The sequence below is a fragment of the Onychostruthus taczanowskii genome, unplaced genomic scaffold (assembly GCF_017590055.1).
Source record: "Onychostruthus taczanowskii isolate IOZ18803 unplaced genomic scaffold, ASM1759005v1 scaffold6, whole genome shotgun sequence".
Lineage (NCBI taxonomy): Eukaryota > Metazoa > Chordata > Aves > Passeriformes > Passeridae > Onychostruthus > Onychostruthus taczanowskii.
Genome location: NW_024503679.1, coordinates 7,576,185 through 7,720,363, shown reverse-complemented (window position 1 = coordinate 7,720,363; position 144,179 = coordinate 7,576,185).

The following is a 144,179-nucleotide window of genomic DNA, read 5'->3' as shown; positions in this document are numbered from 1 at the left end:
TCAGAGCTCTCCAAATCGAATACTGACACACTTATCTTTATAATCACCCAGAATATTTTTTTTTTGCTTACTGTTTTCTAGCTCAGCATAATCTTTGTTCATTGAATAAACGTTAAATACTGTAAATGACAGTTCTCTGAAGGCCATGCAAGTCTCAAGACATCATTCAATCTAATACAATCAACCAGTAGTAGCATCTGAGATGTTACTGAGTCACAGTCAGCTTGATTTTTTAACAGAAAAGCTCATTTAGTAATTGTTAAACAAGTCATAAACACCCTTGCCAAACTCCATCACTTCAAAAGGCATGATTGGTAAATGAAAATGGATCCAAATTACCCTCTTTGCTTCTGCAGGGCACGAAGAGCTCGGACACAGTAATAATTCTGTCTTCCTGTGTTCCTCACACACTCACCATTTCAGAATTAAGATTTTTCAATGATCTCTTTTCCTCCTTTGTTCAAGTTTCACTGTTAGGCTATCCTTCCCATTCTGCATTAGCACAGTTCACAGGAAGGCTATTTCAACTTGGTTTTTTAACACTTATCTGCTTAAAGTGCACATAATGTATGTCTGAAATATAGCCATTATCCAGAGCTCTGATTGTAGCAGATTACTCTTAGCTGACTCACTGAAAATTGTTTAACCCTAAAAACCTGGGGGTTAGTCACAGAAGTGTGTTTAAAATTTTATCAGATTAAAATGTATCAGATTGATAGAATTAACTTAATTTATTTTCAATAACCAAGGGACATTGTCTCATTGAAAATACTGTATTTTTAAGGGCATGGCAACAATGTTGAGGCTGCTCCTCACAAGTGAGAACTAAACTCACCAGAAGAACAGAGGCTGCATCAGCTGGTCATCTGTGTAAACACCCTTTTCAATGATTACTGTGCACAGATGCTAAATACTGAATTTCTGTTTCTCACTGCCATGAATATGCTCTCTTCATGTCTCTTGCACAGACAGTGGAAAGTGAACAATCTTTTCCACACAGTATTTTTCATGCAGTAGCATGATACTGAACCATTTGGCTTCAAAGTGCCCCAGAGGCAATTTGATTTGCAGCCCCCATTCTTTTAGAGGAAGATTTGCTTAAGGCTGAGGATAAGAAGAAAAGAATATTTACACTGATAATTTCTAAGCTGTACCATTGCCTGAATGTTCTGGTTTTGGAGGATTACTCCTAGAGGATCTATTTAGGCTTTGTTCTGCTCTGGTCTTTTTATGTTTTATTTACCCTGTGCCTGTTTATTGTTTGCCAAATACACAGAGCATGGAATCTCCAAGGGTCATTTTCCATTGCTGCCCTCTGCTGCATTAGCAGCAATCTGTTCTCCAGCACGTGCAGAAGCTGGGCATGATTCAAGGGCATAAAGAGAAATTTCTCAGCAGTTGGGGGCCATAACTTTCTCAGGCCATGAGGCCCTGTGATAATCCCCTTGGAAACATCCTAGGCCATTCCTTGTTTCTGTTTTCTGTGTGGGTGTCACTGCACTTTCCTGGACACGGGTGTTTGGCACAGGGCACCACCCCTCGGCCTGGCCCCCAGGCCCTACTGGCAGCACACAGCCAGCGACATGTTCTGACCTGACTGCCCACAAGCAGTACTGAAATTCAGTGTGGAGCATATCAACATCTACTTTCCTTTCATTTGACTTTCCATCATGAGGAGCACTGAGAACCTCTTATCAAAAGCAGTAACAAGGTTTCTTCTTGAATTACTGAGCATCAGCTGCACCAGGACCTGGCAGATTTCCAGCATAACCTATAAACTGGCTGAAGCTGAGTAAACAAATTATAGTGAATTTATAGTGCACAAATTTAGCCTCTCATTCTGTTTGTGATCTGTCAGTGAATATTTTATAGCTTGTTTTGCTTCATTCAGAAGCTTTTGGTAAGTAATTCTATACTTGTATGTGGTGAGTTTTTAGCAAGTCTTTGGGATATTCTAGTCTCAAGGTGTTGACAAATTTTCATGAAGGCTTTCATCCCTTTCTTTTCACTAGGTGTCAGTTAGTATTGAGCTCGCTCATATTAAGCATTACACAGTACTTTCTGCCTGCCTTTTTTGTGGGTAATGAGAAATGTTTCCTTAAAACATCATGAAGACCCAAACATACAGTACAAAAAGAGATGTCAAAGGAAAAAAAAAAAAACCAAAACCAAAAAGCCCAACAAAACCAGTGGCCATTGCAGCAAGACTTAACTGCAAAATTGAGTCAGAAGCAAAAAATCAGGCTTGTAGCCTTAAGGTCTTTCCTAGAGTGAGGTTTAGCCTGTTGTGAAACCTATTTGACTAAACCTTAACAGAAGAAAGTGCTTAGATGTGCAGTTGTAACCCTGAGTATAGTAGAAGAAACTCTCTTATTTTTTCTTTTCCAAGCTAAAATCATATTCCTTACTGTGTAAACCTAAATCCCACAGACAAAAGGTAGGACTGAAAATCCTACTGACAACAGCTTGGACTGAATGAGTACATTTCAGTGCAAATGTTGCATTTCCTAATGACAGATGTGGCTATGATGTGGTCTTGTGCAGACAAGGCAGGGTGATGCCAGTCCCCAGTGAGCATGGCAAACCCAGAAACAGAATCTACCATTGACTCTCCTTCATGCTGGAGCTGCTGGAAAACAGATCTAATGCAAGAACTACTTCAGCTCTTCCCAGGCTCCTTTCTCATCCTCTCATTTAGCACAAGCTAAAACGTGAACACTTAGAAATAACAGAAAAACAACTAAAACCACACAGCTTGCTGTCTGCTCTTGGTTGTACAATGCAGAAATTTCCTTATCACTCAATTTTATTAATATTAAATACCCTAAATGCATCGTTTCAAATAGGCACAGACCCTTAAATATTCCTGGATTGCTACTGTATCCTTCATGTAAAGAGTCTGTCATTGGTCAAAATTACTACCCCAAGTTTCTCAATTTTACCAGTGAATCAGGGACTAATCTACTTTCTGCTCTGCTCTACCTGAATTCTTAAACATCAAACTGGATAAATACAGATCAGTGTAGAATCACAGAAAATACTGAGTTGGAAGGCAACCATCAACTCCTGCCAACTATGTAGGACAGCCCCAAAAGTCACATCATGTGCCCAAGAATGCTGTCCAAATGCTTTTTAAACTTTCTCAGACTTGGTGCTGTGACCATTTCCCGGGGAGGCTGTTCCAGTGCTCAGCCACCCTCTGGGTGAAAAACCTTCTCCTGGTCTGACCTAAACCTCTCCTGACTCAGCTCCGTGCTGTTTCCTCAAGTCCTGTCACAGGTCACCTGCCCTTCCACTTCCCCTTGTGAGGATGTTCATCTCAAAGCCTGCACATCTCTTAAGCTGCATTTAGATGTCACTTCAGGTCTATTTCGAAGCCAAACACAATACTTAAATGATGCAGACTTTGTGATGGTCCTCTATACAGGACAAATCTATCTTAGATAATTTGCTCCATCTTGAGCAAACTGATTTATGTGGGTATCTGTGTAAAGAAAGACAGAAGACACTGGAACATTTTCAAAGAAAAATCCTTTTAAAGAAAGCTGATGCAGGCTAATCCAAGTATTAAAAGCAATTATCCAAATGTTTCTGTATTTGCTCAGCTGTAAACTTAGCAGAAAGATTGGTATAAAACCCAAGTAAAGCTTTAGAAATGTTTTAGTGACATATAAACCATGAAATTTTCAAATGATCACAATCCAGATGGTGCAATGCTTTGGAACGTGGTCGTAGTAGTCTATCAGAAGACACTACCATCCATCCTGGCCCTGTACCATCTGCATTCAGGAAACTCCACCAGACCTCTCATCCTGACTCCCTAACCTGCTGCCAGGCATCCATGCCTACAGCAAGTTATATAAATCTATTAAATGCAGTTTTTGCTTCCTCAAAAAAAATCTGTAAATACTATTATGGCTACAATGGATTAACAGGAAAATGTCACACTATTCATGTTTGAGATGGTTGGGAATTCTGGAGGTTCTTGAGTTACAGCCAAACTTGATTAAACCTCTCATTAAGCTCGTGGCAACCCCGGGTCCAGTTCTCGCTCCAGATACATATAATTAAATGGTTTCATACATTTCCCTCTCTCTCTCTCACACATATGCAACTGGCAGAATCAGCTGATTGCTGTTTGGAGACCTGGGAACTGTACATTTGCTGCTGATATACATTTCAGAGCTGGAGGACAGAGACTAAATGAACTGATTAGCTTTTTAGATGTGCCTTGGAAATGGACTCTGACCTGAATTCACTTTTTCCTTCAGATTATTTTACTTACCTCCCTAGCCTACCATGAACAATGAGTAAATACAATATTTCAAACACCCTTCCCTCCAAAGGCAGATTTACAGAAAAAGCTCAATTTTAAGCAGAAAAAAATACTTCAACAATAATGAAAAAAAGCATTTGAGTAAGAATTGAAAGAAATTTATACTATCCACAAGACTTTTTTAAGTTGGAAACTAAATTCACAGATTGAATATTTCCTTAAAATTAAAAGAGTCCTTTTGCTGTGTTAACATTTTTCCTTCTGTGCTGTTGCAACCACTCTCCCACTCCTTTATCTGACTGATATGGTAATAACAGGTCCTAGGGCCATATGTTCAAATACATTAGAATTCATGATGGCTTTGTTCTAGTTGCTTAGTTCTTATTAAGACTGACAATCTTCAAGGAAAATGGGCTTTACCAGCACAGCGTAAGAGATGAACGTACACAAATACAGTGCACAGGTGTTTGTGCATGGGCTGTAGGACTGCTTCTGCCCACACCCACTCCTGGTCACACTGGGAACAGTTGCCTTGCCTTCAGAGGAATCTCCTGGCAATGAAATTTACTGGCACGAGCAAGAACTTCCAGGATAAGGCCCTAGGTATGTGTAGATATGAGGGAAAGCAAAACCTTGTGGGGAGATAAGAGGATCAGAGTTGCAGAGCAAGCTGACACATGAATTCTGAGAGCAAGAGACCCTGCCCAGGCCTGATCCTGCCTGGCTGCAGACAAACTGTCCCAGGGATTGCCCTTGGTCACAGCCCCGTGGGCAGCCTGGGGCAGCCCTCACCACCTAAAGATGTGCCTTTGCAGAGGGATACTGAAGCTAATACAGATTATGTTAAGTAGAGGGGGTTGAAAATATTTTCAGGGTACATAAAATTTACAGATATGCAGTCTCAGAGGGAATGAAACTATTCAGAAAGCCAGATCATGTTGTAAAAGAGCTTGGCCAAAAGAGTAAATTCAGAGAAGTATAAATGTTATTCATTGACATTTTCTAGGTGAAATATTTTGACTTTTTGTTCCAAAATAACATTGCATTTTGAAACTGACAGACCCATTTGGTTTTTGGGATGAAAAAGCCATAAACAACTCTCTTAGAAAATCAAGTTCTTTCTCTTAGGTCAGGCAAAATGTTTTGTGTCAGCTGAGACTGACATTTAAATATATTCTTTCCAGGCTAGGCACAAGCAGAAAAATCCAGCTCTAATTTTGACACATCCTGATAAATGTATAAAACTGAACAATTGTTTTCAAATATGTACACTATTGGGAAAAGCAGCAGTTTTTGCTTCAGCTTTCAAGCAAGGATGTAGTTATTAAATTGGGTTATTTAAAAAGCACCCACCATTCAGTTTCATTAAAAGCTCTTTCCAATTAACAAAACAGATGTGTTTAGGATTACAAAAAACAACCACAGACTTCCTTAGAGCTTGTCTAGTCATAAATATGCCATTAGACATGCAAAGATTTTCACCTCTCTTCACATAAGACATTCCAAGGTTCTCCTGGCCAGCCTTCAGGACTCAGGATCCCATTTTATGAAGTTAAACTACTTTAGTCTGTGACCTTTAAGATTAACTGTTTGGGGATTTTCTTCTCACACATATTTTTAATCTGTTATCCAATTCGTGCAATTGTTTTAGAGCAACTGTGCTTGTGAAATGCACTTTGTAGAGCTTGAAAAAAGAAATAAGTGCTAAGGAAGGCTTCTTATTTATACACCAAGGCTGTGTATTACATTTGCATAATATGATATCAGAAGAAATAAATGGCACCAGAAATAAGTGTATGGAGGGAAGTGCTAATGAGCTGTGCAGAACAGGGAAAGACAGTATTTTTTTACAGAGGATATGGATTTACATTTTGGGAGAAAGGAAAGTCATAGAATTTTTCTCAAATGAAAACCTAAACAAAGAGATACTGGACCACATTCCCCCCGCTCCCTTCCAGAATTTTTTAAGATGTTTACAGATCTCATTCTGAATATCAATAAAACATGCACTCTAAGCTGTACAGCAGGAAAACATGCACACTGGAGCATGATATTGCAGAGGCAGTTTAATGTGGTAGCTGTGCTCCATTGACATTATGTAGAACACTGGGTGTACCTGAAAAAGTCCAAGACACAGGTGCATTTGTAAGCACTCAGGCATGAAACAAACGTATCACTTAACAGGGTTAGCCCAGTTAAAAGAAAAAGAATCTAAAACAGAGGAAATAAAGCCAGCTGGAACTGTCCTGTGCTGGGGACTTCCAAGAGATGGTGGTTAAAGTACAACACTCGCACAGACTCAGCCCTGGGTTGTCACATCCTTCACGTGTGATTTTTTGACCCAATCTATCACTGTGCTGTGTATAGATATTTGAGAAAGGGAGCAAGTTCATGTGTTTTCTTCTCTTTGGAAGAAGATATTCTCTCCTGATAAGCATGCCTCCATTTCTGTTGAAGTCAATGGGAGTTCTACTGTTGACATGCATAGAAGCAGAAGTAGCTCTCAGCAGCTGCCATCCTTCTCCTCTGGCAAAATTAATCAGTGTTCCCCAAAGGCTTTGAGACCCTCTGACTGATGCTGCAGCAGCACAGCAAAGGGTCAAACAGGGCAAGGAAAGGCTGCACAGTTTACAGCAATCACACCTCTAAGGTGTCCTTATTACAAGTCTTCTGTATACAAACGTGGAAAACCAAAAAGATTTGAACGGATGCTAAAACACCTCTTTATTAAACCCAGCTGCTCATTGTGCTCCTCACTGAAAAGCTAGGAAACATTTCTTAAAATACAGCTACCACCACAACACTGATTCACTGCAAGGTTTTTCTTGGACAAACACATTCACTGAAGAAACAAAACAAAACCAAAGCCCAAACCAACAAGCTGTTCTCTCAATTTACAGCCCTTTTACAATACCTTGTATTATTGATGGGACATGGCTTCACAATTCTTTTATAATTTTTTTTTTTTTTTTGTATTACACAGAGATGGCTGCATAGTGCACAGCCAGTCACGGCAACTGGTGGATAATTTTATATCCTGCTCAGATGCTGGAGTATATATGGCCCCACAGTGAGTACATCCAATAGACTTTTTTCTTCAATGGGGCTATAAATACAAGTAAAGGCAAAGTACTGCACATAAGGTGCCTATATATTGCTTTAGTGAGGAGTGAAAGATGCTGGGGATTTTGGTTGTGTGGATTCGTTCTGTCTTACAGCACACAGAATAAATTGATATCTTTGTTCATGGAAAGGTAAATTTCTCCATAGCCAATGTGTTCCAAATTTTTTTTTCTGAGGCATTCTCTATGGCAATCATCTACCTACAGTATTTTTTGTCTTGATATCACTGCAGTCAGGGATACAGTTAAGAAAAATTTTGGATCTCCCACTTTCTTCTGTTTTCTCCTGGTGACATTTTGAAAACAAGTTTCCTGGTATGTGTTAAGCCTGATGATGAACTATTTTGTAACTTTCTGGCTTCAGAGTTTACAGCTGTCACTCTCATTGCTAATACTGCTATAATGCCCATTCTGCATATCTTAGAGTGGTGCTAGGTTTAGTAAGATCTAGATAAAATTGTGTGAGGAAAAGATTAAATTGTTCCAAACCTCTCTCAAGATGTAGTTTTGAAAACTAGGGAAAATTCTGAAAAGAGAAACCCTATATTTTTCCCTAAAAAGCCAGAGACACAGAAACACAAAACTGCAGCCTTTAGCCTACCATAGTAATACTTTGGAGTCTTCTGAAAGAAGCAAGTGTCAAATACTTTTGCTCACTTACATCTTCATGACTTGTTTTTACACTAAGTCAGGCAGCCTAAGTACATTATATTCCAACAGTCCAAGTTGGAATTGGAAAAGTGCCTGATACAAAGAATGCAAAATTCTTCTCTATTATGAAAAATTTAGTCTAAACCCACTGAAGAGTGCTTTAGTCCTCAAGTGGTCCCAGTGAAATCACTATGGGCCCCTGTGATGGAACTGTTACCCAGTTACACAAAACTTGTCATCCGAAATCTGGAGCATAACAGCCAACATGGTGGCAAGGCAACAGTTTGTAATACAGTGGGATCTGTAGCAGTAGCTGCCTGTAGGGAAGTTTTCAACTGCCTTTGAGTTATAGCACAGAAAGGAAACAATTGTACTGCAGTATAGTGGAGGAAGTTGTACTCTTGTTATTAAACTTCTGAAAAATATTAATATCCTTTTGAAGAGGCATCTATTTCCTTTCCTGGTCATAACTGAAAAGCCTTCTGGGTTTTATTTTCCACCCAGCTTAAAACTTACACTTTAGGACACTGATTTACAGACTGAGATTTTTCTTCCTCTTTAAACAGTTTAGACTGTGGTGTACCGATGAGTTAAAATCAACTTTAAGAAATCAGTCTGCAGAGAGAGAAAAGAGAGGTTATATCTGTACTGCAGCTGCACTGGGAAAGACCTTAGCTGCAAGGGACCCCAGGCTGCAGGTCTGACAGGCCTGGGGCTCCCTGCACCCCCTCTCCTCACACTGCAGATGTGCTCTCTGGCAGGCAGTGCCTCCTTCTCTGCCCTTGTGGGAACCTGGCACATCCCTGCACAGCAGGAAGCAGTCCTGCCCCTTGCTGCATCCAGCTTATTTATGTAAGGGGTTGCCTTCATTTTCACTGTTTGCCTTGCAAGGTGAGAGTCCCCAATCCTGAGGATGAAGTGAAATCGGATTGTGCATTCTGTTTTCTAATCCATAATCCACAGTATTTTTATCTACTTTTTCAAGCACCAGTGTTTCGACAATCAGAAATTCTCAAAAACCACAAAACCCCCTCTTAAATAGCAATCTGGGTTTAGGCAGAAAGCTCTGTCAGCTCTGGCTCAGCAGTTTGTTATCCTGGTTAACTGGATCAATGGTGACAGCTGTAATTAGTAGAGATGAGATTGCCTGCACTGTAATTACACCTCAATCTTCAGAGTGAGATGGACTGTAGAACACACACTGCAGATTCTCCCTATTACAAACAGGTTATGGAGAGCATGGTACTTCTGTGCTAATCATGTTTTCTATTATATAGAATAAAAAAATATATGGCTCCAGCTAAAGGAATTGTTAATCTGAAGCAGTTTTGCTGATTCAAAGGCATTAATCCACAAAGCTTTACAGCTACGTGGGTTTTCAAGATAGCCACACTACAGAAACACAGAAGGGTTTTTTTAACCTAAATAGTTACTAACTATACAGCACATTACATCTGCCAGTACTTGTTCCAATATTCATGTGCAGAACATTAATAACATATCAGTGTTTACTACAAAATGTTCTCCTTTCAAAACCATGCATTAAATGTAGGAATAATTATTTAATTTTTCAAAATCCAATGTAATATGGAAACACGTGCTATGTCTGTAAAAACTTTTTCAAAGAGCAAGGACTAAGAATAAGGACATTGTATGCATTTGACCTTTGATTTAGATTTGAAGACATCAACAATGAATGCAACTATAGGAAAAAAGTGTGTGTGAAGGTAGGAGGATGCTGAAACACTTATTTTCAAAGCCAGTGAAACTGTTAAAGATAATATTCTGTTCTGCTTCACTGAATACTCATCCTTCCCTGGCTGTGGACTCTTGTTTTCGCTTTCCTTGAGGAAGGATTATATATTTCTTTAATTAGGCTTAAAAATGTTATTGCTGATTTCAAACCACATCTACATACACATATTAACAACTTCTCTCTCCCAGGAAGGCCACTTTACCTTGTTTTCATGCAGATCTTATTCGAATCTTGTTTATTTTTCAGTGCATAGAAACATCTATGATTCATGTCTGGAGGAGAGGGGACTGAGGGGAATGAACTAATATAACTTTTTCTTTTATTTTCTTTCCTTTTTTTTTTTTTTTTTTGTAAACTCCTGAGGCTCAACTATGTCTGATATATTAAAGACCACATAGGTTTAATGAAATCCATTTATGATTTTATGAGTAAAATCTGTCCCTCAGCACCACTTAAACTCACACATAGGCCACCACAACAGAACTGGAGTGGCTCCTTCGTGGGGGAGAGGTCCTGCTCCTGCTCTTTGCAGAGAGGTGGACTGGAGCTCCTAGCACTGAAATCCAGGCTTCCATCACACTCTGCAAGTGCCAAGTGATGGCACTGCAGTGAGAGCACCATCAGTCTCCACTGGACGTGCTCTCCATGGGGTGCTCTGCAGTGGAAGGGAGGGTGGTCCTTGCAGGAGGCTGCTGCTCCTGCTGCTGCCTCTGCTGCTCCTGTGCTGGCCCAGATCGCAGGAGGGCTCCACGAGCACAAGGACCACTGCAGAGGGGGAGCTGTGCCAGGGAAAGGGCAGGGGCACATTACAGCACCACAGCTGAGGGGGGAGAGCTGAACTGATAGCCTGCATCATCACACCCCCTGGATCCAGTGTGCTGCCTCTTGGGGCTGCTGGCAAATGCACACACTGTCCCCAGATTTTGGGGGAAATCATCTGTGACTATTTCACAAGTCAGAATTTTCCAAATAATGTAGCCAATTGGGAGGGGAAAAGGGAGAGGTAAGTTTTATAGTTCAGCTAAAACCTAGTTTGAATCTACTTAAACCATCACTCGACTGCTAGTATAATAACAATCCTCAGCAGCATTTTACTGTTCCAAATAGATATTAAAAGCAAATGTTTGGATGTCATATATTCTGGATAAAAATTATTTCTAATCATGACCATTTTCTTTCACTCTCATTTTTTGTGTATGACTTGCAAATTACTTTTTCAACAGTTTGACTGAAACTACAAAACACAGTGGAAGATTTTTGAATTAAACTTACATTACCTTATCAGGCACTGTTACTGAGCCTTATATGATACAAGCCATTAGGAATATTTAATTAAGCTGTGATTTCCAGAATGATACAAGTACTAGGTTAATTCACTGCTGTCTAATTTGAAAAATTTGTTATTTCAAAATGATTCTAGGAAATCCTGATTAAAAGAAAATGCTTAATCATACATTGAACCTTAAGCATGTGATTCTATTGAAATAAATGTCTCTACTTGTGTCTTCAAAGGTAAGCATGTGCTTACTGCTTCGTTGAGCTGGGGCCTCAGACATTTCCAGAGATTTTAATATCACATTTACAAACCAGATGGTAGTGCCTTAGTTTGCAACAATGGAGCAAAGTGTCCTTCGTTCATACTTTAATCTCAGAAAATGAGATCAAGACATTTTCAGCAACTAGTTGAGTGATACTATGTGAAAGCTGAACAACCTTGTTAATTAGGCAATCCTGCTGGAGTGTCTGAAGTGCATGGCAAACCATAATTAAAACACACCATCACAGTGATCTGTGGAGGCAACTTGCTTGAACCCTCCCAGAAGAATTGGCTTTCCTGAAGGTGCACTGCGGCACTAGAGGGGCGGACAAAAGAGCACTGCCATGTGATCCAGCTACAGAGGTTAGCAGCTTTCCGTTTTAGAAAAGGATTAATCAGACTGGAAAACTAGAAGACAAAAACTGGCTTTCTCCAGCTAAAGATCTGAGTATTCAGCAACTACATTCCGTCTTATTTGTTTGGATCCCTCAGTTCACAAACACAAACAAATGGAGTAACTTTGTGGACTCCAGAAGCCTTCCACTAACGCCCAGGGAAGAGATCCTTTTTGGCACAGCAGAAAGATATGGAAGGCTGAGGAAAATTTCTCATCTGCACTGGCCCGAGGCAATGAATATTCAAGAGGTACTTACCTTACCCAGGGAAAGAAATCTTCGGGGAAATTGGAAGTGGGAAAGAAGAAGCAAGACGGTCAAGTTCATATAATCATTTGTCTTGCAAACAGTGAATTTGTTGAGACTGTCCTGGAATAGTTTCATTTGGCTACAGTCAGAGCTGCAATGGGAAACTTCAGCAAACCAACTTTAGATAAGTTTTCCACAGCTACTTAGTAACTTGCTTGGTTTGCAGATCACATTCTGTATTTTCAACTCGCTCAGCAAGCTTAGAACAAAACTCACAGATGGATGCACTATTTTGATGCAATTAACAGTATATTTAGATATACTTGTAATACACTTCTGGAGTCCGTATAGAAATGTTTAGTTTAAAATAACACTGAAACAATTGATATTTCCACAGTTTTAATTACTGTCAAAATTTGTATCCACTTTCTGAGATCTGGAGGCTGACTTTGGCTTGGACATTTGTTTTGTCTTCATTCAAAGACACTGTGCAATTGAAAATATCCTCTCCAGAGAGGGCAAAATATCATGCAAAAAACCTATCTCAGTCAAAACTCTGAATACTAGAGAAACTATAAAGTGTTAAAATAGCTGGGACTACGTAGAATAAAGCCCCTATATATTCCTAAGTTCAACTGAGAAAATCTTTCTCTACAGTGATAGCAGTCTCCTGTAGGTAATATTGTTTCTAATTCATCACATACCAGCATTCAAAACACAGTCTATTTCAAGAACTGCAAAAGCAAAACAATGGAAGCATGTTAAAACCCTATTATTTATTTAAAAGCGGTAAAGAATGTGTCTTAAGTTATACAAAATTACCATATTTTTATTGGTTTTAAGCTCTGGGAGGAAATGTGTATGCAATTATAGTATGTCTTCTACATCTGTCTGCTGAGTTTATAGTAAGAATAAATTGTGGTTAATCATGTACAGTCTTGTATTTGCTCATAACCACAACAGTGATATGTATGCATGGAGCATCCTGCTGTTTGTTATTGGATTTTTCCTAATTCATATAGTATTTCATGTTTTGCTACTGACACCATAAAGCTTTCGTTCTTGCATATATTAAATAAAATCACATTATTAAAGTGACCAGAGTTTCCAAACCTTACTGATTATCATAATGTACATACAGATCAATTTGCACAGGGAAGTGAAAGTGACCAGAGTTTCCAAACCTTACTGATTATCATAATGTACATACAGATCAATTTGCACAGCTTTGGAGTGGGGGTGTGTGTGTGTGTGTGTTTGCGTGTTACATAAGTATTAATGAATATTAGGTGTCCCTCCTGATAAAACAGCCCAAGATAGGAAAGAATATTCTTATTTACAGGTTGACATTTGTGGGTTTTTCTCGCAATTTCCATGTCTAGATTTTTAGAATTAACCTTGCACTCAGTGAGGAAAATTCCCTTAGGCACTATCTGTTCTGAGGCTGACTCCCCTTTGTGGATAATTTTTTATTCCCCATGCCCATGCCTTTTGAACATCTTTGCTAGTTTTAGTGAAGAGTTGAAAAGTTTGTCTTTTAAAAAATAAAAAACTAAAAGGAAAAGAATTTAAATCCTCTGCTCATAAAATTATTTCAGTACTAAAACATCACAGCCATGATGTTCTTTGGACCATGTGAAGGGCCAGGCCACCCACCAGGTAAGAGCTCCTGTAGCTCATGGGTAGGTAGTGGGAAGGACATGGTTACCTTTCCATGAGCTGTGAGATAAGGAGGTCCTGGTTTCATTATTCATCACCTGATATGTCCTGGGAGATTAGTACTTGTGAGCGTAGGCTGTCACAAAGCGTGGTGCCACCACACATGTTCTGCTGCATTCAGAAGACTTGTGATGTGCCACGTGGTTATGGCCAATAATAATGGAATCCAAGATCTGACTCAATTCACATTTTGATTTTCTTGCTTGGAGCAGTATATACAGAATAAAAGTATTTGGGGCTCTAGGCCTAAACTCATGACACTGGAGGGAGGCATGATGTCCAGCCACTTTCAGAGACACTTTCCTGTGTCTGTGGACACACTTGAAATACAAACACCCTCACTGCACAGCAACTCCAGATGCAGAGAAAACAGTTTTCTACTGACTGAGTTTGCACTTCTCCAATTCCTTTTTTTTAAAGGATATATTTAGATAAAGAATTAATATTCCAATTGGTTGATTTGCAGGGAGTTCTGCATGGTATTTAGATGCTAATTACTGCACAATTAGAGGGCTAAGGTCAGGCACATCTTCCAGTAATGGAGCACAGAAATTTACAGTGTTAAAATACCAAAATTATCCACAAATACAGATACGAGAAGACTTTTAAAAAGACTACTGCACATGAGTTTCTGCAGTTCAGAGGGCAAACCCTGCCCTTGTTAATCATACTTAAGTCAAAGGGAGCAGGATGTGACTGAGATGCCTGCAGAGCAGAGCAGAGGAGTGCAGGTTACATACTCCTCACACTGAGAGCCAGCAGGCACACATTTGGGGTTTGGCACTCACGCTCCCTCTCGCTCTCTTCTCTGGCCAAGCACTACATGTCCCCATTCAAAATTTTTCACTAACTACCACACAGTAGATCTGCACGTTTCTTACTCAGATGTTCAAGGGGAAATTACTGTATAAATAGTTAATAGCATATCTATCATGTCTTACATCCTGCACTGAAATCTGGATGGAGAGGAAGAATTTCTGTGTTAAGGAATGCTGGCATCAGAACACAAAACAATCATTAAGCATTTGAGAATTGGGTGCACAGGCAGGGCACAATCTGTTTTATTGCCACCGCACCTTATGATCAGAACCTTTGCAAAAGCAGGCTACTGGAAATGAACAGATTGTTATTCTTCAATGTGTTACAAAGAGGTAACTCAAGTTCCTTCCTAGTTTGAAACATCTAAAACCTGTCCTACATTAGGAACAGGGGTTTTGTTTCCTTCCCACTAACAGGCTAGTCCAAAGGTGCTACTATTTTGCATTCAATGCTGCTGAAATTGTATCTGAACGGGAAAATAAATGAAATTATATCAGAATAAATACTTTTTTTTTCTTTAGTGCCTGAATGAAAAATAACTAATATGACCTGCAGAAGGGAAGGTGGTCTCATGCCCACTGCTTCTCACTGAATCACTTCTGGGCAAAGGCAGCAGCACCTGGCTCAGGTCAGGTGCCAGGGCTGCTGCTGCCCCACTGCTATATGTGAGGGAAAGGAACCAAGGACTAGGGAATCTTCTTCAGCCCAAGAGATGAAGGAGCCAGTCCTGAATAAGAGGATTAGCTTCACTACTCACATGAATGGTGTCGTGCTCTATTCAGCTGTGACCACAGCAACATTCATCAGCAACTGCAAAACACCTTCTTTGTCCTTCTAGGGAAGGAAACGGTCAGACTAAGTGGAACTTTTCCCTGGTAACTAAGGTCATGCACAACTTGGGAAATCAAGAGTAAGTTACACTACTTTTTGTTCTCCAGTATCCCCTTTTGCAGGGGAATGAGAGCATTTCCATTTCCATAAATCTTATCCAAAAAAATTATCAGCTGGAAAGTAATTTTTTCTTTTCCTTTAAAAAACCCCAATAATGTAAAGCTCCTTGTCTGGGTGGGATTGGTGTTTAGTAGAGACTGGAAAAGGGGCAGCATCAATAACATGAAACAAGAGCCTGAAGTTTTCCAAAATTCATGACTCCCTGAAAGTTTTGAAAGCACATGATCAGATCACATCTATGAGCAGCAATATTTCTTTTAATTCACTCCAACTCACCAGGAACCAGCCTGTTTCTCTAAGTAACCTTTTCTTCTGAACAGTTACTATGCAAAATTAATTCAGGAGACTCTTTGAATACTCATGGGAACAGCTAAAAGACACTTAACAACTGCTGATATATTCACCCAGATCTGATGGCAAAAACAAACACATTTGCTCAGCCCCAGCAGTACTGACCCCTTGGTGCAGGCATCACTGGCTGTGATGTTTCCCATTGCTTTTGTTAGATAAGGTGACATCTTATCCAGCAGCCCCTGGATGTCACACTCTCCAGGAGAGGCAAGCCAAATGAAAGAGCAGCACACACACATCCTCACTCTGTACCTGCCCCTTTCCTGTCTTTCCTGCAGCCTCCTCTCTCTCAGGTCTCCAGTGCCACACTTTGTTGGGTGCCATCTCCTAACACATGGCCAACATATTCACCCACTGTGGGAGCCAAGGCTTAAAGGCAGCTTGCAATATCTGAGCTAACCTCTGCTCCCTGGATCCTTCCCAGCTTTTTGTATCCAGATGTCTTCACCTGGACCTTGCTCCTGCAAGTAGAAGGTGAATTTTCACACTCTGCCTATGAGCTCTTCCACAGGAGGTCCCTGTGTCGTGTGGCTCCTGCTCTGCAATGTTTGGCCTTTCACTGACCCAGGTCCACATGAAATTACCAAGGCTGTTTTTCCATTTTTCTGTGGAACACCACTCTGCTCAGCCTAGCACTCTCCACACTGCAGGCTGGCTGCACTCAGGCCAGCTCTGCTCTCGAGGCTCCACACCACTGTTAGCACAATGTTGAGGTACCAGTGGCAACCTCAGAATAAAGCTAATTTCTCTGGACTTAGAGCTCTGCCTTGACCTTTGAGTGGAGCTGGGCTGCAACTGGTCAGCATGGGCAGTGCTTGTGGCATACCCCCAGGCTCACAGTTCCTTGTGGAGGAGCTCGAGGAGTTTCATCAAATAGCACAGAACTGCTGAGACTGGTCCCATCACTCTCACTTGTTTCAGCTTTAAAAAAGAAGACTGATGTCTTGGTTCTGGGGAATGATAGAACTGAAAATCCAGCAAACTTTCAATGCCTGCCAAGAATAAATGTTTCACTAACAGAAATATTTTTCCCTCTTGATCTTCCATAACATGGCTGCTCTGTGGCAGTCAGGAGTATGATGAGCTCAGGGCATAAGAGTCCTTTTAAAATCAACACTTATCCACCAAAACTGAGGCTGCTAGGAGTTATATTGGACACAGGAGCCATTTTTAATATGTAGTCCATGACAAACCTGATTTACAGATTAAAATAACAATATTATGGCATTTATAGGATGTATAAATTTAAAGCTGAACTGTACTAGCCATAAAATCTTGGATGCTTTTGTTACAGCTGCAACTAGCAGCAAAATAATACACCAACAAAGCTTTGCAAGTAATAATCTCCAAGTTTAACACATTAAAAAAATCAGGGTCCCTTTCAGAGTGCATCACCAGGTGACATGAACAGGTGTCATGTCACATCAGGCTTTCTTCAGGCAATAGCTCAGAGCTGACATAAACAGATGCAAGAGACTAAGATGAGAACATTTAGTAATATGGATTCAAAGAATGGCCACGTGATCTTATTATTCAGGTTTAACTATTGTTCTTCACTGTATATTTATCACAAGGCTTCCACCTTCCTTTAGCCTGGTGTACAGGAAAAAATGGTCCCTCAGAACTCTCAGTCCTTACGGGTGTGTGTAGTTTAACATTTCTACCCTGTTCGAATCAGCACTCGTCCTGTGCTCGTGCACTTTGGTACTCAGCCCGTTACAAACCCCTCATTTCTAGCATGGCCGGCTCTGCCCTTGGCCTGCAAGCAGATACTCCAGACAGCTTCCCTGTGCTCCAGCAGCCAGTCCTGGTCCTAAGGAACCAGGGAGGGCTGCACTGCTCTCTGCCTGCCAGCACAAAGGGGCAGGGAAGGCTCTCTACCCCCTGATGGAGAAATGAGAGCTACATCCTTTTGTACTGCAATAGAAGTGACAGCCCACACTACAAATACATAGTTTGCAAGACATATTTTAAAATATATGTCTTTTTTTATTAAATACTTTTTCCAGGCACACAAACAAGGACATTTTGGTATGCCAGTTCTCTCTCTAGCATGACTGAAGGTTCTCAATTCACTTCCATTAATGGGTATTACTGGGCCAGTATTTCTCATTCTGTCTTGAGTAAATTCACACTGGAAAACCCAACACTTGAAAAATGGAAGGGGTCAGCTGAGGAAGCAGACCCACGGTGCAGGATCTCAGCCAGGGATAGGTTTTAGTTCCCACTGGCTGCTTCCCTATTTAGAGACCAGTAATAATTCTGTGTGCACTCTGGCGCATGCCAGGCTTGTGAAATTAATGATAAAGCTGGGTGCTGCTGAAAATAAAAATCCCAAGAAGAAATTCTCAGAAAAACATGCAAATTGATTTCAGTTAATTGTGGCTACTATGATGACTGTAATTTGCAGCTTCTTTTGATTGTATATGGTGAGGGATAGCCTTAGTACTGCACTACTAAGAATTAGCAAGTCAGAGAATTTGTCAATTCAACTGTTGTCAATCTGGCATTTCACACTGAGTAATTAAGATCCTGCTCACCTTGCTCACCTAAGCAGTAACCACTGGCTCTATTCAAAAATCACCCATTGGTCCTAAACCCTCTTCAGCACAAGACACAGATCACCATCCCCATTTTGCAATTAGGGAACCTGAAGCCCAGGTTTAAACACTGCTGAAATAGCAGAGATGAGAATAATTACTATCATGGTCTTACACAATTTCCACCCAAGTCAGAAAAGTGAGAGCTCTGTAGTGAAGTTCCTGCCCTGCAAAAAATCAATAGTTAAACTCTCTCCTTGCCCCTGCTCCTATTCACTGAACCATAATAATGACAAGAGAGCTATTTGCATGTTTAAAGAAGCAGAACTGAATGCATATAGACTCCTTATAATTAGTTTCACAGCAGCTGACTGCAAAACCACGTAATTTAGGTTCAAATAATATATACTTTTTAAAAACCCTGAAATGCACCTTGGTCTGTTTTCTGGCTCTGAAGCCATAAAAACCAGCACGATGTGACCGAAAAGTGTTCCACGCAAAAAGGTAGAATGCTGGGCTTTGGATGAACATATTGTTTGTCTGAAAGCTGGATAATCAATTAGCATCCTACTGGAAGCCTGACAGCCTGTCGTGACCCATTAGGAAGTATTCGGTGCTCTCAGTAGCTGTGGCTATAGGGACCATTTACACAGATACCAGGTAAGCCCCTACAAAGCTGAATATGGTAAGGTCAGCTCTTTGTTTTACTTCTAAGTGCTTTTCCAAGATGATTTTCTCTCGGGTGGAATGAACACTGCAGTTCTGCTAAAAATGGCAACACTGTATTTCAGGTAAGCGGGTTGAAAAGTCATTCTCACTGGGAAATGAACTCATGACCTTTTCAACGAAAGGTAAAGCTCAAGTTGTAAAAGTTTGCATGTAAAATGCACTAAATATATGGTTGAGTAATAGCCCAAGAGGGCAGTAACAACATAGCCTGCTTAACAGCTCATGCTAATGCAAACATAATGTGCCATGTAAAAAGAGATTAATCAAGTTTTCCTACAGGAAAACTGACAGCCTGTCATGACCCATCAGGAGGTATTCTGTGCTCTCAATATCTGTGGCTACAGGGACCATCTATGAACTGACAAATTTGGGTGACTGGCATTACCACACCAGGACAAAAAAAAAAAAAAAAAAAAAATGGTCAGAGATGGGTGCCACAATACTGTGGCACTGTCTATAAGCACTTTGCTTATAGACATTTCCCTTTCATTCATACGCTTCAGTGTATGTACATGGTGTGCACACATACACATGCCTTGTGTTAGCTAAACAGAGCAAATGACTGGGCAGTTAAAGCAGAAACCTTTCCTAGTTCCCAGAGCCACTGCTTTTGGATTATGATCCAAGGCTCATGGGCTCAATTTTCAGCAAGGAAGCACAATTAAAACTGGTAAGGACATTCAGACCACATCTGATTCCCTTCACAAAAAACCAGAAAAAAACATTGTTCAGATTATAATTTCATGTCAGAGATGAGTAAATACGATTTAACAACAATATCAGCACTCTTTGATGAGGGCAACCTCAAGTCGCTGGCTCATCTCTTCTATAAATTGGAATGCACTGTGATTAGACTCCATTTGGCATTCTGCTGTGCATTAGTCAGGGAATGCAGAGCTTATCCCAGCTATATTTAATGAGGCAGCAGGCGTGCCTTTCTTTGCAAGAAAGAGCTTATCTACATGTCTATAACCGATTTCGTAAGTGAGGCAGCAGATCCTCAGGCCCTGTTTGCTTTCATCTGGATGTTTGAAAACATTGTGTCCTGCAGTGGAAGGTAAAATATTGCTTCATAAAAGGCTGCCACACGTGCTATGTTTCAAAAAAACCCACAACAACACAAATCCCCACTCCCCTCCTGCCTTCCACTGAATAATAGTTTTAGTGTAATAGTTTCAGACACCTTGGTTCTTTGCTGTGTTTATGATTACAGTGTTTTATCTCCTTGTGCATATCACATTGTGATTACTTTATTAGGGATTTACTGGATGAAGTAGCTAAGTGAACACTAAAAAAATTGAAGCAATGGTTTCACCTAGCTATATTCTAACATAAAGGATGTTTCAGGGAATTAGAATCTCTCGAGCTAATTTATTTAATGGCTCTATGTAACTCCAGTCCATCACAAAATACTGAGAGTCTAACTCATAACCTCCTGCCTACTGCAGCTATTTACCCTATTTCAAGGCCAGTGTCAAGTGCTGCCAGATCAGAATGAGAGCCCGACATGTTTATTTCTGTAGGATGACAAGATATACTGGTAAGATGAGTTGGGATCTGTAAGTCAATCTATGAGGCCCATCAAGCCTTAATTACCCTTTTTATCCCAAAGATTCCACAAATCCTATTTTGATTAAAGCCAACATCACCCACTCAATTAGAAATGTTGGCAATGTAGAGGCGCTATCATAGTATATTTATCTCAATTTTTTCCTGACAGAAACTGTATAAACTTGTCTTAAATGTAACAAAGCACGTATGAGATCACTTAGGGTACATGCATCTCCAACAGTAGTGCTGTGGCAGCTTAGGTGGTTATTTTGCAGTGGAACAAATTCCTGGCTGAGCTTGGAGCCTCTTTTGGGTTTACATCTACAGCTATGGGGTCACTTTGTACCTTAGTGAATTGAACCACAGGAAAGAAAAAATGAGGTTAAAAGGGGCCACTGAAGATCATAATCAAGTCCAAACTCTTGTTCAAAGCAAGTCTAACTTCAAAGTTGTATCATGTTTCTCAAGGATTTGCCCAGCTGTGTTTTAAAAACCTCCAAACAAGAGATCCTACAGCCTCTCTGGGCAGCCTGCTCCCTGCTCTCACAGTGACAATTATTTCCTTATGCCAAACTAAAATTTCTCTTGTTGCAACTTGTGTTTACAGCTTCTTGTCTTTTCACTGTGCACTTTGGGTGGGATCTGGCTCCATCTGTTCTGTAACCCTTTCTTTAGGCAGTGTAACACTGATTACAGCCCCTCCTCAGCCTTCTCCAGGTCTAACAAACCAAGCTCCTCCACACAATGTATTTTCCGGCCCCTGACTGTCCTATCCTGGCTCCCCACTGGACTCTGGCTGTCCTCAGGCACCCAAACCAGCTGCAATGTTCCAGATGCAGTCTCAGAAATGCCAAACAGAAGGAAAAGATCACTTCTCTTGTCCTACTTGCTCTCCAGCCAGATGTCCTGCTCTCACAGGGCAAGAGCATTACATCACAACCTTGAGCCTACATTGGCAATATTTTTTGGGCAGTTTACATTGATAGTGTGTTGTTTATATGGAAACCAAGTATCTTCTGTAATTATATCTATTTCATCCATCAGTATCTTACCTTATTTTTTTTCCTTTTTTTTTTTTCTGACTGTTGTGACATTCTTGCAGGAGTATTTTGTGGGCAGTTCTTTCCCAATTCAAAGCAATGTGATGAGAAGCAGAATTGCAATATGCTAACATTTTAAATGTGCTTTTGAAGAGGCCTTTGGGCACAGATGTTCCATAAAACTGTATTTATTATTATAATAATCTGCTGAAGAATTCAGCTGTTTTTTCAGGGGTCTGAATATTGAAGACTCCCTAAATCTAATGATTCCAAGTCTGCCCCACTTACTTCACTTTCAACAGTAATAAGAAATACAAATTTGAAAAATCTGTATCTAGCAATGCATTTTAGAGCACCACAGAATAAACACTGACTTACAGCATAAATGTTGCTAGAAGAAATCTTTCAGATGGAATCCCTTCAAACTGCAAGTGATGTCAAAAAAGCTTCCAAGTAAAAGACTCAAATCCACAACACAGAAGTACAAGTAGAATTTAATACCTAACCTACAGAAGGATATTAAGAGTAGATGCCTGTGAGTACCTGACTTGTAACAGCACCAAAACACATGAAAGACTGGTTCCTTGAGACACTGTGGAGATGCAATTTTAACTCCATGTGACTTTTTGGACAATATTATTTCCTGATACTAGTTTGGAGAGGGGAACAATAATGGAAACAATAATCTGAACATCAGAAATGTGAAAGAATCCATGACAAGGGATAAATATCACTTTTTTTTCTTAGATGATTTGGCAGCTCCTTGTTAAACACCTCCAGAACTGGATTTCTTACCAAATCTGGGACGCAGTGATTGAACATTTTTCTTTCAGTCAAGGCAGATATGAGAGATAGCAGAAGAATTAGAAAAAGTTAGTTTTAAGATGTAAACTATCCTGATTCGGACCCACAGACATTTTGCCTGACTGTAATTATCCATTCTGATTTTGTCCCCTAGAAAGCTGAATGAAACCCAGAACTTTCCTGTCTTTGCAATGTGAATGCCTCAGTGAGAGCTTCCCTGGGAAGCTTTTCCTTCCATGCTGGGCTCTTCCCCAGCTATGAGCACTCAGAGGTCTCAGAGCACCTGGCTCTTGAAACAGATGTTTGGCACAGGAGGCTGGGGGTTGCCTGCTGCAGATAAGCCTGAAAAACCCAAATCACAATAATTATTTACCTTTATTAGCCTCAACAGGGTTCAAACTGGCATCTATTTAATCATATCATATTCACTACTGTCAGGAGCAGTCTCTGAGGAGTCTCCAGAGGAAACTGCCTGTAGCTCTACAAACCTCCTTGTGAGCCTGTTCTTTTTATACTGTCACATTCTCAGCCCTTTCTGAAAAATTCTGATTCTCTGTATCCAAACAGTAATGAAAATGTGTTATTCTTGGAGATATTAAATTCATATGCTATTGTAATTCCAAAAACATTGTATTCCACTGTGGAAAAGCATTATTTGTTCATCTGTTCATGAACTCTGCAATCTGTAGGTTCACTGGGAGACTAAAATACTGCTGAAATCCTTTGCCTTTTCCTCCTCATTTTTGCAGAGAAATATAATGGAAAACGGTTATTTTTTCACTTCATTATTTTATTATTAAATACTCTAATTACTAACAATGCATGAAGAAATATTTGAATTATTTGCTTACAGATGATTATGACAGAGGAAGCCACTATTCCAAATGGGAAAGGGTTCATGTCATCTTGTACTAAGATCTAACAATTCCTACACTTTGTGTTTCCAGGGTCCTGGATCTACTGTAGTAAGATTCTCTGTGGAGTCGCTTGTGCTCCTTCCTGGTTTGGTCTGGAGGAGGTTTCTCAGAGGGTGTGCTCAGAGTCCCTGTCCAGCCAGGCTCCAAGGTGCCTCGTGCTGCCCCAGGAGGCTGATCCATGTCCCAGGCAGAGGAAAACCCCTCAGAGGATCAGCGAGGCTCTGGCCCCGCGTGCCTGGGACGGACAGGACAGCAGGACTAACAACCAAGTGTTCCTCACACGTACAGCTGTCCTCGCTGCCATGTGTGCACATTCCCCAGGACATTCATACACTTCAAGGAGGAAGAGGCCAGAAAAATAAATGAAGTTAGTCCAGGCAGAGGTGTTTCTGGCTACAGTATGTATTCTGTGCTAATAAAAGATGCAGAAACCAGCAGTCCTCTCAGCAGAGCACCAGCTGTCTCCACATGCTGCAATAATAAGCTCTGCTCTAAAAACCTGGTCTTCCATATTCTGTGTGTCAAATACAAAATCAGTAATGGTCTACAAACTGCCTACAACTAGAGTTGTGCTTCTGAGTTACCACACAATTGATACAGAATAAAACAGAACTTTAAAGTTCCGTCTGCTAGAGCAGTACAGTAGTGGCTCAAATTTCAAGAAACTTTGACTTGACAGTATTTTATGCCCCTTAGTGAGTGAAACAGGCCAGGCGTGGCTGTAGTAGCATAAAATCATACTTAGCATAAGGACTGACTCCACAGTAGATTAAGAGTGGGAGAGCTGAAGAAGCAGTAGAAATGGGTGCAATGACATGCATCTCTACTTCTTCCAGTACATAAATTTATCATACTTTCCCTAAGCCATTAATGGACTTGTTTTCCACTGGCCACAGAGCCCATTTGCTTTGGGAACCTCAGCAGAAAAAGAAGGCTGCTGCTAAAGGACTTCCAAGTGTGACAAAGCAATGGTTTCCAAGTGCTCAGCAAAGCAAAATAAACTTTTACCAGAACAGTTGAAGGCACCTCTTCCCCCAAACACCTGCCAAATTTAAGCTTCCCAGCCCAACTGCTGTGACTTTTGTGTTGTTCATGTACAGTCCCATGCAATTTTTATAATGGGGAAAGTGTCCTTTATGCTTCAACTCATTCTCAAAAACAATAAACTATTTTTTCTGAAACTTTATTATAATTCGTTTTTAAATGTAACTAAAAAAGAGTCACCAAAGATGGGAAATATTTGCTTGAAAAGCAAGAGATCCAAAAGATATAAACAGCTGCTCAAATAACCCCTGAGTGGAAATGGTCTTGGTCTCAGAAGGTTGGTATTTAAGCTGGCATGTGATTTTAAGCACTTGAGTAATCCCTAAGAAACAAAAAAAAAAAAAAAAAAAAAAAAAAAAAAAAAATATCAAAACTCATGTGCTGCAAGTTACATGTAAGTACAGAATCTTGCTAACCTGGGACTGTGGACTGTAAGCACAAGACAAAACCAAGTAAGTTCTATATTAATGCTGAAAGTTACACACTCATTCAAGAGCTTGGAGCAGACAGAACCTAATGCTGTTCTCAAATTGCTACAGTATTTCTGAGTGCTGTGGTAATATATTCTGCTGTATACAGTGTGATGTTAATTTTTATGCCTTGCAGTAGAATGTGCAGTGAAGTTGAATTACAATTGCTGTGGGAATCATAACACTGGAAAACATGTCTAAATTTCAGCTTTAAGGCCGTGCTAACGTATCTTTTACATTTAATTTCCTTTAGGAAAGAAAAAGAAAAAAAGGAAAAGGAACAACTAGCTGTTGTTGACTTTGCCAGTAAAAAGAGCCCAGATATTCCAGTGTGGGTTATCTGGGGATCTCTGGTTTGCTCTTAGCAAACGCTGCTGTTGCAGACACCCCGATGAATGTGCTCTCTAACACACTCCTAAGGCCTTATGGAAAGGGGGAACAAGGATGGGATAAATCTTTTAATCTTCACACATACCCTCAAGGTTTTTTGGATTCACAGTCCAGAAAAGAAATGATGTGAGGCAAAGTTATATCTCTCAGTAATCAGGGACAACTCAAGGCCTCTCCATGGAAGAATCAGCAGAGATAGACTTAAAGCAAGGTGAAAAAAGGAGAGAGAGAAGCAAACCTGACATTCCCACTAAAAGGAGCCTTTATCATTCCTCATGTGATACAGGAGCAAGGTGAAATAAAGACTTTTTACAGCCAAAATGTCATTTTGTTGACTACTGACCTCCTGTCTTCTTTGAACTTTGGAAGTGATTTCAACTGACTTTTGGATGCTCTCTTTTAGTTGCCTTTTCTTTTTCTCTTAGACTTAACAAGTGGCCTTGTTAAACCTGTCCTTTTCTTGGATTCCTAGGTGTTTTAACAGAGTATTACCAGGATCAGAACCCCTCTGAGACTTTTTAAACTATAGTTGTTTCTATAATTACTGTATATAACTGGTAGAATAGTTTGGAGCCTTTTTCCTTCATAGGGATGAATATCCATAAAAGGAGAGTGCCAAGCTTGAAATGGGAAAAACGCTAGGTTAGAAAAAGAAGGTGATATTGTGCCCTTAGTAGCTAAAACCAGCATTCCCAATTCACTTTGAAATTTCAGCCATGAAAGATAGTGCTAAGAAGAGCTAGAAAAAGAGTGGGACAGGCCATAAAATTTTCTTAATTTGGACTTAATTTGGACTCTCTTTGAACCCTTTCAGAACATTGTATTAGAGCAGTACAAAATGGGAAGAGGTGAGCAGGTCTGCAGGTTTATATTTCTGAAACACCAGGAGGATTATACAACTGCTGTGGCTTTCAGCTGATGTTTCCTCACGGGAATCTCACCAGTACCATCAACCAGTTGTGCCTGCATCTACATGAATATGCACAGGTGCTGTGCATGTCTACTTTCCAAAAACCATCTGTGAATATCTTACAGCTCCTAAAAATACAGACATGTTTTTGGAACTTGGTATTTTTACAGTGTTTGCCATCTTTCATTTAAGAGTTTCTTCCTTTTCCAAAAAATGTAAGTTGTTTTAAAAAAAATATGAGTATTGAGGGTGGTCTCCCTCATAAAGAGCCACAGGGCTTGGGGCCAGCAAGCTCTCTTCAATTATCAGGCCCAGGTGGGAAGAGATCAGGTGGTTCCTACAAAGGCTGAGGAATTGCATGTGGAGTGGGAGGTTTCTGTGAAGTCTGTTTTGGCTAAGGGGGAAAGAAATTATGTTTTACTAAGTCTGAAAATAATCTGACTCCTGAAGGTGTGGTGTTCAATGTTGTTGGGCTGGGGGCTCTTAACTATTGGGTCCTATGTGTACCTTCAGCAAGTCCATTAGACTTGTTTGTATTATTTTACAAAATCACAGAATATGCTGAGTTGGAAGGGACCCACAAGGATCATCCTCAGTAGAAAAACAGCAAAACTCCCTTTTCTTCCCAAAAAACCCACCTCAAAATAAGCAAAAGCAATCCAACTCCAAAGAACACACCACATACATATTGAAAATCCTGGCTAACATACACAGAGCAGAAAAATAAGTAAGCAATCACCCAAAATGACTTTTTTGTTATAGACTGCTCTTGAATGAGGCCTAATGGTGGAAGCAGCATTGCAAACTGTTTTCCATTGTCAGCATGCATTTATGATAACCATTTTGTCCAATTTCCTGTTCTTTTACTGGCAGAAAGGGACAGAGTCCCTCTCCCTTACACCAAGGTTTCTTCACGCTGCCTGGGCTGTACTGCACACGTGCTCAGTCCCTCCCTGGGGAGCTGAGGAGATAGAATGATGATTGTTACGCAAGAACTATTTTTCCTTTCTTTTTTGTGGTGGGGGGAAAAAAATGTACAAAACTACTGGGCACATCTGCAGTGCACCAATTAAGAGATAGAGAGGACAGGTATTCAGTCCCCGTGGATGGTTCAAGGTTAGAGAAAATTACCCACTTTTAGCAGATAACAGAATCCTAACTATCTGCCTTAAAGTGGGATTGACTGTGCGCTATCTGAGCTGATAGAAGGTACAATATTTCATCCAAAGACAGGCCTATTTGCCTTCTGGTTTTACCACTATGTAATATTATTTTGTTGACCTTCAGCCACACTGGCACAGGAATTGATGTAACATGAAGGGGTATGACAGAAGGCAATCAACAACACAATGAGACATGAAAAGTTTAATGAAGAACTTATGTCCTCAAGAACAGGACACTGACTATCTAGTCACATACAGAGTTTTGAGGGGTGAAGGGCTTTCAGAAGATACCATGTAAATCAATACATGTCCCCTTTATTCACAAAAAATGATGGATAATGTAGCAAGCCAGGTTGATTTACCTTAATTTGCAAATCAATCTCCTACACCTTTTTTTTTTTTTTTAATTCCACTAATCAATTTCAGATCAAAATAGGCTGATGCACAGGGGGAACTGCCAGAACCTTACAGTTCTGTGGGAGCTGTCCTGGGCACAGCCAGGAGGCCCCTGGAGCTGTGCCAGGCTGTGCCACTCCGGGCAGCCTGCAGGTGGGACGTGCATCCCTGCACACACAGCTTCATCCCATGCCTGAGCTGCTGAGATCCAGCACCACCTGTGCACTGGGTTTGTCCCCTGGGGAGAAGGGAGAGAAGACCAAAGGCAGCATAGCACCAGCAACGTCAGCAATGTGTTAGTGCTTAAATGACTGCTGTGTGCAAATTCACCTTTGGGAAGCCATGGATGCTGACTGGCACTGGCCTGAGAGTATTTATGGATGAGTTGGAATTGCAACATATGAACTTCTCTTTATCACTCGAAGAAATGACTGCAATGCAGGCAGATCTGAACAAGAGCCAGCCCTCAGGCTGCCCTCATCCCTCCCACCCAAGCACACAAACCATCCCACTGCCTTTAGGTTCCCACAGCACTTTGTGGTGACCCTGTGTGCAGAGTGTCACGTCTGGCCAGTGACACTGTGCAGGGCAGCAGAGCTCGTGTGGCACACAAGCTCTTGGGAAAGGGCAGCAGGCCAGGGCTGTCACACCCCTCCTGGGCCAGGACAGCCAGAGGGAACTTACTGGTGGCTCCACAGCACTCTGACTTTGCTCAGCCATTTCCATGGCTGGGTCTGCAGCTGAGGCTGTGTTTTTATTTTAACGAGGGACAGGGGGAGAGCAGGCTGTTGATAGTCCTCTCCTGCGTGGTGCAGGCCAGCTGATCTGTGTCAAATTTTTTTTTTGTGAAAGCTATTTTAGGACACAAAATTACAAGACTTGTTGCATAGAGCTCTGTGGGATTTTACACTTGGAAAACAATCTCAAAAATGTCCTTGAATATCAACAGTACCTTTCTGTGGTGAATCTGTATGGGAGCTACACCTAGTCTCACCTATCACAGTATTGTAGCAACAAAAGTAATTACTGCATAGTCTTTTAACCAACAAAGCCCTTAAAGGGCTTGTGAGGGTGCAGAAAGAAACATATTTCAACAGACATGGAAAGTATTTCTTATGTGAGGATTTTAAAGGGAAAGCAGCTGTAGGAGTGAAGATATTCAGGAAGAAGATTAGATCTGTTAAAATACTCAGACACCCTTCCATGTCTATACTCAAGGCAGCACTTTGCAGCATACATGCAAACCTAACTCTGCTCATTTGTCTCAGTTCACACTTGGCTGTTCTTCTGGGGGACTAGGAGAATACAGCTGCAGAGTAAAACAGTTTAAAGCCTGAGCTCTTGAAACAGACGTGGGTAATATTGTCCATTTTAAAATACAGACAGATTATTTCCACAGATGATTTGCAGATGTAACATTTAGCTATTTAAAGACTAGGGAGTTTTTCCAACACTTTTGGAAGAGCAGTAGAAAACCATGTTTGTGGCAGGACTTAAACTGAAATTGTAGAGCTGTTCCAGTAGTACCCATAGCACCTATCACATTGTTGCTCTTTGTTTTGGTCAAGGGTTTCCCTTTTTCTGTCTTTGCCTTTTCCGTATCTCACACTTGGCTCTTTTCTGCCTGTGTCCATAGCAGCACCCTCTGGAGGACTACAATGATGCTGAGATGGATTTGTGGCAAGGAAGAAACAGAATCAGTGAGCAACAGGCAGTTCAAGGTCATTCTGGGCTTTTCCCCTCCAGCACCCAACCCTTCTAAGAAGCAGTACCTGACTGTTCTTTCAGTCCTGATAGTCTGGGTGAACTGGGGCCCATTCTGCTGTTTGTTTTATCTATTGTGTCAGTGGGATGCCAGTAAAATCCAGCTAACCAATTAAAGTTTACTGCAACATGTGCTAACAGGTACAGCACTCAATGCCCAACATCTGAGTTGCCTTCACATGCTTCTAGGAGCATTTAAAAAAGAATGAAAATGTTTGCTATTTTATATAGCAGAGAAAGTGCATTGAAAGCCTTTATAGTTCTGATTATTTCTGTGTCTTAGGGAAGACATAATGTGCCGGCAATTGCTGCTTATTAGGAGATTTAATCCCACTTTAAGATTCACTTAAAGAGACCACTGTGTAGACAAATATGCAGAGAAAAAATACAAAGAAAATATTATGTATTTCTAGCTATTTGTGGACTTCATACATTATGACATAAAAATAGTTAAACATTGCTAGGTCAAAGATTTAAAGAACCTGAGATCATTAGAATAAAATTGTCCATGTGGCTGAGTTGAAGATTTTATATATCCACAGTGTGAAAATTTGGCTATAAGCAAAAAAATATTTGGGAAAGTGGGTGGGGTAGATGAGTGGTGAATGGATGTTGGTCAATCTTGGAAGATAACAGCACAGAGGCAAGGACACCAAATCAAAGATAAAAGTAAAATTAATACAAAGGGAACTTGTGGGACATGCCAGAAGCAGTATGCATAAAGAATGTCTTAGTTAGATGTAAGTACTAAAACATTTGGGGGTGTGTGGGGTTTGAAAAATATCAGGACAAAAATGTGCTGTCACCCCAAGGAGTGGAACAGAGCCAAAGAAAGGATCATCTGAGGTGAAACAGCAAGTAAAGCTCACTGACTGTGCCATTTATTTGCTTCACATATTCACTTTTAGTTACAGACATCCATTCATAGTTGGCACGTGTCCAAAGAAAAATTTGTGAATCTCACAGATTAATAATTAAACCTTTTCTTATTCAATCAATGCAGCATAATTGCCTACAATATTCCACAAAAAAAAAAATAAAATCAAAACCTGCCTTCACCTACTACATAAAAAAAAAATCTAAACAAAACCTCAACCCCAACCCTTCAAAAATACCCCAATGCTCAGAAAAAGAAATCTTGACTATGACACATCCCTTACAGGCCTACTAATTGGATGTTTCTCAAATGGCATGAAGCAAGTACTCTGAGACAAATGGAGTTTAGCAAAACCATTTCAAATATGGCTTTTTACTACTGCAATATCTCCTCTGCTGAACTGTGACAATTACCTCAGAATTTCAAAAATTAGCTCAACTGCCTTGAAATGTCAAGAAGAGAAAAGAAAATGTATCTTGGGTAGCTGGAGCTTGGATTGATGGAGAATGTAAAGAGGGACCCAGAGGAGTGTTTGAAGTAAGGACCACATGAAGTGGGTGTGTGATATCATATTCAGTTTAATATACAAAGCAGTGAGCAGGGGGGAAAGCAGTTTTACATACAAAGAGTTATGTTTCTTTAAGTATTTATAGATGGAAAATTGGAATCTACAGACATTAAAGGCTAAACCTGATAATCCCACAGTTCAGACTTGGAACATTTTCAAGGTTATCAGAGTTAACCACCAGCCAGTTTATCAACCACAGACTCAGCTCACTTCTTGCTTGGTCCCATACCATTATTTTAGCCGCTGCCTGTGTAGTGCTGTAAAAGCAACAGCAAGTTTGCTTTCAACTGCTAGAAGCTTTGTCAGTTCTGCAGGAAATGGGTAGCCCTTTAAAAAAAAAGAATGGTATGAATAAATTTGCAACTAAGCTATGCTATCACAGAAACCAAACTTAAAATGATGTGACCAAAGGCTGAAAATAATGGCTGAGAAAAAAAATGTGAAGTTGCTATGGTAACTATTAACAATTCAGACAGGCTGTTGATACAAGATCATATTAAATATGTCAAACCAAACATTTTATTTATAATTTAAAACTTCAACGTTGACACTTTACAGTTAACAGAAATTAAAAAGAAATTCAAGATGTAACTTAATAAAGACTTGAAAGTTACAGCTGAGGAAACACTTTCATTCTACCTTGTCACTTCACACATTCTAAAAGACCTTCAAAAGTCCTTTTATGCTAAAATTTTCTATGCTTGGCCATAGCCTGGAGAAAGACAGAAGCAAAACCATTTGCCTTCTTTTGAATTATCTACTTTGGAATGGGGAGAGATGGGAACATCTTGATTTTTAGCCCCAACTTAATTGCTCTGGTGTTTAAAGATCACCTTGTGACTGTGCACTATACACTGCTGCCCTTACTTGGGATAAGTTACATTTGCTCCATTTGCTTCAGTGAGTCTAGCTAACTTCACAAAAAAAAACCAGAAGCAAATTTCCCAGAAAGCCCAACTTTTTCAAGCCTCCCGTTCTGCAAAGCACTGACATCCTCACCAGCATTACTCATGTGCTGGATACTGGGCATGAGAATTCAAAGCCTGTAACACAGTGTGGACCCACAGCTTACTAGCTGGATGACACTTACCTAAATATCAAGATGTATCAACTGTTTTTACCTTACAGTCCAAATAAATGATCTGTAATGTTACTGGTTTTATCTGTGTGAATTGTATTCTTTTGAGCAAGATGCATTAGTAGAGAGTTTGGATTTCTGTTTAGTGGAATGTGCATTTTTCAAATGTCAAACTGCATTTTGCTTGAGCCTCAGAGTGGGCCCTATGTGACAGTGTTTCCACAGGCAAGGCTAGCTTCAGAGATTTCCAGCTCCCCCTGTCCTGAACCACCATGCAGTCATGACCTTGGTGCTGTAATTTCCACACCTTCAGAAATTCTACAGATATATCTGCTTGTGGTGTTACCCATTAGCTTGAGTGGTTTATTTATTATTTAAATAAAAATGCACTGGAAAACCTCTCATGTGGAGACCTCTTCTAAGCATCATGACACTTAGCTTTCCTCCCAGAATAAAGTACATAAACACTGGCTCCCAAAACCAATCTATGTTTTACTTGATGACCATTTTAAATAGAACCATTAATTCCTTATTGATTTAAAATTTGGCAATTGTATATTTCTGCAAAGGTTCTGGTTACTGTTTACTGTACACATATGGCAGGCTAACTATGCCTCTATTCACACAATTATTTGCAGGTGCTGTTAAATCCCTAGCAATGAAATAGCCTACATCTAACATTTCTAATTAGCTAATTTAGTAATCATGAAGGAAACAGAGGAAACATTTAGTGGTGTCCTCTCAGATATCCTTAAAAATGAGGAATGTCACTAGGGGCATGTCCTGATGTGGGTGTTTTTTCAGCCCAGTCACTACACATCATTTTTATGTGACTGTGATCATAGCCCCATTGTGCCTGCCAATCCAAATTAACAGAATCAGCCATCCTAGGGCACAATTTGTTGCTGCATGTGCAGCTTACTGGGACATGGAGCAGCAGCCTTGCAGTCTCCAGGCCTCTGCAAGGAGCCCTGCCTCTGGGAACGGTGCTTAGCTTTTCCCAGCTGTGAAATCCCTCTGTTGCAAGATATGTTCCTGTCACATACTTTTCCTTATGGCAGGCTGAATATTTCCCTTTTTTGATGACTCTAATATTATCAGTGATATCTAGATAAACAGGAGTACATTCAGGAGATAGCCCTGCTGTTAATCTTGAAGTTACCATTCAGCCTTGAAAACTAGGGCAGGTTGGCTTATCACTGAAGACATTTGGTTTGTACCAAATGAGTTATTACATCTGAAAATAAAATGGCAACAGGCTTTTTTCACTCCAAACTGATGTGTATGTCATGTTACATTTGTCAGCACACAGTTGAGACATCCATGTTGTGTCACACAGGTACAATGTAATTCATCTGAGAGGCTCCTCTGTGGCACAGCACCAGCTTTCTCCTGCCAGTGTCAAGCAACCTTACTTTTGGTGAACAGAACAAATATGTCACTTTTATTATACGAGACCTTTTTGGCAAAAAGATAGCACCAAGAATTTCAGCAGCAACTGTGCATAGTGCAAAAGATATTTCATATCTTTTCGTACCCCCAGGGACTTTCCCTAGATTCTGTGGCAGACAGAGTGCAAAGAGATTGTTCACAGTTCTTTTGTTCTTTCATCTCTTCTCACCAATTTTCATTTAAAATCAAACACTTTTGCTGGAGACAAAAGGTATATTTTCTGGCTTTGTGTCCTCGAATTTCTGTAAATTGTTCTTGCACATGTCTGCAGCTGACATACAAAATATGCAAACTCTTCTCCTGATTTATGCTTTATGCTCTGCATGGAGCCTCTATAATTGTGGGAAAAAAAAGACCAAAAAGTAGTTTTCCTTGAATTTCAGAAAGTAATGTACACTGTTTGAAAAAGAATCCATAGCTTCTTACTGCTACCCTCACCAGAACACTTCATTTCCACTGTATATGTTGTAAAAAAAACCTGAAAGAAACCCCAGAACTTTTTTCAACAGTCCTAGTTATGACTCTTAGCATAAGAGAAGGTTTTCTGTTCCTACCACTGCATTTGGTAACAGAGAAAAGATGGGAATTAAGCTTAGGAAATTCATTAAAGGCCACTTTTCCAAATGGACTTGCAACGAATCTTTTAACTACAAAACTCTGGTCCAAATTATCAAAAGAGCTCACCTCCCATTTGGCACAAGATTAAGGACAGACTTTCAAAGCATTTAACCACTTGAAGTTCTCAGTGTGACACCACTGGCCATATTTCCAAACTTTCCACTCACTTAAGGACCTAGAAATGAGCTGAACTCCTTTGAAAACAGCTCTTAGTTTTGGACATTTCAAACCTATATTGTATTGAATGCAATCCAGAGGTTACACTACTTTAAGTGTTCATAATTACTTGATAAAACACAAATGTTTCCTTCAATTTCTCCATACATAGTTTTTCTGCATTCCTCAGAAAACTTATGGATCTACAAGCAGAAAGTTTCCTTTCTCTTCAGAGTTCTTATTGAAAAACTCAGATAATAGGGCCCTTGCTGGTTTACTGATAAATCAGTAACTTCCACCCTTTCTCTTCCAGATTCAAAACGACCCTACGATTAGCTCTCTTCACAAACAGTAAATTCCTTAATTCCCTTATAAAGACTTTGAAACAACACTTCTGCTAGGAACCATTTTTATCACTAAAATTACACTCATTAGAAGTTAAAGATACTGAATGAAATAGAGCAATCTCAGATCAAAGCAGCCTGCTCTTAACTACATAAAAACAAATTAGAGCAACTAATGAGAAACAGGCTAAACACATCAAGGACCAAAATTATTAATTTACATTTAGCAATTATTTTGACAACTTAGTAAAGCAAGACTGAATAATACTGACCAGCTTTTTCTAAATTAAAGCTTATTATATTTACGTGAAGGAAGAAATGATGGTTTGGTTATTTAGCAAGGTCTTCCTTAACAGCAAAGAAAAAGCAGAACTCTTATCAGAAATAAACATGAAAAAACATGATTCTCTAAATTATGTTTTCTGCATATAAGTACGGTGATACTATTGATCACACTGCAGTGTGATCACAAACCCAAATGTTTAGGGTTTGACTCCATGCAGTATTAATTCATTTGAAATTAGCAAGACTACACTAAGCTTTCTATTTCACCATGATTTATCTCTACTGTCAGGAAGATTTTAGCGGTAAGCTTCTTTTATCTGCAAGTTTAATTACTTTTTTACCTTTTTCCCCCTCCTGATATGGTTTCAGTTATTAAAAAGGCAATGGAATATGAAGGGAAAGTTTGAAAGTACAGCAATACAAGACCAGAATGAATTTCAAACAAAAAGAAATTAGGATTGAGACACCTACAATAAGAGACTTAAGGAATCATAGAGTTATACAGGTTGGAAAAGACCTTTAAGATCACAGAGTCCAACTGTTAACCTAGCATTGCCAAACCCACCACTAAACCATGTCCCCAAGTGCCACATCTACAGGTCTTTTGTCCACAGTGAGCAGTACACCATCCAAGCCACAAGCAGACAGTTTCTCCAAAAGAATGTTCATTCTTCATTTTTGGCAGGAGAGATTATGGTTAGCATGTTAATGCTATATGGAATAAAAAGGTCTAAAGCCTCCAGACAATTCTATATATCCAAAGACAGACCTGCAAGTATATTTAATGAAACCAAGTATAACATTTAAACACACTAGTGAGCCCCACATTAGCTCTACTTTGTATTTTTAACAATAGAGTTTGATGGATATGACAGCGCTGAACAAACAATTCATACTTATCACTTGCTGCAGTATGAAGATTATTTGTATTCAGACTCAATTCTGTCTAGGATTTAACACACTCATGGACCAAATAAAGATATCTTGTGAGTTATCTCATAATATTCAGGAAGAGGGATGGTAATATGTATCTGCTGTTGAATGGCCACAGGCTGTCTAGGATGGCTGTGTGTCCTGTGCAGTCTCTATCAATATATGATAAAAAGCTATTTAATCTTGATGTAAGAAATACATTTTTTTAAAGAGAGAGCAATCATTCACAGAAGCAACGTCCTCAGGACAGGTAGAGTTCCTGTCACTGGAGAATTTTAATACGTGATTGGACAGGGTGCCAGAAAATCTTATTTAAGTTGCCTTTGCCACAAAAGGTTGGACCAGATGATCTCTGAAGGTCCCCCCCAATGTGAGCTGTTCTGTGCCTCTCAGTGGTAATGATAATGTTCTGCAGGTATCCACAGCAAGGTGCAGAGGCTGCTGTAACAGAGCAGTGTCCCCACTCATGCTTGTCTTCCTCATCATCCTTCTGAATCCCTGTGCTATCACAGCAATGCTCACTATCCCCTTACTCATTTAGATAAATTTAGTGTTTCAAAGATTTGTTTTTACATTGTAAAAGCTGAAGGTTTAGAGTTACAGAAAAAGCTTAGGTTCTAGAACACAGTTACAGGACAAATTGGAAGAAAAAAAAAATCCAACACCCTAGCAGTTATGTGGTAGTTGGCATTGCAAATTACCATAATCATCTTAGAAATGCTTGCAAATACATCACTGCTTCTTTTCCTCTAGGTGTGCAAAACTACTCTGAGCCATATAATTCTGGGATACTGACGAGACCTTTTGAAGAGTAACTAGAGCCTCAGAAAATACTTGAAGACAGACATGTACAATTACCCTCCAAGCAGAGAGTGGAGTGCATCCTGAACTTAACAGTGAAGTTGAGAACTGAAAAAATCCAGAGGGTATCTCAAAAGGCTGGATGACTTGACTGATCAGTGAGGTATAGCTCCAGCCTGTGGGCATGTCCTAGTGGATATTCATTTTACAGATCAGCTACCAGTAAGAAATACTTACCTAAGGCTGGTGAGAGGGCTGTGTGTGATAGCACAGCCAGGATTAACAGCATGAACTCTTCCATGGAGGTGAAGGTTGTGCTCACCTTTTTCCCTGCTCCCAGCACTGGCAGCCTGGAGGAGCACTGGGGGCTCTGTGCAGGCTCCCATGGCCCTGCTCTGTTACTGGGTGCCCAGGGACAGTGGCTCAGGGCACTTTGTAGATTAATCCAGTCGATGCTTTAAAAAAATGCCAGTAGCTGTCAGCAGCTCAGCAGCCTGGTCACGGCTAGGGCTGGCACAGGCACCTTGGACAAGCTCTGGGAGCTTGTCCCTGCTGGAAGGGCTCCTTCCCTACAGCCTGTGACTGTGTGCCCCACAGCAGCAGCAATTTCCCACTGGCCAGGAGTTTCCTCCTGCTGTTCCGAAGCTGCTGCACAGACACGAGGATGTTACCCCAATGCTGATGTGGAAGCCACACATCCCTTTCCTGCAGCCTGCATCTGGGGGGATGCTCTCTACCTTAAGAGAGCTGATTTCTGGATACATCATTTTTATTTCCTCTGGTTTGTATTGTATTTTTGGGCCCCTGGCCCAGACTGTGTCTTGAAGAGACTTCAGGCCAAATTCTGTTTTCAGCTACAATGCAGCTGTTCTGAAGGAATTGCTTTGACTTTCACTGCAGTGTTCTGGATTAGCACTGTAGTAATAAAGGGTAGAATTTGGATCATTGCATTCTTTCCCTGCCATCCAAAGAAAAAGCAGGTTAACAGATTTGCATCACAGTGCATCAGATGAGGAGTTCTGAAGTAACACAGAGCCCTGACAGATACAAAAAGAACACCCAAACCCAGGTAGCTCAATTCAAATGACAAAATCTGCTTTTCTGACTTTTCCTGGTTTCATCTGTCAACAAGATTTAACTGTACATATATTTTTAAAAATAACAACCTTGAAGAATGCAAACATTTTTAAGCAATGTGGGGAAACGTTAATCACATTCAACTAAAATGCTCACCCAATTCTCAGAGCTAGTTTGAACTCTTACTTTTGTTCTTCTGCAAGATTTATGTGAAAAGCAACTATAGCCTGGGGTTTTGAAAGTTGAAAGATTATAATTTGGCCTTCTGGCATGTATCTTTGTCAGTTTTTTAATCTCTATATGCCGTCTTTCAGCTTTAGAGAGAGACCAGTTGATGTTCCCTGAAGCATGTATATTCTTTCAACACCATAAAAGAAGTCAGCCATTATAATTTTCGATTTAAAAATTTTATTCTCTTTATTTTCAAATTAATTTAGCTTACTAGTTCAATTGGCCATGTCAGATTCAAAAAACAAGAATTAATGTAATCTGATTGCTATGGCTATCTATAGGCTGTTTGTCATACAGCCTGATATCTGAATGTGATACAAATATACTCAGCAAAACCAGACACCTCAAATGGCTTAAGAGATAAAACCCTTTAAATAAGCTTGAGACAGATCTGAATTTATTTAAATGTCTGATTCTAAATGTACTTATGCCTGGTAGTAATGTTTACCATCTGCCTGATTCTGTCTGATGAGGTAATTGTAAATCTATAAATAGCTTAACATATGCTGCACATATTCTGGCCTTAAATATAACAGCCTTTGTGTAAAACAACTGGAAATAATAAGAAGGGATATTAGTTTGGGCATTATTCAGGGTAAGACGAGAAAGAAGTATGAAGTGTTTTCACTTTGTGTTATTTGTATCTTCTCCTGCAAAGGCCTGGTAAACCCAAAGCATTGTTTATAGGCCCAGTTCTAACGAGCTGTCAGTACTTTCTGTAATTCACACTTACCAAAACAGACATTTGAAATGCAGTAAATCAGTCACAGTCAGAATACTGTATACTGTAAACCAACATGAGAACTACATTCATTTCAGATGAACAAATAGTTTTGATTTTGTTTCACATGGTAGAAGATGGGAAAATGATGTACAGGCATGGTGAGCATTAAAGCTTATCTTGAAAGAATTGCTTTACAGCCAGATTAGGGGATTCTTGACACTACTGCACCACAGCCATTGTACGAGCAGTCAAAGTGCTGCTTCATAATTACAACTAAGAATACCATTAAAGCCAATTATCTACTGAAAGAATTGTAATTGCTCATGTGCACTCACCTAGAATGAAACCACAGGAAAGGAACAATGCACTCTAAAATCACACAGCCTTTGAAACCACATGTACTGGCTCAGCTTTTTGCCTACATGGTGGTGGGACCAAGAGATGTAACCACAGAAGGCCTATGGTTGGGTAACTGGGTTCTGGATCACTTAGAAAAATAATTTCTTAGTTCTTAGAAAAATCATTTAGTTAAGAGAGATCGTATCTTCTCTTGCATGACTCGTGCTCCAGAATCAGGACTGCACTGCAGATTTCAGTGAATTAGCGTGGGAAATCTGACATTATCCTGCTTATTCAAGCAATCATTTCAGCTGCTTACAATGGCACCCCAGTGCAGGTGGGGGGAAAATGATACACTACCAAATTAGAAATAAAACAGTGAGTCACTCTGCAAACCTCCTTCAAGTGGCATGGTCAGTCTCTATCTTGTCTGTAGTGTTGATACAAAGCTAAAAAAAGGGCATAAATATGCATATGGATTCAGCTGCCCACTCCAAACAAAACTGTTCATGTGGAAAGCTAAGAGCAGGGCTATTCTAAGGCTTCTTACTGAACACTGGGTTCATTGAACAGGATGCTGGCTCTTGTGCTGTGAACTGGGTGTCACATGTGTAAAGAGGCAGTTATTGTATATGTTGCACCATTAATTTGTCCCTGATGCTTCTATGGGCTTTTGATTTAATTCACTGAAAAGTTTTGCTCCCTTTGTATTTAATGAGGGTTCTTCCCAAGCATCTGTTTCTTGACCTTCAAAGCCCTCACCTGGCCCAGGATCCTTCCTAGGTTATTCTGTATCAGTATGAAACTTTTGGAAAGCAGGTGAGAAAAAATGAACCAATTTCCAGCTGTGTGCAACTATTCCTGGCCAGACATCTTCATACCATATGAGTGGCTGGACTTCAACCAGGCAGGACTGAGAAACTGAATGGAAAAAGGAATTCTCTGAGAAAACTCATCTCCTCTAGAACTATCATTATTTTGAGAGTGCTTGCACATATGATGTAAATCTTTACTTTGCTTTCCAATGCCCTGTGAGTCTGGACACCAGGTAACCTTGGATCAAAAGGTGCCCAGATCTGCCTGTGACATCACACAGTTCATCCCAGCCCTCCCAAGGAGCTCACTGTCCACCTGCACACTCACACTGCCAGAACACAGCAGCTCTGACCACCTGAGGCAGCCCCACAGTGAACAGGACAAATAATGAGAACAGCAGCAAGAAGGCAGAGAGAGCACTGCAGATGAGGAGAAAATTAATGATAAATAAGCAGAAAAGGGGATTTTAATAGGAGGGCAAAGCAAAATGTGGATTGAACCAAAGGAAAACTTCAGAGCACTAATTATTTTTTTTAAAAAGCACTATCACAATACCAAGTAGTGCACTTAATTATTTGTTCTGCAATCACAAAACAAGGATACACAGATTAAAATGTAGCAGATACAAAATGGTTTCAGAAATTCACTACGGGTATTCCTGGCACCTTCTGTATCTCCATTTAGGTGGAGGTGGGAGCTATGCATTGTCTGCCTGGGTGGAGGGTGGTGGGAGGTGAAATATGGAGGCAGGGTCAGGTGCTCCTCCAGCAGTAAAGGAATAATTCAGTTTATGGATCACAAAATTCATATCAATTGAGCTCAGACTGTCATTCTGTTTCCAATAAAACAGATTTTATGCAACTTTTTTTTTCCTTGACTCTTACAGGTAAAAGGTCTAGGTAGCCATCTAAATAGGTGAACCTCCTCATCACTTCCTGTAATTTTTTTACTTCTTCACAATAGGGTCAAAGCCACTTTTCTATGAAAAATTTCAGTCATTTTACTTAATTTGCAACTGTGAACTATGGCCTTCATTTCATTTGTATCCATTGTTATGCAGCAATTTCTAAAATAAAGGCAGAATGGAGCTCATCTCAAAGCAGATTGTGCTTCCTGTCCCTATAAAATAGTGACATATGTTAGAAAGAAAGTGATGAGGTCCAAGAAAATAAACAGACAGAACATGTGGAAAACGAAATACTAAACAGTCCTAATTCAGTTGTGCATGTCTACTGGCTTCTCTATGATCTACCCATATCCTCAAGCAAACAAAGAGTACTAATTTCTTACATAGCTGGAGTGTCAGGAGAAAACCACTTTGGAGTAGGATGCTTTACAGAAACGTAATTAAAAACCTTTATGATGTTTATGCTATGTTCAGATTGGGTAGTCACCACCCAAGACACAGTCCCAAAGAAGTCATGATAAAATTCAAGCAGTATCGTTCTCCCAATGTCTCACTTTAGTCTCACAGTAAAGTCAAAACTTGCTGTGTTAGAGAGTGTTAATGGATGCAACATCCAGGCAGATCTAAAGGATATTTTGCAACATTTCCAATCCCTCATGTGAAGAAAAGCTCCTGGAAGATCCATTCAGTTTAAATCACTGTTAGTCCAGTGAAATCAATGGGATTACCTCAAAACTGGGCCAGTGTAAACAGAACATGAACTCTGGCTAGAATTACCAGCATGTCTTGACTGTATATTCCTAATGAGTAGATCTGATCCACTATGGTGAGGGAAAAGGTAGAAGATGGATTTGCAGGGTGCACAGCAATTTGTGAGGCCAGTGCCATTAAAACAAAATATTACTTTATTTTATCATAACTTGCCATTGCCTAAATGCCTACACAGCAAACATTTGCTTGTGCCCTTAGTTTATCTGTCCCTGGGTAATTATTAAGATAGCTGTGGTTACTGTGCTGATCTAAGGTACTGGGCAAACATTTTGAAACATTTAGAATGGCTTCATTTATGGCAGAAGGGAAGCCAAAATGACTTCTTTTCTTGTTCTCCACTATCAGTGTAATGACATGTGCTGGAACAGCCAGGGGCCAGGAATATTAGATAACTGCTCTAACAGAACAGTGACTTAGTGTCAAAGCTCAAAAGTGGGGGCTGTTCCACCTTCCTTTTTTTGTAATGGTATCACAAAATGAAAGGTATTTAAAACAAGACCATAAAGAATGAAAAATCTTTGTCACTCTTTGTATTTCACACACATTCCCACTTCACCTTTCCTTGCACAGTGACTCCACTTCTCCTTCAATTATCTTTTGAAGCCTTCTTCTCTAACCCTTCTCTGATACAGATAAATTTCACTCCATCTTTAGGGCAATGTGAGCTTGTTGACAAAAAACAGGGTTTGTAATACAGAATCCTCAGGGCTACCTCCTGAACTTCCTTACACTAGTAAAGGTCTGCAAGAGTACAAGAATCCATCCTTGAGGGAGGCACAAGAGGAAGCAGAAAGTGTTATGTGCAGTGATGCAAGGAAGCAGAAAAGTGCTACATTTCTGTATCAGTAGCTAAATCACACTGCACCATGGATCAACTGTTGCCACTTATAGCACTCTATTTCAGCAACAGAGATAAGGATTTCAAATAACTATTACCAAAAACCAGATTGTTCATAATAACTGGGACACAAAAGATGAAATAAAATCAAGAATTTGTCATTGAGTTTAGAAGGAATAATCTAGCACATGCACTATCTTGCCTTTGCAATACTTTGGGTGGAATTTAATAGGAAATTGTAGATTTCCCCCTTGCCATTTACCTGAATCTACCCTGAGAGTTGCTTAAGGTCAAATGAAAAACTTGACTATAATAAATATTAAGAAGATCATTACATTTAATTAACTTCTAAAGTACTTCAGTCAGTCCTCTAACTGAACAACATGTTGCTTTTGAAGGAATATGGCAAAAATCACCAGAGCTGAGTTTTGTTTTACGGTTAAATTAAGGATCCCATAATTCTAACATATTTCATAGAAACAACACCATGGCCTTCTAGTTGTCATGATACACAGAGAGGAACAAAAGATCAAGGACAGACTGTGGGCTCTGGAAATAAGAGACATATGGGTCATGGAGAAACTCGGATGCAAACCAGCAGGACACTGTACTTGGAAGGGGGAGGAACAGACCACAATTAAGAATTTCAGCAGCTACAGGGGCTGGACAATCTAAGATGTCCTTCCTTAGAATAGCACATGCATCAGCTCTTGGCATAATCGATACGAAGCCAGGGCAGAAATTTCTCTGCACACAGACTGCCATAAGAATGGTGAATGACATTTGGTAGTGTCATAAACCAAATGCTGCTGCAAGAACAGATTCAAGTTATGCCATTTCATGTTTGGTATATTCTTTATAATGAGCAGGTGGATTCAAAGTTTTAATCCTGCTAGCAGGTGACCTTTTCAAAATTCTGTATTTTTACTGCCTATCAATTTTGTTTCTTTCTTCCAGGCTCCTGAGATTGTAATCAAAGATGAATAGGAATTGCCAGAGAATTACTGAATACTGAAAAAGCCAAAGTCTTAAAGATGGCATTCACACAGTGTATGCCCTAATGCAGCCATGATATCTGATTTTTAATAGATTAGGTGCAACTATGCACATTAGCAAACTAAACAATGTAGTAATATCCACAGAGAACCAGTTTCATCGATTAAATCATAAATATAGTATCTTATTATGCTTTTGGGGAAGCAGAAATATGAAAAGCAATGCATGCATTTTTGAATTATAAGAGGAGAGAATATTGGCAAATCTTTCAACAGCTGTTTATCATGAAAAAGAAGTTACAGTTACCATTCCCCAGCCATGCACTCTGAAAAACTAAAAACTGTACATTAATAAATTATAACAATGATGCATGAAGCTAATATAAAACTTTTGAAGGCGATTTCTTAGTCCAGAGGGAGTTGTCAAATTTGCTATTTGTGACTTTAATGTTACTTGAAATTTCTTCTAGGGCATTTAAAACTCCTTTTGTGACTCTTCATCAGCAGTTTCACAGACAGCAAAGGCCTTGACAATATACATTTTCACTTTCTGCATGGCTGACGGACTTCATATGCTCTATCCAATTTAAGGGTAGAGCAGTAGATTACACTGCTAGAATATAGAGAGCCATTGCCATTGAGACTGAATCATTGCTGTTTATAGTAATTCTTACTATTTGGTTTTTGACAGCCCTTTGTGACCAGAATAAAAGATGATGCTGAGATTATTGTCAAGCTACTGTAATAGCTAGCAGTGCATGAAGCCTGCAGCAGATGGACTTGAACTTATGAGCTCTCAGATTCTCAATAGCCTTTCAAATGAGCACTGTTCTCCTTGGCCACGTGTAAAGCGACTGGCTCTGACAAACCCTTATTTCAGAAGATGAAATAGTATTTCAGCCAGCTTTCTTTGTTCTATTTGAAATGTTTTATAGCGCTTAATTTGAGAGGTAGCTTAGAATTGAAGCGAACAAATTGATTTTCAGTTGCATGAGGTAAACTGTGTTACATGTACATCCAAGCTGAACAACAACAAAGTGACTTGACACAGCCTGAATGCTTCCACAAGTGCCCCCCAACATTTCCATTACAACACACAATTGCTAGATGTCTTCCTTTGGCTGAAGTCATAATTTACCTCATGAATCCCACTAATTCACAGACCTTTAATCTGACAAATAAGAGGCAATAGTAAAAAATTGTTTGGCATATGCTCCCCTAGAAGGATTCTCTTGAAACACAAACAACTGCTATTGACTTGGATGCTGTTTTAGCTGCTGTCAAGAATATGGATAGACAGCAACCAGCTTGAATTGTTGCAGGAATGTCTTAACACCTGATTTGTCTCACTAAAGGTCCCTCAAAGAAGCACATTTCTCTCAGGTCACCAGTTTACTGGTTCCTTCTGCAGTGCAAACCAAGTGTTCTTCATGCACAGTCAGCTGTTCATGCCAAAATGGGGCAACACACACCCACCAGAGTGAGCTGAGCTTCAGCTGTTCTCTGGACCCAAACCATGCACACCAACAGCCCCATAATCAAATGAGAAATGTTCCAAAAGCTGGTTTACAACTTTTTCAGGTTATTTCTTTCATCAATATTTAGTATCTGTGTATTAGGATCCATACTACTGTAAACTTTTTGCTCTGTTTTGCATATCATGATTCTTTCTTTATAATCTAGCATCACAGTTTGATCTTTTATTACATTGCTGCTGTTCAAGATTCTATAGTTAAAGTTGTGTCAGCACTTTTACTACAAAACCCATTTATGAGGGGTTTATAACACAGCTATAAAGATGTACTATAGAACTGAAAGGTGGTGTACAAAGTCTCAGCATGGGGCATTGTCTTTTTTATCACTTTTTAATAAACAAATTAGACTTGCTATTTTAAGCCTTTATGAGTGTAAAGCAATTCCAGTTTATAGGTTATTGCCTATATAACGTGGCAATCAACTGTTATTAAAAAAAAAAGTAAAATGAAACAACTTATAAGTACTATGATTAAAAGTGGGTATGGAAAAAGTGGAACTTTGCAACAATAAAGGCAAATATATATTTTCTTCTGTGAGTGAGCTGTACACTGAGAATGTGCTAAGCTTTACAAACCCACTTTCCCTGAGGCAGTGGGGGAGTCCAGCTTGGGATGCAAAGTGTGAACCTGGAATGAATTCCCCTGGAATTTCTTGTGCTGTGTTGGTGTTGTGAGGACACTGGTTCCCAGTGAGAGAGCACAGGGTAATGTATTCTTCTCTCCTCAAATGTCATTGGAGCTGGCTTCCTGAAAAAAGGTTTTCAAGTGCTTTCAAAGGGCAGGTTGCTCATGCTCCTCAAAGATGTTGTGTGTTTTAATAAAATCATACTGATGAGGGTCAATGAAAGCTCGAGAGTGCATGTTTTGGACTGTAGTTTACCCTCATTACATACCCTTCTACACATAACTTAGGAGTGAGAACATTACCTATCCCTTGGTTCTGCTCAGTCACATCCAGCACTATGTTTTGAGGCTCTCTGCAATACCCCTCCATGGTAATACTTGGACTAGAAGCAGCTTTCCTTGATCAGCTGCTTCAAGACACTGGGGTTTGATGAACAGTCTCAGCTTCTCACCAGCGACTCATCCCCCAGAATGAGGGCCCAGTAGCCAACTCAGGACCCACAGGCCTGGAATAACATGAAATCCAGAGGGACTGCCAGAGAAAGCTGGTCATACTGCTTGCAGTACTTGAACCAGCTTGGATTCCATCTTCCTGGAATTCTGTGTTGCACCTTGGATACACACATTTCCCTAGACAGACTTGGTGATAGACCAGGAGTGCCCCACTAAGTCACTACATCTGTGAGCTCATTCATGGCCCTGGACTTGGCTGGGGTGTGATGAGGCTGGGAGTATTTCAAAGTATGCTCACTATAAAGGGGATTCAAATAAAAAAGAGCACTGGCTATGTATGTGGATGGGTATTATCTGCAAAAAATTGATTGTAAAACTCTAAAGCATCTCTTGGTGCCTCTACACTGGGACCAGAGGTAAATGTGAAGCTGCACCTGTGAATGTCCTGGATGAAACACAGTGGCCAATTTAGATACCAAGAGGGAACTGCACCAGCACAAACTTCAGCCCAGGCTGTTCATACCTTCCAAAGGCTTTGGGAGCTTCTCAGATGGAGTATGTGCTGCCAGAGTCTTGGCTATTAGCACTGTTACAAGTGAGGCAACAGATGTGCTACTGCCTGCAGTGCAGGGAGTCCTGAAGTCCAGGTTCTGCTGGCTTTTACTGAATCATGGATCTGAAGTAATTTTAAAATGTTAATATCTTGCGCTCAGTGAAATTGGGGCTGTCTTGGATTCTGATCATGCAGGCGCTACACAGATGACTTTACACATGGGACCTTCTCAGAGCTGCCTAAATTACAGTATGTTATTACAAACTCCAGTGAAGGCTGGCACAGAAATCAGGAATGATTTTTAAAAACAGACCATAAATTCCAAAAGAATAACTAAAGGCAATGAGGGGAAAAAATTAAAAATCAGATTTTACAATGGCGCTAGCCACACATTAACAGAAGGTCTCTTGTTGTCCCTATCATAATTACTATGATAATATAATACAAATATGCCTTCAGAGGAGATGAAACTTCAATTGTCTGTGATGTATTTAAATAACCTTTTAACACATGAACTACTAAATATATTTTCCAATATACCTGGGAAGGAATCACTAAATTCGTGATATTTTCCTAAATATTTAAAACATCACTACTTAGGTTAACAATGTATTTTTACCAATTTAAATGGTTCTGTAATAATTTAAAACAAGCTTAAGTACCAAACCCAGAACTGCACAATCACCTCCCAGTGACCCTGGATTTTTCCTCTCTTTTGCAAGGAAGGTTGCTGGCAGCAAGGTTGTTACACGACCTGACAAAAGCAAGTGGAGACAGCGAGCTGTGCTTATTTAAGTCTCTATTCTTCCATGCCACTCAGCTTCAATCCTGTGCCTGGCAAAACATCATCAGTATTCTCTCCTCCTTTTAACTAAAGGAAGCAAATCAAGAACCAGACAGGCTAATGGGAACTGAACCTCATTTCTTGGCCTCTCGCTCAACCTGGGCAGCCAAACGGAAAGCAGCCACTTCTGCGGGCCCCGCGCTCCCCTTGCCAGCTGGGCAGCGAGCACCTCCCCGCACGCAGGCTGCTTTCCCGGCTGCGCGCGCCGCCGGCCAGCTGGGAATCTGACTGCTTCTCCAGGTCTCCTGTGCGCTTGCCAAACGGAATCTGCAGGGCTCCTTTTCCACTTGCCCCAGCCAGTTAGGAGGTGATCTATAGCGCTATTATCACAGTGAGCAAAAGAGGCCAAAAATCTCCACACAAAAATGAAATTTTGGTAAGGTTCCACAAGGAGGGGGACCACAAGAGGAATTTAATAAGGAAAGGGCACCCTCTGCACCCTGAGTTCCCTGTGAGTTGAGTCATATTTACGGGCTGTATTTCCAACCCTTTTCCTGTTAACACTTAATCTGAGGCGAATTCAACTAGAAATGCCAGAGACATGTTAGAGGGAGGAAACTGGAAAAGCAACAGCTACTGACTAGAGCTGGTTGAAACGTTTTCAACAAAACCTGAAACCCCATGAAACCCACCTCGTTTCATATTTCACTGCAACTTGAAACTCAAACCAGATTTGTTGAAAGGTTCTCTGAGGATTGTGGTTCCAGTCACAACTGGCCAATCCATTTATAGTACACAACTTTGTTAGACAAACTGAGGGCCAGTACAGTTGGGCTCTGTTTCACAATTCTGAAACCTATGGGAGAAGGGCAGCTTGTCCTGCACACTATCCAGTGTGGCCTTGCCAGACTGAGCCCAGGGAACAGCCCCACCTCCCTCACTCAGACATGCAATGGCAATACAGGACATAGTCTCTCTTTTCCATTTCCTTATGGGATAACCAGACAGTTAAAAGACCCTCAGAGATTAGGAGCCAGGGGATGCACAGGTGCAAGGAAAGAAGCATCCTTTTTCCCCAACAGAAGAGGACAGATTGCTCCTGCCATACACAGGCCGCAGCAGCCAGGTTTTCAGCCCATTTCTCTTGCAGTTTGTCCAAGATTAGGCTACTGTAATCACCTGAATTAGCTGCTGCATTGAGTGACTCAACAGATGCAAGCACATAAATTCTGCCTCTGAACTCTTACAGACAGTTCCCTGTTGTCATTATGCTCTGTATCTGCACAGCTTCAGACAGTACAAATGAGACCATTTCTGGTCAGTGAGTCACTGGTCATAATTTTTACGGTTTTGTGTTGCCACTGCTCATATACATAGGTGCTAGTAAACAAAAAAACCCCACCCATCCAACCTCAAGTACACCCACAAGCCTCAGCTGCCCCAAATGGCCACAAAGAGCAAATACACAATCATCCTGTCTGTACACAGATCATTTCACCAGCTTTAGTGATGTGGATATTTAAAACTACCTTTTCCATTTCCCTTCTTTCTTCTATCCCTCTGTGCTTTTCCAGGTCCAGTTTGAGTTTTGTTGTGAAGCACTGGATTCATTCATACATCAAAGGGAAATTGAAGGCATCAGAGCCCACATAGACAAAAAACAAAGGCACAGTTTACAAGGCAGAAACTTGCTGAGAAAAGCAGCTGAGTTTTTCAAGACTCACCCGCTGACTACCCCTTTGGAGGTACATCAAACACCATTACTTGCTCCATACAGTCAAACATTTTTCTTTCAAAGACTCCATATAATGGATTATTTGTATTACTGTAGTAATGAAAAGTCCCAGTGCCCTGCACGGAACACCTTCCCCTTTACTGAGTTTTGCTGGATGAGAAATAGTGCAGCTCTATGGGCACAGAGGTCCCTGTGTGCCAAGCTCGATGAAATTAGGCTGGAAGGAACTACTTCCTACCACAGCACCTCAAAACCAGGCACCCACGTTAAGGATTAACCTTCCCTTTTCCAGGGTCTGTACTGAGACCAGAAAACAAAAAAGGATCTTTTTTTTATGCTGATGAGTTCCTGTCATACACATTATATACTTAGACTAGCATATACTTGGCCATACTTTTGAGGTCCTATCTTCTATTTCTCATTTAATAAACGTTTTCCTTTCTGAGCAGGGTCAAAAGAGACTCTGACATGGAAAGGCACAGGCAAGCTGGCTGTTTCACACACAGAATTGCACTTTCCAAGCCAAGTGTGGAAAGCCACAGCATATTCAAAACCCATCTTCTCTCCATCTGGCAGAACAGGAGCTCAGTATCCTTCTTATCTTGTAGTTTCACCAGACACCAGCCTTTGTCCTTTAGCATAGAATTACTAATTATTGTTAGAATTTTGCTTTTGTTTTTGCAATGTTTTTTTCTCATATGCCAGGCTGCATACAATGTATCCAGTATTCTGGAAATACAGCTGAGTCTACCAGCCTTGCACTTCCCTTTGCTACACTAACCCTGACATAGCTGACATAAAAAAGAGGGGATAAGTATCTAAAATTGCACTCATCTCGACTTTCCATACAGTATGAATATTTTTTCTTCATTCTGGATAAATGTTTTAGCAATTAAGTGAAAAAACACGCAAAAATCCTAACCTTGTTACTCCACAACTACACAGTGCCTTGGACTGCAGAAGTACAGTGGACTTCCAGTCCTTCAGTCCTTTGCAAAACTTGGAAGATCTCCTTGACAGCCAGAAACTTTCATTTGTAAGGTCAGACTAGTATCAACAATAACAAAAAGGCCAGCTCTGATCACAACTCTGAGGAAGCAGACTCGAAGAACTGTAAGGATTTTGTTGGTACTATCAGTGCCATAAATGAGAACAAAATGGAGGGCACAGAGCTGCTAGTTCTGGAGAGCCTTTAAAAATTTGTTGCTAGTGTTTATTATACCAGACATTTTCCTATTAGACTTGATTTTCTCCACTCTTGGAAACAAAACCCAGAGTGTTTAAACTCAAATAAATAGTTCTGTTTTAAAATGTGGATACATTAATTTGGTTTACAGGCTAATTGCTTTATTCTAAGAAACACAGAATAAAGTCTAGTTCACAGAATATGACTCCTAAGGAATGTGTTGGACGGCAGCACAAACCACACCCTTGCCTGGTGACTGCTCACACTGAGAAGGGCATTGCTTACTTATGCCTTCCTTGGGAGAGCTGATTCCTGTTTGCAGGGATGGGGATGTTGTGCTGGCTTTACTGGGCTAGGTCAGTGAGCAAGAAGATTTGAGGCTTATTCAGAGTTCGCACTTTCGGAAGCAAGATGCAACAAATAGCTATGAGGAGCAAATACAAGGAATGATGAAGGGGAATAAATGTTATATATAGAAAAAATTGCAGGCTAACAAAATAGCTATTTCACAGTTTAATGATTCTAAAATAATCGGAAAGGTTTTAACAAAAATCTCCATCTTTGATTTTGGCTATCACAGAACCCCTGCTGTCCCTGTGCGTGACTTCTCATGGTATTACAGCAGACATTTCTTGAAGGAGATATTCAGAGAAGAAGAGCTTTTCCTATGTTCATTAAACTAAGGCACTTTACTTGAAAAGCTATAGAGTGAAAATAGTGATCATGTAAGGATAAAGAACCCTGTGCTAAAACAACTGGTGCAAGGAGAAGAGCAAGGGGGCAAGACAGCATTTTGAACTATTTTGCTTTGTGAATTAGGTGCTGTGGCTGGGAGGGAGAACCCAGCAGAGTTCACTGACTCTCACTAAGAGACTGCTGCTGGACACAAAGGAGAGCAGCAGGCAGCTGGAGCAGTGGCACCCGGGGCCAGCACCTCACAGTTCACTGACTCTCACTAAGAGACTGCTGCTGGACACAAAGGAGAGCAGCAGGAGCAGTGGCACCCGGGTCCAGCACCTCAGAACTGGATGAGCAGCTCCACTTCAGAGATAGACACACTCAGAGAAAGCAAAAAGAGGAAACTGTTTTTTGCTTCATCAGGAAAAAGTAATTGGTATCATGGAATTGTTAAGGAAAAACTGAAAAAAATAAAATCCTATCAGATCAGTATTTCTGTGGATGTCTAAAAATACAGGTGTTCCAGCTTCCAAAAGCTTTAGGCCTGCTTTACTCTATTCAGTGTTACAATGCCAAGAGTCTGACAAGAACCATCTTTTCATTCCTTCCCAAGAGAACTGCTCCTGGGCAGAGAGCCATGGGAAGAACAGGAACAGAGGTGGGGGTCCATTGAACCTTTGCCCCTCTATGGCAGAGAACTGTGTAGGGACCCATGATCCCTCTTCTATCCAAAACATGGACTCAAACTCACTCTCTCTTTTAAAATATACACACAAATCTTGCTCCATATGCATATCTAAAACGACATAGGTAATCTCAGATAGGTATTGTGTTATATTTTACTAATCAGAGATGAATCATCAAAATTCTCATTGCATCAGAAGTTCTACTTCCTGCAAAAGTTTCTTCTATGATCTTTTACAAACTTGAACACTAAAGCCCATGCTTTCTGTAGCGCCTGAAATAAAACCCCTGTGAATCTGTTTTTCTTAAGAACAAATTATTGCTTTCTATCATGAAAAGAAAATAAAAAGATACCACACTGTTTGAATATCCTCAGTGAATACAGCATATACTGAGCAAATACGAAGTTAAACATTGACTCTCCTCGAAATTCTATTACTTGGCTAAAAAAAATCTAGCCATAAATCTCTCAGTTATCCAAGATATATATATATATATATATATAAAATATATATATATATATATATGTATGTATGTATGTATAATACAAAGTTGCATTTATAACACTATTTATAACACTTATCATGGCTATTAAACATTTTAATTATTGATTTCAGCTGAAAAATTCCTGAGGCTGAGCATAAACAAAAGAAATAAGTATCTGCCTGATGGTTAATGTTTTCATTCAAGTGTGGAGGTGAAGCTATAGATCCAAGAGATGGAAAAAGCAATTTGCTATTCTCACTCATATTTAGAACCCTGTTAGTGGATTTGTGGAATAAAATGTCATATACTTCAAAAAAAAAAAAAAAAAAACTGGCCATGAATTAATGTTTATAGATTTTATTGCTTTTCCCAGCTTTCTTTATTTTTATTCTTATTCTTTTTAATAGTCTTAAAAAAACCCTAGAATTATAACTTTCTCCCTACAGATGCTGTCTTTTTCTATTAAACAAATATCGATCCCTTACTTTTCCCCTTTTTTGCTCCCCCCTCCCCTTTTGTTTTGAATGGATGTAAAATTATCTCAGATATTTTTGTGCTTAACATCAACAACTTCATTTCACCTGGGTCTGATACGGAGTCCATAATCATCACACTGCTGTACATTAGAAAAGACTTATTTTTTTCATTGCATAGGATTTCCTTTCCTATTGGCTTTGGGCTACACTTGAAAAGCACAGCCTGCTGTCCATCATGGGCAGCCCTGCAGGGAGCTGCAGCCTGCCCACTGGGAAGTATCAGGGAGAAGGCAGAGCTGCTGATCTGCTCACAGGACTATGTCCAGCAGAGATGACCTTTCCTTGTTGCAGGCCTGTTGTGAGCTAAGAACATCAGCAGAGAGCAGACAAACAGGTATCCATGGCTCTGAAAGCCTGGCCAAAGCTGCTGTCACCAGCAGACAGAGGCACATCAAACTTGCAGTTGCTCTGCTCCTGGAGGGTCTGTAGCATATTGCATTCATACAACACAGTTCACTTCAATTAGCCATCGTGTTTGGGTTTTGCATTTGGCAAAGAGCTTGCTCTGAAACTCAGCAAGGACAGCAAGGGTATGACTCCTGTCAAATGCACCAGCACCAGCACTGGGACAGCTGTGTGGGGCACATCTACTCAGATTAGGAATCAATAGAAAACCTGATGTGGGATGCTCCCAGATCCCCATAATCTAACAGTTTAGGTGATATTGAAACATCTTTTCTTTTATGAGAATCAGATCAGGTCAAATGATCTTCCTATGAAACAAATGTATCATGTTCCTGGGCTTTTGTTATTTTTATGATAATAAGCCAGGTATGATGATCTCCATGAACAGAGAATGCACAGGTAGCTGAAAGCCTAGGTAGGCAAAAATTCCAGGATTAGCACTATCCTGTAAAAGTTCTCTTTCTCTTTTAATTGTATTTTCACTAGAAAGAATGTTCTATTTAATTGAAATCTTTTGCATTACACTTTTCCTAGTCAGGACAAGTTTAGTTCACAAATGTGCTGGTGTAACAGGATGGAATAACTGGAGAATCACACCTCAGAATGTTTCTCTTCCACTCCTTTTTCTGCACCATTATTTTGAACTTATTTTGTGACAAGACAAAGACAACAATGCCCCTGGATTCACACTGATAAAACTCCACTGACTTCAGCAGTTAATGCTCGTTTAGTTGTTATTAAGTGCCCCGAGGGTGATATAAAGTCCACACCTAACATCTGAAACACATTCCAAGATCAACAATAGCAGCCACCAGACAATTTTCTTCTCTACTGAAGGTCGCTCTAAACTTTAAATGCTTCTCTTCACCTCATGTTATACACATTACAAATGACTGTTCAGCTGCTCTTATAAGCTTAAATCCATATACTCCAGCTTTGTACCCAGAAGGCAATTTACAGATTATAAAAGGCAGATACCTCTTTTGCAGCACACCTGCTCATTTTACCATTCAGTCTGAGAAGGAGAAATAACTTGGAGTTAGAAGATCCTGATACCAAAGATATACTGGTAATCAGTGAGAAGAAAAGGTGGATCTTTAAAAAAAATCCTTTTAAAAACAATTGAAGGCAAGCTGACAGGAACACCAGATAATGGTGGCCACTCCGATGGCTTGGGAGAGACACAGCCCCACTGCCCAGGTAACACAGAGCAGCACATCTCCTGTTCTTACTCCTCAGGTGAGCAAACCAGGAGTTTCAGTAAGTGCTGAGCTGCTGCGCATGCAGCCACAACAAACCCTTGAGATGCCCCAGCACTTCCCCTGGGTGCTTCCTGCACGTGTTTGTTTATGCACCCCTCCCACAGGGCTGTCCCAAGAGCATGGGGTCACGCTTTGGCCAGAGGTGGCTTTTGCAACATGCAGGCACCACCCAGCTCTTGCCCAGAATGCTCCTGAGCCTTGCAGAGCACGCCAGTACCACGTGCACCCATAGCTCTGCTGGGCTGCCTCTGCACTGGCCTCCAACAGGGAATAAATGTTGAACTACAGCATCCTAATCATAAGCAATCCACAAAGTCATGATTTTTAAAAATAAAAGTACATTGAGAACTTCTGAGCATGTGTGACAGATAATTACTTACCTATATCCCTTGCCTAAAAGAAGTATGTTCATGTGTTTTTTTCTAGTGAAATATTTATCATTCCATAATCTCACTTCATACATGCTCATAGTAATTAGGTCAGACTATGAGCATGGGACTATTAGGAACTAGACAATATTTTGTTGCTGAAGCAAATCAGAAACTATTCTTAATTCTGTTAGAATTTTTCTTCCCTTTAAATAGTTGAAGACATTTATTATTCAACTTCCTGCTTTGACAGAATTTTATTAAAAGAAATTGATTTTACTAGCTCAGACTATTATATTCTGCTGAAGGATAAAGCATCATACCTAATTTTTGTTCCTGATTTTTTGTTAAGAATATTTTTAAAAATTCAATAAGCCATTGACTGAATATCCAATGTCACAAGTGCTATTGCTTTAAAAGACTAATAATCTGTCTTGTAATCAGATTTCAATATACTAGAAATTCTATTTAAAAAAACCAAAACCAAAACGTACTTTAGAAATAGTCTTTCAGGAAAATTACATTTTAACAACTAAACACAACAATATGTTAGATTACATTTTGAGCAGAATGTTTACCTTTCACTGAGTTTCTCTGCCAGCTGTGTCAGCATTGGCTTTATAAAAAAAAAATTAAAAGGAGCTGTTTATTTTTTTTAATTGCCATGATCATGCCAAAAAACACAATGTGTGGGCTGGAGACAGAGTGCTGGGAGCAATATTATTCAAGTTAAAAACAGTTGCCTGATTTGCTTTCTTTGAAAATTAGGATACTATAAATAGCAGCCCAGTGGGATTTGTCGATTGCAAGTTATGTTTTAAAAGCTGCTAGGATGAAACTTTTGAAAGACTTACAAAAGATAAAACAATTATTGCTTGTCATTTACCTTTGGCCTGCATTAGACCCGTATTTTGGGAGAGTTATGTAATTAATATGGATGTACGTCCTGTTTCTATGCATATGTCAAAATACAAGAATTTTAAAAGAAAAATTCTATAAAGATTTATTTACTTTCTATATGTCTTTCTATAAACCAGGTATCTTAACACACTGTTCTGTTAATCATCATCAAACATGTTGTATTGCCAAACTTGTATTAATTCTTTGTTTCTAAGTTTGTGAAAATCCTTCCCCACAAATCACTTTTGAACAACTCAGAAATTATGATCCAATAATTCATCACAAAAAAGTTGTGTCAAGCCTCTGTCTCACAACAGTACCACAGCTGTCTTTCCCTTTATTTATTCATACTTTAGCACCTTGGTACCTCTCTTCTGCTTGCTTTACAGATGACCAAAGGCAAGCTTCCATTACAAAAACCCAATCCACCACACAAACACTACCAAAAACCCGAGGAACCAACAAAGCCTGAGAACACATAAAACCCTAATATGAATAACACAAAACAGGAAGAAATGATTGCAGAGATTTTATCAAGCACTTTCTTTTCCATGAGAAATTACACATGACATTCACTGTTAGAAAGTTGGCATTTTGACCTGCATTTGGAATGGGAAGCAATGGGAGCAATTGGGATAGGCCAACTTTTTAACAGCAAATACAAGGAAAGAAATAAAGGATAAGCTTCTAATTTGATTCCGAGCAAAGGGCCAACAAAGCAATGACAAAGATTGTAAGACCTACTTAAATGCCTAGCTTTGCCCACTGAGTTCTGTGGAGTAAAAAGAAACAATTTTTTCCAAACATTCGGTGTTTCTCTTTAAGAGGAAGAATTTTTACACAAGCCTTTTCATACTGCACAGCTTACATGAACCATAGATCTTTGAAAGTGGTGTGGGATTTTGGTGTGCATCCTAAAGCATGAAGCAAATGGCCGGATGGCCATTTTCCTGAAGGCACAGCCTTTCCCCAGGAATGTGGACCCTGTTCAGAGGAGTTGTGCTGCACACTTGGCAGTGCTCAGAAGCTGACAAGCCAGGCTCGATGCCTGTCTGCAGGTCCTTCTGCAACTCCTCTGTTCTCTGACTCTGCCTGACCTTTGGGTTTACTCAAACTTGGTTCAACCCATCATTTAGATTACATCACTCAAATTTCAGAAGAGGACAGCAGAAAATGGGAAAAGAAGGGAAGGTGGGAAAGAGGGATATGATAACAAAGAGAAGAACACAGCTCAACACTGTTCCAACAAACTTTAAACCAGTGCCATAATTTCCTTTGGAAGCTAAGTACTTCATGCTGTGTCTCACACTGCCATCCCTATCTAAAGACATTTTTTTGTCCTTATCCAAAGCTGTTCTTAGTAGAATTGTACTTGACTAAGAAACAAAGAGCTCAATCAGACTTTAAAAAAATATTTAGCATTAAGAGGCGATAATTATCTTCTGTCCACCATACACATTCAAAGTATGAAAGCCTGGGTTTGTCCTATAAAAACCATGGAGAAACAATTAAGAGTGTGACAAAAAGCCATAGTGTTTCTCAGGAGAACTGACCCTGTTCCAAGGATAAAATGATAAGTAGTGTCCTGAGTCCAGCTCGGTGACCTTCTGGAGCTGGAACTTTCAATTATGTCAAATTAGCTGTGTCACATGAGCTGGCTTTGTGAGTGAGGCTGGATCAATGCAGTGCATTTCACTGATGATGACAATGATCTAATCAATCTCAGTCACTCAATGGACAGCAACGAGGTTGTGAAGTAAGCACAAAAAAAAGAATGCTGGGATCTGTCACTGTCAGGGTTACCTAGAGGCTCCCCATTTGTGCTTTTCCTTTAAATGCTAATTTTAAACGATGAAAAAATAACACTAAGTAGCAATTTCCTAGAAGGGGTTTTGTCACATCTATTCAGACTTACATTCTGCTTGCCAAATTGCAACCTGATGTTCAATAATGCTGTTTTTGACACTTCTGTGTAATAAAAGTGAAGATCCTTCTTTGCTCAAGGATGTCTATGACACTTTTGACACTTCTCTCCCTGAATTGCAGGCAGCCCAGATGTTCTTTGCATTAAGAAGAGCGTTGCTACAGCTGCCATGGAATGTCAGAAGATATTGGGCTCTAGGCAAAAGCAGCAAAGGGCATTCTTCCTCCTTTTAAGTGAGGAGTAATTTTTGGAGAGTAAAATCTTTTGACTGAAACTTAAAGCCTCAGAGGGACTTTGTAGGCAAGAGACACGTTGCATTTTCTCTGCTCCTGTTTCAAGGTAACTCAGAACCATTACAGAGCAGCTGTTTCCACTTCTGTTCAGAAAAATATTCCTTACCTATCAATGCCAGCATGGCACTACTGTATCTGCTGGACATCTGGATGTTATGATACAGGCAAAAATGAAAATAACAGTAAGAGCTCCTGGTGATAGACTCAAGCCTTGATTTCTAGGAACTCAGAAGGGTGCAAAACCCAGTCACTCCTGGATTGTTTAGGCTTCTCAAGACTTGAATCCAGGGATTTAAATTCACAAATGTCTCCTTCTCCACGAGTGACAGGTGAAGAAGCCTTGGCTACATGAAGTCTCTGTACCCCTCCAGGATTCTCTGCAGCTGAACTAAGCAAGTGTTTGAAGACCACATCATGCTCCTGGAAAGAAAGTGTCCCTGAGTAAAACTGACCATATTTTCAACATCATCCTCTTTATGTCTGTCCTTGTACTGTCCCCAAAACAGCTGCTAGTTGGACTGGGTAATAAACTGGACTGCGTTTCTCCTTTATTTTAAAATTACATAGGTTCTGCTCTTTACAATGGGCCGCACAAGCAGTGCTTCTGTGCACAACAAAGTGATCAAGGTGCGGGGTTCCATGGGTAGCTCCCTCAGAAGAAACACTTTAAATTTAAACTAAAGCCCCAGGGCTCACGCAAGGCACCACTCCTGTCTGTGGGTGGGCTGATGAGTCACGGTGTTTTCCTTCATCCTGCTGCTCTTCAGCTCCATCTCCTGGAGTTGGAAGAGCCACCTTCCCACACCACGCCTGTCCTTACAGGTTGGCACAGAGTCTAATTATTAAGCATCCTCTGAGAGAAAAAGAAAAAAAAAGTGTGATGGAAATAAAATTTCTAGTTTGGAAATTTCAGTGCACAGATCTATTTTTGAGTACTTGCAACAGAAGTTTCTCTGCTGGAAGGATTTTTTTTTTGTTTGTTACAGAAATCTGTGTGATTAATACAAATTTTAAAAGGCTTAAAACAGCTCAGAGAGATGTTATTTATACTCTTTTATAGACACTCCAAAAGTTTAAGGTAGTCTCATCATCTCTTCCTTAAAATAACATGAAATGGAATTGTATCTTTTTTTGGAACAGTCACTGTTAAGGCTTTTCTGTCATATCCAGGGAGCTGTACAAATGGCACAGAAATTTCTTAAACAACATCTTACTGGGATTACTCCTTGCCTGGCCTTCCTCTGTGCTGCATGGTGAGCTGGCAGGTGCAAGATCTGTCAGGTTTTGGAGCTGGTTATAGTCACAGCAGGAACAGCAGCAGCCAAAGCAAGTAGTGGGGAAAACGATATTTTTGGGTGCTGCCAGATTAGAGTTCCTGTAAAACTCTTACGTAGCATCCAAAGAGCAGTTCCTGTAAGACCTCTGGCAGCCATACTGTGATTTTTGTGCTCTGCTGCCAGACCAATTGTATCAAGGAGCCATTAGCCGACCCAAAGAAAGGCAAGGAACAGCAGCAAGTGCTGTTGTACCCTACCACCAGGTCCTAAAAGACACCTGAGATCCCACCTGGCACTCCTGATCAGACAGGTGTTAAGGAAGATAGGACCACTACCTAATGCCTTATTCCAAATCCACGCCTGCAGTGGCCTGGTGAGCTGCAGGCCCTGAGCAGGTTGAATTTTTGGTCCATGCTGCATATTTGGGGTAGAGTGCTTGAGACCACCAGGGATGATGCTACTTTAGCAACAGTTGCCATGTTGTCTGCTCCTTTCCCGACATATTCCCTGGTGTGGGTGTCACTTTCACAGTCAAATGCTACTGGACACAGAGTTATGGCAGTGATTACTATGGAAAATAAGAAACACAAGGACAAATCATTTTAACTGAAGTGTCAGCAATGGAAAATGGCACTCATCCTTAAATGTCATAGTGCCTCCCAGTTGGGCCTGGGCTCTGTGAAATGGGGAAAGGACTCCAGAATTGCATAGATCCATTATCCTCAATGGTTCAGGAGGACAAGCTCATTAGGAACTGTAGCTTCATTAGGTAGCAAGAGCTGCCCTCCTGTCAGGCTATGATCTATTTCTTATCTTGGATTGGGCCACAGATTTTCTCTCCCACATCCCAACCACAATTGACTACCACACCTCACTGCTTTTGGTGATGGAGCGTAGATCTTGCTTTAAGAATTATAAGCTAGAGTTTCAGTAATACCACAGGAAAATCTGCTAAACATTACTCAGTACAATCCATGTGCAGCTTTGCCCTTACTTCTCCTCTCTAGTATGGGAAGGGATCACTTGCCAAATGGCTGCAACTATGAGGAGCTCCCATTACAAGGCTGATCTGTGATTACACACTCCTGAGTGCACAGTAATAACAAAAACACTGAACCACACCTCTGCAATACATATTTACCTTTGAAGAGATCCTATATATAAATATATATATGTATATATTTAGCATTTAAGAGATGCCCACATTTACAATGCAAATCAAATAGTAAAATGAAGCCACAAACACCAATTAAAAATACTATTTTAAAAGTCACTGTTTTGGACATGCTGGAGGCTACAGGGGAAAAGGCAGGACACTACTTTTTTCTATGGAAATCCTTTTTCCTTTTAAAATTTGTTTTTCAAAGGCTACATGAATTAACATTTAATCTCTCATTATAATGTTATATAGTATTTACAAAGAATTGAAAGAGTCAGAAAACAAAAATATCTTAGAAATTTCTAAGTTATTTCTTAGGCTTCTGAAAGAAGTGCTCAGATATAATTGCTTAAAGCAAACTTCAAAGGACTCAATACACCAGCAGCTGCAGCAAATACATGGCTTTTTCTATTTTAATTATCTGTTTCTTCTAATAGGTTTTACAAGACATATATGAATAGAGATCAGAGGGAGAGACAGATTTGATATTTTACCTACACTATTCTGAAAACAGGGTAATAATTATAGAAATGGCTGGAGCTTGCATGGTGGTTTGTATGTACAAGAGAACTCCCCCATTGTTTCTCTTCTCTGAGTTCAATTATTAACTCCACTTAAACCCAATCCTTGTGTGTCTGTTGACAAAAATCTCTACAATATCAAAGGTTTAATAGAAATATTTGGCAGAAAATATTTTGGCAAAATGAATTGAATATCACATCAAACACAACTGAAAGGCAAACCTCCCAGCCAACAGAACAGTTCTATCAAACTCCAGTGTCCTTTTATTCTGGTAAAATCAAAATTACTTCTATCTTGTAGAATTTCTATAGTCAAGGTGAAAGTGCTTTAGATATTGATATTTGTCTTCTTTGCAGAGATGTTGCACATATTCTAATATGGCAAGACTCTGCTTCCTCACTCACAACTGTAAAATATATTGCTGCCCTGTTCCCAAAATTTAAAGCTGTTCTGATGAATACACAACTTTCATTTGGAGTTAAAAAAAAAAAAAAACCCTTTCACGCCTCATTTATTTAGAAGCTCTTTGCCTTATCACTGCTCTAGCTATTTAAAGCACTGTTTTTCTGTTTATCAAAGCCAACTTTCTTCTTTCTCCTTTACATTTTTAAAGAAAAATTAAAAAGCAACCTTTCCACTGGCATTATTCTCATAACACATACCAAATTGATTTGAAAACATTAGATTTGCCAAATTTCTCCTACATGTTGAACTGAGATCTAAATATTGCTCCTTTATTCATGTAAGTAGAGGCTTATTTATTCATGAGACAGTTTTTTGGGGGATTTTTGTAATGAGTATAGTGAGAGCAAAATTTGAACTAGTTTTTTGGGTTGGTTTTTTTTGTTTGGTTTTTTTGGAACATCAATTTTCAGGCAGTTTTTGGGCATATAATTGAACATGTAGTCAATTATTGGTTTACAAGGACTCCTTTGATGTGTGGCTCTCACTGCAGAGGCTGCAGTGTGTGCCCAGCATCACTCCTGGGTGGGAGAGGGGAAGGAATGACCATCCTTCAGTGGCCTCCAGCAGTGGCCAGAGCCCTGGGCCTTTTCATGGAGGCTCCTCCATGCATATCTACCAACACGGCCAGAGGGAACCTGCAGAAATGGGATTCCCTCACTCAGAGGGAGCTTTTGTTTCCTCTTTGTTATGAGGGGCAGAGGTCCAGTTAGAAATGCATCCCATAAACTGAAAATATTATCTCAGCAAGAATCCCCATTTTCACTCATTTTTAAATTCTCAAAACGTGCAGCTTTTGTGCTGGGCTGTTACATGATTCGGCAGGTATTTGTCATGTTTGGAGGAAAATCCCTCTGGAATTTTTTTATGTTGTGAAAATGGCTGAGCCTCTCATTTGCCTGGTTACTTACCCCATGCCAAAACTCCAAGGCTGTTGTGCCTGAGCCCTCCTGCAGTGGGGGCAGAGTCCTGAAGTGCTGTGATCACACACCAGGACTGACTGAGCAGCTGAACAGTCCCCACTCAAGTAAAGGGACACAAAATTGAATCTGAGGTAACAGAAATGTTTAGGACTCCATGGATCCTACAGAGAGCCCTGCACAAAGTCAAAGGCCTATCTTTTTGGAGTTAATTTTAAAAAGTCCATTTTTTAGCTGAGCTAACACCACAGAGGTAATGAATTCCACCAGTAAACACACCCGTGCTACCAGAGCACCAACAGCACTGCACACCTCCCCTGAAATGTTCCCTTGTCAGTGAGCTGGAACTACATCTGTTCACTGCTCCCCTCCTTTCACTCTCATTTCAGTCCTGTGCTCCTGTCACTTCACTGACTACAGGCAAAATATCAGGTAACCAAATTCCTTTGTGCACACATGAGCCCATCATCTCTTCCAGCCACAGGGTGTCATGTATATATTGCCTCTTGTCCACTCCACCATGATTCACACAGTTCTCCAGTTTAAACTTATTCCTAATTAGTACACACTAATATGAAAATAAAAAAAAAATTAAATAAAGTTAGGAGCATGCAATTAAACTTAGAAAGCAGGCCAGAGGGTGAATGCTTAATCCTTTATAGACACAGTGGTGCAAATGTTAAGTTGACTTCTGACATGGGTGGAATACCTCCAAATTTATACTGGCAAAAAGAAGACAATCTAGCCAGCACTTCCTAAAACAAATAATTGAAATAATAGCTCTTGAAAAACATTTTTGTAACACAGATAAAAATTGTAAGATCTCCAGACAAACCAGGCAGGATTATACTGCAGTTAGAAGTGATATTCTAATGAAAATATAGACATGAGTTCAGTTTAAGTGAGAAATAAGTCTCTCAAATATCAAACATTCTTTTCTCTTCATGAAATACCTCTGTATTTTCAGTACTTGCACTGCTCTATGCAATGTGACGTGTGTTTTTTGTACAGATGTGAAAAACTGGGATGACAGAATTGGTTTTGAAATTGTTTCCTACTAGAGGTATCCTATTCCACCAAAAAGGATTTTGTTTCCACTTGAATTCTGTTTTAGGCTAACTCTTGTTTAATTTTATTGTTTATGTTGCAGACTTGCACTAATATGAGCTGTTATTTTCACAAGAGCTGTAATATTCTGACCTCTAGTTATCATAAAATCCTGCATTCTGCACATGTCCTCAGTTAATGTGAATTATTTGTTAGCTGTTAGGTGGATTTATGCTTTTCATCTTAGCCTGAGCTTCCCTCACGAGCATTCAGATGAATTATTTTGAAGGCATTCAGGAGCTAAGCATCCAATTGTATTATGTTAATATTACACGATATCTCTACACATGCATCAAAGGACTGTGCCATGGTTTACTCAATATTTTGCTTTATTATATAAATATGAGTCTTAATGCCAATGCATAAGTTCCTTTTTCTCCACAGTGTTTAAGATTTTTCTGAAGTCCCGTTGATGCCATAACTGAGGTTGAGCATGTGCCCGAGTGCTGCCTGAGATGGGTCCCTGTTCCCCAACGTGCTGTTTGTCTCTGGTAGCTGATGGAAGATTGCCTTCCTTTTTGCTCATTAATATAAATAGATCTCATCCTCTCTTTGCATGAGCTGTGTGCCACAAAATCAGGTTTATGATTCTGTTATTTACAGTCACACACAGTTTAGGAATATTCCACACATCTATTTGTGGAATTACACCTAAAAATACAGTAATTCACATTTCAAATATCTGGGGGGAAATAGAGACTTCTAACTTTAAAGTGCATATGACTGCACACAACAGGGGTAAATGAAGATTAAGCACTGAACTCCAATTCTGTGTTTCCTGTCTTTGAGCTTCATTGTGCCACCTTAATATTGGGTTAACACAGTACATACACAGAATATTTGTTACAAGATTTGTGAATAAGTGATTCTCATCTCCTCTGTAAGGAAAATTGACTCCATTACAGGAGAGGAGAGACATCAAGCTAACATTACATGAAGTCATAATCCTCTATTGAGACACTGCACAATGACATTGTTAACATTAGTATGCAATATTTATTATAAATAAAAGAGGCTATTGAGGCTTTCAACCCATAATCAGCTCTGTGTGGATGACTTCACTGTAGGAACACAGTGGAGTTATAATGAGGATAAAAGATTTATTTATACCTAAACATGTTCTCATTAGTAATTCTGCACTAGCGTGTAACAGATACAATTGAAGGACCAGTAGGGTTTTTGTGGGGGCTTTTTTTTGTTTGTTTCTTTGGGGTTTTTTGTTTGTTTGTTTTACATTACTACTTATGGCACTTTGACTATGAACATTTAGTAAGAAAGAAAATAAAGAAACTTATTATTGATTTGATTGTACTGTGTACTATTAATTCTCATGAATGAAGAATAATTCCATTTTTATGGAATACAGTATCATCCCATCACCCCATAACATGGAAATCCAATGAGCCATTAGCTCAGACCTTGGTAAAAAGAGGGAATTGTTTCTGAAGTGATCCCACCTGCACATGTAACATACAGTCACAAAGCACCAGTGTCATGTAAGATTCTTAGTGACCTGCCTTTATATTGTATTCTTTTCCAAACACCCTATTTCATATTTCTTTTAACAGGAAAGGACTAACCCTCACTGCAGGGAAGGCACCCAAACAATTGCCTACAGACCCTTCCAAGATCTCTCACAGAGTTTGGGCTGTCATCTCACAGTCTATTTGGAGGAAATGGAACTCAGCTCAATGCCAGATCCTCTGCACTACCTCACTTTGTCTTGCTACCATAAATCTCTCTCTCCTCCCTGGGGCCTGGGTTTACTTTCAGACTACAGTTTCACATTTACCTTTGCCAGGTGAAACCTAGGAAAAATAAGGCAATGGTTCAAATAGATGTGCATACTTCACGTTCCAAAACCATTGCTTTTGTTCAAAACCAAATCTTTTCTGCCTGGTCTAATTTGTGGCCTTTAATTACATTTTGATGTTCTCAAACAGTTCTGTTGATAAAATCTCTATTGGAAAAAATCCTTAAGATATTTGGGGATATTTCACTACTAATGGACTTACAAGAATGTCAGTATGCTTATACATAATTTGGGAAACATGTAACAAGAACCCACACCATAACCACTACTTAACAGAATCACCAGGAATAAATGTTAAAGTAATGCATTATTTTTTATCTTGGAAGAATGAAGTTCATCAGGTATTCATTCCTCATCTTGAGAAATACACTGACATGGTTCATCTCATTCTAAAACTGTGCTTAAGTTGATTATATGTAAGCTAACTGATAAGAAAATCTTATTCATATTGAAAAACAAATAATTTAATTTAGAATCACTCAGCTCGGAAAGGAAAGCTCTTAACAACAATTACTGAGAGATCTGAAGAACTCTACTCCACCTTCAAATGTAGATAAAAAACCATTTACTTTTTCTGTTAATTTCAGCTGTTCATTTTCAGCAATAAAATATCAAACCTCTTTCTCTTGAAAAAGATCAACTCCTTGAGAAATACCCTTTTCTTAGCATTCCATGGTCTTAGCCTTCCCCTTTATTCAGTCTTTTTTTGCATAAAATTGTATTTATTCTACTGAAAGTGGGATTTAAAAAAAAAATAAAGTTTGAATTTTGAAAACTAAAAAATTATTCCTAGCCAGATCTGCTCAAAGGAAGTAGCTTCAAAACCTTAACACACCTGACATAAGTTTCATTTCACATGGTTTCTGTCACCATACTTATAAACCCACAGGCTCCATTTAAGCAGATACAATGCTGAGAGCAATTAAGTTCCTGTTACAATATAATGGAACAAAAACCCCCAAAGATTGTATGAGTTTCATATAGTAAATACAATGTCCTGTTTAGATCTTACTACCCTAGAGTTTTTTGCCTCATTTGTGACTAAGTGCCTAAAGTGAACAGGAAGATGAGTTTCAAAATTCAGATTAAATTCTTCCCACTAAAAAAATTAAATATAATTAAATATTTGCATATATATAACATTATACAAGTGCACAGTGTCGATTTTCAGACTATGCATTTGGGATACAGATTATGAGCTTCAACACATTAAGTGAAATTTTTCAACAGTTTTTCTAAATTTATAATTTCAATTATTTTGTGCTAATGATGCACAACACAGCCAGGCTTGGAAGGTCCCTACTACCTCTGCTATGAATCCAGCTCTTAGCTCTTTAATCTCTAAGGGCCCAGGCCAAGTCCTTCTAAATGCAGTGGAAACATTCTCCCTGACTTCACCAGAAACCAGATCCACAAAGACCTTAAATTCAACTATTGAACTAATATTATTTTCTTCTGATTCATGCATTTTTCAGGCATAAAAATAACCCAGTTTTGTTTCTTTAATGGGTTTTTCACAGCAATCTGGGTGGCTGATGCATCTGCAATCTGACAGAACAGATATCTCTTTTTGCAGAGTGTATATAAGTTCCCCCATCTATCTCAGAAAAAGTCTTACAAAGCTATTCAGAACTCAGTACACGTTCTTTCCTCTTCACAACTCATTTTCCTTTTTTTTTTTTTGTGACAACCTAGGCAATAATTCACAGCTCACTGGGTCTCCTAAATAACCCCCTTTATATTTACATGGTAGGCATTCCCCCCATTACCCTGCGGGATTCAGCCGTATTGGCAGGCAGTCATTAGGAATTCTTAAGACCATGGAGGTTTAACATCCCCTTCTGTAGTGGCTTTGAAAACAGCCTGTATGGTTACAATCTCAGCAAATCTACAGAAAATCTCGACAATTTAACAATAACATAAAATGTGTCATTTTGTAATTTCTAAGTGGTTCCTTCTTTGGGTCCCATCCAGACTCGCACATGAAGCCTCTCAAGTTCAGAAGCATTTCACCCAATGGAGGATTGTTATGTTTCATTCTTTTGCTAGAAAAACAAGCAAATCGCACCTGCTATTGATGAATGGAGAAAAGTCCTTTTAGGAAACACAGCTGAATTAATATAAAGGTAGTAAAATGCATTATGAGAAAGATACTGCAATCTAACACTCACAGAAGTGAGATTTTCACTAGAAGGTCATTTTTTTTCACCAGAAAGACACAATCTGAGTACAAAAGAAGAGCCAAATTTCCAGGGTTTATGGTCTTGCTCTGACTGAGAAGCTCCCTGCAACTGACTTCCCCCACTCTTATGGAAAATCATGAGAGACCCAGCTCCACAGACTTGCCACTGACGTCTCCCAGCTGGTCACTCACCCCTTCCCTACCCTGACACACGGACTACAGCAATAACAACACCTCCTCAAACCCTGTGGTCAGTGCCAAGTACTATTATGGAGGCTTGGAGGAATATGAAAGGAGAAACCAGAGAAGTTGATTCATATTAGCATAGCTGCTGCTTGGTTCTGGGAACTCCACTTGTTCTGAAGAAGTCTCCAAACAAACCTGGAGCAGCACATTGCCAATCACACCCCCAGCAGTTTGCATCCCATGAGCCTTGAACTGACACAAATGTTTAAAACTGGATTTATTGACTGCATGGATAAATATTTCAAATTAATATAGCAAGAAGCTTATACCAGAAAAAATCTCAAGGAAAATTATTTCATTTTGAAGGGGAAAAAAAAGATTACAACCAACCTTTTGTTTACAATTGGACTATTCTCTTTTTAGTATTATCTGAAAATTTAAGTGGGGTATTTGTTTCTTTGATGAGAAGCAGAGCCTTCATGATACAATGCCTTGTATGTGTCACATACAAAGTTGTTAGATATGTCCAGATTCAAGGAGCAGATTCTGGGTAATTCTTAAAATTAGAGCTATTCACACTGATCCAGAAGCCATGACAGATTATGAAAAGTATGCAGTGACAGTTAAATCTGCAATGCCTTTCCTCTTGTCAGTGAAATGAGTACATCTTTAAAAAATCAGTAAATCTTAAATCTTTAAGACAAATAGGGACTTCAGTATATGTTTCCCATGCTTACAAAGCCCAAATAACAAGCTCCAAACAATTTACCACTACAGCTGTAATGAGAGAAAAGGGTCCAACTCGCCCGCCCCCCTCACAATATTGTTTAGAATTTCCTTTAATCAAAGTGAGTCATTCTTACATTTTTATCTTATTGAATTCTGTGGCTTCTGAAGACTACTCTTTCACTTCTGAAATATTTGTAGAATTCAATATCCCTTTATCATTTAAAATGCATTGGTAATGCTTTTTAAAATGCTGATTATTTGTTAAAAATTCAAGTAATAAAAGTAACACACTATTGAAAGAATGCCTAGGTGCAGAGTAGTATTTTTGGATGTTAATTGGTCATGTGTACCAGCCAATCATGAAACACATGCTAAAAACACTCAAAAGTATTCAGAAATGCCTCTCTAAGTCATAAATCTTTTACAGGTAAAATTATGTGAGAGAAGGAATAGAAAAATCACATTCAACATCTGGAGTCAGATGAGTTTACTGAAGTAAAATTGCAAAATTAAATTTAGATGAACTTAATTAAAAAAGGGATCCAACTTAATATGGACATTCATCAACTTCTGGTTGAAAATCTTTCTAGCCTCAAGAAAATATAATAAACTAAGAACACAAAACCCATATACAGGCTGAAATGAAGTGTGAAGGGATGGTCAAATAAAGAAAGGCAGGAAGAAGGAACACTATTTTTTTCTCATTTAACAGACATCCATATACACACTTTCCTTTAATTGCACAGAATATTGAACTATTTTTAAACTCCATAAGAGTTCAACAAGTGAGCTGGTCATCTGTATGCCCTGAAGGTCATTCCTCCTTCTGAGGCATATGCTATGTATTTACTGATAACATGAATATGCAAGTTCCTCTTTCCCTCTATGTCTTTCTAGTCTGCCAAATTTTTCTCCTAGATCCCAGAGGACTTTATCTAACCCAGTTACAGTTCTTAGTCCTTAAATGCCCATTACCCGAGTGGCTCTTGCTGAAGTGAATGGGAGTTTTGTCACAGGGCTGGGATTCAGATGACTTATAATGGATTTTCATTTGCCTCAGCTAAGAGACAACAAATGGAGCTCTCTTCTTTTCCTTTGCTAGGTCATTACTGTCTTGCTTTTTTTCAGGGGAAAAAGATCTAGTAGTTTAGTCCAGTCACTTCTGGCTTTCATGAATTCTGTCTGTCAGAACAGCATTGACTTTCAACTCTCTAAGTCACAGCACTTATAGATTTTAGTAACGACAAATAGCAATTTGAAAAGTTAAGAATAGTGTTGTTAGGATCATCTTGTTTTTTTAGAAAACTGCCTTGATAATTTGTTGTTCTGCACACTGGTTATGTGATCAAGAAACATGATATGAATGCTGTATTCTTTTATTTCTAATAAAGAACATTGCTAGAACAGTATGCTCTGAGGGAGATACTGTCCTTTATTAGAATCACATTCCCACATTATAAAAGTCACCCAGCAATAATGAAATGTAATCTGTCTTGAGGATTCATGATAACACAGCATTATGCTCATTTTTTATATGAATAGAGCATGACTGAATAGGAATGCTATTGTTGTTGAATTCATCTTTAAACTGAAGCAGTGATTTTATTGAAGTATTTGGTTAATGATAATGCTAGAGGAATGCTTCCATGTCAGAGAAGTTCTTGCTTTTGCAGTGTAATCTAATTCAAAAAATATATATACTTCAATAGCCTGTAACTGGAAGGACTTGGAAGTGATGGCACTTGACATCTGTATTACAGTGACCTAAAAGCAGCATGAGCATGACTGGCCAGGGGGAGCCCAAGGGCTGGCCAGCCCTGCCTCCAGCAGTGGCCCTGAGTGGCTGCTGTGTGCAGGTGTCACATGGAGTGGGGTGACTTCCCACGCCTCCTGCCTCGCCAGGGCCCAAAACACTCCATGAGGTATATGGCATAACAGAGAGAATAATTTTGACCAACAATAGCATCACAAATAATATATTCTAAAATTAGGCATTTCTTCCTGAAAATCTGAGCGCTTAGGCACCAACAGGAGTTCCAGTTAAGGAATTATTCCACTCTAGCCAGCTACTGTAGAAGGTGTATTTCAAATGACACAAAGGTACAGCAGGATGCAGCTACCCTCTCTTCCCCTTCTTTTACAAAAGCTGGGAAACAACCTCTGCAGCATGATTTCTGTGCTCCAAAATGCAGACAGATTATGTCTCCCTACAAATTTCTCCACAGAAGTATTTGAAAATCTGACTCAAGATTTGATGAATCGGACTAATTACAACAAAGAGTGCATTAGAAGAGAAAAATAATTTGTAATTTTACAACTTATTGCTTTGTTTTCAGCAAGAAGAAGCCACTGGATTTCCTTTTTGTGCATTTTACTTTCTCTTTGGAGTCTGCCCAGTGGTTACATTCTCCAAAATACAATGTCAAACCTTCTGAGAGCAGTTACATTAGTAGAGAGGACAATAAAAAAGCCCTTTTGATTTTAGTCTGAGGAAAATTGCTCAGAACTTGTGTCCTGAGCTCCTGAGCTCAATCTCACACAGATCAATATATGTTCTTATTATCTCTCTGTTGTTGTATTGGTCAAGGGGAAGTGCTTCATTTTTCACACAGATTCAATTTTAGTGTAACATAACAGACACCAGTAATAGTCTAACATGGAATAGAATATTCCATAGGAATAAATTTCTAACATGGAATACTATGGCATCTTTAGAACTTACCACTGAGACTGAATGTGAAGATCCTTAAATTGCTGGCATCAGTGTTCCTGTAAACTCTGGCACAACTTCAGATGGGTTATCCTGCCAAAAGTCAGAGGAAAATATTCATCAGACAGATGATTATTTTTAATCACACTTAGCCAGGACCCATGAAAGCCTTATTTTATAAATGCCTACTGTAGGTTTAATGATAAGCCCACTACAATAGCTCTGAATGCAACACACCTGCACACTGACTTTTCAAGTGCCTGTGAAACTGAATGCTGATTCTCAGAGGGTACTTTCTGTAGAAAAACTGTCCTTTCATGAAAGCAATCCAACATATTTTACCAGAAAAAAATAACATTGTATTGCAGTATTACTTTTAATAAACTTCAATAGAAGGACGCCTCCCAGAAAAAAGCAAACAAACAAAAATGCATAAAATTGGCCAACCCTAAATTAACGAAACGTACAACTCATATGCAGTTCATTTTCTCTTCAGATCAAAGGGGTTTTGAAGTTCAAATAAATTTGCCTCCTAATAGTTTTAGTACAGGACTATCTCCCTTAACATCTGAAAAATAACATTCAGAGTTGGCATTTAACAGCTTATTTGTATTGCAGCACTTCAGGAACAAGAAAACTTGTAATTTCTACCATATGTGGAAGGTTTCTTTAATTAAAGTATTTCTGTTTCTTGACAAAAAAATAGAGAAAATTCCAGCAAAAGGATTATTTAAAAAAAAATACATGTGTAACATAATTATTTTTGCATAAATTTGCATATGTTACTGTAAATACAGATATGTACATAGATACATTTGTTTCATTAATATTTGTATGGTTATGTTATACATGGTTTAAATTACTTCTGTTTAGGAGAACATGAAAACTATCTTGAAGTGAGAGCAAAGAAGAAATGGGATTGATAACAAGAAATATGCAGGTAGTGCAATGTTCTTGGATCAGACCAGTTTTATAATCTTGTAACACTCAAGTCCAAGTTGTCTCTACAATGACAGAGCAAATTAAAAAAAAAAAAAAAACAACCAAAAACTGTAAGGAGCCATCACCAAGATGAATACAGAGGATCTCCACATCTCTCCTTTCCTCTTTGACTCAAGCTCCCAATGAAAATATTACCATTTTCACTATGTAGTAACAAATTCCTTAGTGAGATTTTCAAAGACATGTAGGGAACTGGGTGTCTAATTCCCCCAGGCAGTTTTGAAAAGTGTATAAATATACTATATAGCTCCTTATACATCAAACAATATCCCAGTGCACTTCACATTAATCTTTAATCTAGACACTTTAATCTTCAAATCTTCATACAATAATCTTCAATGAAAGATTCTTTTAGGGAGTTTACAGTATATTTAACACAATTTAAAAGCTAAAAGCGCATTGCCCTAGCTTTTAATATCCAGAAAATGTTTTATAAATTAGATCAACCACAACCTGGCCAAGGTTTCTGTATTTTTAATATCTTTGGAGGGAGATTACAACGAAAAGGTGCTGGAGGGAATGACTTAGCTGGTTAAGCACCCCAGAACCATAGCTGCTGATCCCAGAGTTTATTCAGCATTTCACTTTTTTCAAGGTAAGGATTTGCATCTCTTCACACATATGAAAACAGCACATGTTACATGCATATTACTGTGTTTTGGCAGCTCTCTGTATGCACATCTGGACATGGACATAGTTTCCATCTCTGTATTTTTGCCAAAAATATTAACTGTTAGAATAGTGTGCCAGGCCCATTCTGCAGGGATATAGCCATGACTTCAACTGCTCCTGGCCTTTACTGCTCCCTCCACTGCTCCTTACCACAGCACCTCTGAGTCCTACCCATGGAGCAGGACTCCACAGCATCAGCCCTCGCTAAATGCACAGCGAAATTCTCCTCAGAATTTGTATAGTGGACTGAGGACAAATGGCAATAGGTCAGTATGAAGTAAGAGGGGAAAAAGAGAAGATAATAGCCATTATGACAGGCAGGACTTTCTTCAGGGAACCTGGTAAAGGCAAATTTTGAGGAGAAATTTGAAGAGCCAGCTTTGCAGAAGCATCTGAAGTGTTCCAGAGAAAGCACAAAGGTGCTGCTTTGAAAACAAGAGTTGAGGAGGAAATTGACACCGAGTGGAGAAAGGACAAATGAGCTGCTGAAAAAAAGGGAGACTCACCTGAGAATAATGGTCAGTAAACAACATGGCCAAAAAAAGAGAAGAAACTAAGAAAATGACTTTTCTAACATCATTATTTGAGTTGTGCAAGGTAATCTTTGGCTTCCCTGTAACCTCCACAATGGGAAATGTGAGAAGGTAAATTCACCAAGGAGCACATGGAGGAGAGAGAGTGCTATGGAAGCCAAAAGAGGAGAGCATTGCAGTATGATTATTGAAGTTAAACCAGCTGATTGATTCACAGGGTCAGAGGTGGAGTACCCTCTGATTAGACTGGAGAAAGTTACTGGTTTGAGAAAGACTGGTTTGAGCAGTTCCCATTGACTACAAAGAGTGGGAATTAGATGGGAATGACTGCAGCATGCTCCATGCATTCAGGGATGAGAGCCTCTCAGAACAGGTTGGGTAAACACTGGGATATTTTGAATAAGGGAAAGGCTAAGGCAAGCTTGAGAATTTGTAACAAAAGGGAAAGAAGAGAGTGACAGATTGAAGGATAAAAGGGATCAGGTGGGGAAAAGCATAAAGAGGGTGAGCAGAGGACAGCAGTTAGAAAACTTTATAACTTGTGACAGGCCAGAGGACTATTTCAGAAACGGAGCAGCCAGTGAAGGGAGCAGTTAGGAAGATCATTTGTTTATCAGTTCTCACAGGGAAAGAATTGTCAAGATCCTTCTCAGAAAAAGAAATTGTGGTGGGAGAAGAGGCTTTGAAGAATGAGTCAAAGGTGCTGAAGAGGAGATTAGGGCTGTGGTGAAGATTTCAATTACAGCAGGTACGCAACTGAGAGAACTGGGAAAAAAAGAGTGTCTCTGCCATGGAGGGAGTCACCTTGGTCACAAAGTTTCTCTGCTGGAAATATCTATAGGAAATAGCTATAGGAAATATCTATAGGAACAGTGGTTTTGGTGGCTTTGAGAGATTCAGAGAGAAGGCAGAAGTTGAACTCAATCAGTTCAAGAACTTCACTTGCTTTTGGGCAAGGAGACTAAGGGGGGAGAGACACTAAGTTGCTGGTCATGTTCCCCCCTTGCTAGACCAAGTAGTAAGTGGGTCTTTATTTACAACTCTCATGTGTCTGTCACAGGTGAACAGAACTTGATAAGAACTTGACAAGTGTATGAATTTAATATACCATGAAGATCCAGCACTTCAAAAATGACTTCAAAAAGGTCTCTGAAGACCTGGTTTATATTCAGACATGACACCTGAACTGACTGAAAGATACAGGCATATTTGTTCCACTATGCTTTTTATCTCAGAAAAATACCATGATTTGTACTTTGAGGAAAAACATATGAAATATTTAATATTCATGGGACATATTTCAATGTGAGGACATGAAGAGTTAGTGATGTGGGTTCAAATTTCCATTCTTTTCATGGTCAAGCCCATTCTGCGCTAGAAAGATGCACATCACATTTCTGGCAATGCAAATGGTTTTCTGCACAGTTTTGAGCAGAGGCAGCAGTGAGCCCCTCAAAATATTATCAAACAAATAGCTGGTACAACGTCTGAGAAAGCTAATGCTATGCTTTCTATGAGGCAAATTTATAGTCCTGGGAAGCAAAGAGAACCTGGGGATAATAGTGGTACTAATGGTCCAGAAAGATTAGTGAAAGTAAGCTACTGTAAAACATTGAGAATAAACATTTTTTTAAATAAAGATATTTTCATATTAAGGATTCAGATGAAATTTTACACTGTTTTGGCAAAGTCAGGAGTTGAGACTAAAGGAGTGACAATGAGAAAAATGGTCAAAAAATGTAAGTGAAAAAGCTTTAAGAAAGACATCCTCAAGTGACATCAAAATGCATATTTAGAGGGAAACAATCAGCTGAGAGGACATAATTGATGATTCCCTAAAAATGAAATTTATATTGTAAATCAGAAGGATCTGTGATGGTAGTCATGACTCCAGCTTGCCAAGTAGTGTGTCACAGATGGTATCCAGTACAACACAGGGAAAGACCTTAGCAAGAGGAACATTATTCTAAAGCAAACATTGACACATTCAAAACTTTAGAGATAAGAAAGAGAAACTAATGCTTGAACTGGTAATGCCCTAAAAATTCTGTAGGAACCCAATGCTTAATTTTACACTTTAACTTGACTGAATAGATTATCATAAAATACTCATTAATTTATACATCATTAGCCTGTGCAAACTATTTTCACGACACAACAGAAGAAATCCAGTAACACCACATATAACAATTTAGAATGAGATTTTTCACCATTTTCCCTCTCTTTCGTGAATCTACTCTTTATCTATTTCCATGTAAACACATTGAATTTAACAGAATTTTCCAAAATAGTAATAATAATTTTTTAATTCTTTAGATGTATATGCATACATCAAAGAGCTGCATCTATCCACCTTGAAATGATGTTCATGCTTCACTAAGAAGGAATGCAGCTTAGTGTAGCAACATCTGCTACTACATCTAACAGTGGCATGAAACACTGGAAAACCACTACTGGTGTTATTTCCTCAAAATAATGTCAATCCAATATCAAATTGGTTACGTAACTCAGCTGTCACAAGGTTTCATACAGTATAGAAAAGCTGCATTTTAATGTTTTATGAGGGAAGGAGAGGAGGTGTGAGGAGATGTGAGTTCTGTTTAACACTAAACTGCTTTAATGCTGTGAAATATGTGGAAGCAAGGTTAATTGAAAACCTGAAGTAATATAAAAATAGGTTCAGACTTCAACAGAAGTGCATATGGAATATAAATCTCCACTGAGCCCAGGTGGATGAGTGAACATTTTTAATGCACATTAGCTGGAGAAACGAAGTAGAAGCAGATAATAAGTATTACTGAACTAATATTCTGAGGGTCTGGAAGACAGATAGAAAACCACTAACATGGAAACATTTTATAGATTAGTTTTCCCACCCACCCAAAGAGTACTGAGTGCCTCATTTCCCTGTAGTTGCTGGCTGTGGTTATCATTGCCCCAAGGAAAAGGGAGTGGCTTTCAGAGACAGACTTAAAGCAAGAATATTGCGCAGGTCTGCGTCTGTCCTGCAAGGATAGCTCTTTCTCCTTGGGCATGCTTTTGTTAGGCTGGAGTTATTCATGATCCCTGAGAAAGTGTAGCATTCCTGGTCTGAATATGCATTATAGCACAGTGTGCCACACATAATTGTTAAAAAACATTTAATTATAAGCATATCTATCTCTCTACCTCCATAAATACATATATAAATGTTTATTCATTGCCACATAAATTGATTCCTGCATTTGGTTCATCTCCTGCTGACGCATGTGGTAAATGCCCATGTTCTCTGGTACCTTGTCTCAGTCAGCATCAAGCAGCTGACACCTCGGGTCAGACACAACTGGACGTACTGGAAGCTCTATTCTCTTCCAGTCAAATATTAGTAGTCTTCCAAAATGTAACTGTCTGCAGTTCTACAAAAATTGTCCCTTTATACCATAATTCAGTTTGTTTCACTGCTATTGCTATCTAGCCTCTGCTCCAAAAGAATGCAAACTTCACACCACCAAATGCATGAGTTTAATGTAACTCCCAGGCCAATCAGTCAGAATGATGGAAATACACTACAACATCAAGGCAGGGAAACCTCTTTACAAAGAAAAATGCCTGAAAAGGTACATTTTATCAAAAAGCACAAATCCTCCAAAATAATGACACATGACAGATTAATGAATGACTATTACTTGCTTATTTTGTAACAGTGATAAGCTACAATTTATAATTTAAAATAATAGCTAATCAAAAAGCTTTTCTTTTATAACGTCTGATTTAAGATGTCTTTATCTTATGGCAATATTATGCTCTCAAATGTTTGAGACTAACAGACAGCAACATCACTCTCATATTTGAAGACCATGCCTTAAGCACAGTAATACAGTAAAGTCTGAACACTCATGAGGACATGTGAAAAGCAATGCTTGTATTTCATTAGCTGCACCCCAACCAACTTAATTGCATGTGTGGAACATACTCATTTAAATGCAATTGCATGTGTGACATAGCTTTGGAAACTGGCTTAAATTAACAATAATTTTTTGTGCTTTCATTTTTCTTGCCATTGATTTACAAAGGACTGTCAAACCCCTTTGATTTCATAGTTTAATAGCAGCATGTTTTGCTGTTAACAGGATCTGAAATATGGACTCAGGCAAAGATTCAGCATCTTCCAAACCCCATTTTGTGAACTAGAACACTTCTAAACTGAAACCATTTCTTCCTCACCAGCAAATCTAGTGATTTGCTACAAAAGGACACACTACCTTGCTTGGTGTCACTACCTTGCTTGGTGTTGCAGACCTGCCTGTAGATCACTCATACTGAGGCAGCCTTTTGCTTTTTTACGACATTAGCCCAAACCAGTGAAGCCAATGGAGAGGGGTATTTGCTCCAAGAAGGATATGCCCACATCTCCATGTACCTTCCACAGCAATGCTCAGTCCCACAGCCTCAGCATAGCAGTTCTTTGCTACAGACCCAATTTTTTCTCCAAATCTATCTTTCCAAACCAGCCTCTAGATATAAAGACTTGTGTTTTTGGCACAAAGACATACTGGTGTAAGTACTTAACACATCGCTTTCATTCTTAATAAAATCAAAACTGTACAGCTTGAAACAGTATGTCAACAAACACTTATTTTTCATCCACATATAGTTACTTCAAAGGCATATTTAGGTACTTTGTCCATTTCAGAAGATTCCCTTTGAAAATACATTTGAATGAATGTTACCCTTTCCTACACAGATTTGGCTAAACATTTTTGTTACAGCAATTTTGTTTAGCGTGGTAATGCAATCAGTATCCCAGGAGATTCATCCTTCAGAAGATGCCTGCCTGCAGCTCCACCTGCAAAGTTATATCATGGCAGTCTTCACAGATAACAAAGTACAGAAACTGTAATGCATAAAGCAGCACAATTGTCTGTCAGAGGCTGTCTAGAAAAAACCCAAGCAAAAATCGCCCCCTTCCAATTTTCAACAGAAATATTCATGCTATGACAGTGCTTCATTTCAGGAACCAGTGGGCATAAGCTGCATTGCTCATTCACTTAAAACAAATAGTGAGGAGACTCCATGAACAATTTCTATTTCCTGGACAGAGCAGAGAGCATTGCTGCTTTTCAGTGGAAAGGTGAAACAGTGGTGATCAAGCTGTGAACTGAATAAATATAACGACTATGAAGTGATTTACTATTCTTACTGCAGCCAGCTAGCAACAAAGTCAATCTCTTTTGCTGAGGCAGTGATTAGTGAGTGCAGTTGACCTGTGATACCCATTGCTTTTAATCCAATGGTTTGCACATTAGGTTAAATGGCTGAACTCGCAGAACATTATTTATTCCTTTTTAAATCATTCCATTTTTTTTCAAATATTTTTGCAAGTGCTTAAGTAAAGGACTATATATAATTAAATAATAACTGAAAAAAATTGCCAGCAAAATCATAATATGGGTCACATTTGCATGTGTGTACATACATATGTTACTGATAAAGAACCATGAGTCTAAATTAGAGTATAGCTAAAGTGGATTTGTAAACAAGTTTTATTCTTTTTTTTATATCCTTGAAATAATTTGGAAAATAGGCACCTATTCTTTTAAATAGCCAGGCATTTATTTCCATTTTGCAGCTATCACATGAAGCTCTTTTCATGTTCTTTTTACAGTCCAGCTCTTCTATTTAAAGATAACTGACAGGTTTTAGAGGAAGTGGGAATCTAGAGGCTTCACATTTACTATCACATCAGTTCAGTTCTGGGAATGATTATCATCATTATCTTACACCTTGTAGGGCCCCATATGTGACAAGTGCCTTCTGAGCACCATTAAAGAGATCATCTCTTAAATTAACTGTGGCAGATAAAAAAACAACAGCAGATACTGGAAAGGCAGGAGGAAAATGGACACGTGCCATCATCAGATTAGCAGTGGATATTTCCTCCAGTAAGAAAACTTTAATGGTAGTGATATCGTATTTTTACATGTATAGTTTCTAAAATATTTTTCCCCCTGTACAAGTATAAAGATGTATTTACACTGCCCAATAAAACCACAAAAGGTTTTGAGTAAGAATCAAGTGTCTTTAAAATGCAAATAAAACTTTAAGAAAATAAACTATTGGAGGAGTCTGGGATATCTCACAATTTCCTGCTCACAGGACACCTTGGCTCTCCACCATTTTTGCGCAGGAATGAAGGCACTGAGTGTGCTTCAAACCCTTTCAGGAGAAGCTCACACTAAAAACAAGGCCCCAAAACTTTAACATACACGGTTAACCTGTCAGCCTAATCATCTCAGTATGAAGATGTTACACTGAAATCATTAATAAAATTTTCAGTCTCTTAAATCTTTATTCACAGCAGGCAGTCAAATATAATTTTTAGTTCAACAATTTCAAACATGTTTGTACATTGTTGTGGCTTCAAGAGTGCTGAAAGCTATTGACTTATGTAAATCTTGAGATTTGCTACACAAAGAAACAGATGCATGTGACATTTGCAAGGCAGTGAAAATGAAGTGTCACATGTTAGACTAGGAAACAAAGCTGGGGGGAAAAAAAAGGTGTGCCCTATTTCACCCAGCCCTCATCCCTAAAGAGCTGAAGGATGAACTGAAAAGGAAATCTTGGCAGCTACTGCAAACAAAGTGAGAGCAGCAGTATGGTTTTGGACAAACCTCACAACTGTATTTGTCATCAGAGTACTTTCTGCACAGGGGCACTCTCACATATATCAAAGAATTAGATTTTTTCCCCTTTAAGATGAGAAATTAATAAATTGTTAAGAAACCCTAACTCATCAAGGATCACAAAAGAAAACAAGAGAAATGTTTTGAGGACTGGAGAGGTTTTTAGGCCTCCACTATTCCAAGAGCTTTATCTGTTAACTATGCAAAAGAAGATTGGTGAACATAACTGAGAAAATACTTGTTACAAAGAGGTTCTTTAATACCAAGAAGAAAGGGATAATAAGATCTAGTTGCTAGAAGCTGAAACAAAGCAAATTAGAGTTACAAATACAACTCCCTTTTTCTTAAATTAACCATTAGAAACTCTAAGGAGGAGCGGTGCATTCAGTAATAAATTGGATTGGGTATGGCTTAGCAACTTGTTTTAGTTAAAGAAACCTATTAAAACTCATGTTGCTGTAGCCAAGTGGAAGGCTGTGATTTATGATATACAAGGAGATCTGACCTAGCTGTTAATGAAACTGGTACAAGCTGTAGGCTATGGATGCCATGGGTCTGAGGATTTTGTCTTTCCTACATGACAAGTGCACAGGAACCTGTTAATGCTGGAAGTGGTATTGCCTGGTACATTTTCCACATACATTTAATAAAAACATCTGTGCAGGAAATGCTTCCCAGAGGACACACTCAGAACTTGTTTCAGGGGGCATCAGCTCTTACCCAGGCTTTGACCATTAATATATATGATTCCATTATCCTTTCTCATTAAGTAGTACTAGAAGCTCTCTTTGCTAATGCAAATAATACATGGCAGACGGGACAACCATATCAGGTCCTTTTGGGAGGAGTGAAGCTCTTTCCTGATTAGATTAAGTATCCTTTGAGAGACATTAGTAATCCAATTCAACCATTTTTAATAGAGGAACAGGAAAAGGCTTGCATTACCAAAATAAAAGGCACTTCTAGCATCTACTAACTTCTAACACCACATATCTTACTACTCCATTTCTTTTTTGAAAATTAATATTTTAAAAGAGTAACATATTTATATGTAGGTGACAATATTTTCTGCCCATTAATTTCACTAAAAATATGTAAAGACATACTTATTAAATCAACTTTTTTATATGACTCGAAGTTCTATACTGAAAATTTTAATCAAGTTTCTCTAACAAGAAAAAAAATCATGACATTTGAGATGCTTAGCTGAATGGACATGAAGTATTCCTGCAGTATTTCTCTCTAATCCTTACAATTTTTCCATGCAAATCAACAGGAAGCACAGGCAGACTAAGCATTCACCCCGTACATGGATCAAAATTAATATTTAATATCTACAACACAGAAGCTCTAATACTGATCTGAAATTGGGGCCTAATTGAGGAAGATCTGCTGATCTAACTAGCTGTCCTATCCCTAGGGAGCTGTTACAAGCCTGTAAGTGACAACATTGTAATAATCTTCAAAATATTTATTAATTAGCTATGGGGATATGTTATTGAGTCACCAGGAAGTTGTATTTCATGTAAATAGCAACACTATTAACTATTTTATTATGCAATAGCTATGCCCATAGGTTGCTGCTTTCATTCCTGCATCTCTAACTATGTCACTTCCCCAGAAAAACTGTGGTCTGAAAAACCAAGAAGTTTGGCATCATCTGTGTAGCTGTTATTCCTCCAAGGATAAGTTCAGCTCTGTGAAGAAAGGTCTCAAATTCCACTTGGTGTTGCACAAGGGTGAATTTCATCCTTGTGATTAATGTCACCTCTGAGTTTCTGCAACGAGGTATTGCACTGGAGGGTGACCAATGCACTCAGTTGGACCCAGAAGGGAAGAGGGCTGGAGGAAACCATTATCACATCTCACAAGCCTCCCTCAGCACCAATTCACAAAGATATGTTTGTTAGTGCACCTAAGGGTAGCTTGTCAGATGCAAAAGCTTTTGCTTTTATCTCTGGGAGTCCCTGCCTCCATTTCAAACCAGCAGACAAAGGTGAGCTCTATCTTTAATGCTTGTCCGATGGTTCTGCTCCCACACGCTCCGTGCTTCGAGCCCTCAGAGCAGCCCCAGAGCCAAACACAGCAATTCCCCCACGCCTGTGACAGATCCCTGCTCCGTGCTCCCTGCTCCAGCCTGGTGACAGCCTCTCCGTGCCCCCTCACCCAGGGCTGCTCTGCACACAAGGCCTTCTCAGCTGCACTCGTTTTCCACTTGTGCTACTTAGAATGAAATCATAAACCCCAAATGCTCTTTGTGCTGTGAGCAGAAACCATGGACGTATTTTGATGCAACATCAAAACGTGCTAGAGCCCTACATCAAGGTGGCTGTGGTGAGTGGCCACCAGTCACCCAATGCCACCACCTCTCTCCTCCCTCAACCGGGCAGGGAGGGGGAAATGAGACTGAAAAGCTCATGGTATGAGGTAAAGCCAGGGAGATCACTCACCAATTGCCATCAAAGGCACAGCAGACTGGACACAGGGAAAATTACTTTATTGCTAATTAGAAAGGTTTGATGGTGAGAAACAAAGACTAAAATACCTTTCTCACACCTGTTTTTCTCTGTTGGGTGATGCCAGGGCTGTTCCTCACACTTTTCCCCTCACACCTGCTGCCTTCGGGGCCCTGTTTCCTCTTCCACACATCCCTCAGAGGCTGCAGCAGCTTCTCTGAGGGGCCGTGCCCCATGGCGGGAACTGGCTGGGACAGCCCCGCACTCCCCTCACGGGGTCCCTGCACCCCACTCTGACCCTCAGCCCCTGCAGGGGCAAAATTACAATTCCTGCAGTGACCCAAACCACCGCAGACCTGTGCCTCAGCTAACACAGATGCTGCTACACCAGAACCACCAGCTCAGACCATTGTGCTCTTTTCCATGCTCAAAGAAAAGCTTTACCATGACAAGCCCTCAAGCTACATCCATGAGGTCAATACCTCCTGCAGAAATTAAAAGGTATTATACATGAACTGGGCCCTAATTCTGGAGTAAGTATTCATACACATATTCCAGTGTTGTTATTTTGAAATGTATAAAGGTAAAAAGGTTAACTGAAAGGAGCACCTCTCCACCAAACCGAGCAACAGCTTTAGAGGCTTCACCATCCCTTAAGCCCTTGCAGGTGAGACAGCCTTGCCATGCTGGAGGCACTGAGGTGAACAAACTCCCGGTGGGCGACACTGCTGCCTCTTGTTTTTCACACTGTGGTTCTGTCAGCAAATACAAAAATTGCCCCCATTTAAAGAAGAAGAAAAAAAAAAAAAGTAGAGTTACATTATAGCACTCTCAATCTTTCTTTTTTTTTTAAATTTTTTTGTCAGTGATAGCTGTCAAAACCAGTTCACTTTGTAAGTACAACAGGAAGCTTGCTGCTCTTGGTATACTGGATGTCCTCAAAACAGCTGTGACAGTCCTGAGACAGGGAGGGTGCACAATTCTGTGGAAGCATCACCAGTTCCTGGGTCAGTATATGAACTTGCTGGCATGGGACTTGTACCCCTGGCACCAGAGGCACAGCTAAGCCAGAAGAGCAGCCTGAAATCTGGTTTTTGAGGAGGAAATACATTTGCCAACATTTGATTTCTGCAGGATAACATGAGGAATATGATTATGGTGATAAATTAACTTTGTAAGAGTCTATGCTATCTCCAGAATTTGTGCCAGCACTGGTTACTGCTTTAGAGCAGGAGCTACAGCAACAGTTCCTAGCACTGCAGCACACAATCACAGGAATGATTTGGGATGGAGACAGGGTGAGGAAAGGAATCCTGCCTTGGAAGATGAACAGAAGGGTCTGACTCTGAAAATCACCTTTTCTTCCCTCCTCTAATGGAGATTTCTGAGCCATACTGATGCACAGTGAGACCAGATGCAGGTTTTCTTATAAAATAATAAGCCTGTGCTTATACCTTTGACTCCTGAGAAACCATACTCCTGGTGGAGTTGGAATAGTTTGTCTGATGCCTCCTAGGTAGCAGATAAATGTGCCAGTCAGGGATACATGAGGGTTTCTCCCAGGAAACAGAGATACAGCATCTGCTTTGAATTTGTTTTGAAAGGACAAGGCCCGTGGCCTTGATAATACTATCACAGATCTAATGAGATTTACAAAGGGAAAAATGATGCATTATATTAAATATATGAAATTAAGAGAGAGAAGTTCCATGGTAGAGCAGTGAACCTTTTGGAGTCCTGACACAGGCAGTAAAAAGCCTGGATAAGGAGAGAGGTGAGAGCTGCCAGCACACAGGAGGCATCCATGGTTTTCCACATTTCCTGTATGAAGCCCCTCAGAGACATGGCTGGCAACTATACAAAAGAAAAAAACATCTGAAATATGCACTAGTAGAGGTACAGGGATATAAGAACTGCTTGAAGCAGCAACATGGTACTAAACTGATGTCTCATAAGTCTTTATTTTCTATGTTTGCTAATACATTAGCTTCATAATAAATATCCAAATCCTATACAGTCTTTGGCAATGAAAGCACTGACCTTTTATGATAATTTTGTGTTGTTTCTAATAATATTTGCAAGCTAATTTGAAAATCTTTCAGTCATCAGTACAAATTAACAAAACTCTTGTGTGGGCATTAGGGTTTAAAATTTGTAATTAGCTCTTACCTTCAGCTTGAAAAAAATTCTGACATTAAGGTAAATAAAACTCAAAAAAATTCATCATCTAATCTGTATTAGCAGAAAAATCAGTTTTCTAGAAATAAATGTTGGCTACAAAAGGTTTTGAGCATTTCCTCTTTCTACAAACTTCAAAACCAATCTTTTATCACGAAATTCTAAGTATAATCAGAAAATAATTATATTCTAGCTGAGTTGTAAATTAAATCAGAATTGCTAAATATGAGTTCTTATCTCAGACTGGATCATTACTGTACTAAAGAAAATTAAGATGCACAGGCCCCCTCCTGAGCTGAGTATTGTCATGCAGGATCCTATGTGTTCTGCCAGTTACAAAAGGAAATATGGACATTTTGTCAGATGCAAGAACTTCATAACCTTCTCAATAAAAGCCTCCACATGCAACAGCTTTTTCAAACAATGATTAAAATAGGTGGACTCACATTAACCTGTGAATGATTCACAAATGTCTAATATTTTCTGTACCACCACTCCATGTCCTCCTCTCCTCACCCCACAAAACCCCAAGCAGCAGCAAAGCCCCACCTGTTTCTGGAATCAGTATTTAATTATTTTTTGTGGTGTCAAAATTACAATTTGCTTTTCCATCTCCCAGGAACAGCACTGTAGTTATTGTTTGGTATACCTGCTGTTCAATTGTTTATTTCTTTAGGTGTTTCCCAAATTCTTCTGTTTACTGAGCAGCCTTTACACTCTCTCATGCTATCAGTGCAATACTTCAGGGAGCTGAAGTATTCCTCATGACACCGTTCCTTCCAAAATACAAGCTCCCAAGGAGAAGGTAGAAAAACCAAACCAAACCAAACCCTCCTGCCCTATCCATCCCAGACTTTTTCCCAGAGTCTCTGTAAATACAATTTCCCAGACTCTTAGGCTATATTTTTGTTCTATTTTGTGGGTTAAGCATTAAATCATTGAGCTCAATGGGATGGAGAGTACCTTCTTTGCCACTTTGCCAGAAGAACTAGAATCCAGCCAGAGATTTCCTTTTGTTTCCAAACCTTTTAGTGCAAATGCCTCAAAAAATTTAATTTGGAGTTTAAAAAAACCAAACCAAACAAAACTCTGCAAAAATATATTTGCATATATATATTGGTTTGTAACAAATAATCATCACTTTGGATCATTTCACGTGTTTGAACACAAAAATTAGTTTTAGATGCACAATTTAAAGTCCTTTCCTGTGATCTGCTGTAGAAACCACCAGAATACTAGAAAGATAGAGAGAGACAGCATATCTAAATAAAAAAGCCATGCATGTTTATACACAGTGGTAAACAAGAGTTACTTGGAACACAGCTGTATTTCTGTGGTTTCCCCATTTTCTCATTGCTGGGTGCACAGCACAAGAGTGTTGGATGATCTGAGCTGCTGACAGCAGTAAAAAGCCCGGTTACTACTGCTCTAGATATGTCAATACTTACCCTTTGGAAGATGGGCAGATCTGCTTGTCTGAAAGAAACAAGGCAGAGGAAAAGGAGGCTATTGCAAATCTGGCTCTGCAGAGTCTAAGGAATGAAGTAGGACGTGGCATAATCAGAACAACTGTAGAGGAATGTCACATACTGAGCACAACTAGGCAGCACAAGAGGAGCAACCTGACCTAATCTTTCCATACAGTTTAGGAGGGGGAAAAAAAGACTCAGTGAACAGCAGTGCAAACTGGTCTCTACATTAAAGCTAACCTGGAGCAGTGGATAAGGGGGGGGGGGGGGGGGAAGTAGCATGATCAGAGCGTAGCAATGTGCATGAGGGAAGGCAGAGCAATGTAAAAAATTCATGGCTAGGACAACCACAGGAAATGATGTGTTGCTGGCAGATGTTTGAAGTTTTCCACAACTCTGACTATGCACAAGAGCAGCAGCCAGTGTGCTCAGAGCTGCAGCCAGAGGAGAGCCCTGAGGAAGAGCCACTAAGAGAAAAGCTTCTGAAGAACACCCCTCGAAAAGGCAGCTGCTTACTGTCCTTGCAGTGCCAGCTGGGCATGGCCCCCTGGCTGCCTCCCCAGGCCCCTGTGCCAGCCTCACCTGCTGCCTCCCTTCAGCAGAGAAACATCTTGGCTTTTGATCACTGTATTTAGGGACCAAAACAGATTTTCAACTTCCTTTCCCCCTCTTCAAGATTAATAAATTGCAATGTTTTAAGTCAGAGGCATTTATAAGGCCTTGTATACCAAAGGTCATTAGTTGCTCCAGTATGAGCTTAAAATCTTGAGTGCAACTTTCCAAAAAGGCACCTAGTCCTGACCACAGCTTGCCAAGAACTGGAAAACCTCTGCACTCTCAGGTTTGTTTAAGGTTAATCAGCTCCACTGTTTACCTTCTGTTTTATTTCTCATTTGAATTTATTGTTTTGGTTTCCAGCTGATGATTCTTGCCATGATTTTACTTCCTGGATGAGATAACTACACAGAATAAAGAGTCTTTCTTGTGGAGAGGAAACACTACAACCATCTTATCTTTCTTTTCAGCACCTTTCTTGATTTGTCATAGCACATAAATTTGAGCTTCTGAACTAGACAGAGCATTCAAATAGCAGAACCATGGATGTTAGATAAATTATTTAGGCCTAAATGATGGCTAAAATTTTCATTGGTTACTAAATGACTTCAAACTATTTGCTTTCTTAATGTAATGAGTACATTTTCCTGCATCCTTCCAAAGACAGAAAATAAATAGCAAAAGTACACTACATTCTTAATTCTTTACTGGTGATCTTGCAACTCCTGTTGACTAGCAGGCAAAACTACATCTAGGATGTAACCTTTTCCTAATTGACCCATTTTTGTAGCCATATCAACTATATATTTTCTCCTGAAAACCCTACCTTTCCATTTCAATTTTCTCTTTCATGAATTCTTTATATGGATTGCTATATTTTTTTTTCCATTATTACAAAGTTTGTTATTAATTTCTTATCAGTTCCAGCTGTCAGTTCAGACCCGAGTTAGAGCAGCCTTTAAGCCAAATCTTTGCTCATTCTTGAAAGAACACTTGGAACTTTTTGGACACTAAAGCATTCTTCCTGAGCAAATCCAGATTTAAACTTCTGGTTTTGTCCTGTGTCATCCCACCACCCCCACACCCTCTAAAATTTCACATTGACAAATTCTTAGCAAAACAGACTTTTGGAAAGACATTTTCCTATGACCAAGGCTGCCTCCTTCACTGATGTGATATCACAAACTGCCAAGATTTGCGATTAATATTTCTAATATAAAATAGCAGTTTGACATTTTGGATACACAGCAATATGTCTCAATTAAAGGATCATAAATATAGTGGGAATTGCATTACACCAATGAGTACATTAGCTTCTGGAATTATCCTGCCATTTTTTGCTGAATAGCACATACAAAGGGTAAAGTTAAAAAAATTACCTTCCTGTGTATAAGCCGTACAAAAATGTGTATCTGACACTTGCATGTAAAGCCACAAGTGCATTGTCCATGGAGCTTTTGAAAACTCTGATTGTATTTCCATGCACAAGCACACACATTATTGCACACATGCTCCTATATAAACGGACTTTAAGGCTGAAAGGCTTTCAGACAAGGGATATAAACATAATAAAGTATAATCGTTAATTCTTTGAACACATTATAGCAATATGTTCTATTACTTCATCCCCAAATTGTACAGCCATTGCATTTGTTCAAACTTTAAGTGACAGTGGCCAATACTATATTGAATTCAGCTTTTGTGTTTCACGTTGAACACATGCTATGTTCTAATTCAGTGTTTTGAAATAAATCTTTTACTTTCTAACTTTTCTTCCTTCTATCATCAGAGCAATTTAACACATGTCGTTTCCTGCAACGCTATCCAATTCACACATCAGCAGGTGGTATACAATTTTTCCTTATTTTCCCTCTTTTTTTTTTTACTGTATAGCTTTTTGTGTGTTTAGATAGGACCCATCTTATTTAAAAAGCAGAGTGGCACTGTAGAACAATGACAGTTTCTACAACATTTATCTCGGAGTTTTTAATTACTCCTGTCACTGTACCATTTAGTAACTGTTAGAGATTATGACTTTCAGCTAGTGGTAGATTTAGCATATGGCCCATATTAATACATTCAAAGAGCAATTACCAATATCAATCAAGCTAAAGCTATATGGACTAATTCATGTGAATTTGCTTAATGCAAATAACAACAAAAAACCCCATAATTCATCACTTGCAGGATTCCATATGCCAGACACAAGTACGTACTTCGGCACATTCTTCCACTGCCCTGTAGAGAGACCTTTTATAGCTGTTCCTGGCTACTTTGCCTGCTGCAAATAATTACTTTTGTCAATGTAGTGAGGATTTTTCTCAGATTATTTTTTTCTGAACTAATCTTCTCCACATTTTTAAACAACAGGAAATACAATGGAAAAAAATGCATGTAGAGACAATGATAGAAGGTTTTGGAGTAGAACCAACAATTAAGAGAAGACACAAAATACCAAGATCAGTATATGGACTACTTCTTTCAACCCCCATCAAAATACAAAAAACCAGAAAGGCCCTAAAAGAAGTCAAGTAAACCAGAGCCATATTGTCAGCCATCACTGAAGTTGAAAAAAAATCTGCGGTGAGTCAATCTTGTATTTCTGTATTCTTTAAATGCATAAGTTTATCATCCTTTAGAAAACTACACATAAAGCAGAATAATAGTTCTGCACAGCTTAAATGAAGAGTTTGGTTTTTCAGATGAACATTTTTGTTTCCTACAGTAGCAATTATAGGAGACACTAGGAGTTGGCTAGAAAGCTCAGTACAATCTATAAACACTTATTCATAGAACCACTGGGTGGACACTGTATTGGAGCCAAGTCTTACATTCAACATTCCCGTTGTGAAACAAGTCTGACATTTCTGTCTGTCTCCCTTTTTTAAAGGACAAATCAATTTGTAACAGAGAGACAGCAGTTTGCAACCAACTGTGCTCAAGATCAAAATGAATTAATGATATTGAAATAAAGGTAACAGTGCAGTAAGGAGCAAAAAATTGGAAATAAAGAGTAATATAAAATGGCGATCTGAATTAGAAAGGCGCACAAAAAGAACATGGATTAGCCAACAAAGCTTGTCTACATTTCCTAATTTCCTCCTACTAATTCTTTGTATTGTAGCAAATTGATCAGCTGTTTAACATATGGTCATCTCTTTTAAAAAAGATTGCTATCTTTTGTGTTTGGCTTGAAGCTAATGTTATCTAGTCTTTTAGAAAATGATACTGGATATCCCTTTCAAACAACGTCAAGTCTTTATCTCTGCTGCACTTTGTTGTTATCCCGCTCAGATGTATCTCACATTTCTTGCGGGCAGACATTATCTAGGGATCTGGCATCACTTCTGAAACAACAGGATTTGTGCATCTCTCGCCTCCTCAGAATGAAAAAAAACGTTTGCTTGCAACCTAAACATGTTCATCTGAGGCCTTTATCAGCTTACATTTCTACATTAGCAACTTACAGTTATGTTCATGAATTAAACAAAAATATCCGTAATAAATATTGGCAACATCAGCAACAACAAATATTTGTAACAAGGAGAGACAACAGCTGACTTCCAACACGAATGCTCCTGCGCCCCTTCTAAGCAGAGCGCTGCCCTGCAGCTGGGCTGAGCAGGCACAGCAGAAGGTCAGCACAGCTCCCAGCTGTGAACATGCCACCAGCTCCCAGCGTCCCACAGGCAGCCAGCAGGCCTGACTGCACTGCGAGGAGCAAAAGCAGGCTTGGAGCAACAATGCAGCCTGAGGAGCGTTCCACGTGTGCTGGATTGTCCCAGGACAGGTCTGTCCAGAGAACTGAAAACACAGCTCTGGCAACGGCGCAAAATGTCTTTGCACTGCTTATGGGGCAGAGTGGGACTTCTCAAGCCAGCTTTTTTAGCCTCCCGTGACAGCTGAGGTGCCTTTCATAATACTGGATACATTATTTTCCTAAGGTGGTGCTCATGTCAATCATGCTAGATGGAGAAAACCCATCTGAAAAATCCCTTCTTTCCTACCTTGGGACAGATCTAGAGACAAGCTGAAGCATCATGTTAGGATAATACAGAGGAATGAACTTTTCCCCCCTCCAGCTGTTCTCTGAAAGACACTTGTTTTTTGTACAAAATATTTAAACAGCCATAGAATTAGATGCTGGAGTCCTGATGTTCTGAAAAATTTATGTCTTCTCAACTACAAGGCTACCCTTTTTCTTCTGCAGAGAATAAAAGATGGTACCTGTGTCTCCCCCTCTTCTCTAAACGATACCTATAGCCTAATACTGCTCTTTAAGAGATGTCCTAAGTTAACCAAAATGTTTAGATTGCAATCACCACTCAGAAATTGTTGTTATTGAGTAACTCCCTGCAGAGCCAAAGCCTCAAGAAACAGACAGACACAAATACCACAGAACGCTTCTAAATATAGCAGATCTAAGTTGGTTAGAAACAGAGGGATCACAAAAATTCTTTCTTAGCAGCAACTTATTTACTCTCAAAATTTTTCACTCAGGTCTATGTTAGATGAAAATCTGTAACCATAAAGAGACTGCAGGAAAGATTGCATCTTCTTTTTAGGCACTTCCAAAATACCTGTTACTGATACTTCAACTGAACTTGAAAGAGCAGCCTAAGTAATTATGGATGGCCACAGATATAACAGCAGAGTGCCTCTACAGGAGACAAAAGAGGCAGCTGAAGCAATACATTCATAATTTGATTCTGACCTGACTGTGGAAGACACATATCCCATGATGTGATGCCTATCCCAGCCAGGCTGGAAATGTTGCTAGGCTATGACTACTAAAAGTTTTGATTAAGAGATTAGAAAGAACACTACAAGGGACTGACATATCAACCGGATATATAAACAGATCTGTCCCCAATATTTAGCAAACTTGTGGGATCAGTACTGCATCATGTACTTTTTGCAGCAGGTTCTTTCTAGCATTCTGTATCCCCGTGAATTGTGCAATTTCTTTGAAGTAAACCACATAATTTTTAAGTTTAAACCCATAAAATGGGAGTTATATAAAAAAATATGGCACACAGTGAATGCTCTGGAAATTTTACAGCATCTTATGTCTGGCTGAGCTTACTCAATTGCCAAGGAAAAAAGTCCTTTTAAGTACAAGATTAGCACTCAGCTCTTGAACAGTAACGTCTGTTCTCTTTAGGATTTAATTGCAAATAACAGCAAAGGATAAAAATAAATAATTTGAACACAATTATATGATGATGAAGCCTTTCCTGAAAAATACTTAAAACAGATATGGTGAAGGTATTAATGATAATTTAGACGGTTGTCTGGAAGAAGCTTCTCTAGAGTCCATGCTTTTATTACCTGCTTAGTCACATACATTTTCCCTATTAATATCTGTTAGTGAGTAAAATATATTGGGATATTCACTTAACTAGATTAATACAGAAACTGGAAAAAATGAATGCAGGAACACAAGTTGGGCATTAAGAGACTCCTTGGTTATTTTACAGAGCAGTTCCAATTTATAGGTCTCTAAATTATGTGACAGATACTTTCCTGGAAAATGTTCATTTGACTCCAGTCCACTTCAGCATGGCAGTGAGATTTTGTCCCAGCACAGAACTAAGCAATGTTTAATATATCCTCATCGCCGGAATCTTCTTCCTCTGTAGGAACATGAAACAGTGGCTCTGTTCTAGAAGGCTATATATTCTTTAATACAGGGACTGCAGAACAGGTCACTTTGGGTGGATTACCTGACTTTGGAGTAATTTTTAAAGTTAAGTCCATATGCCCTTTTCCTCTTCGTTGCATGCTACATGGTTCCATGTTTCCGTTTCTGTTCTTGGAGTTCTCATGAACTCCAAGGATGAAACTTCCACTTCTTACATGCAACATTATGGTACATCTTGTGCCACGGTCACTTTTCCAGGAAAAGGGAGAGTTGGACCTGCATAATCTGAAATACATCTTTACCCAGGCTTCATTTCAGCTACTACATAAGGATCTGGCTGAAATAAAAAGTCCATAATATACACATACAGTTTGCTTAAACATGAACAGAAGTTTTGAGCATTTCAGCTAGGGCAATCTGGTTTTCTGCAAATTTGTGTCTTCAGCTTTTAGCTGCCTGGTAAGGGGCAACTGGTGGTTGATCTCTCCTATAAGTCAGGGCACGAATCCCATTAAACAGACCTGTTCTTTGAGTAGGAATTCCTTCCCTAGCTTTTCACTTTGTGTCACAGAGTGTCTCTTTCTCCCATTTGAACTTATGCCGAAGTGCTCCACTTCTTTTGCTTCTTGTCCCCATAATTGGCCCATTGGTTCATAGGTCATGAGGGTAGAAGGAGAGACAGAGAAATGCAGACAGATGCTTTCACAAGGCTGTGGAAAGAACTGTGGGTACAGAACACACGCCAAGGCTGTGCTGTCTGTATTGAGTGCAAAGAGCAGCCTGCCCACAGCACTGCATTCCCATATTACAAGAACCCAAAATCCTTTTACTGGACACTTCATATACTTCCAATATATCTGTGAACAACTCATATGGTGTCTTTGTGTCCTGCCTATATTTACAAATAATTTACCTTCTATAGGCTTATGAGTTGTGTTTTACTACAGGATTGTATTTTACTACAATTTTATAAAGTTATCTGGGTAATTGGATACTTCTGTGAGCTGCTGTACTATAAATAGTTAAAAACAGTCCCTAAGCATGGTTTTATTAAGTAGCTAATAGCTAATGGGGAATGAATAATTTTTTCATGCACTGTAAATTATCAACCTGGACGACAATCCCTGCATACAGTAAATCCCCTTCACACACAGCAGCTCAGCAGGTACAAGAGCATTGAGCTGGGAAATGGCTGTGCTCTCACCTATTCCACAGAGCCCTCCCTGGCACACTAGTCCTTGGTATTAGAACAGGTAAGACTATAATGATATTCAATGTAGAAAATAAATACTAGAGAGTAAATAAGGAAAACCCAATATTTTTGTTTCATCACTGTATTGATGTATCACAAACCCTTCTGGTGTAATATGTATCTCACACATATCCAGGTCGATGTGTACAATAAATATTTAAAACTTCCACTGCCTCTAACAAGAAAAAACTTAAAAATGTAAACTTCCCATCTTAAAAAAACCCAAAGATTTAGTATGTTTAATACATAAGCAAAAAAAAAAAAATTCTAATATGCTTACTTTAAGCTCGCATTAAAATGCAGCGTGATCTCTTGTAATCATCAGCAAGATGCAGATCTGAACCTCATTTCAAGATAATTGCTATCTTTTAGTATTAAAGAAAAATCTACCTTTCCAACTGTAATTGAAAAGAATTTAAAATCACAACAGCAGTATTTGATTTGCTCTTTAAGTAGTGTGCATGAGCCATCATGGAAAATTAAAACATAAGGCAAAGAAATTTGCTAAGAAGGTATTACACCTATTACAAATTATTCAGTCTTTCTTTAGCAAACCTTTAATATATTGGAAAGATATCAAATACTTTGAAAGAAATTATATAAAATTCCTTATAATTTCAGAAGAACCTATCTATTCTAGGAATAATGATGGCTTGCTTAAAACAAGCAAGGGATTTTGCTTATGTCTCACTTTGTACCACTGTAGCATCACTCTGCAAAGAACAGAGGTTCTGCTGAGATTCTCTGCCATCTTCCTATTACACTGAATGACGCCCAAGCAGTGGGGAGCAAACACACTAATGCAGGAAAGCTGGATATCAAGCTCCCCAAGATTCCTGTTCCTGGAAGTAATAGATCTCATTTTGTTAAATGGAAGTGATAATGAGCCAATAGCTTGTCATTGGCCATAAGACAAAGACACAGGACTGCTTTCACTTATTTAATAGGAACATTTGATGTATATTAGTGCTGTCAACACAAAACTGGGAAACACATTCCTCCTCACCTGAAGCCAGTGAAACATTAACATGGGAAAGTGACAGATCCCAGCTTCAGATGCTGCTTACAAAAGGGAAGGCACTGGAGAGCACCCTACAAATGCCTGCTGAGAGCTTCTAATCTCCTTTCATCCCAAGCAGACAATCATTGAAGCAGCCAGCACTGCACAGGCACAAATGCAGAGAGGACCTGATTCCAGAGGAATCTGCTTTAAAAACAGAAGTAATAATTGATCATGGCCTCTGGAGCTCTAGCAAACTCATAGCAAATGCTTATCTAACACTGCACTTTTGCCATGCCTAAGCATGGAAAATGCTGACTTCTACAAGAAGAGGAGCTGCCTTGTGTTATCAGAGTGAGTTACAGCATTTCACTCTATTTCCTACACGAGCAGCAGAAGTGGCTTGAAAATCAACGGTGGGAATACCACAACCAGTGACGTGTCTGCAAGCAAAGCAAAGAATGGGAATTTAAATAAATGTACCAGTTAAACCTGGTGAATGGCATCCTAAAAGGCAAGAAAAATGAACCAAGGAGCAAATGCCTGCATTGCTTTCAAGCCAACACCTCTTCAGCCTGGGCTGTGGAGCTCAGCTTTGTAGAGATATCTCATACAAAGGGTACTTGAAAGTTTGGGCATTTGGATGGTTTGTTTGAGGTTGGTTTGTTTTGATTTTTTTTCCCCTAAACTGAATTGCCCCCTTTTTACAAAAAAATTAATTATTTAAATCATGGCGCACTTAATGGATCTGTTATATCATATTCTTAGGCTATAGTATCTTAACTATATCTCATTTGCAAGTTTATTTTTCTTGATCAGATAAAAGGCAACTCTGTGGTACAAACTATTTTTTAAATTATAAAATATCATCTAGGTAAGTTTTTGTATAACTAATATACTTAGCTATTGCTTTTTATCTTGGGATTAAGAAATTATTTTTAAAATTACTTTCATGGCCCCACTGCCACATATTTAATATTTAAGTAATATCCCAAACAATAGCTATTATTTTATACAAGCAACAACTGTCACAACAAGTTACTCTTGTAGTGACATGATGTTAATGAAAATTCAGCAAACCTCAGATTTTTTGCGATATCTTTATGATTACCAAAAGACAGAAATAAGAGAGTAAAAACATTTGTTCAGCCCCAGGATATGCTTCCTTTGGGTTTCTAACTGAGATACAAAAAATTACTAAAGATGTGAACAAATGATCCGTAAGACTTTTGTTTTAAAAAAACCCATTGATATAGATATATATATATATATAATTTTAAAACCTCTACATTCATAGAAGACATAGACTTTAAAAAAATGACATTCTCCATGCATTATTTCATAGCACCTTTTATCTTTTTAATTTTCTGCTCTTAAGCATATCAACATCAAGTAAGGGTGTGGAATGTTCACTTTCTGTGAATTTGAACTGAAGGCCTGACTTGGAGAAGTTATCAAGCTCCTTATTTATTTCAGGCTCTGAAACAGCAGTGTTTTTCATTGCTACTCATGGCTGTCAAAACTGCCAAAATATTAATGATATGATGTGGCTCTTTAATTCTCTCCATTTTTCTTTTGTTGTCTCTTTGCCTTCCATCTGTAAGAGGCTGGTGTTTGATGAATACAAGAAACATAAAGAAAAGGTTAATTTCTTGCCAAGATGGTTTTCTCTTTATCTTTTGTAGTTTTATTTTTTGTACTTCAGAGTGAAATATTCCTACTGTGCAGCCAGATGTTCTATAATCCTATTTTTATAAAGCCCAAATGACTCAAATCCTAGGTAAAGTCTCTTCCATGATACTTGAATGATGGGTAAATTCAGGCTTTAAAGTCAGATAAGAGTTTAAGTCAAAACTGAAGTGTGCTTTTGCTAAAACAAAACCACTCCATCTAATACCACACACATATAAATACACTAATATTCCTTTGCTAGGAAACGATGGCATATGTTTGTTTCCACACTGCTATGAAGAAGAAATGACATCTGTTAAATGTTCTGCCACAATACAAAAAGGCAAAATATTTAAAAGTTGAAAGTTTGTATATAGATAGCTTCCAATAAATAAGAACGAAACCAAGAGCAACCTAATTCTGTGAAAGGCCAGAAAAGTGCAGCTCTACCATAATTAGTAGGAATTTGCTGGCCGGAGAATTTCAAGACCTCCTTGTCCTGAATCAGTCACGTAATGACAGTAAGATAGGAAGAACAGGTTCAAAATTACACATCAGAAGCTTGCATCCTAAATAAGAGTAAAGATGAACACGTGCCTTTGTCCAGACACACAGGGGTGTAACCAAATCTGTTTGCCAGGAGCTGGGTGCCACCTGCCCCAGAGGCAGCTCCACCAGTGCCTGCCTGTTCTGCAGGTCACACAGTGAATGCAGAGCACATCAGATGCACTTGCAAAGCCACTGGGGTTTTGGCCCTGATGTCTGCACATAACAGCTCCCCAAAACTCCATCAATAAAACTAGCAGGAGGCCAGCCACAACATATGCTGCCCTTTCTACCGTTGAAAAAGTTGTTGTTTCACTCCGTAAACAGCTGATTCCACTATTTACTCTTGAATGATGGGGTTAAATTTCCCACAAGGAAAATCAATACAAAGACCCATAAGGCAGAAGTACTACTGCAGTTAAAACACTAAAGAGCTGCTATATGGCAGTAGGGTTTCTAATGACTAGAGAGATGTGTATTTAGTAGAAATCTCTTCCTACCATGGTACAGACTGAAAGGAAAACTAGATATCACAAGTCAGTGAGGAGAGTGGATAATTACATGCTTTCAAACAAGAAAGAAAAAGAGATGAACGTAAGAGAAGTACATCACAAAGATTCAGGCACCTGAACTGTGCTGGCTGTGTACAGCTCCAGCTCCCACCACCTTCAGTATTCACCCCTTCCTGAAACGGAATATGGATATCAACTATCCAAACAGTGCCAATGAGCAGCTACTCAGTCCCAGTGGGTGACACAATCCAACTGTACACACCTGAATCAGCTACAGTTCAAGAACTTCATGTGCAAAGGAATATACACCCCACTTTTGATCTAGTACTACTGCCTCATATATCACATTACATTAAGCCATCCCTGGAATGATGAAGCATCATCCTGTTCCAGAATACTTCTTCATGGATTTTGGGGTAACTGGACTTCAAACTGTTAAATTCTAGTTTGTGACTGCCTAGTCTGCGTACTTAGCTCTTTCCTGAAATAGCAATATCCTAGAAGCAACTGACTAAATGAGAACTTCTGCTTTCATAAAAATAAAATCCTAAACTGCTCAAGAAAAAAATCCAAGCATGGAATTATGAGCTCTTGTAGTTTTGATGCAAGAGCTTAAAAACAGAGTATACCCTAAAAACTCAAATGCTGGAATACAATTAATTAATATCTAGAGGTAAAGAAAAGAAAAATTCTGATAAGTTGGGGAATAATGTATATTAGAATTGTAAGTAAACAAGCCTTTTCCAACCTTCTCTTCTGGAAATACTGCAGTATACTAACCTTTAGTCATGGCTGGCTTATCCCACACACTCTGGTGACCCTCCCTTGCAAAAATTTAAAATGCTAACAACTACAAATATTCTTCTTCTATTTTCCCTTTTATATCCATTTTTGTCTACCTATAAATTGCTCTTAGCCTTCATCACATCTTCCAAATGCAGAGTATCTTATGTCACATTTGTCACAGTGCCTGACACAGTAAGACTTGGAGCTGTATGGAGAACATAAGACCTGCTTCTACAACCAGCCAGCCCTCATGAAAGCATTGGAAATTGCTCTTCTGCCTCTCCAGTTATTCAGATCAGTATTTCTGGGCAGAAAACAATGTTATCTGCATCTCATCTTAAAATTTAAATAAATTAAATCAGTTTCAGATTAAAACAACACCAATTTAAACTATTTAAATATCAGTGGACTTTTAATGGGATAGACAGAGAAGGTATAGATATCTGAAGACACCTCTAAAATGTTTAGTTTATCTTTAAGACAATCATATTTTTTCTGAGTTTGTTTTACATTGTTCTTCCTCTGCCTTTTTGTGCACTTCTTTTCAGCCATCAAAGGGAAGTTTCCTTTGCTGGTTGAAGATCCACTCAGACCTACGAGACCCAGGGGAAAAAAAAGCCACTGTCACAAGTGTTGACCACACTGGTGTGTCCTGAGGTTTAACAGAGTGGAAGCAGTTGAAAACTGTCACCTCCTCACTGTCATCTCTGCCATTCTCCTCAACTCTTTTGATTCATCTCTGTGGAAACTCCCTCCGAAGAGTAAAATTAGCACTTGTTTTTTGTAAGTTTGGAATTATTTTTTTAAAATAATCAAAATAATTAAACAGAGGTGAGACATTTAAACCCTCCATGTCACTCTATTGTACAGCATTACTTGACTTCTAGGCAGGCTTAATCTTAAACTGGTGCCCTATGTCAAGTCAGCAGCTGGCACCTCTCATCAGAAACAACAATTTAATGAATCTTATTTCATGTACTCAAGATTGCACTTCTCATGTTTTATAAACAAATTAACTTTTCCTTAATAAAGATTGGTTGAGCCGTTGCAGACTTCAGAATAAATGGACTAATCAGCTACAAGAGCCCAATTTCTCAATGCACATTCTCAAGTTTTTCTCTCAGCATTATATGGGATATCCATTATCACCATTCCCACTGATCTAAAGCACACAGTTCTGTAATTTCCACTTTCTTTCAGCTTAAAGATGCAAGAGCAACAATAACGTGGCACATACAAATGGCGTGCAAATGTGTTCAGCAAGTGTGGGCAAATAGGTAAATTACATCTATCTATTGCAATCTCTCTCCTGCTTGCACAGATCTATTTTTACGTTTGTGGCCTGTTGAAAATCTGCATCATGCTGCTCACCCACTTTCTGGGTTACATTTCCATCAGTGATTATCTAAAACACAGTCATCTCAAATGGGTAACCAAGCAACCAAATATGCCCCCATTATGAAAGCCAGGGAACTGCCTAAATCAGGGCAATTCATTCAAATCACTGTCTTCCTAGTAAGACTCAGATAGTGAAAGGAAACACTATACAAGTTCCAGTCTTCCTTTAATTGTGAGAGCAATCTGTATGAAACTGCAGTATCTGAGTATCACTTACCTCGGCATGTAACTGGACGGATTGCTATGAAAGGTCCAGCAAAAGAGTTTATGATGACTGAGTTGAAGTTTCATCCAAACCAAATTTGTTCTGATAAAAACTTTCTTTCTGCTTTTCTATTTCTTAAGCTGCAGAGAAACACAAAACTTCAAGTACTGAATTCACAGACAGGACCATGGGGATTTACTCCTGTTGTTCCTGCATTATGGCCTTTCTGTTCCAAGGAGGAGACAACCCCAGAACAAACCTGGAGTGCACCTGGAGTCATGGAAGTGCGATCAGAGAAAGAACAGTCTAACCATGGAAACTGGAGCTGTAGGCACTGAAGTTTGGGGTGAGAATCAAATATCTACAAAACATCTATTTTGTGTTGTTTCACTTGAGTCCTCCTAGCCTGGTCCCCTGGACCAGAGCAACCAGCAGCTGGAAGGCACAAGGTCTCCACCTGCAGTGCAGCCTCTGAGTGGCTGCAGGCAAAAGGTGTTCAGCTTCCTCTTGACAGCTGCTCTGTCAGCAATCAAAGCACACGGAGAAGGGCTGGCACAGCCACTTCCAAAGTGTGCCCTGGGCTGGAATGCTAATGTGGGCCATCCTGAGACACCAAACTGCTACACAAATACACTGCCAGAACTTACGGGTCAAAAATAATTTACCAGAAATAAATGTCAGCATTTAGTCAAATAGTGCCCTGTGACTTGAGCAATTTTTTAAGCTTATGACTTTTATTCTTCATTCTCAAATAATGCAATGTCTAGACATTTCAAGAGCAGGCATACTTCAGGTCATTGTTTTTTCAGTCTATGCAAAAAAACCTTTGGATCATTTCTTACTGTGGCTTGAATTTACAGCCAAGCAATGATCAGCCTAAGCTTTGACTTCCCATTGATTACTTCCATTTCCACAGTTTCCCTGCTTGCAGAAATGGGATTAATTTTTGCAAGCACAGTCATACAGTGAATTGGTTGCTCATGGACTAGGCTGTCTATGATCAATGGACCAGCGATTAAGTCATACTTCTTTAACTGATTAAATAAGTATAAGTATAAAAATAGATTTTTTTTTTCCAGGCTTGCTCACACTGCATATTTTTCAGCCTAGATTCTAATTTCAATATGACAATTTCACAGAGTGAGATACTGTTCAATGTGGGAAAACAATCGCTGACAAAAAACATTTTCCTTTTGCTCCAGAATAACTAGGGAAGGGAAAAGAGAATGCTGTAAATCTTAAAATTAATAGATATTGCAAAGGAGACTTAATTCTTTACTCATATTAATACTAGAAATCTTGAGATTTTGTTCTCTCCAAATGTCTGCCTTATCACAAACTCACTCTTTATCACATCTTACACATATTTGAGATTATTTCTGCATGAAAGAAGAGTACTCAGGTAGTCTGCATGGGAAAATCTAAACCTTTGCCATCTTTAATCAGTTCAAACTTTGCTTTCATTCCTGCTATTTCTTAGCTCAAATAGGTTTTCAGGGATGTGCAGAATCTTGATAATAAACTGGGATTGAATTCAGAACCTGCTTTCTGAGCCTTTTCACTCCAAGGGGATGGACAACTGGACACACACATTTTAGGCAGATCAAACTCTTAAATAAACGTACTTGGTTTCTCTTTCCTACACTGCCAGCCTCAGAGGTTTGTTCAATGTGGATTTTAAGCCCTTTAGAAAAATAACACAAGTTCTTCTTTTAAGCAGAATGGCACACAGCCATTTCTAAATATAACTGCTATCTGCCTTTATATCAGATGACAACCATACAAGATATCTCCTGGGTAAATAACATTATGCTAACAGTCAACACTTAGGCAAAAAACAACATATTTGGGGCAAATCTTTCTGTGTCCTTTTGATAAAGGTTAAGAAAAAAATGAAGGGGACATCTTCAGAAAGCATAATTTTTTAGATGTGTGTTCTTTTGCATATTTTATGTTCAAGGTATAATTGCATATTAGATATGTTCTTTACATTAAAAAGACTGTATAAGAGGAGATAAAAAAATCACTTCAGAGAGATCATAGAATGCTATGAATCATTATTTACATACTGCTAGACTAAACCCATAGTTTTCCTCAAATGTAACTTTCCTATTCAGTTGGTAACAAAAGTACAGAAATACCTCAGACTTCCAGAACAAGTTCCTCTTGCAGAAATGAGCTCCCAGGCTCAGATATAGATCCCAAAAGTCCCCTTTCTGTCATTTGTCTATATATCCATTTAGGTTCTAGCTTTGCTAACATTATTAATGATGTGCACTGCTGTCTGTTTCAGACAAAACAAACCCCACTGTTATTTACCCCCTTTAAGATTTTAGTGTCATGTGACAGAAATGAGCAGTAGAGCAGATAATATTTTTTATACGTGTGATGAACCAAAAGAGTGAATATTGGCAAATGCTCCACCACTATTTAGTTCTGCTGTACAATCTCATTTCCTGCTTCACACCAATCACTATACTGTCATTATACTGAATGCTATTTTAAGCTTTCAATAATCTACTCAACAATTTGTGCAAAATTGTTTGTGCAAAACAAAGGTTATGCAATAGCCATCAATTTAATTTTTTTTAAGCAATTCAAAATAATCAGGATGGATTTTTTTTTAAGGTCAGAAATCACTATATGCTGAGAGATACAAACTTTCCCTGCAGGGAACTGCAGGGGAAGTGGGACAGGACTTATTTAAAAGTACAAGCACAGAAGACTGTGGAAGAACTCCAAGAGAGTGAAAACTGTCTTAGAAACTGTAAACAAAAGCATGGTTATCAGTGGGAAATATTTCAAGAATCCCATGGAAACAGACCAAATAATATTTTATGAATTCGCTCCTTTAAGGCACATTTTGTGGACTTTCAAATAGCCTTTAGAACACATGTTCTTGAGACCTGCTATTCATAATAGTCAGCTTAACCTTTCTTACTGTGCTAATGGCCTAAATTGAAAGAAGTAAATCTGAGTGCAATGGTTTAGAGATGAAATTAGTGTCACACATCACCAGCACGTGTTTGGTTTCACAGGTCTTACAGCCATCAACCCAAGGATCCAATTTATTTGCTTTGCCCAGTTTCCAAACTGCAGAAGTTCACAGAACTGAGCAGACACCTCCTCCCTCACATTCTAGAGATACTGAAATATTTTTTTTGTTTGTGAAAAGAAACACAAACCTGCTTTTTGTGATTATATAACAGAACAAAGCCCACCTAAACCCCATTCCATACAGAACAGCCCAGGCACAGGGTGGGCAAATGGTGCTTCCTGTGAACTCCTGCTGCAGCCCTGGGTCACTCATCCTGGGGTGCCTGCAGGATGGGCACTTGCAGCCAGGGAGGGCCCTGGCAGCCACTGCTGCTGCTGCTGCTTTCAGGATCAGAGACACTGCACCCTTCCAGGCTCTCTAGTGAAATGCTCAGCTTTCATCCAAACATAGGGCTACTGAGAAAAACAAGAATAACATGGCTTTTTGACTAGATTTTGTACTGTAACACATCATTACACACAAATGTTTTTAGCATCACATATCATCATAGGAATGAGGGAGCTTGACTTCACTGGAGGAGATTCTCAAGACATGCATATATTAAAAATATGATGGTGGCCTTCACTGAAGGCTTCCTCTACAAGAGCCAGCAGGTAAGGACACATTAACAGAACATTAAGAATGTAGAAATACTGCATAGCTGAAAAGAAGTAATAATTTTAAAAGATCATGTGGTTTCTAGAAGTTCAGGAAATTTACTTGCCTTTGGGGTTTGATAAAGGCAACGTGCCAAGTGCATGCAGCCCAAGCTAACAAGCTCTGAAGTGAATGGGAAACCTTCAGTTGCCTTGAATGTTTTTTTCTGACTGCATCTTTAGTTTTAGAATGGTTTGAGCTTCCTCCTTTGAATAACTAAATTTTCTAAAAGTAAGGTCCTAGGCAAGACTGAGCCAAGATACAAAGAACAGCTCCTGTCCTGGCTGCTTGGGCACTTGGATTTGCAAAGGAGGATTCTGGCCTGAAAAAACTGAAGGAAAAACCTGACACATTTTTCACTTTACTGATTTTCTGTATGGTCTGAAACTCTCTGTAAATACGAAACTTTGCTGCATGTATTTTTGACTGCAATGTGTACATATGTCCTCATCAATTACTGTTTTTATACTTTTTTATCCCCCTGTTCTTCACACTGCTGAGTGTGCAGTCAAGTAATTTGCTCAGAAGAGCTGCTACCAACATCATCTTCTCAACTGTGGTGCTGTCACAGAAGCCTCTTTAAGAAAATCCCTGTCCCTCAATTTTTTTTATGATACTGTTTTAAGGTCTCTTGCTTATTTCAGTAGAATAATGTTTATTTAAGAAACAACAGGGAGACAAACTGGAATGGGTTCCATTGTTCTCAAAACCAACTGCCAGGAAACAAGAACAGAAGCATTTATGATTTTTTTCCTACAATGCTGCTTCTGAGGAACAGAAAGTTTGTTTTGATAGCCAGCGAATTCATGGAGTTGTAACTTAATTTCTAGACTTACTGCAGAAATACATTTTACCAAAACCTGAAATTTGATGAAATTTAAGTCCAGATATAATCATATCTATTCTAAACCACAAAAATTTCGCATTGCTGCTGACCTAGAATGAATTTAAAGCCTCGTCTCTTGATGACAGGGCCGTGATGACTACATTTCTTTGTAAAAAAACCCCAGTATGATCCCACTTAAACTCAGAAAATTCTGCAAGTTTGGTAGGTTTGGGTTTCTTTGCATTTTTTGTTTGTTTTCTTTTAGTTTCACTAAGTACACTATGGGAATTTACTCTGCCCATTTTCTTTTTCAGGTTCCTCAGGTGAAACAGCCCCACACAGCAGGGTCAGTGAGCAGTCAGGCGCTGTCAAACCTCTGGCAGCAAAGGAAACAACAAAGTAAACCCAAACAAAACAGGTCCAGAACGAGCAAGAGAGCAATCCCTGGTGTTCAAATGGTTTATGAGAAGAATTATGCTGGACAAGACTGTGTCCACGGTGTTCTATATGCACCCAGTAAAACTTTCCACCAGTACTTCAACTCCCCAAATACTGCCAAATGCAAGAAGTGGTAAATTCTTCTAGTTTGGAGCCAAAAATTACAGGACAAGAATAATGATCCGAACCTTTTCTTTATCAAGTACAGAAGCAATGTGTGAAATTTCCTGGTTTTTTTTCTCTGAGGGACTCAAGATACTTGTGTTGTCACAAGTATTATCTGCTTTCTTTGCTAGTAAGAGTCCTTGTTTTCCTAACTTTTCAATCTGATGATTCACAGAGGCAGTGTTGCTCACAGCCCCAGTGTAAACCATACCGGCACAGGTATGCCTGTCAGCCAGCATTACGAGAATTTAAAAAAGCATGCTGCTTAAATAAAGACATATTTTTAAAATATATATATATAACAACCAAAAGTAATAACATGCTACTATTTTAGTCCATCTAATAACAGCAACAGCACCATTTGACCATTTTAATAAAAATCAGACCTTATAAAAATCCTGTGTTCATAAAAACACTTGTCAGAAATATGCTGTGGTAAATTCCAAGGTTGAAAATTAAATTTTTCCTCCTCATTATGCTGTACCTGTGCTTTGACTGGGCATAAACTGGGTTTGGTGTTAGAAAAAGGGACGAATTGAACACTCCAACAGTTCATCAGATGTTTTATCTCTTCTTTCTTAGCAAAAAACCATCCAACACAACATTTGGGGTGTGTAAAATCTCTTAAGTACATCTGTATACCTTGTGTGTTAATACCACATTTTAATGAAACATATAATTGTCTTAATAGACTATCTATTACCAAATAAGGTTCAGTAAATAAAATGCATTCTTAAACTCAGTTGCAATGACACACTCACATGAACTGACTAAATAACCGTGTTAAGTACAAAAGGAAAGTGTGATACAACACACGAACACTGATAGAGAAAATGGAGTCTTTTCTCCAGCAAAGCTCTGCAACTATCAGGAGTGATTTTCAAGCAGAGCTTCTCAGTTAAAGCTCTTAAAGGAAGTAGTTTTAGAGCAAAACTGCTCTCTCAGTTATTACAAATAACAATAGATAGGCACAGACTGCAGTGAATTTATAGCTGTGTCTCACTCTTGGGACTCTGCTTCTGTTCATAAACAACTCAGATACACTCTCATGGTTTGTGCTGTTAGCAGAGCCCCTAGAGGGACTTAAAACTTGGTATTCATGCAGCAACTATCCATTATGCTATATATTTTAGATGATGAAATTAACACCCAGGAGATACATTCATGAAGCATTACATGGGGTTTTAGCTCCCTGACTCCCTTGATTTGAATGGCATGTGTGGTTAAACCCTTTGCAAACCTTTGAGAATTTAGCCTAAGATACTTATCTCAGTGGCAACAACACAAATATTAAGGTCTAATGCTCCTCCCTGAAGCAGCATTGCTTAATCCTTGCTCTTGATGCTGCCATCTTAGTCCTTCTGAAGAAAGCTCTTTCCCTCCCTTGTTCATCAAACTATTCAAATAAAAGCAATAGGACTCCATGCATAAAATGCCTCTGTTCAACAGAAGAATAGTGCCAGCATTAGCACACACATTCATACAGTCACCAGGATTGTCTTGTGGAAGATTATCAGCTGCAGTCCTTAACACAGTATGTGCCAATTCTACAGAAGATGTGTTTTGATTCAAATTATGCATCTCAGTCTGCAAAGGGCTATTATTTGCCAGCTCATGGAAATTATGGGATTGAAACCCGTATTCAACCATGGCATATTGCTCCATTTTTCTGAGAACAGCTTTATGCCAAGAAAACAATGTCTAAGAAGCAATCAGAGATATCAAGCCCAGTGTTAGAATAACAGTAAAGATCAAGGTGATGGACTTCTTTAATCTCATGACACCATGGTACAACAAATGCAGTGGCAAGACAAATGTCACAAGACCAAAACAAAAAGACATTGCCTTTTCAGATAAATACAAACCCAGTTTCAATTCTATTATTCCCAATGAAAAAGGCCAATGCTAGCTTGAAAAGAGCCCCCACCTATCACTAAAGTACAAAGCCATAAAGCCTAATAATTATAGGAATTCTTGGAAATAATGTCATTATCCTCTTTTGTCAGTGCTTAGCTATAGTGAGAAAGCACTCCTTCCTTACTAGAAAGTTAATTACCTGTTTCCTTCTTTCTAATCTCTCACTTTGTTAATGAACTGCAGTCTCTACTGCATTCTGACCCAGTGCAAAGCACTGTGACACCTGTCAGTCCTCAGAGCTGCTCTAACTTCTGCTGGTCAGGGCCAGTAAATCCCCTTTGGACTCCCCAGGGTTGGGGGTAAGAGGAAGGGAAGGAGAGAGACAGAGAGAGAGATTACCATTGACAGAAAAGATGTCTGCAAACAACATAAACTCCATTCTCAGCTTTAAATAACTTTAGAGTGAGTCTGGCCCACTGTGTATTCTGTTATCCCCTGTTCTTGCACCACAGCCATGCCCTTGGTGGCAATATTGGCCTGAACCCCCCCTCTCACAGCTAATGCTGTTTAAAGAGAGGTGCATAAAAAGCAGCCCTGGCTGCAGCAAAGACTAAAAGCAATTTCAGTAGGAAGCCACTCCTGAGTTCAGCAACACCACTTCTCAACACTTCCTGCTATCTTCCATACAAGTCTTTTGGCCCACTGGACAAGACACTTCCCCTCTTGTCTCTCTTATCACACAGCTATGAGAGGATGCCAAGTGAAAAGCCTACCCAGCCAAGAACAAGGGTGTTCTGATAATACCCATTTAAAATCAGGTTGAAGGGACTTTGGCAGAGTCAGGGGATACTCTTCAAAATTAAAAAAGAAACTAAAACCCAACAACCAACAAACCAAACCAACCAACCAATCAAAAAACCCCACCCAAACCAACCAGGCAACCAAACAACCAACCCTCCAGAAAACACCCCAAAACCCAACCAACTTTAAGAGTTTGGTTTAGATACCTCAGTCTACACACGGAAGAGTCAGAGATTTATAGAGGTCAACAGCAAAACCATTTCAATAATTAGAGGGACACAACGAATCTTCACAAGCCAGTAACTAAACAGCATTTCTTTCCTCTTCACAGACAGTGAAATGCACATCATTCTTTATTAATTCAAGTACATTTTCTTCGGCCAAAAATCAAAACAGAATTTACTATTAAATTCTCTGAAGGAATAAGATCACAGTGGCTGCTGACTTCAAAATTTAAGTATGATGGCATAGAAATTTAGTTCCAGTGATTTTTCTGCCCACTAGCTAAGAAATTAGTAGCAATTGCCTTTGAAAGTCTGTTCCCCTTAATGTTTTTTCATGATGCAGTGCCTCTCTGATGCTATACTGCTTATAGAGGCTTTTTATAATGTCAAATGGTCAGATGCTCTTGCTTGTACCCCTAATGTTCAAAGTAATTTAATGCCAGCTACAATTCCTGAAAACCTTCAAAATTTCCTGCAAATCCAATTCAATTATACTGGTAGAGACTAATCAGAGACTACGTGAGTACTCTCTTGGTATCTGGGACACCATTTCATGCCACAAATGTAGCACTTCTGAGTCTTTTTCTTCAGTAGGGATGCTAAACAAAGTAGAATCACAGCAGATAAACTTCCTCACTGTAATTCTGCTCTCCTCTACGTTTACTTTGCCAGCTACAGACACTGAGTAAAAGGCAGACAAAGCACATCTGAAACACGAGAGAGAAGAAATGCAAGGGAAACTTTGGGTATGGGCCTACAAAGGCCCAGGGTTCATGACTTGGATTTCAGGGATGGGAAGTGGAAGTAAAGGAAAGGAGCCTACATTGCAGCAGAAGGGCAACACCAAGATACCTATGTAGGAAGCAAGTCAAGAGGAAAGGAATGGGAAAAAACCCCAAACTATTGGCTTCTGTAAAGTAATGGCTTGGGGGAAAACCATGGCCTTTTAAGCCACAAGCACATGTTCATTTGTACTTTCAGCTGCAGTGGGCACTGCCTCCAGCTCCTGTCCCTCCTTGCCTGGTGGTTTGCAGCTCTCTGGATCTGCTGGTGCACTCACCCATCCATCAAGCCCCTGTACTGCTGTTCTGTGAAGGATAATGAACTTAGAACAGCCTAACAAAGAATATTACATTATCCAAACCAGTGAGGTAACTGGAGGCAGGAGACAACCATCAGGGATGGTCTGGCATTTGTCACTGTCTACAATCATCAGTGACACAGGATTATAGAAGAGAATTATTGGAAGACATTAGGGCTTTAGTCAAACATCTGAGAATTATATTAAAGTCATATTTGCAGGAACACACTTACAGAAAATTAATGTTCTCTCTGTCACTGCAGGGAAAGGATAGGAGAAGCTGTAGGCACTTCAGACAGAATCATCTATCACTCAGTATCAGGACCTGGTTTGGAGGCTAATTCTTGGCTCCCTCAGTTCCCAATAAAAAGCCAAGGGTCCTTACCCATTTAAGGCCAAATCTATCACAAAGCTGGCAGCAGCTCTTCTTTACCCAAGGAGTGAGAAACCATTCTGATTTTTCCACAAAAAAAACCCCACAGCATCCATTATTCTTCTCCTCCAAGGACACAGAAAGAGATGATTGATCTATGGAAAGAGTAAGTCTCCCTGTGCAAGAGTAAGCAATGCAGTCATTACATATAAACTTTTTTTAAAAATAAATCTTGTTCACTCTAAAAGTTTTACAAGATTTAATTGAATACTTTTTAAATAGCCTGGACTTCTAGTAATTGCAACTTATTTGATATTGCAAATTTGAACCTGGAAAAGGCATTACCTTTGTAAGAAGGGCAGAAAATTAAAGCCTCAGATGTTTACTCATCAAGAGATGCTCCTTGTTTCCTCTTATTTCATAGACAGGTAAAACACCATTATTAATTTAATTCTGAAATGTAATACACTGCTAATTTTCCAAACTCTCATTAATTACACCATGAATGAATAGCAGATGGGGTTGTGGCCCGTGGATTTGCATTGTCTGGAGCTCTGCTGCCCTGTGCTTGACAAATGAGCATTTTAAACCCCAGGGATTCTCAGCACCACAGACACCAAGCCCCTCCTCAGACAGGTACAGGTGTGCTGAGCACAGGTATGTTCCACAGCACTGACCCTCCTGGATATCAAAGACTCTACTTAGTAGAAGCTTCACATGTCCAAATACAACCTTCAGAAATTTGGTATTTTCCAAACTTCAGGGATTCAAAAAAGCCCTCACCATACAATTTCACAAGCCTCAGAAAGCCCAGTATCTTTACTTCTAAAATATGCCACTTCAGCATGATGCTGAGAGGAAGCACAGTGCATTAAACTGCTGAAGAAACACCAATGCAATATAGATTATAGATGCAGCTGGGCTGGGGCAGTCTGAAGTCCAGATACAGTCTGGGGAGAGAATGGATTGAGGGCAACCCTCAGGAGAAGGACATGGGGTGGCAATGGATGAGAAGCTCAGCATGACCTGGCAATGTGCACCCAAGGCCAGAGAGCCAAACGCGGCCTGCACTCCATCCCAAGGAGTGTGGCCAGCAAGCTGGGGGACATTAAATTGACAGAGGGCAGGTTTAGATTATGCATTAGAAATTCCAAATTACTGTGAGGGTGGTAAGGCACTGGAACAAATTGCACAGAAGAATTGTGGCCGTCCCATCCCTGGAAATGTTGAAGACTAGGTGGGATGGGGTTTTGAGGAACCTGTTCCAGTGAAAGGCATCTCTGCCCATGACAGGAGGTGGAACTAGGCTCTCTGTAAGGTCTCTTCCAACCCAAACCATTCTGTGACTATGACAAGTTCTTGGCTTATTCTCAAGAAATTCAGTCTTGTCAGCTCCAGCTGCCCAGCTCATGAAATCAAACCCTTCTGGTTTCTGACAATGGAGAAATTGTGGAAAGGGCTTTGTCTCTCACTTACTGTGTCAGTGGCCTTTGCCTGCTGCAAACTGTGATAACTACACTTCTGCCTTCCCCTGAGTGGTTTCAGCACCAACCTGAGTTTGCCACAAGGAGGGCCCTGTCCCTGCTCCTGGCACAGATGTGATTGGAGACCCTTGCCAACACTGAGCAGCACTTCAAACTGTTTGAGCAGCAATAGCACAGAGACAAAATATGACTGATAAAATACTTTAGTGCAGGTTTATGTCTGCGAGTAATTTGAGGGCAACACAAAAACATGAGGATGGGTTTTAAAGGTAAAGAGGTAAAGGTAGATGGCACAAAGCACTAAGAAATTTGTATAATCAGGATCTTACCTGTCTCTTTGAAAGAAGATAAGCATGGCTACAATACTGAATAATTTAGATGCAATTTTCTAGTAGGGCTCCATACAGCTGTCCTTATTTAATATCACATTGAACATAATCTCGGTCTTAAAGGATTAAAAATGTGCAATTATGCACAGGTCAACGAGTTCTCTGACAGTGTGAGTTTTTAGCTTCTACAAGGACAAATGGCTGGTTTTATTTACTTGCTCGGTTTTCTGTTAATTATTATTATTAATATAAGATTGGTGGTAGATACAGAAGTTTTCTCACTCTTATGCTCTATCTTTAGAAGCAATTCCTGGGAGCTGGATATTGGAAATACCAGAGTGCCCATGTAGCATTTGAAGCTGCCTCTTTTTCCATAGCTTGTATATTTGCATGTAATAAAATAAGTTACAAAAATTCTGCATCATTGATTTCTGGTAGGGCAACAACCTGTGATGTTATCAGGATGCTGACAGACTTCCAGAAAAGTGACAATATTGTTAATAGAAAAAAGCAGCAACATAAATCCATAACAGTTTCTACAGGAAATGGGAAACTTCAACTTTTGACTCAAAAAGACTTGTACAAGGCAAGAGTAAATTGAAAAGAAAAAATTAAATTTACTCTCTCCATTCCAATGTATTTCCCTTATGCTTTCAAGCATTACTATCCATGGTGTTCATGCTTCAGGTCCCCAAACCCACCAAAAGAATTTTCATAAACTGTTCTTATTGAGTTGTTTGGGTTTTGTGGGGTTTTTTTTTGGTTTTTTGGGGGTTGTTTTTTTTTTGGGTTTTTTTGTTTGTTTTTTTAAGTGATTCCTAAAGGCTCTAGTTCCATGTGTTGCTTAATCAGCAATCTTGGAAACACCTCCTGCCAGGTGATTGACAGGCCATATTACTTATTGTTTCCAGGAAAGCTAATTCAGCAAAACCAGCGTTTCACTGAATTAGAATGAGTATGGTGAACAAAACCACTATAAAATATGATTTAGGCAATCATACTCCCTTCATATGCAATGCTAAGTGATAAAATTTTTAATACAGGTAGTTTGTCACAGAAAGAAAACAGGAAAAGTGCAAGCAAATAAAGTATCTCCACTCTCTCTTGGAGGCTCAGTAATTAATGAGTGCACACAGTCTCCAGCAGAAATAGCCTGTTCACTGGGGTGCCATTTTTTTTCCTACCTTTAGTAACCATATGCAGCTAAAGTTTTGCTGCTGAACTAAAAATCCCATATACTGTATAAATATAAACACTTAAATCAAACAAAAAATAAAAATAGTGGCAAAACACAGAACAAGGGGAAAGATTTTCTGGAAAACTGTACAGAAATGAAAGATGCAATTAAAAAAAAATCTCACTAGTATTTGGACTATGTGATTTCATGCTGACACTATTTTTTGTTGAATTTTGTTTGCTAAAGTTTATGTCCAGCTGTAGCACTAGTAACACTGACACCCTCAGCAAGAGACCTCAAAATCCACTGGGAAATCGGAGTTCCTTCATGAATTCCTTGGATAATCTCTTCCAGGAAGAATTCAGGCTTCCATTTGGCTGTTTTTAAAATGTAAACATGTAACATCTGCAGCCAGGGTAGTGTATTTTTTGTCACAAAGAATTCTGTCACACATGTACATCTCTCATACATAGAGAGAGCTACAGAGCCCCTGTGCTATGCTAAACCATTTGTATTTTGTGTACAATGCTATTTCCCAGCATGCAGCTTCAGGAAATGCAAGGGAAACCTTCCAACCAGAAAACTGTCCTAACAGAAATTGCTTTCTGTTTACTTCCAGTCAGTATCTGACTTCCCAGCCCTTCATATTTCCAACAAATTTTTACCCTATTTTTCATAAACATGGGTGTTCTCATTTTTAGAGGAAATGTTTAATCCTTTCTTGAATCCTGCTAAGCTTTTTGATACAGTGATATGCTACAGCAGTGAATATCAATCCACCAATCCTTATCTTCTTTACAACATCATTTTTAGAATAGCTCATCAGAACTGAATACAAGATTTTAAACTGTGGTAGACAATTGATTCCAAATACAGAGCTGCAGTATTTTCAGATTTATTTTTCAAACCCCCATTCTCTAGGTTTATCCAACGTTATGAACTTTCCTGACCACCATGTTCTGCTTCAAAGATACATCTATTTAACCTTTCCACGAGGCTTTTTCTTCCCCCGAGTGATTACAGGTAATTACATGCCTGTAATCTCTACAAGCAGTTGAAACTACTTTAATGTGCAAAACTTTGCCTTGGTCAATGTCACATTTCACTTTCTATTATGCTGACCAGTAGCTTTAAGCCATGCAATCTGCTTCAGTCTTCATATTCCCAAATAAAAGCATAATCTGAAAATTAATTACTTTTTGCCTGTTTTTCCCACAACACAAGAAACTTTGACCCACCTAGGAAAATATTATGCACAAACATCAAAGCAGGCTAAAGAGCAAGGAATTGGAAAATAATTTGGTTGCTAAGCTTCTGAGGTCATATTTGACTTGAACAACATTGCACAATAATCAGAAGACCTAATTCTTTCCCAAAACAATTTAGTGTTCATTAGCATGCATATAGACAGAAGTACTCCTTTTACATTTTGCCTCTCAAAACATGAGATGTGAGTCCAAATGAAGTCCAGATCCATGAAATCTGTATGGTCATTTACACCACAATTACTTTGCAGACTTTTATTAAAAGGCAGTAATATAACGAGAGAAGTACTAATATAAGCCTTGTAGAATTATATTCAGCAGTAGAATTCAGTCAATACCCCAGTTTTACCACACTGACATTTCTGAAGTGTCCCTATCCCATAACTTAAGGTCATAGGAATAATGGGATCTGAACCAACACTGAAGCATAGGTGAACCTTTCCAGTTGCTTGGTCAGCAGCTGAAGCATTTTTGTAGTTTCATAAATTCACTTGAAATGTCTGTTCAAAAAACCTGCCCTGCAAGAAAGTTTTAATATTTGATGTTATATTTTAAGAAAACATCAGTCAATCATTTATTTTTTTATAAGTCATTCCCTGTGTTAGCAGTAACACATACATTGAGCAGGGAATCTCACTTAATAGAACAGCTTGGCACAGCCTGTCTCATTCCCAGAAAACACTTAAATGTTGTCTAGGACAAGACTGCATCATCATAACCTCAACATTTTGAAAGTAGAATATGTTATGGTGGATGACTCAATTACTTTCCTCTTCATTACCAGCATTTCTGCTATAACAGTTTTACCCCAAGAAGCCACCAGATTTTCTGTACTGAACCACATTCCCATTACTATTTTAGAGGCAGATGCAAAAGTTACAAGAAGCAAAGCTCCTGGATGATTCTACAACCAATTTTAAATGTATATTAAACCTCTCTATGTTGATACTTCACACTTTTAGTAGTGTATATAGAGATGTAGTAAGCCAAATGGGATTGGAATAAATTCTCAATTTTCCTGTGAGAATTCTGAAGAGCGAAGAAATACCAGCTTTTGAAGATTGTGTTTTTAGACTGCACTGTAAGCAAGCACTGCACCTCAGAAATGTTATAGGGATTATAGTTTGGAAGCTTAGAAAATTACTTAGAACACATTTTCCACTGAAAGCGTTCTATCTGTGATGGGAGTTTTTTGAACCAGGCTGCTAATTTTAACCATCAGCCATATTGTCATGTTCCTGTGGGCTTTTCAGGACGGATTCAAGCTCACTGAATCGTGACTCTCATTGCTGTGTTATCTTGCAATATCAGTTTAATATGCATGTTGTCTGTCAATGGCCAACTTTCCAAAATAAGAATGCAGAACAAAGTCGAGATTAATCTTGGGTAGGACTGCAAAACTCCAAATGGACATAATCAAATTACTGCCATATCTTGCCCCACCACTCATTTTCAGCTGATCTGGTAACTGTATCTGATAAATAAATAGGCAGAAGAACCAAATCCTGCCACAGGGTCCTCATTAAAAAAAAAAAAAATCTACTCTTGTTTCCCCTACCACCACCCAGAGGATCAAATTTATGTCCCAAGCTTCAGCTGTGAGATACCAAAAGCAGAGGTAGAAAACCTTCAGTATTTTTGCAGATTATCTTGTATTCATGTTTTCTTTAAATTTTCCACTTTGAACAAGAATCACGTGTTGGTTCACACGAGTGTACTAATCTGCCTGTTGTTCTTGACACTATTTTTAGCTTCCACTCAGTCCTTGCTCATTTTTACCTTTTCAGCTAGTGGAAACTGTTGCACACACTGGTGGAAACTGTGAACTCAAATAGTCACAACACTTTAGAGCAAGTCACAGTAATAAAGCAATGCTTTACTACTTCAGCTGTTCAGAGAGAAAAAAGTACAATTTTGAAAGCATCTTCAGGCACAAACTCATGCAGAAACTCATTAGAACTTCTCTACTCATCATAAGAATTCTGATTAAGCTGGAAAACATAAAATGCTTCAGGCCAAACAAGCAAGTGTGTCATTGTATATAGATCTCTTATGTAATTCTTGTAAATCATCTTCCAGAAGATGGTTTTAAATGCTGAAGCGTAATTAGGATAATTATTGCTTTGCAAGTAGAAGGAAGTTGTATCCAAAAGGGACAAACGAGCCAGTTTGAAGAGATGGAGGAGGAATATGAAAGAAAACACATCATCCCAAATTCTGATGTTGAAAAGATTCAGAATTAATTTCAGAATATTTAAAGAGTTTGCTTCATGTTGGAAATATTTCATTTTAGTGACAATATTCCCTACAGGGCTAAGAGATCCTTTTAAAAATGTTTGGCTCCCTGAGAGTCCTGTTAGAGATCTTAAAAATTGAAGCATTCAGTAGAGAAATGAAATAGGGTAAAAAGCTGCAATTCAGTTTGACCCTCTGAGAAGAGCAGGGTTGAAGAAAATGACTGGAAATGGGACATGATCACAATATAATTAAAAGGACTGATTTACAGTAAGTTCCAGACAATGTGAAGCTATAATATAGCTGACACCATATACAGTGAGATGGCTGCACCCTTCCCAGAGTGCAAACTTCAGAAAGTTTAAAGAAACCCAAACACGACAACAACAAAACCCCATAAAAAAACCCAAGGACACCCCCCCAACCCCCACCCCAAGCATTGTGCTAAAAAAGCAAATATGGCAATGAAAACACTTAGAAGCCCAAGACTCACTCAGCAACTTGCCTCCTTTCTCAGGTTTGATCCTAACAGATGCATCAGCTGGAAGCAGGTCCCCTACAGCTTTATAAATTATTCTGTGAATTTGAAGATTAGTACAAAGTAATAAACAGGGGGAAGGAGCATAGGGACTGCACCCCAGGGGAAAAGAAGTATTTTTGAACTCAGCTAGCCTGGGGGTTTTGACAAAGCTCAGATATATTCTGCAGCCCAATTTATGTACCAGGATATCACAATCTTTCGAGATTCTTTAATAGCTGCATCAGAGCTAATTTTATGCTAATCTCTTACTGTGCACATCCATGATCATTAAGACTTCTGGAGATTGGATATTACACACAGTAGCTGATAATTTGTTAAATACAGAGTTAATGGAAAATATCTGATAAATTTAAACATTAACTTTGTGTTTGTTTCCCGTACAGCTGTACACAATAAGAAATTATCTGGCTGCATTAATGTACTCTGTTTTTGCATGATTGCTTTTGTTAACTAATACATTGCAATATAAAAGCAGAGCTTTTTCAGAGAATACACAGTTATTCAGATGAGGAGGAACTGTTTCTTTCCAGTTCTGTATTACAAGAACAAACCTGCAACATAATCTGCAACAATAAAATACTTTTGCCTCTTTGGTTTACCTGAGCCTTCTGAAATCACAGTTTAACTTGTGCAATTACTCCAGATTAGTCCCACCTCCTGGAGTAATTTTAAAATCTGTTTCCCATAATAAAGCTTTCATTCTGATCAAACTGAAAAACCTGTTGTTTCTTGGCTTCGCTGATACCCTTATTGTCAAAGATAAATGACCCAAAGTAATCAAAACTGCATTAAATAAAATTATGGATGTGCATCATTTGTTCTTTAATCAAAGTAAATGCAGCCTTGAAAGATTACATACTCGTGTGGTAGTTAGTTTTATAGAAGTAGCCTTTATGTTTCCACAACACCAGTATATGTCTGCCTTTCTTGGAAGTTAAAATACAGCTCTGCTTCCATAGAAAGAAATTTTTTTTTGTTCTAAATTCATTTCTGTTTAGAAATCTGTTCTCTGGAAGTAAATAAAATAATTACATTGAAAAATATTGTTTTGCTACTTCTGCAATTCCATTCACATCCTGGGGACCTGAGGGATTGCTCTGATTTAGTTTTATCCCTCATGGTTCAAGGCACAGGACTCTCTTTTCACTGTTCACTGCTCAACCAATTCTGCCCCTGAACCAATTCCAACAGTATTTATCAACATTATTTAGCTGAAAATCTTAATGTAGGATACATTGCAGTGAATCTCTCAGGACAAATACGAGGGCATGAACTAACACAAGTTTCCAACTGCAGCTAAGTTTGAGTGTGTAATAGAGTTGGTCTGGAGAGTTTGGAGCCTGAACCACACACAGTCCCCACGTGGGTCCCAGCCTGAGCCCTGTCACCTGCCACCACAGAGCACCTGGACAGGCAGGATGTCACCGAGCGTCCCCTGCAGGTCACAGGCAGCTCTGAAAGGGTTTTGCCACCTTGGGAGGGAGCTCCCGTTCTGCAGACTCCTCACTGGTCCCTCCTCACCCCCTGCATGCTCACTTGTGTTGGGGAGAGCAGCTGCCACAAGCCTAGAAGGTCCAGTGTCCCCCATCCCTTCTGCTCCCACAGAGACGTGCAGGACGACAAGCAGCAGTGCCCCAAAATGTCAAAAACCACCCTAAAAATTGTGTAGGCTGAGACACTGCAGAACTCAGAAGAAAAAAAAAAATGGTTTCAATCAATGTGTTTGAAATGTTTGCTCACGACTTGTGAACCTTGATTATGTGACTACAGTGTCTCCCATTCCTCACTACGTACTAGATTTCTCATTACTACCTAGGGGAGAAAAAAGAAAACATGTTTTAGTATTTTCAGTTTCCTCCCCTTTTCTCATCATTCATCCTCTTCATAATTTACTATGTTCATGTCTGTTAGTAGAAAAATGAAGGTGCTAAAATACCCCTGTAAGGATAATTGTTTATTCCAGGTTTATAGGTTGCACATCATGACAGTTTGTGTAGGTATTTACTCATCTTTTAAACAAAAGGGACTGTTTCCTTTCAACAGTCTTGCATTTTGATAATATAATTCCACAGCAATATATTATTCTGTTCTAAAAGAACATTATCACTAAAATATTGCATACAGCTGTGGATTTCATATGTTGCTGTAAACTATAGAGACACATAAATGGTTTTATACTTAAAATTTTTCTCTCAGATTATTTTTTATTCACTATTTCAAGTTCCAATTAATTACAGTTAAGTATTACACGGCTATGCAGCTACTGGGCTTTCTGTGCTATAAACCCAGCCCTGCCTGGTTTCATGTGTCCTGCACCTTGGAAATATATATCATACCTATAATATAACCAGGTAACGAGGTGATCTCCCCCTGCCCATAACCACACCCCAACCGCCCTCCCCCATCCACTCATTGCTAGATCTCAAAATGAAACTAAAGCAGGGAAATCAAATTAATCTCTTCTAGTCTCATCACCATCAGATTTTGCAGACCCACAGGGCCCTCAGTTATCTGAGCTGCTGCTTCACCCCCAGTGATGCAACTGGACCACCGCTGTCTTCAGTGCCAATAAAGGCATGAACTGAGATGAAAGAGCTTTACAGGTGATTCTGCCAACAGCTGCTCAGAGAGAGACCAGCGAGGTCTGAGTCTGTGGTACCTGCCCAGGACCACCTGGCATAATGCCAGCTGTCCATAAGAGCCTCCCTCTGCCCAATGAACTGAGGAGTGAAAAATACATCTGCGGGAGAGGAGACTTGTTGAACAGGAACCTATGTGCAGACATTCCTTCCTCAATGTAAAACCTTTTTACTCTGCTTGGCATTACTGTACCAACCAACACTGTGAACATATTTTGAGGCTTTTGCATTTAGAGTACCATGAGAGCCAACCAACAATATTGCCCTGAGTTAATTTCATCCTTTAAAACTCCAGAGGCCAAAAGTGACTGGTGTGTTTGCAAGGACAGTGCTTTTCTACACAGTTTTAAAGAAATGTGTCAGTTTTTCTGAACAGTGTAGTGCCAGACCCATAACATTTTTTGTTGGTTGTGTCCTTGCTGCTCATTTGGACACAGCCAGCTGATAAATGGGTGAGGAGAAAGAGCCCAGTTGTGAGCATTCTTGACTATGTATCTCTGCTGGAACTAAAGTTCATCTTTTTCCCTGCATAAGGGACCTATACAGAGAGAAAAACAAATCATGATTCCTTTAAAAAAAAAAAAACAAAAAAACCAAAACCCAAACAAACATTGTTCTTTAATCTCCCTTAGATCAGGCAATTTCCACATGATGGTTTCTTCACTCTCTGAAATTCTTGATGGATTTCTGCTGGGCATTCTCCAAACTCTCTCATTTTTAATAGGTCATCCATAATTTTTCCTATGACGGCTGCATACATATAGAGGCATTATGGTACTAAGGTATGCTACAGCTCTATCTTCAAATGTTTTGGTAGAGTTCAGTACTTCATCACTCTCCCAGCTGCTCAGTGGCACACTCAGGGGTTTTTTCTGCCTCCCTTTCATGACATCTGTTCCTTCCTCGCAGGTAGCCTTTCTGAATTATAGGCTATTTGAAGTGTTCACTCAGTCCTAAAATCCCTTTCTTGTTTTAGTTAGTCTTCAGAATTGCTTCCTTCAGGAGCTGGAGGCGATTATTCAGTGAGCCTGCCTTTATATTTACCCCTTGCTTTTTAAGCATCGAGAACAAAACAACAGAGTGTACAAAAAATCAAGTTACAAAGTTTTGAACTTGTCCTGTGATAAATCTCTCCCAGGGTGAGGGATGTTCACACATAGCTCAAAAACATTTACCCTTAAAAATGCAAGAATCCAGAACAACTAGTGCTTGTTAAGATAGGCCACATACTACATTATATTTTAATGAATAGAAAAACAGAAGGCTTAGATAAAGATAACAAGATCTGCACAATAATTCTGTAAAGCTTATTTTAAGATCCAATAATCTTTTCTGGTTAATATATATACAAATGGGAACACTTACTCAAATAAACAGTTATTTATAGGCACAAATATTCAAAGGTTCAGGCCATAATGAATAGAACATCACAGAATCAACATGATTTTATTTAAATTTTGTAGCAATGTAAGCCTCTGTTAGCTTCAATTTTATCATTTTCATCTTGCAGGCAGCTTTTCAATTCCAAGCAATTCAACACCAAGTACTGTGTTTTAGAATTTCTAACACATAAGCAACAAACTGTTGGTTTGAAGCACAGACCTAATCAACTTTCACAAAAATCTCCTCGAGTCACCACCAGTATTTATGTCTCAAGTGTTCAGTGTACCTTCCTCTCTTTCGTAAACAAATTGAAAACTGTATTTCAATTTGAAGATGAATAGATTTCCCTGGAAAAGTTCAACATAACAACATACTTATTATGAGTAAAGCAATTTACAGCAATAACAGAAACTTTTCAAAAGAGAACATGAAAATAATGATAAAATTAACAGCAAAGTAAAATAGCCTGCCCTTACTGCATTTGGCAAAAGACTCAGGAACAACCCAGTGAAAGTCAGTAACTCCACACATCACCTTTATGATCACAAAGAATTAGATCCAGCTGAACAATGACCTCTCCACTTGAAGCACTTCTCCAGAAGTTTCACTTTTTAACATCAAAGTTACAAGGCTGCATTTAAAGAAAGCATTTCCTTAACAAGTCAGATCTGAAGTGCAGTCCACTGCTGCAGTCTGCAGCCTTCAGCCAACACAGGCAGCATTGGGACTAAAACCTGAGTCTTTTATAAAAGAGGGGCAAAAATCCACCACAAAACAACAAAAAACCCAGATGAAATATTTCTTTTCAGTCAGAAGGGAAAGATGGCAAATGAAGCAGAACATGTAACTTATGTGAGGTTTAAGCTGACTCCAGTAAAAGGAAAGAAATTGAAATCTGTAGAATCTCAAAGGCATACAAAATTAAACTATGCTCAAATACTCTGTTAGAAAGAAAAAAGAAGTCAAGCTCTAGAATAAAATTTACTGAGGATGGAAAATACTTCAACATTCAAAATTCAATAAGGAATCCAAAACTCTACCAAAAAAAAAAAAAAAAAAAAAAAAAAAAGATGGTTTTACATATAGATAACAATACTGAAAAGTACCCATCAAGCACCTTTTATTAGGTAATTCCTCTTAAGCCTACTACCTTTGTTCCTCTGAAAACCCTGGTCTGCATTTGTAAGGTCTATATACATAATATTTACTTCAATTTTTCCAATATTACCATCAAGAATGACAGGTCAGCATATGCATCTTTTTATGTACTTAATACTATACCTACTGGAGAGGGCAGCATAATGTTTTGAATACTATATATAGAAAATTTCCTGCCAATCCTTGCAAATGAATAAAACCTGTTTAAATCTAAATTTCTTCATTAAAGTAATGGGTGGGAAAGACTAATTAGTTCTAAAAAAAAAGTTCAGGAAAAAAACTTTTGACCTGTCAATACAGCCATTCATATTCAAACCCCCTGTAGAGTGACATTTCAAAAAACTATTATTTAGATTTCTATTATTTTCGTTGGTGAGGCTCAACAGCAATAACTCAGCCAGCAGAGTCCCCTTCTCATTAACTCTCCTCAGTACAGCACAGTGCCCCTGTCACAGGATGAAAGAGAAACTGTGCCACCTCTCAGGGCTCTAATTACCCCAGCTAACCCAGACAGCAGAGCTCCTTCACTGAACCTACACTGAATTAGGTCACAAACTGGACTCCAGGACACTTCCCCCTACGATTCATGATTGCTAAATATGATCAAAAGTTTCCAAAGATGTTTAATGTAATCACTGTTTTTTGGTCTAATCTGCTTAAAATAAAAACTGGAAAACTGCCAAGGGCTGTTTGAAAGGAAAGAAAAAAAAGAAAAACTCAACCAAGCACAGCTTTTTTCATTTTTACCTTACTGCACAGCTGCCAAGTAAATTTAATAAGTCTTTGTTTTATGAAGAATCCTAAAACCAGTCCAAAACCAATTTTATATAGCCAAAAGGTACTAAATAAATATACTTTCACTATAATACACAACTCCTTTTTTTTTTTGGTCCCATAAAAGCAGCTCCAGTTTTACATTTCATCTTTTTTGGTGTGTTAACGTGTAACTTGTCCCCAAATTGGAAGGACTCTGACAAAATACCCACAATTTTCTTAATATCCAAAATGTTTCCCAGTTGCCCCTCTTTCACACTTATCTGTGTAACTACTTCCATCTTATGCACAACAGTGACTTCTCTTCTGTTCCAAATATTCCCTTTCCTATTTTTCTTCAGGTCTATTTCTGTGAACTTCTGGTTTTCTCCAGGCTCTACTCCTAACCACAGCTCTCTCTTAATTCCCTACAGAAGAAAGGCCTGGTTTGCCAACCTACAGGCACAGTTCATCCACAACATTTGCTTTCTCTACTATTATGTCCTGCCGTGGGCATTTCTGGCAGGAGAGAACTGACCAACTTGACATCTTTTACTATAAATGTTTTTATCCTTCAGTTCTGACATCTTCCTAGTTAGAATACTCCTGTTCTCTGCTCTGGCAGAATTGCATGCTTGTAATTGTATCCTAGACTTGATGCTAGCTCTTTTTGGTTTTAACCATTTCCTCCTTTTTTGGTAACATTTTCTCTTTTTTTTTTTTTTCCTGTGTATCTAGTGATTTCTTCATACAATATATGCCTAGAAGCTGACTTTCCTTATGTCATTCTTTGTTGCCTTTCATCTCTTCAGCATCAACTTACATCAAAATCTAAGTTTTTCATCACTTTTCATACTTTATCCCGTTTGCTCCAGTAACTCTTCCTCCTCAATATCCCTGCCATCCCCATGCCTTTTTCCCCACCATGTCACATCTGTCCTGCTCTTTTGCCTTCTAACACATGCAGCTCTTCCTGGAAGCATAACCCAATTCCTAGGAAAGAGCTTAGCAACAGTCAATATTCCAGCTTCTCTTTCACCCTCAGATCCAGCTTAAAAGCACTGATCAGACTCTGCTCAGTGTCTTTTCCCTCCCTCAGCCATGCTTTCTCCTGATTCTCTCTGCACCTCTAATTCTCTTCAGGATGCCCTTCACAAGAACCCCATGTTCAGCCTTTGGACCTCTTTCTTCTTCTGTACCTTGTCTGAGTAGTTACCTCTGCATTTGGGGCTGAGGTCACCATACCAGACCCAAGGGATCACAAATAAACTACCCAGCTCTAGATTCTTTCATATAAAAAGAGGGAAAACCTATCCTCCTTACCCCAAATGACAAAGTCTAACCAATACCATCAGCCAGAAACTTTCTCAACCAAGTCACACACAAGTTTAATGCAACATCTACCACATGCTGTTTCTCATTCACTAATTAAAAATTTGGGCTTGGACTTCCACATTACATCATTTCTCTTCCTGATGGGTTTATGCCCTGAGCTTATTAATTAATAACTCTGCAGCAAAAATAACTTTTCTTGCTTTTTGCCTTGGTCATGCTACTCTATTCTTTGCATTCGGTACCCACATTTTCTTTCATGGTCACATCCAGCTCCCAAATTCCACATGAATGCACCCCTTGGAGGAATGGGTGCAGTTTGCAGGAGTTAGAGGCATTTCTGTGAGATATCTGAGGTTGGTATCAGTATCAGCTGGTTTGTTCATTTCAGTGTGCACGTGTAATTCTGATTAATGCTAACAGGAATTTAACCCCACAGTCTGTTCCACTGTCACATGCTGTGGGACAAGTCTCCTTTTCCTTGCAAAATGTATCCGAGGAAGGCATCACAGCATCCAAAAGACATGTCCCAGACTTAGATCAGAGCACTAAGGGAAGTCCTCTAAATTAGCATTCTCTTCCATTTCACTGCAAGTTGGTATAACTCTTTAAAATTTTAATACCAAAAAAAAAGCATCAGTAAGACCAATAATGCAAGTAATGAAAAGTTCATGTTTAGAAGCACCCAGAGCTAAACACATTCTACCTTTCATAAATCTAATATAAAGACAATCAAAACAAAACAAAAAAAATGCCTTGGGGCTCCATCTCTAAAAATTCAAATCAGGCAACATCATTATTGTGTTATATGAAAGTACAGCCATGGTGTACCCACTCAACAGTTTAAATGAAAGTTTATTTTATTTATTAGTAAATAACAGGGCAAAATAGTAAGAATTATACAGACAATTGTACTTCCTGCTTACTTATAAATAAAATCATTCTAACAATATCTGTTTACCTCTGGTAGCTATAAAGTACCTCTCACTTAGGTCTTGCTTCAGACAGCAATTAAGTGTTCAGCGTGTGACTAAGGCTGCCTAATTAAAGTCAATGGGAGCTTTTCCACATATTAATGCCTGTTGGTTGAGGTCCAAAAGAAATCATGTAAAGAGCACAGCACATCACTTAACAAGCCTTTGAAAGGAATATCAGAAATGCATTGCAAGCTTCCCATTCCAGAGCCTTGAGCTGGAATCAGGAGGCCAAATGGCTGCCCGAGCCTTTGGATAAATGGTGAAATGATTATGCACAAATCCTGATACCCTGCTCTCCCTGAAGGTGATGCTGAGCTCCCACAGAGCCTAATGTCCATCTCCCAGGCACCACACAGAGCACACACACAGCTCTGAGAAATACACTGCATCACACATTAGTGCACAATTTTTCCACAACAGCAGATCTCAACATCTCTGTAAAGACTCTGCCCCCCACCACAGCCAGTCACTCACATAGGCAGTTTTTAGGATCTAACTTTTCTCAAAATGTCAGCTACAGCTACTCTCATCTTTTCCCCATAGGTCAAATCAATGAAGAGGCAGTATCTCACCTGGATATAAACAAAAACGAAAGAACAAACTAGGTTTGAAATGAAAATTTTGGTTTTCTCAGAGAAATGCATTTCCCACACAACCCTGATGACTTCCGTATTTTCTCTAGAGTGGCTGATTTTTTTCCATCTTTGCCTCTGGGATGATCTGTTTCAACTTCCCAGTCACTTCTAGTTACTCTAAGAGTTCTTGGCTGCTACAAACTTGTTTCTCAATTGCCCAATAAGGCCAAGAGAACACTAAATAGTTTAAAATTCCACTTAGATCTTCCTAGATTTTAGGATTTTCCCATTCTCATAACTTTGTTTTATTTAAGAGAGGTACTGTGACTACCATTTACTCATCTTAGAAGAGTTTTAATTCAGAAAGGCCATTAGCTATTTAAATCTGACCTTCATTTAATTCAATTAGGAGTCTAATAACCAAAGTATCTGCTTTCCAATTAAATATATTGAGCCTCATATTGAGTAACACAATGGTTCCTCTGCTGTGATCCACAAGGCCATGAAAAAGTGATCCTAAGGTAGTGTACAAAGCCTAGGACTTTTTTCCAATTACAATATCTTTTCAACATTTTCAATTACTTTCTCAAGCACAGGCTTCCAAAGCAACATCACCACAACCTACAAAATTCACTGCATCTACCAACATATCATTTTAATTGTTAATCAGACCTACTATATAAAAACAAGAAACCCATCACAATAACCACAAAGCCCTCTTTCAGATGTGAACTTTTTTTGCCCCTTTTCACTGAATTAAGGTACCATTTCTACATATTGTTTTTTTCTGCCTACAAAAAATTTAGATATCTTAATCTTCTAATAAACTTGTGATTAAATGTGCTGGCTTGGCTTATCAAGTGTGCCACTGCAAGTATTTTCCCCACTCCTCAAATAGGTCTATGCACCACCTAACTTTTTGAAAAACAAAACATGACACAATAACTGCTTCCTGGTTTAGGGTACAGAACCCCCATTTAAAAATTATGACATATTAAAAACTGGTGACAATTGAGGGGGTTTGTTTGTGTTGTTTTGGGTTTGTTGGAGCATTTTTTGGTGGTGTTTCACTTTTGTTAAAAAAAAACCCAACACAACCCATAAATGCAGCCACCTAGCCAAGCACTGTAAAGGCACAACTGAGGGAACAGCTGAACTTTACACAAGGAGAGAGGACCTTCAAATGTGATTTCTCCTGGAAAAAAAAAGTACACAGAACTGTGCCAAATGTTACACCTTGCTAAGGGGAATGGGGGAGTTCAGTGCTCTTCCACTGTGGCCCTGAAGCTGGGGCTGGCTCCCACTGGAGGGGCTGGGTCAGACTCGGTGGGCAGAGGAACGTCCTGGCTGTCCACACGAGCCCCCCGCACGCCCCGACACACAGAGGGGTCTCAGTGCTCTTGCGAGTCTTAGGTTTTTAAGTGACAGCCAAACAATTAAGAGTAGTGAACATCTCTCTAAGGGCTATACTGGCCGCTCTTCACAGCTGGGGCAAACTAAAAACATCTGTAGCTTGCAACAAGTTACCAGGCTTTTAATTCAGTTAAAAAGAGCACTGAAACCAGAGAGAAATTCCACTAAGCGTGGACACCATGCATCTGCTACTGAAACCCCATTTCAGGGACTTCACTCAGCCCAGGTCTCTGCAGGTAGCTCGCAGCCCTGGTACATGGGTCCTCCTCCTCCTCTGCTTCTTTACAGTGTCCCCTAAGGGAGTTTAATGACATTTTTTAAGGCACAGAAGACAGCGCGACATATGCACCGTCTCCTTCTAATATAAGGACAGCCAGGGTGGAATTTTTAACCCAAGTATTGCCCCAGTCACTTGCCCATACAAACCTTGCACCCAATCCAGCAAGGAGTGTAAAACACATCATCAGCACGGGAAGAACACGGAATTGCACAGCAACCCTGGCTGCACAAGGCTCTGTCATTCTAGCATGCAAGCCCTAGGGCTGCTCCCCCTCTCCAAATCCAGCTCGTGGCACTTGCTAAAATGGGCATATACCATGCAGGGACTGAAAGGCACCACATAAAATAATGCAACATTATGCAGACAGCTTTAAAAAAAATTGTCATTTTTGTCTGTTGGTTCTGAATCAATGCTATCTGTGTGACATTTTGGACAAGATTGTAGGGGTAACTTTAGTTTAATGACTAATTAGCAAACTTCTGCAGTAATAACATGGCAATGTACTAGACAAAGTGTCACATCATAGCCATGCCAGGCTTCTCCTGACACTTCATTGCACTCACTGTCTCTTTTTGGGCTGGCAGAGTAGGGAGTTTGCTAATGCTACAAAAATTCATTATGTTTCAAAACAACAAACAAAATAGGACACCCATAAATATTTACAGCACAAAACATAAAACATGAAAGGCACAGTCAGTGGAATAATCAATCCCCTTAGACTCAGAAGTAATTTCTGCTCCATCTTCATATCTGAGTCTCTCAGTAACATAAGCCTGAACTGGCCAACATTGGCTCCTTCCTGCAAGTGACCTTCCTGACAGGCTTTCTCCCACAGTTTAACGGATTGGCTTCAGAGTGAGAACACCACAGCTATCATATGGAACTTCTCTTTTGCTGTAAAAGCAGTGGGTAAATTATATTAACTGCTTTGGCATCTATAGAAAAATGAAGACACACATCCTTGCAGATAATTTAACAGACACAGATAATACTCCCTTTGCAGCTGAAGCTGGAATCAAGGTACTTCACTTCTTTTGCAAAAGTTGTTTGCTATATGTGGTTATGTACCTAACTGGATACTGTTTATTGCAGGTAAACAATGAAACTGGCCTGGAAGAGGCTGAGTATTTCACCAGTCAGCATATCTGTTTGATCAGACAAGAAATTAGTACTTCTACCATTACAAACATTATGCTTTGCCAGGCAAAAACTTCTGGGACATGTCTTAAGGACTAGGAATATAGCCACCTGGAAAAGCAGCAGTTTATCCCATTCTTGGAATTTTTCTGTGTAACAGTGAATTTTACTGATTTTAATTGTCATTTTTAAAAATAAGCTAGATACTAACCATTTCCATCACTGAGTACCCAAACACTAGTAGTTTGAGAAAACTGGTGACAGGATAACACTATCAACACCCTTCCCCAAATAAATAATTCACACACACAGCTCTCAGCCACCTGGGACTCACCTCTGTGGCAGCATGTGCTTTGCTAGGTGTGATGTTTGTTTGTTTAGTACGCATTGCCACAGCCTGAGGAAGAAGTGTTTAAAAATCATGTCAATAGACAAAGAATCTTACTTAAGAGTCACCTACCTAACTTTGCTGTTCTTCCTGAGGCAAAAGCAAATATGAATTCATTCAGGGCTGGTCTATTATATATGCAGGGAAGCATTTATCAAACTCAGAATGAGGAGGAGTTGCTCCCTACACAAGGTCTGAAGGATCATGTCTAATAACTAAAGTTTAATTTCAAGATTTCAGAAATTCTCATTTAAAATTACCTGAAGCAAAGTCTAAACAGGGGATGATAAGAGAAGTAATGGGTGTACCAATTTGGGTAGTGTGTCCTTTTTCTGACAGGAAGCACAATACATCTTGTATTAAAGATTAGGACAACAAGTGCAAGACACCCCAGCAGTACAACAGCCAGTAGAGATAGTGTGAGCATTAACTCTGAATTCCTGATTGCTGTCAGCCATTTTCACAGCATGTCTTTTTGAAGTATTCTTTAATTTCCTTGAATTTAAAAAGGAATTCTTTTAAATGCAGAGGCTGAGAAGTTATCAGTTCAAGAGACTGAAATAACCATTCTCTTTCAATTTCTCTTTTTTCTTGCCTTCCTTCATTTTACAGGTTTCAGTATAGAATTCTTCATACAACTCTTTAAAAACATATCTCTTCCCATTATCACCTTATCTTTCCTTCCTCAATTGTAACCTTTTTATTCTTTTCCTTATGCCTTCTTTCCTCTCTTATTCCTCATTTCTCCCCTTGAAATAGTCCTTCTTGTTCTCTATTTTCTGTCCCCATCATACCAAAGATATTCATGTCTACCAAATATTCAGGGAAGTTCCTCTATCAAATATTTCAGCATTGGTGATAGAAGATCTCAAGGGAAGAATTCCCATTCATTTGTAAAACTGCTGTGACCATCCATAAGACCTGTACTAGGCTTTCACCCTTTTTCACACTGAGAGAATAGCTGGGAAAGAGAACAGCAACACAAACCCCAATCATGCAGAGTCATCTAGTGATAGTCATAAATTCTTGGTTTGGTTAAAGCAGGTCAGACATGGGCAGTGAAAGGTTAGGGAACACTTACAGGACCTGTTATCTAACCCTACCCTTTCTTTGCAAATCCAGCCAGAACAGTTCATCAGTCCTTTTTTAAGCAAGATCCACCCTTTCAGGTCTACTGACTAATGACAGAACTTCTGTACAAATATTTTTAAAAAATAAATGTTGCAAATCAACACATCAGAGCAGCACCCCTCAAGTAAACATTTATATATTTGAGTGACTCCTCCAACATTATACAGGGACATTTAAAAGCATGCAAGACTAGTTGGACCCACAGTACAACAAAAGCTACAATGTTTCAGTAGTTTATTTCTCCTTCCCTGTTGCACATCATAAATCAGCAAGGTGGTATGTTTACCATAATTCATAAATTTTTATCTTTGATTTGCTAAATGTTGAGCACGATGCAACTGAAATGTGATCAGCAAGGGAAGTTCTGTAAGCAAAGCATCTTCCATAAGAATCCATGCTTTTTTTTCTGATGAGGAAAATAATGTGTTGCAAGTCTGCATGACTTTTTATAGACAACCACATATGCACTGTGATATCCTGCATATAACACATCTTCCTTTAATAGCAGTGCTTTAGTGTAGCAAAGAGTTGCATATTTTCATTTTGATTGCCTGGAATAAGAATGGAAATGTGTAGGGAATTAATGGGTTTATTCAGTCACAGGCATACGTTCGGACCTTTTCAAAGCCTTGTTCTGCTTGTGCAGTCATGCTTTTAAATTACCTTTCATTATTAATACAGCTCCTATTAGTAGCTCTGCTTAGCAAAATACCTCTTTTAATTTGCACCTAATTTGAGAAATTGACAAATGTTTTGATGATATTAACCAGTTCATTTTGTCTCCTGAATGCAGGAATTCGCTTCCACAAGAGCACACTGAAGCTCATGCCCGTGATGACTGACAGTGGGAGCACGAGGACAACTGCCCGATAAGGGACATGCAAAAGATAAACCTACCTCTTGATAAAAGAAAAAAAAATTCATTCTGATAACTCAAGATCTGAGCAGTTGCATTTTAACTCTAATTTTAATTAATAAACCAATGTACAAGTTACATGATTCCATCAGAATACACTCAACGCACTGACACATCCAAAGGCAAATAACAAAGAGGGGAAAAAACCTTCTAAAAACAGAAGAAAACGTATCAAAGAACTCTAACAATTGTTAGAAAACTAATACTGGGTCACCATCAGCTTCAAATTCAGTACTTCATTCAGGTAGGGGTTTTTTTCCCTAGAAACTATTTTTTTCTCCCATTCTAGCACCCTAGAGACTCCATGTGAAAAATGACCCAACTGAAGTCAGTTTGTCATTCTCCTTAAAGATAAGCTTCCAACTCAGATTTTTTAATCTTATGCTATTTCTATAGCATACAATTATTTAGTAAATACAGTCAAAGTGATTTATGACATGTGAAAGCTTTTTCCAATTAAGACAAAATTTCCTGAAATTCATATTTCGTGAAAGTTTTCTTAGAATAAGACTATTTAATGATAGATTTCTGCCAATATTGGAATGTTTCCGAGCTACTGTGAGAACACAGAGGAGACACAAACATTGAGATTGGCCAGTGCCTCTCCTTTCTTCTTAAGTGGATGGGCAAATTCCTTAAAATGGCAGCACTGTGCTTCTGGCATGCTCCTTTCTTCCCCCCCTCCAGGTTTTCTGTGGCTTCATAAGGTTGTGTTAGATACAGGCAATCTTTTCTGAGACAAAGAGCTGATTTCTCACAGTCACAGAGATATAATTAGGTTTACCAGGGATAGATTCTGCTACCTTATTCCACATACACGAGAAGTCAGTAAGTAGATGAGACCTCAAAATGATTTATCACCTGAAAGAGAGCTGATGGTGGAGCACTGCAGTTCGTGAGGCTGGAAAGAAAGAAGCAATGTGTACATGGAGCTCTTCCAGTATGAGCAGTTTTTCACTTGTCAAAAATCAATTTCATGTGCCGCCCTGCTTTCTGCTCATCTGGCTTTGTTAGCTCCTTTCAGAGTTAACACCAAACCTCAAAACTACAGCTCACAATGGATGTGTCTGTGGGATTGTATCTGCCTGTGTCAATAACAACTTTGATTTGCCATCTTCACACATTGCATTAAAGTTTGCTGTATAATTCCTTCCTAAAGGAAGACCTGAAGTGTGCCATAGTCTGGATGCCATGCAGTGCTCTGCACAGATAACCACTGACCTTAAAATACACCTGTATACACCTCTCTGTATCCAGCTCCTTTCCCCTGGGAATGTGCTTCCTTACTTTTACTGAATGTAATCTCTAAGCAGCAGCTAGACCTGCACATTTGCTTTCAGCAAGAGAGCAAGTGTTGAAAGGCACTTACTGATTGCATGCAAAGTGTACAACTACAATTTCCATATTTTAGTCTAGGATCTAAACTCTTTTTATTAATTCTTTGGCAGACCAGTAAGTTCTATGGAAGTCTGAGAAAAATTCAACACCTGTACCTGCAGAAATTATTACCTTCCTAGCCAGTCCATGCTGTTACCCATTGACCATTGAATTTTCCTCCTCATTTGGCAGTGTATGTGTTACAGAGGCCCTGTGGACCACGTAAACAATTTCTGCAGTGAGTCAAGTAGTTATGAGAAAGGTCAGTTCTGTGCACTAAGTTAGAAGAATAGAATATTTATTCCTCCACTTCAAATAAGGCTTTTTCCCCCCATTAACATTAATTCCTGCCACAGGGAAGAAGTATGAGTTTCTTCTGTGCTTACAGTATGACCCCACCCTTTTCTCCATGAGATGGGTACTATGTGTACATGCAGGTACAAAATAAAACACAGCTCACACAGACTTGCTCACCATACATAAGATTCATAGTCAAAGGCTGAAAGAGCTTTTTTGTCTTCTACTTCAACAGATATTGTAACAACAAACTCAGAAGGTCTCTAGCATATGGATTCACAATTATGATTCAGATTTTTCTTGTTTGTATACACATTTACACGCATAATAAAAGGAAACTCTTGAATAGCAGTAGGTCTGTCAAAATAGGAAGATCCAACAGTTAATAATAATTTTATATTTACAGCAGGTGTAATGCATAGTCTCTTGCATTTTAAAATCATTTATAGACAGGGCAGAATCATGTCATGAGAAGAATTATTTCATAGACACTCATATGTCTTGAGAAGCATGCCAAGTTATTCATTCGACAGTTATACGTCAGAATACTACAGGATGGATTGTGTAGGATGCCTGTATCTATATTTATAAAGATCAGCAGGATTTATAAAGATCAGCAGGAGTTTCTTTCTCCTCTTACATTTCCTCTTTTAAAAGTCTCAAAACCTCTCACCACTCAAGCACTTAGTGATGCATAAGCTCCTCCTAAGTTCCTTCAGCACCCAGAGTATCATCAGGTGTGGGGGAAATGAATTAGTGCTTGCTAAAGAACAGCAAAGAGCTGGCACTGCAAGCTAGCTAATTACACTCAATAAATTTCAGGCCTTGGTTTTTTTTCTCCCTGAGAGAAATATCCAATTCGGAAAGCAAAGAACAATTTTAATAGCCCTCAAACAGTTTAAAGGATTAATTTGACATGCATCAGTATATATGCTACAGTGGCCTCTTTATTTTGGCAATTATTTTGATTTCACTTTACACACAACAGTTACAAAGAAGCATTTACTGAAATATGGGGTATAAGGTTCCTGTACAACTGATTTGACTGCTTAGCCTTGCAATGGGCTTCTGCAGACAATGATTTGGCAGCCTTTACTCGGCTCTCTGGTAGAGTCTACAATAAAAACTCTGCCACCTATCTTGTTTCTCTCATCCTGAAAAACAAAGTATTTTTAGTTTTACAAGCATTAATTCTGCTACTTGCGCAGCTCAGAGAGGATTTGAAAGGTTTAAACTTCACTGAAGAAGCAGGATCAACTGAATTTTCTTGTTCTGGAAAGGGTGAAGGAAAAACAAAACAAAACCTGAAAAACCCACCAGTGAATTGAGTTAGCAAATGGAAACATGCAGTTCCTAACCTAACTAGTTTTCTGGCTTACTATCCAGACCCTCAGTAAATGTGCCATGAGGTTTTTCCCTTCCTATGTATCCCAGTGTGGTTACCAAGGCACAAAGAGATGAAGGCAGAGTGACATAATGAATTGCCCTGTCTCTGTAGAAGACATGGTAAATTGCAAAACAAACTTGTATAGCAAATTAATAAGCTCGAGCACAAGGCAGGGCACTTCAGAGGGAACAATGTGGACTGCTCTCTGGCTGCAGCTGGACAAAACTAGCCAGCTTTAACAACTGCCTTTATCAGGGAGCTTATTCAGCCCTCCCCTAGCATGACCTCTGCAGTTAAGCCAGTTCAGAGATACGAACAAGGAAAAAGAAAATATTTTGCACATGCCAGTTTTCCACACTTTAAAGTCCTTGATGTAGCTCACAATGGGTTTATGAGCAGGAGGAAGCAGAGAATCCAGGCCAGGAAAATTCCTCAAGAGCTCCTAGGCAGCACACCAGCTGGAGCTGCCAAACTGCACTGAGGTGGACTTGGAATTGCCAGTGACACCCCCAGGGCCAAGCAGCCAGGAATCAAGAATTAGCTCCCCCCTCCTGCGTGTGGTTTTGGATCCTGGCTGAAGTCAGAAGGAAGATGGAGTAAAGAAGGTGTAAAAGGCAGCAGAGGCTGCTGCAGATGGTTTTTACCCCATGTTTCAAAGGAGGTTCAGTGCCATTTGCCAGAACTATCCCCTGCACAGTCCTGCTTACACATTAGCTTCAATCTGAACTGCAAACACACAGGGAAAAAGTATTAGCACATGGGGAAGCAAAATAAACACTGAAAATACAATAATGCAATTACACGAGTCAACATCAGAAAACATTGAGGAGGTTCGGGGATGGGCAATGAAATTATTAGAGGTAAGGAAGGAGGCTTAAAAGGCCAGGAATATTGAGTTTCCATAGGGGATGAACATACAAGGCCTGGTATACTAAAGATATGGACTAAGAATTAGATAAATAAATAAATACGACATAAATAAATAAATGTAAGACAGCATTGTCTGTTTAGCTGAACATCATAAATTTACAGATGATATATAAATACCTAAGCTTCAGATATATAAATACCTAAACTTCAGAAAAGGATAAGGAATAAATTTTGTTCTATTTTAGATTAGCCCTTATCATTACAAGATATTGCAAATTTTTAGACACTTCTGTTTGCCATTTAACGTGAAAATGCCTGTCTTTCCTTCTTCACCCTTATGATTGTCACAGTACTGCTGCCTGCTTTGCTGATATTTTTTTAACACATTTATTAGATGCTGCAGCACCAGAGCACAAAAGCAGGAAGAGAAATGACTGTGGCTTCACAGAATCACATGCAACTTGTAAGAGACACTATCAAGCCAGTTCCACAAGGGGATCCCCTTCTCCAGCCTCCTTTGTGACCACAAAATACAGAGATCAGAGAAAAATAAGCTTTTAGCATTAAAATCCCAAATGTCAGAAAAAAACCCCCACTATATAAAGTAAACCAAAGGCTTTTTCTGTATGTCATATTCATGTGCAAATAACCAATTAAAAGAAATATTTTAAATAGCTCTAGGAAACAGATCATACCCCACAATAAAGACAATAAGAAAAATTTCCAGTGGCCTTAGCAGGAAAGACCCTTCTCAAGTCCATACCTGGCAAGACATTACTTCACAAGGAAACCAAATGAATACATTCTTGCCTGCTTCTTAATCGTGCCATCTCTTAACACAACATTATTTTTCCATGTTGATTTTGCAGTCATGGCTTCCAGCCTATGGAAGTGCTCTACGTCACTGTCCTCCAGCTGATCACCGCACAGAGAGCAACCAAAACATGGTGGGATGTGGATGAATTTGTTTGTTTTCCTTCTCAAAGTGAAATCAAATTAAAACCAATTTCTGCACAGAAACAGTCATAACTAATGGTTACAATGATTTTCCCCATCTGTCCACATTCCAGGGCAAGATTAGCTTTTATCCAATGAAGATGAAAAACAGTGAACCTGTGTAGATTTCCTTTAAGACAAAGTATAATTATCAAGTCATTAAAGTCAAGGGAAAGGAGTAATTCACTAATATTTCTTTAGAGGTAACATCTTGCATGCCCTGAAAAAATAAGCTTTCTCACTAAAAATTTTAATAAGCCTTAAATGTTTCTCTGAAACATTTAAAAATAGCTGGTAAGAAAACAATTAGAAATGAACAGATGTTAGAACCTATGAATATATACACTTCCATATTTTAAAACAAAAACATCTTGTACTAACAGTGATTGTATATAAGACCAACCAACCAAACAAAAAAAAAAAAAAACGAAACAAAAAAAACCCCCCAAAAAACCAACCCCAAGAAACAAGTCTGCTCCTATTTTTGTTTGCTCCTCCTGTACTTTGCAATAATGCACTGTTAGGTAGATGTTCTGTACTGCAAAGTGTCAAGCACTATTAAAAATAAGAAAATTACTTGCACTGCATTATGGTTTTCACCACTCAAGTTGTTTTTAAAGAACAAATTATTTCTGGCTTTGCTTTGAATAAATTATGGATAGCACATATTGGAGAAGTTACTTGGACCACTGAGTGCAGCTGTGTGTGCTTTGCAGCTTCGATAGCTCTGGTAGCTGGCACCATGGCACCCTGGCCTGGACACGAACAAAGCGCTCACATGGAAACAGAATGCAGCAGCAGGGAGGCCAAACTGCAGTTCAAATCCCCAATAAAACTGCAGAGCAACTCCTTGAGGATTTCATTTATTTATTTAAATTTCCATTTCATAGCAGCAATGCGATGCCCCAGGAAATGAATTCATGAAAGATTCTTGTACCACTGAGGTACTTACACTACCACACTCTTCAGCACATTCCCAAAACACCTCTGACATCATGACGGGAGTATATTTAAAAGGGATTAATGCCTGTTGTGCCTTCTTGTTTAACTACACATTGACTACAGAGAACACAATATAATACCAAAACATTGCCTTTTGATCACAGAGCTCGATGGGTAACTACTGCTTCCAGAACACGCCATTTAGAACTTAGTGAATTTATTTATCTGCATTACCCAGCTACCAAACCCCTCAAAATGGGAGATGCTGTATTAACTTCTGAACTAACATCCAGGGCATGGTCTGTGAGGTGGTGGGCGGGCTTCTCAGTGCACCTCTGCTGCAGAGAGAACTTCAGCCTCGGCTCTCCCTGTGACAAGGACATGGCACAGCAGGGGCAGGCACGGCCCAGGTGTGCGAGGACACTGCACTAAGGCACTGCTCGTGGCACAGCTTCACCTCGAGCACACGCCTGATCAAAGCACACTGCACAAACCACAGCCTCACCTGCACAATGGCCCCAGCTGGATGGAACAGTCATTTTCTGCTCAAACTGCTGGAAACCTGCCTGATCCAGTGATGGGAGTCTGACACTCCTTAGCTTACAAGCGGCAACCTCTGTAGTTCAAAACACAACAAGCTTAATAGGAGGGATTATCTAAGGCTTTGTAACTGATCATTTAAAAAACAAAGCCCCTGCCTCACTTGTACAACTGCAAATTTGCATAGAGGTCGTACTACAAGCAAGTTTTAAAGGAATTTATATTGATACAAAAGAAAATTTAGAGAAATCTCACTTGTATCACTTTCACTTCCAAATTACCCAGGTTAACCACATACAAATATGACTACACAATTGTTTAATGCATTTTTACTTTATCTACTTCATTTTACAGCAGAGCATTCAGGAGCCATGCAGGTACCTAAAGGAAGACATTTGGTGCTATTTTAGATGCCTGAGGGCATCCCACTCTGGCTCTCAACCGCTGCTAAAAAAGGCATTAAGTCATCTGTCACACCTGCTAGCCCTGACAGATGTCTCAGGTACCCAAAGCATTTAAAATGGCATTAGATATCTATGTTTAGGCTTCTGAATCTTTCCCTTGGTGTCTAGAGAAAGTGCAAACGAGGGGGAGAATTGGTGTCCTGGAGTCTGTCATTTATCTCAAACACAAGCAGTACAGAAGCAGCAGGAGTGTGAAATCTTTACATTGTCTCACTAATGTATATTTCCACTCTGCTCCCCCAGATCAATCTGTGCCAAAAGGATGCAGTATGTTGTGCATTACTATAAGTAAAAGCTATTGCAATAAGGAAAGCTGGAACAGATTTTTGGGGGTAATAGCATTTCCGAAAAAATCAAACTGGATTTGCATGAGAGAGAAGGATGAAATGCCCTTCTTCAACCACAATTCAAGTAGAATCAGTTTCTTGCTCATTTCTCTCACGATTTATTTGTGGCACAGCTCAGGGAAAAAAAGATATTTTTTTCTCCCTGCATTTTTTACATATTGATGCTCTCTGCAATAAAGCACTATGTTGACACCTCTATCTGGACAATCCATAAAGAATCAAAAACAAGATAATGACAAAGAGTCTGAAAATCTACCATCCCAAATGCACTTTCGTCTCATCCAGGAAAAAAATGAGCTCAGAATACTATAGCAAATAATCTTTTTTCCATATCTAGAGTCTTCAGGCATACAAAAGGGTTTCTTATAACATAATACAAATTCTTCCTGGGCTTCTACTTTGAAATTTACTTATGTGGAGTTTAATATTCAGACTTGAATAGTCTTCTAAAGGTTGTCCCAAACAAAGCCACAAAATGTGCCTATTTTACAGCACCTCCTGCCTCCAATTTTTTTGAGCTGTAGGTCAAGGGATTTCCATGTAATTTTTTAAGCTAGTTTTAAATCATTATAAAAAAACAGCCAAAACAAAAACGCCAAACAACAACAACCCCAAACAAACCAACATTAAAAAACCCAAAACGCAAAATAACCCCCCCCAAAATAAACTCCAAACAAAAGCAATAAGGCATTCTGAATTCCTCCAATTAACCAAAATTTCTATGGCTTTATTTCAGTCTTAAAACTGTCCTTCTTTTGTGTGTTTACTTTTACAATATTTTGCCATAAATGTTCTTAGTAGAAATACCTTTTGCCAAAATTAAAGTTATCATGGTTTCATACCAATCACAGAAAGCACCCAAAGGAATACTGTAGGAAAGAAAATATTTCTAAATCACAACAGAAGCAATTATCTCAGACACTTTCTCGGTCACATGAATTTTCTCAAAGACAGTACAATAAATTGTACTCCAAACTGGTTGTGAGCAATTGACATTAACCTACCAAGTTTGGCAAGCAGTTAATTAAGCCCTGTAATGAAATGCTTAAAAATAACTCATTCAGTCTCAGAATCCTCACAAGTAATTGCACAACTCCATGTTCTTTTCCTGGTTTTACAGTTATTTCTAGGTATAAAAACATTTGGTATATCCCTTTAACTTGGCATTTACATTTACACATACAAAGCAAGGAGTTTATTTCCAAGATAAGCTAATTTAGACATCAGCAACTTGAGGAGAACAGAATGTGTCAGTTGTGGAAGCAGAAATCCCAAGCTACTGGGAAAGGTGCAGTGGTTAGGAGTTATTTTGGAGTTAAACCTCAGCCTTAACTACAAAGGTGTTCCACACGAGATAACCCTGAGCACCCCTCGGGTCTGGGGCAGACAGCTGGCCCAAGGGAGGAAGCCAAGGAGCTGCCTAGAGCCACGGCTCAGCTCTCCTGGAAGCTGCTCCCATGCCTTTCCACACCACAGACAGAAAGAGTCTCCTCACTTGCAAAGGTACATTTCCAAAGCAAGAAGAGAAAAATCAATATTGTGTACAGCAAAGGGGAAAAAAACCCCACAAAACAAAATTAGGTATTTGTTTTCATTACCAAAAGCTGAATGAGTGCAAGGTCATCAGCTGCCTAAGAAGGGAAATCCGCTCACCATCTTGCCATGATATAGCACTTTGCAAAGCAGATAAGGAAATTGAAGTTCTTCATGTCCATGCCATGTTATGATGTCACAAAATCACTGTGTTAAAAGAACACCCAGAAAACCAAAACAACCCTGGTTTCCTAGAACATAACACTTGAAAATGACCCTAAGAAATTTCGCTTGTTTTCTACATAATCACATGTCCCACTGTTGAGGATGGAGGGGAAATGAACTTTTCTCTTTAGACCACCTGTCTGAACTTAACTAAGCTGATTATTGTTACTGTGCTTATATTGCAGCAGCACCTAGCTGAAGGATGTATATAATCCTTTAAGGCTCCTAATCTGTCTAACAGTCATTTCACGGCTTGTTTGAAACAAGCTGACATTAGCACAACAAATGAAATCTCCTGAACACCCCGTACAAACAACAGCAAAGACTGAAGAAGCCTTCAGGCTAATTTAGGATGTTTTTCCTTGCACCTGTTCCTTTCCCCCAGAGTGCATGTCCAAGATGGACATACCCAGAATGCAGCTTGTGAATCACAAAAATATCTCCATAACTAGAGGAAAATGTAAAAGATGTTCAGTCTGAAGTTCACTAATGCTGCTCTCACAAACAACTTCTTCAGGTGAAAGTTTTACAAATATTTTGTTTGTTGAGGGCAGTACTGATTTTCACGTAGCCTGGGCCTGTGATCACCACTAACATTCTTCAGCTTATTTTAGCCATATACAACTCCCTCATCTAAAAACTCAGAAATGTAGGACAATAAATTAAGCTGTATTTCCTTTCATTAAACATATAATATTACTATAATAGCTTTGCTTTCCTTCCCTTCTCCATTCCCCCCAAAGTTTCAGGAACCTTCAGCAAAATTACTTTTTCCTACCCACTTGCATAAATTTAGGCTTCTACAACACAATTATTATCATCATAAAAAAAAAAAAAAATGAAGGAGGCCAACATTTTCTAAACTGAAAACTGAGAGGGTTTTTGTCTGGGTTGCTTTTTGAAGGGTTTTTTGGTGCTTCTTTTTGTTTGTTTTGTCGGGTTTTTCTTTCAAAAACAAACACAAAAATGCCAATCAATGTTTGCTACTGAAAAGCAATTCAGACTTCCAGCCCACCAGCCCCGCTGCAATCATGACACTGTTAAAGTTCAGGATGTTCAACATGACAGAAATCCTGATTCCCCCTGCTTCCCAACAGTCCCTGCACAAATGCAGGAGTGTTTGCCCAGCAGCCCACAGAGCCCACCCCTCAGGAGGGGGACACAGTCCAGTAATTTTGGTAGTCCAACAATGACTTGACAAAGCTGCCAACACATCCTGATCTCCATCAGCTCAAGGCTGCCAAATCCAGACCACCACACTGAGTGTCAGAATGAAACCTGGAAGCACCACGAGAAGATTGAGAAGTGACAGAGGTGCCTAACGTCCAGCTCACAACATTCTGCAAGTTTTCCATGCAGGGTCTCACTTTCTTTGCCCATCTCTCATGGGTGGAAGCTTCCAGGACACACGCCACTGAAGAGCACTCCATGGCCAGACTTTAGCAGCAGCCCCACAGTAAACATGAGTGAGGTTAAAGCTCTTGGTAAAAGCAAAGGTTCCGTGTTTGCCCAAGATCTACGAGCATGACCTCCAACACATGTAAATGAAACACATTCTCATTCAACAGACTGAGCTAGATCTGACTATTCATTAATATGAATAATTCATCGTAAAAGACACAGGGATTTTGAAAATCTTATTTCCATGTAATGATTTAAATTCTATACTAGACAGTAAGTTTACATTAAAATGTGTTGTTTAGTAAGTTCCTGGTATCACCAGCATTGCATATTTTTGTGGCTTTCTGGGTTTTACCAAGGTAAGAAAAAGCTGATCAACTTTGCCACTACATTGTATAAATTTTGTTAACGTAAACTCAGGAAACAGGGCACCTATCTCTATGTATATTACAATTCTCACAACACTGATCTGGCCTTATAAAATATTTTGCTGTAAAAAACACCTATAACTTTAGTTTTTACTGTTGTTTTCTACATCAAGAGGACAATATTAAATAGGAAAACTGTAATGAATTACAGACCAGAGAGATGAACAAAGAAAATTAAGTGAATCATTACAGATTTGATACTCCTTTATCAAACTTTTTTCTTTTATTTCAGGGGATATAAAATTCCCATCAGCTGTTTTATGCAGCACAGCAAGCTGTTTTCAAACAGGATATTTTGTTGCCTAACCAACTCTTCCACCTTTCAGACTAATCCTTCGCATCACCAAAACCCAAAGATTTACAATAACGAAGTGACAGTAGAAGAGTTTGTATCAGCAGTGCACATTTCAAGCAGTACAGATACAGTTAAGAGGAAGGCTTCGTTGTAAAGAAAAATAATGTGCATAATTCAGCAGCTATGCCATTCCACACACATATAATTAACAAGTCTTCAGCTCATTAGCAGGCTGTATAAAATACATATAATATGCTGCGCAAAACTGATTGTGAATAAAAAGCTCCTCATGCATTAAAATAAATTATTTAAATTGTTTTGAAAGATTGCTATCAGTAGCATTCAAGGATATGATTCCCAAAACTACCCATGGCTCCAGCTTCTTCAGCCTGGCATTTTCAGCAGATATCTTGCCGTGCTCATTCCAACAGGACAGATTTGGTCAGTGACTGCTAAGGTTCTGCTAAAACCCTGAGAGGTGAGTGGGACCAGGGCAGCACAAGCAGCTGCCCCAGGAAGCCCTGTGCACACACAGATTCCCAAAGGCAGGAGGCCCCAGTACCACAGCTCTGCATATTCACTATGGATGGGGAAAGGGCCTTTTTGGGGAGCAACACACTTAGTACACATTGGCATCTTCTCTTTACTTGTCTATATATCAATTAATAGTCTGCACAGTTTCAGTGCTGCTCCTCCAGCCATGCGATGCAGGGCCAGGCCTTGCTGCAGCTCATGACCCCTGCGCTCAGAGGAGACCCTGACACCGCAAAAACGGGTCTCAAGGGATGAAACAGTTACTCCTGAGCTGCAGTGACACCTCCTGGCAACAAATCGAGAAGGTCTTTTCCCACACTGTGTGCTTTCTCCAGATAATTCTCAAGGGTTTCAGCCAAAAGGCAACAATCATGGTGCTCCCTCCAGCCTGGCTCCAAAGACACACTGCCCAGAATACCAAGCAGAACCTCCTGATTTACAAGGACTGCTGACATTTTAGAAAGAGAGAGGCTGAGATACAGGAATATCAGCCCTAAGATCTCTGGATTTATTGTACCACACACTGGCCTTTCTTGAGTGGCTGGAAAAATTACTGCAAAAGCTAATCAACTAGCAGCTTAATTCATACCATGAATCTTGCAGAGTGTTTTCTCACTTCACTATGAAGCCCTGTCTGTTTGCTAAGAGTTTATACCTCTGCCCTCCGTGGATTCCTGACAAATATTTTAAGCATGATTTTGGTAAGAAGAATGTAAGTTAACATAGAAGAAAAAAAATAGCTTAAGACTACCTATAACCCAAACATCATGATATGCAGAAAAAACATTTCTCCCTTCTTTGGAGTAGGCAACAAAGTCAGTGTAAGTTGTAAATTCTGCAGAAACACAGAGGTGGTAATTGCTTATAAGCATTCTAAAATACATTAAATATCATAGTAGTGGAAGTGAAATTGATTATGGCAATTTTGAACAGTGGAGTTGGAGACAGAGGGATACCCCTGGACCTTAGCAAGACCCACATGAAAGAGCCCTGCAGAACTGACAACTCAAATATTTATATTCAAGTGAAAGCCAGACAGTAAATGCATTTGATAGTCTAAGTTTAGTTTGTTCAATGTTTTACACAGCAATCTGTGTTCCCCACAGCCCTGACCAATCGCTGTACAGAATTCTGAAGGATTTGATTGCTGTCATTATATTACCCCGTTGTATTTTTTGTGCTGCCTTTATACAGTACAATTTTCTTTATACTTACACAATAATAGAAAGCTGGATTTTTGCTTGTTTTCTTTTGTGTTGTTCTCTTCCCCCACCCCAGCTCTTCAGAGGCAATTACAACAATTTTAAGTACTTTGCATATGCTGCAAGGCAATCAAGAAAATTCATTTGACAAACTGGATTACAACTGTCTGCCAGAAAACAAAGTGCTGAAAACATTTCCAACAATTTCTCAATGAGTATGTCTGGTAGATGCTCAGAGCACACTGGAATAATGCACAAGGAAGAAGAGTTCTACATTTACAGTTTCAATAAAACAAAAAGCCCCATGAAAATTATGTATTTCCTCTCATCACATCCAAAGTTAAACTACAAAACTCTTTTAAACAACTGAAAGCCTAACAAGGTAAATCCCCTTCTGCAAATAATTTCCATCTTCAGAAATTCCATACTCTCAGATCATGAGCTGCATCATGCGTGTGAACATTGCTGAAAAGTAGTGCGATTGCAGAGCAGTGTTACTTCTCAAACTGCAGTGCTCTCAGGTTTAACTGCATTTGACCTTCACTCCAGCTTATTTTGAAGGCAATAAATACCTACACACATACCCATCCCTTCCACTCTGCACCCATCCATCACCATTGTGAATCATGCAGTCATCCTAGGCTGGACTGCTATGGAAATCTCTGCTGCCATCATCATCATCAGGTAATTTGTCCCCCTCACCCATGCACCTGCAGACATGCCAGCTCTATGCCCACAGTGTAATGGCTTTTCAGCGGACAGCTCCATCCCCCGAGCCGAAGTCACTCACAGAGACACTGTACAGAAGTATAACCGGGAAATCTCAAACTGTGCAGGAGTCCTGGCAGCAGTGGAATGCTCCAGTTGTGTTAATTCACACTGCTTTTCTTACTTAACTGGCTTTCAAGCACAGACATCGCTGCAGGTCTGAGGATCTGCACACACAATATTCCAGACTACCCATGGTGTGCCCAGGACAGGACAGGAGCTGTGCGCCTGCACAAAGTTGCCCAACATTTCCTGTTACAAATGTCGTTACATGGACATTTTACATAAAGGCTTTTTCTTTCCTTTCTTTTGCTTTTTAAATAAATTATTCATCAGTGACGTATGGCAAAGCAAGAGCTTTAGTTTGCTCTATGTGATTTGTTAAGACGAAATGGGAATGCTTTAACAGGGACAAGTAATGTTTTCCTGGGGAGATCAGAAGGCTTTCCTGTATTGGTGAAAAGACTTGATATTTGATCAAAACAAAATAATTTTAATGTGTCCTCATGACAGACTAATGCTTCACACAGAAGAAGAGAAACCTGCTACTTTATAAGTGTGGGAAATTCTCCATTGAGTTTAAACAGCTGTTTTCTCTGGAAATTCAGCATGTGTTCAACACATTTTATC